Source organism: Heterocephalus glaber, unplaced genomic scaffold (assembly GCF_053883595.1).
Source record: "Heterocephalus glaber isolate CG9 unplaced genomic scaffold, H.glaber_assembly_v1.0 deba00001504, whole genome shotgun sequence".
Taxonomy (NCBI): domain Eukaryota; kingdom Metazoa; phylum Chordata; class Mammalia; order Rodentia; family Bathyergidae; genus Heterocephalus; species Heterocephalus glaber.
This window is the reverse complement of record NW_028258324.1, coordinates 29,895,982-30,040,160: the sequence shown is the minus strand read 5'-3', so window position 1 is coordinate 30,040,160 and position 144,179 is coordinate 29,895,982. Positions and strand designations below refer to the sequence as shown.

The 144,179-nt window shown below is 35.5% G+C and overlaps 1 protein-coding gene and 1 long non-coding RNA gene across 8 annotated transcripts in view; both read right to left on the bottom strand.

Moving 5' to 3' along the window:
* Nucleotides 1-56,399: 56,399 nt before the first annotated feature.
* On the bottom strand, nucleotides 56,400-114,977 carry LOC147825292 (uncharacterized). 7 transcript variants are annotated; one of them, XR_015440889.1, is made up of 5 exons: nucleotides 114,714-114,977; nucleotides 97,613-97,680; nucleotides 89,161-93,664; nucleotides 88,462-88,509; nucleotides 56,400-69,681 (listed from the first exon to the last, which is right to left on the bottom strand). It is a non-coding gene; the product is annotated as an uncharacterized LOC147825292 (long non-coding RNA). The 7 variants fall into 7 exon arrangements; XR_015440886.1 differs by having other exon boundaries at nucleotides 88,462-93,664; XR_015440887.1 differs by lacking the exon at nucleotides 56,400-69,681 and having other exon boundaries at nucleotides 70,518-88,509.
* A 22,641-nt stretch (nucleotides 114,978-137,618) lies between these two features.
* P2ry1 (purinergic receptor P2Y1) overlaps nucleotides 137,619-144,179 on the bottom strand; it is a 6,687-nt gene continuing 126 nt past the window's right edge. The window contains exons 1-2 of the mRNA XM_004834478.3: nucleotides 142,249-144,179; nucleotides 137,619-139,719 (exon numbers count right to left, since the gene is read on the bottom strand). The exon at nucleotides 142,249-144,179 is cut by the window's right edge and continues 126 nt beyond it. Of these exons, the coding sequence (XP_004834535.1) occupies nucleotides 142,287-143,408 (1,122 nt within the window). The 5' untranslated portion in view covers nucleotides 143,409-144,179 and the 3' untranslated portion in view covers nucleotides 137,619-139,719; nucleotides 142,249-142,286. The remainder of the gene's footprint in view (nucleotides 139,720-142,248) is intronic.

The following is a 144,179-nucleotide window of genomic DNA, read 5'->3' as shown; positions in this document are numbered from 1 at the left end:
CCTTATGTTTTAGTGGCTCCTGCAGAAAACAATGATTTCACTTGCTCTTCTTAATTTCATACTGTCTTCATTCCTATTCAGTTTCTATCCACATCTTGCAGTGCAGCTCCAGGACTACAGATATCAAAGCCATAAGCCCTCAGTGCCACCTCCGCTTGACCTGTTGGATGTAGGAAAATTTTCCTCCACCTGCAGGAGCATGGGTACCAGTGCCACAACCTCACATGTCATCTGCACATACTCCCAATGACTTAAGGAAGGATTTCTCCATTGTCTTTGAACTCGAGATCACATATGATGGTATCAAAAACACTAGTATCACTTGTATTTGTTACTGGTGACCTGGAGAAGATATAATCTAGGCCCCACAGCTCTAGGAGAGCAGCTAGCAGTGCTACGAGCCTCAGTGATACCTGCAATTGGTCTGCAATACCCATAGGACTTAGGGAAGGTCCTCTTTGAATTCTATCACTCTGAGTCTGAAAATACCAGTGCCATACACACAAGCACCAGTTGTTCATCCTGGAAGACCTGGGAAAAGTAACTCTATCCTGTAGCACCAAAACTGTGGCTTCTGTTCCATGGGGCAAGGAATCTCTCTCATTCTTTCTGTGGGTCTTTTGAAGGTCTCCTTCATATTCTGTGGCTCAGGGATCACAGCTTCTGGTGCCATAACACTTGATGTCACTTTGCTTGCCTTGAGGAACTCAGGAACAATCTTCTCCACATTCTGCTTCATTGAGACTGTGGCAGTTGCTACCACCTGCTCCAGTGCGATCAGGCCCCAACTCTGGACCTTGAGCACATACCCCTCTGAATCTCATGTCCACTGCAAGCTGTACAATCTTCATGAGTCACTGAAGTCAGGATTACTGAGACCCTCAGACATTTTGACATCAATTAAAACTGAAGAAATCACATATTTGAGCTCCCCTATAACCACAGCCAAAGCGTCTACCACACTTATACCTTATGCAGTATAGCACTTAAAAATAAAAAGATGAGAAATGGAAAAAATGGAAATAAAGTCTTTGTAAATAGGGAAGGGTGAAGGGGGTGAAGGGAGGGCTAGGAATGGGGAAAAATAAGAACCAAGATCCAATATGTAAAGGTACAATTCCCAATGAGAAATGTAATTGTGTTGTATACCTACAATGTACCAATAAAAGAATTTAATAAAAAAAAAATCGAAAAAAGCCACCATTCCACGAAGGAACAAACATCAACATAGTTAAATAAGGAACATGAAAGTTCAGGTTCCAAATTGTGTTATCTAGCCTGCTAGTAACTCCATGAGCTTTGCTTTACTTCTTATAAATCCCTTTTCTGCTCCAGAGAGCCAAGGTCAATACCTATTATGTGCAAATAAGTTCTGGTTGCAATATGACGTAATTGGGGAACATAATTTTAAAGAATAACTGTATATATACCTCAAATGGCTATGTACCAAGCATTTCTAGCCAAGTCTCATGTATTATAGAGTGAAGATCAGTTTTCTTTTTCTTTTTAAATTTTATTTGTAGATCTTTTCAGTTCATGTAGTTTACCATCATCTTGGGGAATGGTTACATGTACATATTACATATTCTTATTTTAAAATCCCCCCTTCCCCATTCCCTTATCCCATTTTCATTCCTGTTGATATTATTTGCCTTAGCTCATGTTATGACTTATAATATTTGCATTATTGGAATTATTAGGTTCCTGTATGTGACATGTCTTTATTCTTCTTATTTTCCTTTCCTTTTCTCCTCTCCTCACACCCTTGTTCCCTTGAACCACTTTCCTATTGCAAGGAATCTGTCCCCTTGTAATGAAGGTCAAATTTTCTCCATGCAATCCTACACTGATTCAAGAACAGGTAAAGGGAGGGCTGGGCAAGGGTGAAAAATAAGAACCAAGAGAGACTATGTAAAGGTGCGAACTTCCAATGATGAATGTCATTATATTGTATATCTAAAATGTACTAATTATTAGAATGAATAATCGATAATGTAAAACAGGAAGAAAAGGTCCAAAGGGGAAGGGGTAGTGGGAGGGGCAGGGGAAAGGAAAGAAGGGAAAGGAAAAAATGATGAGAAATGGAAAAAATGGAAATAAAGTCTTTGTAAATAGGGAAGGGTGGAGGGCCTGAAGGGAGGGCTAGGAATGGGGAAAAAATAAGAACCAAGATGCATTATATAAAGGTACAATTCCCAATGAAAAATGTAATTGTGTTGTATACCTACAATGTACCAATAAAAGAATTTAATACAAAAAAAAAAAAGAACAGGTAAAAGAAAAACTCTGCTTAGTATCCAATTATTGCTTAAGTTAGCTCTGTTTTACTGAATTTTGAAATAGTAAATTGTTTCTTGCGTCTATCTCGCCACAGTTGAAGAAGGGAAATTTGGGCTAAAAGATGGATACAAGTACAACTAATTGCTAGGTCAAGTAAAGTAAATTAGATGCAATATCTGAGTGCTATTAATAGAAACTCTCTCCAGAACCTTGCGGTTATAGGATTAAGTGCCAAAGAGAATAAAACATAGAATTGGTCCAATCATTTTCAATTTGATGAACAAGAAATGGAAACACTTGGGGGAGTCTATTCACAAGCTCCAGATATTTCTAGTTCTGTTTCTTTGTCAGATCTTCAGGGTTGACTTTGGGCTTTAAAAGCCAGAAATGATAGCAAGTCATTCCAAAGTGTGTAGAAATGGAAACATGAGGAAGCATGAGCCCCCAGTTTTCTCCTTAGCTTTCTGGGTGCAAAAGATAAGGAAAACAGAAAAAAAAAATGACAGTATCTTTTTTTCCCAGTAGCCATAAGCACCTTAGCTTTTTGCTCTTAAAAGAAATGCCACTAGAAGGCATTTGTTCAAGAGGACAAAGGAAGTATGCTTTTTGTAACTTTTACTGGCAGTTAGAAATAAGAGAAAAGTTCTGTTTTGCAACTTTCAGTGCATGTTAGAAATAACTCTAGTTATTGCGTATGTAAAGGTCAATGAAAGTCATATTAACTTCCTAATCCCCTTGAGAGTTAGCTAATATTTCAGATTTGATTGTGAAAGCACAGGTCAGAAGATGACTCTTCATAAAGATTTCACAAAATAATGATAATTTCAGTTTACATTATCAAAGTTAAAACATTTTGAGTATATACAGAGATGTATGATAACAACAAGTGCAACATCATCAGTATTACATTCCTATTTCTGGCATAAATGACCACATGGGTTACTAAATGTGCATGCATAGAATCATGATAAAATGTAATATCACAGCCAAAATAGTTCTGCTGAGTCCATGAGCAATTTCTCAAAAACCTTGGTTAGAGATAATTAAGTTAGATTAAAATCTATAAAAAGAGAGATTTGAGAAAACTGGGCAGTATATTTACCAGGCTTTAACTATTTATTTGTTTTCAAAAGGATCAAGTTATTGAAGATTATTTCTTTCTTAGGAAGAAAAGATTTTAAAAACTATTAACTGAAATGTTGATGTGGATTTGTATGTGATTGTATTGAATTATACATTATGGATTAATATACATTGATTAAAATTAGAATCGACCCAAAGTATTTCACACTGTGATGTGTCTTGATTTAACAAGAGAAGTGTACTAAGTGCTAAGTTTTAAAGAAATCTCATGGAAGAGATATTGCCAGCTATTGTAATAAAAATAAATGAAAATAGGAGCTAGTGTTTGAGTGTTTAATATGAATCACTTCATTTCATCCCTAAAGTAATCTATTAAACTGCTGCCATGGTCATTCCCATTTTATAATTGTGATAATTGAGTCCTAGAAGAGATAAATAAGTTGTCTAAGCAATTTGTAAGTAGATGAACAAAGAAATGTAGTCCAGGCAGCCCAGACTGCATTGTCTATACTCTTGATCACTATGGCCTTTACCAGGCCAACTTTACATTAAGACAGGCCCATTCCATTTACTAGATAAGAGGAATGGATTGTAATGAACCATTTTATATTTGAGATAATATAATCCAAAGGGTTTGTAAATAATTTGTGTATCATTATATGCTATTTTAGTAAAACAATATGTTCTCATCTCCAAAGGCATACATTCCAGTTCTCAATCCTCTACTTAGGTGGCTGACCAAGGGCAAATCAGACAAGTTGCTGCTATATAAAAGAGACGATGTTATTAAAAATTATCATCATCTCCTCATGAGAAAATATTTTAAAGATCATGGGACACTATAATATGATTTTTCAGTTAATCTTTAATTATTATTGTTAAGGAACACAGAGACCAAGAAAGGTAATGTAAAAGCAATACGACTAAAACAGAGGAAAATTGTCTGAAAATTATTTTTTTACGGATTCCAACTTTCCTCTTGACAATGTTAATTTCTCACTGTCAATAAGATTTAGAAGAATTATTTACAGTAGAAAAGGCACTCATTGAATCATTTGTTATCTGTGTCTGGAAGCCAGCAGACAAAAAGACAGCAGGGAATGATACTGTTGCCTAAAGTCTTGTCAATGATATCTTCACTTGATCTTAGCCAAAAGGTCGAGAAGTGATTGTTGTCAATGATATCTTTAAAGAATGATTTCCAAGCTGCAATATTCAGGTTACCCAGATCTTCAAAGAATGAGGTGCATTTTCAGATTTAATATGTGTGTATTTGATAAAAGGATAGCGGAACTAGAAGTAAAGTCAGAAGAAGAGATGGGAAAGAATTCATTTTATAGGATTGGAAGTAGAGAGTCTGGTAAAAGGCTGGTGAATCAGGTAGAAAAGAAACTCCCTGTTTCATTTAATGTCATCCCAGTTCATCCATGTTGTCATGAATGGCAGGACTTCATTCTTTCTATGGTTAAATAGAATTTCTTTGTGTATATGCACCACAATTTCTTTATTTATTGGCTAATGGACACTTAAGTTGTGGGGGAACAGAGTTCAGATAGCAGGTTGAAAAAAGTGACATTTACCTGAAACATAAATTTGAAAACTTAAATACCAATTACATGACAAGTGAAGAACCTGGAAATTACATGAGTGGTGCTTCATCTACCATGGCTTTCCCCATAAAGCTAAGTGGCTTGTGTGGTGCTGCCATTGTCAGCTTTGAGAGATCTGCCAGGAGAAAATGACCCAACTATATTTTTGGTTGATACCATAGACCACTAGTTTCTTTATATGAAAAACTTACAGCCTGTTTATCTCTTCCCATTTTACATAGAATATACTTTATTTCAGTTTTTAAAAAATATTTGATACATGTAAATATAATACACAAAAGTCTGTATAATACATCTATGTATATACTTATATATCTGTCTATACACACACATATACGTGTGTACAAACACACACTCATCTAAAGTTCCAGACAGCTCCTGTGGCTCCTCTTTATCTAGATTTTATTTCATGTAATAGGGAATGTAATATCTGTGGGAACAGGAACAGATCATGTATGCTTTTCACTGATATATATGTAATGTTAGACAAAAATTCTACAGATGAAAGATGCTCTATATATTGGCTGAGTCAGTAAATACAATTAATTCTTAGTTTCATAGAAAATCCACTAATTTTTTTTTTCTGCACTGGGAATTGAACCCAGGACCTCATGTTAGTCAAGTGTTCTACCACTGGGCTACATCCCCAGGCCAAATCCTCTAATTTTCTGAAGTGAGATCCAAATTGTACTTTCAGCAATGATGGAGTATTTTTTTTTAGCTTTCATTTTCTTTATTACTATGTATTTGTAGTACATAGTGATCACATTCATCATGGAGATTTGGTACATGCACATAACACATCTTAATTCTTTTCTTACCCTCTTCTCCTCCCTTCCCTCCCCCCACTCTCTATCTCTTGGTGTCCTTCCCATTCGCAAAAGATTTATCTCCCTATTTCCTATTAGCTATCTTTTAGTTTGCATGTTATTCATATTTTGGGGTTTTCCTATGAGAAACCATGTGCTAAACTTGATGTTTGATTTATTTCATTTAACATTTTATCTCAGGGTGCATCCATTTTCCTTCAGATGACTCAGGTTCATTATTCTTTATGGCAGAATAATATTCCATTGTGTACAAGTACATTTTCATTATCCATTCATCTGTTCTTGGTCATACAAGCCACTTCTAAATTTATATATTTTGAATTGTGCTGCTATAAATGTGGGTATCCATGTATCACCATAATATAACTTCTTTAATTCTTTCAGGAAGATACCTAGAAGGGGAACAGCTAAGTTGAATAGAGTTTCTAGTTTTAGTTTTTTGAGAAAGCTCCACACTGATTTCCATAATGATTGTACTAATTCATTGTCCTACCAAAAATGTATAAGGGTTCCTTTTCCCTACAGCCACATCAGCATGTATCATTATTTGATTTCTTGATGAGAGCCATTCTTTCTGGAGTAAGATATAATCTCAGGGTTCCCCCTCCTTCAGGGTTGTTTTAATTTGCATTTCTCTAATTGCCATTTCTCTAATTGAACATTTTTTCTTGAATTTATTGGCCATTTGTGTTTCTTCTGAGAAATATCCATTTCAGTTGCCCATTTTTTAAATTAGGTCTTTTATTTTGGAGGGTGGTACAATTTTTTGAGTTCTTTATATATTCTAGGTATCAATCCTCTGTCTGAAGCATAGCTGGCAAAAGTTGTTCTCCATTCTATAGGTTGTCTCTTTATTCTCTGTGTTGTTTCCTTTTATGTTTAGAAGCTTTTAAATTTGATATGATCCCATTTGTTGATTCTTGATATTGTTTCTTGTGCAATTTGGGTTCTGTTTAGAAAGTTATTTCCTATGCTTATGTTGAAGGGGTAACTTTGAACTGTAATCTTTATTAGGAATGGTGAAAAATAAACATACATTTTGATTTATGAAGAGAAAAACATCAATACTAAATAATAACCTTTCCCATATAAGTAGCATGTGCTGTTACAATGATCTGTATTTAAAACTTGACTGAGCATGTAACTCCTGAGACAAGGTTCAGAAAATAGATGTTTGATTATAAATTTTCAGCAAGTTCTTTTGTAAACTAAAGCATTATGAAAGCCATTGACTTTCACAAATTCACAGGATGCAAAGTTCAGTTAAATAAGAATACAAATGAAAACCAACTTTAAGAAATTAGTATTGAAATGTCACTAATGTCAGTTGAGCACTGGTAGAAGATATTAAAAGCTTCTCAAAACTGACATTTTTAATCAAAGTAGTATTTTAAATAATAGTTCCTCTGTGATCATGGCAATCACTCATGTTATTTCAAATCTATTTTTGATACACATACATAGGTACAACTCTAAGTGTGGGTGGTATAAGCAGCACACAGACAGTGTGATCTGAAGGTCACAAGAGGGGCTGTGTTCCCCAAATCCATCCACATCGTTGGTAATGTGATGTTAGCTGTGCAGAGAGCTCTGTATCATTTGAATATATAGTTGTCTTAGCTGTATCTCCCCCACATCAAATAGTTTATATAGAAGCAGATGCTTGAAGAGTTTAGGTGACTTTCTCAAGACCATACAGGAAATAAGTAAAGAAGCTGGAACTAAAGTCGGTGTCTTCTCATAATTTCATGTTCCTTCTCTGTAACAAAGTCTTTTTGGTTCCTAATATCCAGTGTACTACGGACCTTCCTTTAAGTTATGAGTACAGAGATGCCTCTAGAAGATCCTTCTTAAAGTTGAAATTTACTTAAGAGATGTGATATTTTAAGCCCAAAGAAGCATTAACTCAACTAAAGAAAAATCACTGACCAGGCTTGGTGGTTCATGCCTACAATCCCAGCACGTGGGAGGCTGAGACAGGAAGATCACTGAGAATTCAAGGCCAGTCTGAACTACTTAACAAGGCCCTGTCTCAAAGAAAGAAAGAAAAAGAGAAATAAAGAAAAATCAGAAGGTTAATGGGATAGTGACCAAAATAGGCCAAAACAGGTAAATTTTGATGATAAAAATGGAAAAATCTAAAGAGAGAACATTGTTATTGAAGGAGAGGGCATTGTTATTGAAGACACCTGGACCAGCCAGCTAACTCCACAGAAGGCACTCCTTAGATGCTACATAGGCTTAAGAGAGAGCACACCTGCTTTCGGGATTATCTGGGAGCTGAAGGGAATGGAGCAGAGCTTGGTTCTGAGGAAGAACTGGGGGAAATAGTTGGAGTTTTTTTGTCACAAATTACTAATATACACAAGTATACTCCTATATTTTAAATTTTTTTGTTTTGGTACCCGGTATCAAACTTGGGACCTTGCACTTTCAAGACAGGTGGTGGAACCACTGAGCTACATCCTCAGCCCTTAAATATTATTTTAATGATACAGATTTATGGGATACAGTATGATAATTTTGTATACATATATAGTGTGAAATGATCAAGTTGAGATAGTTAACATTTTCATCTCCTTACATTTTAAATAAAGTTTTTAAATCCTATGTAATAATTGTGCATATCTATGAGGAATGGTATGATATTTCAATGTGTGTCTAAAATATGTTCTGATCAGATTAGAGTGGTTAACATTTTCACCCCCTTCTCTTTTTATGTCTAGAGTCTTCAAGCTCCTCTCCTCCAGCCATAGAATTCATAGTGGGTTGTTAGCCATAGTTACTCCATTGCTTTGCAGAAAATATAATTTATTCCTTCCATCTATGTTTGGGTATTTTGGCTACCTATTTTATAGCATCCCACTAGCCCCTCTCCAGCATTGTTTCCAGCCTCTAGTAATCACTATTATGCCTTCTGTTGACTTTTTAAAGTATCCACGTAAGAGAGAGAACATACTGAATTTGTCTTTCTGTATCTGGCTTATTTCATTTAACATAATGCCTTTCAGCTTGTATCAGTTAGGGTTCTGTAGAGAAATGGAATCACTAAAAATGCGTGTAATTTTGTAACAGAATTTAGTAGGTAAGCTTACAGAATCAGAGGTAGGAGACTCTGCAATGGCCATGTGCATGCCAGAGAGCAGGAGAATCCAGGAGCTGCTCAGTCCAGGAAGATGGAGGGCTCAGAATGAGTGCAACCAAGGAGCAAGCACCAGTCCAAGGCCAAAGGCCTAGAAGCTCACTGGTAAGAGCCACTGTTGGAAAGCAACAGAAAATGGAGATGGATGCCCAGAGGGGATGCCAGCAAAAGATGTACCCACTCAGGTAGACCAGAGCTCTTCCAAAATCACCAACTTCCTTCCCTCTCTTTTTTATTCCATCCAGGCTATAAGCACATAAGACAATCATGGTGGGCCTCTTCTGCCCTCATTTGCTTGGTTACATGCCAAACATCTTTGGAAACATCCCAAGACACACCTAGAAGTGTGCTTTACTAAACTGCTAAGGGTTTCCTAATCCAGCCAAAGTGACATCAGAATTAATGGTCATACAGTTTCATCCATTTTGCTGCAAAAGATAAGACAACATTTCTTTTTATGGCTGAATAATATTCCATTAAGACAAGTGATTTGCTCTGATAAGTAACACTTTCTCCTTGGACAATAAGAAAGGTTTTCTAAAAGTTGTAATATTAGCATTGTTATGATATTTTCAACATATACTTATCACTATTATTATATTCTATAGGATTAGATACTCCATGATGTACTAGAGAATAAAATTGAAATATCACTGCATTATTCCCATTCACTTATGCCTTAAGACACATGCAGATCTGAAGGTAAATATATTCCTATGTAGAGAAAAGTATAGACTGTGAAAACCTCAGACTTGTCCTCCATTCTTCCCTTAGGATGTCAAGGAGCCAGCTTAGAGCTCTATGCTGCAGGGTTGGCCAGCTCAGGTTGCTTCCTGATCTGGACACCAAGGGGAAACACTGCAGGCCATGCTTAGAGGGGCCTGAGAGAGATTTGAATCTGAGAGTAGAGAGAGGCAAGGGCTTCAGACCAGTCACTTTGGCGAACCAAGAGCTTGTTCAGAAACCCAAATAAGATCTTAAATATAGTCCCTTATAATTGCATACTCACTTTATTTTCATTTTAGGACTTGATATAGAAAGCTCTTTCCAATAAGATTCTAACAGTCAATAACAAGCTCAGATTAGATTTTGCTAAAAGAAAATCTAAGTTAATGGCTCTTGATTCATTATGTTATTATTTTTTAGGAAGGTCTCCTGAGACAAAGTGTACAGCTGCAAATGAACTGTTTTTGGCTTTTATATATGTAAAATATTTTAAAGATTGCTTGATTAATAACATGTGTATCTTAATTCTCATTGTAGATTTTAATTTTTTTCTTTTTTAAGCCAATTTTCAACTTAGCTTCCTAAATTTCCAGTAAAAATTTGATACTTTATATAGCACTAAGACCAATTTGAGAACAGAGACTTTTTATTTTATTCTCTTTAAATTTGCATCATTTTTATTGAGCAATGAGTAAAGAGATAAATTTGGAACTGAGCATAGTGGCACACACCTATATTCCCTGTACTCTGGGGAGGCTGAAGGAGGTGGATTGCAAGTTTGAGGCTAGCTTGGGCAATTAAGAAACTTAGCAAGACATTTTATTTTTCCCAAATAAAATCATCATCATCATCATCATCATCATCATCATCATAATCATAATAATAATAACTGGAGATGTAGCTCACTATGAAGGCCCTGGGTTCAATTTAGTTGGTAAATAAATAAATAAATAAATTTGGTTAATGAGGAACAGATGGAGGACTTTTTGTAACATGAAATCAACATTTATTAATCGAATAGTTATTGAGCATTTGTGATACATAAAGTATTGCCCTAAGAGGTGGGGATATATCAGCAAAGCAAGCCAATCAGAAATCTCCACTCTTTGGGGCTTATTTTCTAGCTGGGGGAGACAGAAAGAGATAAGGACAAAAATAACAAATTATACTGACTGCAAAAAAAAAATGTTAAGGGCTATACAGAAAAAGTAAAGCATGAAAGGGGATGGGGTGTCAAATGCGTTGGTTGCAGGAATGAACACAATCATCAGGGAATGCCACACAAGAACGGGTTCTGCACAAAGATTGAAGAGATAAGAGAACACTTCACATGACTATGGGGTGAGGCAGTTGGTTTCCAAAGATAGGAAACAGCAAGAGCAGAGAAATGAGGCAAGAAATGACCAAGGCTTCCAAGAGTAAGGCAGCCTAGAGCTCTGAGGTGCACCAACCTATGGGGAGAGGGTGGGAGATGGCCAAAGATGGAAGCCCCAGACCCCACTGAACTGTGAAGGCCATTGCAAAGGTTTTACATGGAATGAAGTAAGGAGGCCTTATGGGCTTTGAAAGAACAGATACAATTTTTGCCATTTAATCTCTTCACTCTGGCTGCTGTATTGAGCACAGGCTACATGGGGGTCAAGGTGGAGCAAGGGGTAAGAACTAGAAAGTCATTGCAACAACACAGGGGTGCTGGTTTGGAAATAGTAAGAAGGGTTCAGATCCTGGACATAATCTAAACAGATGAACAGCAAGGTGTGCTCAGGAGTTAAATGTGATTCCTGATGAAGGAGAGCACTCCAGAACGACTCTATGGTTTTTTTACCTGGGCAATTGGAAAGATATAGTTGTTATTTGATGATGTGGGATGGACATTTTGAAGGAAAAAGTTAAGAGCTCAGTTTGGTCAGGTCCAGTTGAGATGCCTCAAGGATACTGTAAAGTACAGACCAATTAATAGGTGGTTATAGGAGCCAGAAATTCTGGGGAGAGGTCAATGCTGGAGATTTAGGATATTTAGGGGTTGCTGATCTATCAGAAGGTATTTAAAGCAATCCAACTCTGTGAGATCACAGAGAATAAATGATAGAGATGGCACAAGGGTCAAGTCTGAGTCCTAATGCTCTGCATTTAGAAGTTGAGGCAAGAACAGAAACCAGGACTTTGGCTTGAGGTTGAACAATCAACGAATAGCAAAAGAGTAAAAGAATGAGAGGGTGAGGTGTTTTAAAGGCCAAGAGAAAAAGTGCTTCAGAAGGAAAGAGGGGTCAGCTTTGAAAATGCTGCTGACAGGTTAAGTAAGATGGACACTGACCATAGAATTGAGTATTATGAATTAACTTTTTGAGGTAGATTCAAATGTTCTTCTTCCTTGGCTTTTACTCAATTAATTTTTGGCAGACAGTGCTGCTTTCTGAAGCCAGGTCTGAGTCATCCTGGAAAGAGATGCTGGTAATTTTCTGGCCTGGTGCCAGGTCATGTGTCTATTTTTCATGGTTCTTCAAAATCTAAAGCAGCAAATTCATCCTACATACTTTGACCAAAAGCTCTCCTGTGTCTAATGAGTGTCAGCAGAGCAGAAGCCAGGAAGAATAGACTCTCATTCTCCCTGAGTATTTCCACTGTGTCTTATTTACAGGCTGTCAAAGATATAAACTGCCTGAATCATGTAGTTTCAAGAGTAATAGAAGATGGTCTTCTGGCTATTTTTTAAAAGATGTATGACAAAAAAACCCCAAAATGTTAAAAAGGTCATAAACTTGGAGTTTAAATAACAACGTTGCTCATAATTTATTACAACATAGGTATTTTAGCACTCAACCTAGTCTCCTAGTTCTTAATTAGGTTTTGCAATATTTCTACATCCCCAGAATAAGCAAAATATGTAAACTTATGGCTAAAAATACGTTAAATATAGAAAACAATTTATCAATTCTTTAAGAATGAAATTCTCAAGAGAATAGATATTGTTTCCAAAAGGTGTTGTGTAAACATCAAATGTGTTAAATCTAATAAATAATTTTTAGGGTGATTCAGAGAAACTTTTAACATTGCTTGACTAAAAAAAAGGAGAGAGTTCATGAATTGTTTTCTTTTTTTATATTAATTTTCTTATTGAGGGTTTATTTTGTATGGGATTATAACAATAGAAAATGAATATATTTTAGTAAGCATGTTTGCATTTCATAAACCTATATTGAAGGTCAAGTATCAGAATATAATTTTTAATTTACCTATGTCTACCTAATAAACCACTCAAAAACTTTAAGATCTTGAACTGCAGCAATTAAATTATCAGTGTGATTTTGCTGGTTAACTAGGTTTAACTGGGTATTTGTATTAAGCCGAGTGGCCTTGTTGTTCCATAAGTGTGGACAAAAACCATGGTCATCAGGACACTGAGTGTGCTGGAGTACAAGTTGGCTCACTCACACTCCTGGCACTGGTGCTGCCTCTTGCTGGGAGCTTGGTAGAAATCTTAGCCTGCTCCAGTTTATCTACATGGCCCTGGTATGTGTTTTTGTGTTTCTGGATTCTACACCATGGCAGCTGAATTCAATTTTTTTTTTTTTTTTTTACTTTTACCAGGAATCAACCTGAGGGCCTTGGATTTGCCAGGCAGGCATTACACCACTGAGCTACATTCCCTATCCTAAGGAAGCTGAATTCTAAGAGGCTGAAAGTAGAAGCTCTCAGTGCTCACAAGTCTGGGTTTATAGTCTGAGAATATCATTTTTGCTGTGATTTGTTGGTCAAAACCAGGCACAGATTTAGTGCATATTGAGGGAATAATCTCCACCTCTTGATAGAGAATGGCATATGCATTTAAGAAGTGGAGAAAAATTTTTAAAGACTATCTTTGGAGATTACTTATCATACTCTGGCTTCTGTCCCAGAGTTTATTATTCTTTTCTTTTCTCTCTCTTCCTTTCTTTCGTGCTTTCTTTCTTTGGTACTGGGGATCGAACTTGGGTCCTTGAGTTTGCGAGGCAGGCAACGAAACCTACTAAGCTAAATTCCCTGCCCTATATATTTTTTATATGGTGCCTAGGCTGGCTTCAAACTCAAACTCAAGAAAACCTCCCACATCAGACTGCCAAGTAACAGAGTAGCTGGGATTATAGGTATGAACCACCATATCTAGCTTTGGGGACCCTGTTATATATAAAATATCTTTACAAACTTCCAAGTCTACATCCCATTATAACGGAAGCTCACAGTCAATACTGTTCTCATAGGATTAAGGTCCTGGAGTGCCTGAGCTCCTCAGGGGCAGTCCCTTGGGCCACAACTTGTAAACTAAAAGATAAATTATCTACCACCCATACTCCTAACTCATGAGGTTGATTTGGGACTGTATAACTGCAGTCATTCAAGAAAAGGAGAAAGTAGGAGGTTTGTAGAAGTTATTGGTCTTTAGCAAGTCTCAAATCTAGCTGGGAATATGTTGCCTTTTTCTCTGATTTTGAATATTCTTAATATTCCTTGATTAGGGCTGCTCTGTTCCTTGCTAATTAATTCTGTGGTTGTTGGATCCACCCTTATCCTTAGACTCTTCATTCTGCCTTCTCAATCATCTTCCTTTGGTATAAAAATGACAAAAGATGAGTAGCTTTTTGAGCTTTCTTCCAACTTGTAGGAGTTTGGGTGCCCAGAGGCCTCTTTAAATGTATACCATTTGGTTCAAGTTTGTATAATTCTTTTTGAACTGTTGTGAAGTTTCTAGGTATCAAATTACAATCCACTCCATTAGACAAAAACAACTTCTACAAATTTATTTTAGTCACGCTCTTTCCTACCTTGAGCTATAGGATAACATTTTAAAGATTCATTTTTTCCTTTTTAAATTTAATTTAATTTTATTAGTACACATTTTGACCTTTTTTGTGGTGGAAAGGTTATATGAACTAAGCCTTTATGACTGATGGAGGCCCAAATTTTTAACTAAGTTTATAAGAATCTACCATAAAATTCTTAGAAGTTCTATTGTCTAGCTGAGAACATGAATTACTCCAGTATATTTTTCTTAGGTTCCCCAAACAGGCGTTGGACCTGTACCCCTGAACTGATCTTGACTGTGAGGTAGCTCTACTAACAGTGCCCTGGCATTGCCTCCAGGTTTTAATTAACTTTGAGTGTATTTTGTGAACCCAGAGTTTGGGAATGACAAAGGAATTTATTTCCTAACTCATAATTTTGGATTGGAAACGTTTTCTCTATAACCTACTTGAAAATTGAATAATTCTTATGTTCACCTATGTTTATTTTATCATACATAGTTGAAAGAAAACATTTGGTCCTTTCCAAAAAATATTTCCTGGTAATGGTCATTGCTATTATGTATAATTTCATTAAGTATATTTTCGATTTTTCACATTGCTACAGCCACGAATATTGCCAAACTTTCTATCTCTCTATTACAGGGGTGATTTTCTCATCTGTCTTCAATAGCCATGTTCTTCCAGTCTGTCCAGCTTCCTTTTGCCATCTCTCTGAGGTCTTTCTGTCCTGTGGTAGACACTTATTCTAAACCCAATGGTAAATCTTTTAGGATTTAGTTATAGCAGCAACCTACTTTCATATATCAACTTTAATTTAAGTTGTGATGATACCACAAATAAAAGTGCAGAACATTTAGAAGAAATATTTGTCCTTGAAAGTAATGGTGCCAATAAATCAAGATTTGTAAATTTTCAAATGGTTTGCAATGACCATCTATACCTGATTTAGTATTTTACCAATAACACATCAATGAGTTATATATCTCCATTGTAAACTTTTGTCCATTTGTGAATTGGCCTGAAATACTTGATAGGGGAATTGGTAATTTTGTTCTTTAGGGACTTTCCTCAATTTATTTCTTATTCAAAATATTGCATTCTGCTCTATTCTCCCCATCATCTAGGTTCAAAAATGTAAAACTAGCTTCACATATTTCTCTGCTATGACTTCTAGTTACTCACTATAGGTTTTATAGATTCTACCTTTCCAAAGTACATGTGAGAAGTGCACCTGAAGAACATGTGCTCTGATAAACAGGAGACATTCAGATGAACTAAATTTAGTTCCTTCTCTGAAGGAATTTAACCCTATTGGAAAGATTTTATGGAGGAGGTGGCATTAGAATATTTGATTTGTATCTGGATAAATGAACTTGAAAGTAGGCATAAAAGCTAGGGGAAAAGTACAGGCTGTGTGTGAGAAGCAAGTAGATAATTTTTCTGGAGCAAACATTGTGTGATAAAGAAAAATAAGACTGGAATAATACTATAGTGGAAACATTAAAGGAACTTCCGTTTGATAATAACTTACTGTGGTAAGCAGAGTGAATGGAGGCTCTGGACAGATGATTAACAACCTAGAAATGTATTTTTCAAAGTATTTTGGGTTTGTCAATGTGTTTTAGAATTATAGACTGGGAGTTGCAGTGATTAAGCTATTTATTAAATACACAAGAAAGCTTGTCCTCGGAATTTAGGTAAACCACCACCAGGGGGTAGCAGATATTCTGACTGCGTGGTCCACAAAACTGGATATGATCTAGAGAAACATGTGACAGCCCGTTCAGAATGCTAGGTTACACAGTCTCTTATGTGTGTATGTCTGCAGGCTTATTTGGAAAACATTTAAACATCAAGGGATAGATTTCAGTAAAATAGATTTACTTCAAATGACGTAGAAAAATTCCTATTTACAAAAAGAATACAACATGCTTGTTCGACAGACATTTTACTATTAGAAATAGAAGGTAAATAAAGGGATATATTTTAATCCAATGAAGAAGTTGGAAATTACTCTTCTGAATACCATTTCAAGTAAATTAGAAAGCACAACTCATTTATTGGAAAATTGTGTGGTTTAAGAGTGAATCTGGAAATTAAACTAAGATTGAGAAAGCCTGGCAAGAGGCCCAATATTTTTCTTCAGAGAGTGTGGGTGGAACCTAAAGGGCTTCTGATAATAGACAATTTCCCACTCAGACACTGCCATAGTTTTCTCCTTTTGCCATGGAATTTAATCCTCAAATCCCCTTTTGCCGTATCATTTAATACTCAAATATAGAAAGTATCCTTTCTAGTTTTTCTATGAGGAATCTGTGACTCAAAGAGCTTAAGCACTTGCCAGATTTATTTGTGTAAGTCACTAGTATCTGACATTCGATTTCATATTTGGATTCAACTTCAGTATTATTATTTTAATTTAGTTTTCAGTGAAATTTAACATTTACCACAATTATGTCTGTAGGCAACAAATCACCGGCAGAATGCACATATATTTTTGTATCGAATTGCAGTTGTATACATATTGAAATCTTGTGTATGCTCACTACTGCCAGCAAATATAGCCAAATCTCCTTTTGCTCGAGTACCACAACCATGACTTCAACTGACTGGATATACAATAAACAAGAAAAATTGTACTGGTACTGAACATGTACAAAAGATTATGTTATCAACTTTTAACTATATATCATATATCTAAATACATATATACAGATATGTGCATATACACATAGAATGTGCACTTATCTATGAATTTATACTTTGTGAAGTACTTGTATTGGGAACATAAAGTTGCATTTATTAATACATTTTTTTCCTTTTATCATATTTTTTCTTTTCCCTTTTTTTCCTTTCCCCTACCCCTCCAACTTCCCCTGCACCTTTAGACCTTTTCTTCCTGTTACACAATATCAATTATACATTTTTGAAACTACAGTATCAAGATCTAGGAGACATTACCACAGATTTTACAGAATTTAAAAGGATATAGAAAGCATATTTCAAAAATGTGTTTTGAAATAAATTTGGCACCTTCTAAGAAGTAATTTGGAAGACAAATTAATGAAACTAACTCTGGAGGAAATATAAAATTTGAATAGCACCTATTAAAGAAAGTATATTCCTAGCTTGAAAACCTACCTATATGACAACAGCAGGCTCATATACATTTTAACTGATAAATTATATCAAACAATTAAAGCAGAAAAAGAAGGAACATTTCTGGCCTCATTTTAGGAAATCAACATTGTGCTAATCCTAAAACTGGATAAAGATAATAGAAGAAAAAAGTATGACTACAGACAGAAATTTGTTTAACAAAACAATTAGAAGTCATATCTGGCAGTATGTAGAAAGTGGTTTTGTTATAGGGATGGCAGTGTTGGTTCAGCTTTGGAAGATCCACCCACAAAAGTCATGATTTTAACAGAGGAAAGGAAAAAGCCATATGATCCTGTCACTAGTTGGAGAAAAAGTATTGGACTAAATTCTACAGCTGTTCATGGTAAAAGCTATCAGGAGAGTAGAAGTAGAACAGAACCTTCTCAACAGATTAAAGATATGTACTCCATACTTCCAGCGAGAATGTCTTATGTGAATGGAGAAGATACAATGCTTTCTCCTTAAGATGGGGAACAAGGGCAGATATGCTTACTCTTTATCTGTCCATTAAACTTTGAAACCTAGGCCCCACCAAAATAGTCTGGCAATAAAATGACACAATTAGGATAGGATTGGCAAGGTAGAAACAAAATCTTTATGTGTAGATGAAATGATCATCTAGAGAGAAAATACTAAGAAATCTCTAGGAGCCCCTAGAACTTGTATCTGACTTTAGCAGGATTAGAAAACACAAGGTGTATATAAAAATTCAGTTCTGTGTATACTTGCTATAAATGAAGAATTGGATATTGAAATTTAAAAGTTATGTAGGAGTACAAAGGACCTAGAAAAGTTAAAAAAAAAAAAAAACAGTGTTGGAAGACATTTAGTACCTAATTTTAAGACTTCTTCTAATGCTACAGTAATCAAGGCAGTGTTGGTATAAGGAAAGACATATAGATCATTGGAATAAAACAGAGAATCTAGAAATAGAACCACACATATATGGTCCACTGAGTTTTGAAAGATTAATTAACATTAACATTTTATAGAATATAAACTCAATTCAAGAGCCGAGGAAGAGATAATGTTTTCAGCAAATGGCGCTAGAACACCTGGTATCCATATATAAAAAATTAACCTCAACCCTTTATTTCCATACATGAAAATAACTTGAAGGGATCTATGAACCTAAATATGAAAGCCTAAAACTATAAAACTTTAAGAAGAAATTATAAGGGAAAATATTTATGAATTCAGGGTAGGCGAGTACTACCTAGTATACAAAAGACATGATGTATAAAAGAAAAAAATTGATAAATGAGATTCCATCAAAATTTAGAACTTTAAATGACATCATTAAAATGAAAAGTAGTCCTTAAATAGACCATATTTACAATGCATATAACCTATGACCAGAATATATAAAGAATTCTTAGAGCTCATTAATAGACAACACAATTAAAAAGTAGACATAAGATGATGATAAATAGCCAGTACAGCACAAGGAAAGGTGTGCAACTCTAGAATCAGAAAAATACTAATCAGTACAATAACAAGATTGAATTATACACTCATTAGGGAGATGAAGTTAGAAGTTTTAAAAGCCTTGTCATGACTTTTTCTTTTTGTTGGATTCTCCCCCTTTGTCTTTAATTTGTCACGCCCAATGGATTCATTCTGCTGGGTTTCCTGGGGTTGTGATCCTCATTGTCTTTTCCTAGGGCATTGTCTAAAATTTTTGGAGTGCCAGTTTGATATTCATGAAGTTCCTGAGGTGCTCTTTATCATGAAAGTATCTTATTTCTCCAACAATTTTGAAAGATAGTTTTGCAGGGTACGTCAATCTGGGTTGGAGGCTGTTTTCCTTTAGGGCTTGAAATCCATCACTCCAAGCTCTTCTTGCCTTGAGGGTTTGCATTGAGAAGTCTGCTGTGATTCTGATGGGCTTTCCTTTGTATGTGATTTGTTTCTTTTCTCTCACTGCTTGTAGAATTTTGTTCTTCTGTTGGGTGTCTGGAATCCTAACTATTATATGCCTATGTGTAGATTTTTTTTTGATCAAGGCTAGTTGGAGTCCTATATGCCTCCCTTATCTGTATGTCAAGTTCTTTTCCCCTCCTTGGGAAGTTTTCTGCCATCACTTCTGTGAACAGTTTTTTTATGTCATCTGCACTCTCTCCCCTTTCTTCATTAACTCCAATAAGACTTATGTTATTCTTCTTTGCATCATCTAGCAGCTGCTGGATTGATTTCTTGTGTTCCTTTACAATTTTGAAACAATTTTTCTTTTCCTGGTCACTAATTGCAATCTTTTCTTCTATATGTGAAATTCTGTCCTCACATTGGTTCATTCTGCTGCGCAGACTTTTGATGGAGTGTTTAGTCTCCTGGAAATCTGTTTGCATCTGTTTTATGGATTCCATTTGTTTCCTATGTTGAGATTCCATCATGATCCTCAGATCCTCTATTTTTTCATCTGTGTCCTCTCTAGATTTATTAATCATGTCTTGCACCATGAGCACAATCTTTGCTGTTATCTGAGTAATTATTTCTGATTTCATTTTTCCCAGATCCTCTTTTGTTGCCAGTTCAGAGAGTCCAGGTGGTTGAGTATTATATTGTTCCATCTTGTTTCCCTTTGGGGTTGCTGTAGGTGATCCAGAAGTCTGTTTTTGAGGCTTGTTTATGTGTCTTCTCCTTTCCACGGGCGTGGTGGGTGGAGTGGGCAGGGTGCTTCTGGCACCCATGCGGCTCACCTTCTCTGCCCTAGGAGCTTGGGATGGCAGCGGGGGAGCTTCCTTCCAAGTTCTGGGACCAGTTCAGCTTCTCTGCCCTAGGAGCTTTTTATTAATACATTTTATACTTATTCTGTTATGTAATTTTAGTATATCCAAGGTCTACAGATTTCATAATAGTACTGTACTTGCTATATTTTCTCATTTTGAATACTATAGCAATGTAAAAAATGTCCTTGACTTTAGAAAACACATACTAAGCTATTTACGGACAAAAAATATAATGTCCACTACTGTCCCAGAGAGAGAATGGTATAACAACTATACGGAAATTGTAAAGAAGTTTACCAGGCCTAAGACAACAATGAACAGGGTTAGCTGTTTCATGCTTCAGTGCATGATAGAACTGATTTCCCTCTACTGTGCCATTTCTAGTTGAAGAATGTAGTTTTTGCTTAAGTTGAAGTACATTATTACACTGATGTATGCTTCTCAAATTTAAGTAGTAAATTTGGTATACTTTAAAACAGTAGAAAAATGCTTCCAATGTAGATAAAGTAAAAAACAGAATGGTAGTTCATGTATTTTTAGTTTTGGTTACACTATATTAACAGAGCTAAGAACAAAAACCATATGACTACCTCAATAGATGCAGAAAGAATGTTTGACAAAATCCAACACCCATTCATGATAAAAACCCTACAGAAAATTGGAATAGATAGTCTTTATCTCAACCTGATAATAGCCGTATATGAATAACCAACAGCCAATATCATACTAAATGGTCAAAACCTGAAATTCTTCAGGGTAAAATCAAGAACAAGACAAGGATGTTCACTATCTAGACTCCTGTTCAATATAGTTCTGGAAACATTAGCCACAGGAATTAGATAAGAGAAAGAAATAAAAAGAATAAAAATAGTACAATGAAGAAGTTCAATTGCCATTATTTGCAGATGACATGATACTCTATATAGAAGACACCAAGAACTTTACCAAAAGTCTTAGCATTAATAACCAAATTCAGTAGAGTAGCTGGATACAATTCAACACACAAAAATCAATAGCCTTCCTATACATGAACAACAGACTCACTGAGAGAGGAAGTGGAGAAACAACTCCTTTCGCAATAGCATCCAAAAAATATGAAATACCTAGGATTCAATCTATAGAAAGAAATAAAAGACCTCTACTCTGAAAACTACAGCACTCTGAAAAAAGAGATCAAAGAGGATATCAGAAAATGGAAAGGCATCCCTTTCTCCTGGGTAGAAAGAACCAACATAGTGAAAATGGCCATACTTCCAAAATTCCTTTATAGATTCATTTCAATCCCAACTGAAATTCCAACAGCATATTTCACAGAACTTGAGAAAACAATTCAAAAATTCATTTGGAACCAGAAGAGACCTAGGATAGCAAAAGCAATTCTAGGCAACAAAGACAAGGCAGGAGGTATCACAATCCCCAATTTGAAACTATACTACAAAGCTACTGTGATTAAAAACAGCATGTTACTGGCAAAGAAACAATTAGAAAAAAAATTTGATATTATTGGATGGCATTTTTGACAAGTGAGTAAAATGTATATGACTTAAATCTAGAATACATAACATGCTCAAAATCTGTGTAGATAAATGATAATAGGAGAAATTCAGAATAGTAAAAAAGATAGTTGTCAGAGGTACTGAAGACCTGAATCTTGGCTCTAAAATCATGACTCACTAGCTATGTTTGGAGGAAGTACTCAGTGACTCCATCAAACAGTGAAATTTGTTGATCTGATTGCTTCACTTTGCTCAGTGTTTTGATATGCACATGCTTATCAATAGTCCTCCCTTCTTCCATTTGCAACTAATAATTTTATATCTTTGATCTGACTGTTGGTTTCAATTCTAATTTGGGCAGTAAGTGGCTTCAAGGACATGTTGAAAAATCCGTGGCATTCTCTGGGCTTGGTAGGGATGAGAGATGTAATAACATTGTCTGCTTCACCATGAAACCAAGACCTGACTACACATATGCCCCAGCTGGGCCATCCTTGCTACCTTTACAACACTGGAAACTACAATGAGAGTAAAGATATTTGTAAGGGGAAAATTAATTACTTAAATCAGGGGAAAATAAATCATTATCATATGATAAGTAACATTACATATAATTTAAATTGTATGCATAACCTTTGGTTCCTCCTTTTTCCTTTTTGCCATTAATCTGGGGTGGAACATAGATTTATAACAATGGTAATACTGTATCTGACCGGGGATTTAGCTCAGTGGTTCCGCTGCCTGCCTTGCAAGCGGAAGAATCCAAGTTTGATCCCCAGTACCAAAAAAAAAAAATACTGTATCAACCACTGTTCAATATGGGAGAGTCCTTAATGCATTAACTTATTACTGTGACTGTTGTAAAACATTTTTAGCCTGATGCAATTCATAATTTCCATTTTCTTCCTAGCAAGGCTAATGCCTCAGAGTCTCATTCTTTTTTATATACCAAAAAAGCAAAAAAGCCAAATGAACAAAAGTCCCACAAAACTTTAAATAGTACCTAACATTTCTTTAATGTCTCTCCAAGCACCAATTGTTCCCTCTGAGGCAAAGTTACCAAAATACACAGCTGCTAAAGACCCTGGATTCTTACCACTAAAGTAGAATATCTAATTCCATTAGGTTGAGTAAGTACATTTATGTGCTTTTCCTCAATAATGAAGATAAGGAATAAGAACTAAGAAAGGATAGTGCTATTCAAATCACTAGTAGAAAGAAAAATATGAAGAAATTAAAAAAGCATGTCACATCTATGGGGTTACCCTGAGTCTAGCGCAGATTATATAAGAAAATTCGCCGTATCTTCAAGGCATTTATGATTTTGGGATGTATGCACGATATACATCCTGAATCACTGGAAACCAAAGAATCACAAACAAGTAAATGAAGAAAAGAAGAAATATTCCACAATTGATAATTTACAAAGAAATAGAATCTGCTATATATAATTATAAGTAACAACATGATAAAAATGGTGTTTTGGGGGCTGGGGATTTAGCTCAGTAGTGCCACAGCCTGCCTCGCAAGTGCAAGGCACTGAGTTGGATCCCCTGTACCAAAAAAAAAAAAAAAAAAAAAAAAATGATGTTTTCTGGGATCTGCTAATGGAGACTTTGCCATATTTATAATGATTTGTACGGCATGAAAATTAAGAGCACATCTTGGAAACAAAACCCATATTCATAGAATGGCTCCACAAACTAAGCTCTTTGATCTCAATTAAATAACTTAAATTTCTGAGCTTATTCCTTCACTTATAAAATAGTCATAAGAACAGTACAAAATAATCTAGTTTTATGTATATTCACTGAGCTATTTATTGCAACTAACATTTACTGAATGTCTACTATATGCAAGACACTGCTGTGATAAATTATCTGGCTTACAGAAAACATTTCATAAGTATGAGCCACTGTTATATTTCTTTGGTATACTTCTTTTTTCGGTACTGGGCATTGAACCTAAGGCCTTTACACTGAGTTACATTCCCAGACTTTTAAAATTTTTTTATTTATTTTGAGACAGGGTCTCACTAAGTGGCTAAATTTTCCAAGCTAGGCCCAAACCCAGAGTGCTTGGGATTGCAGCCATGCACCACCACATCTAGTTCTTTGGTATATATTTCAACTTACTCATAAGCATGTGCTATAATGTCATGCTGAAAGAAGCCCTAATGAAACATTATGCTGAGAAGCAACTTCTCTGTGTGACATTGACAATGATTTGGGGGGAACTGTGATTTTAAATGTAGCAGTTTGGAGAACTGAATATGGAGCAATATTGCAGCTCAAACATTTCCTGCCCCATAGATACCTAGACAAGAAAGTTTTCTAGAGTAGTTATTGACAAACTATGGCCTCTTAATAAATGCAGTATGCTGCTTGTGTTTGCATCCATATGGAGCAAGGAGTGGTTCTCAGATTTTCAAAGGATTATATTGCAAGCAAAATAACAAAAATTTGATGACAGAGACAGACTGGCCCACACAGTTCCATCTAGCCTTTTACTGAAAAGTTCACTAACCTCTTTTCTTCCCGAAGAAAATTCTTTGAATTTATCTTTTATATGTTTACACTTACTAGATTTAAAAAATTAAGAACTTGGTTAAAAACCTATGGTTGTTCTCTGTGATTGCCTTTTATTGTTTGGGATAGTGCATTTATGAATTTTTGTGGTTAATTATATATGACATGGTCTGAACATCAGTTTCCTTTTTAAAGTTTGTTTGTGTTTTGTTGTTAGTTTCTCAATTACCAAAAACATATGTCTGTCTCAAACTTTACCACTTCTTCTAATCATTATTATAAAAGCTAAATATATGGCTGGCAAATCATCTATATATTATGTAAATTGGTTATATCTATGTGAAACTAGAAGATTTCAAGTGGCATTTTACCCAGTTATTATTATTTAATGAATCCCGTCTTACCAATCCTAGAAAGGTAGTTAGAATTCCCAAAGTAACTTTCAATAGATTCAAAGAGAAGGGAAGATAAGCAGACAGGAAAGAAAAAAAGGAAGGAGAAAGCAGTGGCCACTTTAGGATGTCTTCATTATTGTTTCACATGTATCTGTTGAAGTTCTGCTTCCCCATAGACCTTTTTTTAATCTCTCAGAGTTTTGGGTTCAACTCAAGAAATTATCACACAAAGACAGTTTGCTTGAGTCTCAGAGGACTGGCTAAAAGCCTTTTTGACAATTAATGAATCCCAATCTTTTCCAAGATACCAACAGGCTTTCAATTAAAGGTCTACAGGGATTTGCATTCACATTAGACATCATCTTTTCTTAGAAAAGAACGAGATTTTATAGCTTATTTGAGGTTTCTCTATTAGTAGAGATATGCGTGGCTAATTTCTTAAATCAACTGCTTTTTAGAAAGTATCCTTAAATTTAGAAAGAATATTTTATAACGGATTTTATATTTTCTGTGATTAACTTTTGATAAACTCCATGCAAATTATCTGGGGGTTTTGAACAATATTCCAAATATCTCACTAATTGAGAACAATTAACAAATATGTCTGAGATTTCTAAATGATATTCTAAACCAATATACAGTAAGCTTATTTTAAAAGATTAGAAATGTAAACATTATGTACTGCAAACATGTACAAATAAAAGGAAGGTGATGAAGAGGTGGGTGGAGAGGGAGGGAGGGAGGGAAAGGAAAAGGGATATAAAAAGAATTAAGACCTGTTATGGACATGTATCAACTTCCCACAAAGCATGTAAACATTATGTACTACACTCATGTACTAATAAACTAAAATAAATTTACAAAAAAGTGAAAGATTACTCAGTTTTTTCTTTACAAGCTGCCTAATAATAAATGTTAGTTGAAGATGCAGTTTGGTCTTAAAGTACAATGATAAAAATAATGAGTAGGAAAATATAGAAGAAATTCCTGCTTATGAGAAAGAACTTGTTTAAAATGGTAGCCAGGATAGAACACTTGATTATGGCCAATTAGAGTGAGGAGCTCAACTTTTAACATTATTGGATTTTAATTCATTTAAATTTGAGTGGATATTCAGTTAAGTGTTAGAAAACATTTAAGAAAATTTGGAACAACTTAGTTATAGAAACATACTTTCTCAACTATAAAGTTTATGAATATAAAATATAGATCAATATTTTTAAAAAATGATTTGTCCACACTGAAATGGGCTAAGAGTTAAAAGAAATGCCCTTTGGAATTTTCAGATTTAATGCAAAACAAAAGAACAAAAATAGTTATTAATACTTTTTAATATCAATTTATATTTTGAAATGGTATTTTTTTCTTTTTAATTCTTTTATTGGTAGCTTTTAGGTATACAATATGATTACATTTATCATTGGGTGCTTGTACCTGTACATGTTGTATCTTGGTTCTCATTTTTTCCCCATTACCTGTGTGCCCTTCATCCCTCCACCCTTCCCTATTTACATAGATTTTGTTTCCTTTTTTTTTCTTTTCTCATAATTTTTCCTTTCCCTTCTTCCCTTTCCCCTTCCCCTCCCACCACCCCTATACCTTTGGACCTTTATTCCTATTTCAAATTATCAGTTATTCATTTTAATCATTTTAATCCTTATTTACACTTTCAGTTTCTCACATTAGAGAAAGTATTCAGTATTTACACATGTGTGTCCTATTTATTTCACTTAAGAGTATGGCCTCGATATGCATCCATGAAATGGTATTATTTTGAATATGTTGAGTTAAATATTACTAAGATCAATTTCACCTGTTTCTTCTTACCTTTTTAAGCATGACTGGTAGAAAATTTAAAATTAGTTATGCAGCTTTTTTATATTTCTATTAGACAGCACGTATCTAAGACCATTCAAAATGGAACTGTGTCTTCCAAAGACAATGAACTTCGCATTTCTTTTTTCTTTTTTACTTTTTGGTGCAGGGCATTGAACTTGGGACTGTTCTTGAGAGGCAGGGGGCAGCACCACTTAGCTAAATCCCCAGCCCTGAACTTAACATTTCTGGATCTAGTCAAGGTAGTTTTTGAGATGTTGAATCCAGCTGAATGCTCGGGTCTTTCTTGAGCCTATGCAGAGCAATCCTAGACTACATTCATTCATTCATTTAGTATGCCTTTATTGATCATCTACTATGTGTCATGCACTTTCCTAACCATTGGCCCCTGATATTAAGATAGAAGTGCAAAATAATATAGTATAAGGTAATACATGTTTTATTAAGTATATATATATATATATATTTAACATGGTGTTAAGATTATGAAAGGAGTACCTATATCTTATGAGACATTATCATTCAGTTTATACCTGTAGATTAAAAAGGAGTTTTACAAGAGAGGGGGAGAAGAAATTCTTGAGAGAACAGCCAATGCAACCACATCAGGAGAAGACTTGGAATGTTCATAGAACTGCATGCTCAGAGTGATCCAACAGAAGGGTAAGAAAGTTAGCTGGATAAGGAGAAAGGAACTGCATCACAAAGAGCCTTATACCTCCTTTAAAGGACATAAGATTTTTACTTTGTAGGTAACAAAAATTATGGATGTTTCTGAATATAATAATTTGATTGTATGAATTATGTTTGAGAAAGATCAGAATTTGGTCAGCTAATGCAAGGGTTCTAGCAAGAGATAACAAAGACCAGAGCAAAGAGTTAAAGAGAAGGCAGATACATGCTAAGACAATGATGGTGGGCCAAAGTGGGAAGGTCAGATATAGAAACAACCCATTTTCCAGGGCACAGGAAAGAGTAAAAGATCTGAAGGAATATCAGTTCAATTTTGGACATCTGAAATTGAAATACGTATGGGGCATCAAGGTAAAGAAGTCTAATAAGTAATTCTCTGTATATTATCAAATAAACTACATAAAAATATAGCAGAAACATGAATTAAAATTCAGACAACAAAAAGAAAAAATAGTATGATTTTGTCTTGAAATGAATGGCTTTAAAATATATTGTGCACTTTGCCTTGCTTTGTAATCAGAGAAATTTAGGCAAAGATTTAATCTAATTAATATTCTGTCAAACAAGTGCAGAGAAAGTTAGTTATATAACAGGAAATCACTGGCAGAACTCCAAATGTGCAATATTAAGGCAATGGTTACTTAAACAGCAACATGCACTTACTTTGAAGCATTACATGTATGCACTGAATATCATACTTTGGCAACAGTTAGTAATTACAGTAAGTGAAAAAAGGTGAATATAAAACTTATAAACAGTGCAATTTAATTTTTTTTCAAAAATGAAAATATATGTAAGTACTATAGAAAACAATGTTTAAAAAACCCAATGGGGAGTACAATTGTAAAGAATTTTGATTATTCCTTGTTTTACTGTTATTAAATATGTTATGTTAAGATTTTATCGAGGGTATTAGAGAATAAGTGGTTTAAATAAAAAGAAGTATTCAGATCCACTGAATTTTAAAATGTTATTGAATTGTAGCTAAAAATAAAACAAATGCACTCAGCAGTCTCATTTTGAATGTGAAAACAGCACACTCTGTCACTATTACCTTGGAAGTAGAAAATCACAAGTCTTTATAAAAATTATAGTATATGGCATTAGTCACCAGGCTCATTATCAAAAATTAGAGTGATCTTTTAATTTATCATTTAAATTGGAACCAATCTGAGAACAAAAGAGCCCCTAATAATAATTACTCTGGGACAAAATATACAAATATGGATATACGGTAACCTTCCCTAAAATAGATGCACATATTCACCCAGATTAAGACTTCATTGAGACTTCATACTGTGAATAAAAAAGTAACTTTTAACATTCTTTCATTTCCCTCTTTGTAAGAGTAAACACGTCTGAGACCACAAGTAAAACAAGCCAAGTTGCATATAGATGCACAGGTAGCTCTTTTTGCCAATGCTTTGCTTACTCACTAGATTGCAAAGTTCAGGTCTGAAAATAATCAATTTACTCCTGATGGAAGAGAAACAAAGGGAGAAAGTCTATCTGTTTCAAAATGATGTATACCATGTAGACTTTTCTAGAACTTTTAAAGTTCTATTTGAGACAGAAAGATAGGTTTCAGTATATTACATTCTGACCTTAAATACATTTTATCTTCTGGTTGATCCCTTAAATGTTAAAGTGGAAAGTTTGAAAAATGATTTCAGAACTTCTATTTAATCATTTACAAATGTTAACGTCTAATGTCCTAGATGTCTGTATCATAGATGACATGAAGTTTCGCAAGTATTAATATTACTTGTAGAAATTTGTAAAAAAAAACTTAAGATTTACACCAGCTTCTGTAATTATGAAAAAGAAAGAAAAAATCTAGAAAGAGAAAAACATTTTAATAAAGAGCTCAGTAATCAAATATTAGAGAACATAACAAAAAAGACTGTATTCTGTTAACTTACATCATTATAAGGACTGACAATGGAAAGTAAATCCAACAGTCCGTAAAACTGTATGCTTGAATTTATGTCCAGTAAGTACTTTTGATCTTTGAATACAACTAATTACAAGCTTTTTAGCAAGTTTCAAGTTTGCAAGTAGCTAGTAACATATCAGTACATTTTATGATTTACTTTCACCAAAATCTATTGAACATTATAACACATTATGTCTATTAAAATTCCTTTGAGTTTTAGAATAATATTTTGGTAGTGCTGGAATTAATACATGGAGGAGAACTATTTACTCATCTTCTATGCTGTGTCACGAAAGGAGCCATATATACAAAACACTTTATTTCAGTTAAACTTCAAAAATTTTTGAGTGATAATTTTACATAATAGAAACCTGAGAATTAAAATATTTAAAATTATTCCTAAGGACTAACACTAAGTATTTCAAATGTAGGTATTCATGTTTTTTTAAAAAAATGATTGGTGAGTGGCTATATAAAAGAATGCAACTATATATTTGTAGAATCAACATAACTTACTATTTATTTATTTATTTGCTCGCTTGTCTGTTTAGAGACTCTGGACATTGAGCCCAAGGAATGCTGAGAGAAATCTCCATCCCTGTTTCATTTTTGTTTTAAGGCAAGATTTCACTAATTTTCCCTGGCTGACCTTCAACTTGTGATCCTCCTACTTCATCCTCAAGAGCCGCTGGGACTGTAGGTGTGTGCACTACACCTTGCCAAACTCACTCTTTAAATGTTTATGTGTCCATGTACTTTGAATCTCTGTAAACATCAAAGGCACTTACAATCTTAAAACAATTTGGTTCTTTTAATAAATGAAATAATTTTATTTAAAAATCCACTTCTTTATCCAGTCTGCAGTTGATGGGCAATTGCACTGTTTCCAAGTTTTAGCTATTACAAACTGTGCCACTATAAACATGGGTGCACATATATCACTGTGGTATGATTCTTTTAATTCTTCTGGGAAGATACCCAGCAGGAGAAGAGCTGAGTCAAATGGGACCTCTAATCCTAGTTTTTTGAGGTATCTCCATATTGATCACCACAGTGGTTGCACCAGTCTGCACTCCCACCAACAATGGAGAAGGGTTCCTTTATCCCCACAACCCCACTAGCATTTGTTGTCAGTTGATTTCTTGATAGCAGCCATTATTTCTGGAGTGAGATAGAATCAAAATGTATAATAGATATTGTGAAACAGGAAGAAAAGGTCTAAAAGGGAGGAGGAAGTGGGAGGAGTAGGGGAAAGGAAAGAAGGGAAAGGAAAAAATATGAGAAAAGGAAAAAAATGGAAACAAAGTCTTTGTAAATAGGGAGGAGTGGAAGGTTTGAAGGGAGGGCTGGAGAATGGGGAAAAAATAATAACCAAGAGAGATCATGTAAAGGTACAAATTCCCAATGATGAATGTCATCATACTGTATGCCTAAAATGTACCAATAAACTTAATGAAAAAAATGAAATAATATTTAGGAGAGCTTTGGGGATGAGCATATTCCATCCAATTTGATGTTGTGTTCCACACTGAATATCCATTGAGAAGCCCCATGAATAATTAAACAGATTTAAATACCATACAAGGCAAAAAGCCAATTTTGCTCTGGTTCTACAATTCATATATAGTGTAATTTCTAAGGAACACAATGCAGAGAAAAAGCTTATGTGGCAGGGATATCATGGTGTGGCTAGAAAGGAGGGGCAGCTTGGTGGAGAGGAAGAGAGTGGACTAAAATCATCTGGATTCAAATACATTTGTTTCTTAGAGAGTTTTCTGAATTAGAACCAATTAGAATCAATGGTGGAATCTTAGTGGCCTCATTCTTCCTATACATGATTTCTGCTCTCCCATCCTATCAAAATTTAAACCTCCAGGGAAAGAACTTAACAAATTAAAGTAATAACCAAGTACACTGAAAAATCCCTTAAGGAAACAATGATAGTCATGATGATACTACCAACGATTTCTAAGGTTCACCTGAGCTTTAAAATAATATTATTGTAAGATTTATTCTGGGATTCATTACAAGAAGTTAATTATTATCTTATTAGCTGTTTGTGAGTCTGCTCACTAAAGGAGAGTAATAAATGTGCACAAATACACTCAGGAAAGTCATAGTGTGTCTTGCTGAAATAAAAATATATCTTAGCAAAAAGATGCTATCAAAAAAAACTGAATAAAATAAGTTCAGAGTCAGTGTGAATAAAACCACAAGCAGTAGAAGACTATTCAAATTTCTGATGTAGTAAACATTTAAATATAGCAGTGCATAAATGGCAAATGCTCTGGGATTAGCTCCTCTGTAAGCAGTCAGCTGTGTTAAAAATGTAGGGCTCCTGTTGTCATCAAATGCTTAGTTCTGTCTGCACCGATGATCAGGTGATACAGGAATAGCATATGACTCCTGGTGCAAGGGAAGGCTCATATCTCCGCAGGGTGCAGTATGCATTTCTGTGTATTTTTACAGTCCAACACACACTTGGCATGTATTGTATGCTTTATCAAAGCTTAGTAATCAACAATCAAGTCCTCAGAATCTTCTGAACCTTTGCGTTAATTTTGCCACTCCTTTTTTTTTTTTTTTTGCATATCTCTTAACTATTCTTCTTTTGGTTATAGTGTTGTGGATTCAAGAAATCCTGAGTTCTCCTTAATATCTTAAAATATTTATTCAATTATTCCATCATTCAAGATATTTTGTCTAATTTATCTGTTTCTTTACCACCCTTTGCCCTATCTGATAAAAGATAAAGTGTTGTTATTTTTTAAACACATCTTAGATTACTTATTTTTTTGATGTGACATTTTTACAAAGGTAAAATAAGTAGAGTGACAAGTAATATACACATACAACTTTCCTAACCTTTCCAATATCCATTTTCTTGATTGGCAAATGAGGATAGTGTTACAGCCTTACTAAAAATTAATATATATATATATATATATATATATATATCTCATATTTAAAGCATCCACCACAAGGGTATCATTTGCTTGACTTCTAACAAGTTGACAAGTTGACTTCTGTGCTTTTCTATCTTGCAGATCCAATGTTCTGTGGCTGCATTTTCTTCTTTTCATAGGCAGGAAAATATGAAGAATTCTATTAAAAAAGAATTCTAAGTACATGGTAGATTATATTATACCATATATAATATTATCACCAAATAGAGTGATGCATTAAAAGTTTCAAGACACAATGTAAGCATTAGTGTCCTGTCTCAAATAACTGGAATATAACTGAAATAAATCAATAGGTACCTAGTACATCAACCAGGTTTGATAAAATTATTTATGTGGCTGAATATGCAATAAAATTAAAGAGAAATCTTCTGAGTTCTTATTATATGTGGTAGAAACCAACTCTTTATAAAGTACTGTCACCCTGTAATTTTCTGCACATTTAAATGTTCATAGTGTTAGAATTAGCATGTATTGTCATCCTTACTCCCAATGTGATGAGATAAAAACAACTGCAGTGTCTCAATCAATTACCTATTAGTGACAGTGAAATAAACCCATAGCTGCAGTAGAATTAAGAAATTAAGTGTTTTAATTCCAACAAACACAAAATGACAAAATGAATTTAGAATGGCTGTTGAAAAGGCATAGAAATAATGCCTTTGGCCAATACTGACATAGCATTTTATTATTTTCTGACTTCAGAAGTCAGTGGGCTATGTGAAAAATCCCAATTCTCCTTGTCCTATTTGTGACTGGACAATTGAAACTCTTTTTTTCCCTAGAAATGCCTAGTTTCTGGATTGAGGATCAGAGAATGCCAGTACCCTTTAAGGCCCATGAAAGACAAGACTCACTCAAAGTGTGAAAACACAGAATTTCTTTTTCCTTTACTCAAAAGGTTTCCTGTGTTTCTGGGCTCTATCTGCCTCACTTTTAGGGAAGTTTGCTCTCAAGAAGAGGTATAAGAAATTTGTTCTTCTGGTACATAAATGGCCACAAAGCAGTTTTCAAGGAAATGTATTTTTTGGTAATACAGTTACATCATATTAGGGGACACAGATGGTGTTCTCTGCCTGAACCAAAGAATTTAGCTTCTCTAGATCCCCTTATGAAAGCTAGGTGGATAAACAGAACAAAATACAAGAAGTCTACAAGTTTTGAGGAGCTTAAAATACCGAAAAAGTGAGATTAAACCAAGAAATGTGGTCTAGCATCTTTCCTATCAGCAGAGATCAGTCAAAAAAAAAAAATCTCCAGGATAGAAGGCATGATTCCTCTCTTACCATTCCCTGGTTACTTTCAAGGCCAAATTCTATAATAGCCTGCTTTCCAGGCACTTCACAATTTATTCCTATCCAACTTTTAGAACATCAGTTCTGCCACTACTGTGCCCCTACACACCCAGTATGCCATTCCCAACAACCACTCACCATTCCCAATAGTTTCTTCCCTTAGCCCTCCTCTTTCTTCACTACTCAAATGTCAATTGTGTAGTCAGTAGCTCTCTGGAAATTTCTTCTCCCCATTCTCAAGCAGAATTAAATTCTTCTCTCTCTTGTATTCTTGTAACATTTGCACTTGGTTGCATATGACATTTGACGTTTTCTATTACACAAAATACACTTGGTATTACAAGTGTCATTTGTTTTTCATTTTCTTGCAAGTGTCCATCTTTTCTACTGGTTGGTAAGTTCTTTGTTTTCAGACCCTTATAGCTAAGGGCTTGAGATATAGTAGACATCAAGTAAAACCATGTATAATGGAACATTCTAACACATTTATTAAGGTCAATACCATTGATGTGTCCCAAAGTGTTAAGCCTTCACATGCAAATAAAATAAATGTTTTCTGTCAATCTGTGGCTCAAAAAAAACAAACAAACAAAAAACAACAAGGCCTGGATTTAGCTCAGTGGTGCTGTCTCCTGCCTCATAATCGTGAGGTCCTGAGTTGATCCCTGGTACCAAAACAAAAACAAAAACAAAACACACACACACATGAGAAGAGGAAAAATAGTAAAAGAAAAAAAGACTGTCACTTTTGTAGGTACTTGTTCCCTGAATACATACTAATGAATCATCAAGGTATTTTCAAGCATATCAAAAGTGAGTTTATTGAACTTGGCAAAGTGATAAATTCATTTATTTCCTTCTATTCTTTCAAGCAAACTATTGTGTTTGGTTTTCTTAATTCCTTTTTAAAAGAGAAGACATTTAAGCACATACACGGCTTATTGACTCTCAAGTATTTCTTTGGTTTGGTGTCAGACACAGCTGGGAGAATTAGGGGAGATAAATGATGCAAATGCACAGGGTTCCCAGGGAAACATACAAATTAACTTCAAAGTAGTTTGAAAGTCTGCTTTTCTTGGTATATCATAGATTCCTATGCTTTAAACTGATATAGTTTAATGTTGGCTAATTCATATAATTTGTCTCCATATTAGAGACTGGGAGATGGAGGGAGTTAAGGAAATACCTAATGAGATGAGGAGGAAAAGACATTGTGAGAAAGCCAGCATTACCAGATGGCTCTATGTGGGAATTACAATCAGAAAGAGGAAAATCCCACCCTACAAATATGTATACATATCAGTGGTGAGACTCTGGAAATAATTAACTATGTAAGATATTAAAAAAACATACAATTGCTTAAGATTGTGGTACCCTCTTTAGGAAAGTTCCATGGCTCTGTAAGCCCAATGGAAGGTTTGCCTGCCCTAAATGGAAAGGACTCTTGTAATCTTTTGCCATCTCAAGAGCAGGAGCAACCATGTGTGGGACTGAATTGAAGCTGTGGAGAGTGGACATCCCAGCCAGAGGGGACAGCAGGAATAAAATCATGTTACGATTAACAGTAGTTCAGCATTGCTAGTGGGTGGTCCTAGAAGAAAGGCTTGGTTGAAATGAAGCTGAGATGGCAAACAGGGCCATTTCTGTGCCTTTTTCTGCCCCCTGTTGCCCATGAGGCAAAGAAATTTCGGAGCAATTCTTGCAGTGATTTGGCTTCTCAACTTGGCCCTCTGCATGAAGAGATGAAATAATTATAGTCATATACTTTATTTTTCCAAGAACAAAACAACCAGCCTCAACTCAAAATTACTGTGTCATTTTCTAGTTTCTTAAGGTGTCAAAAGTTAATAAAGAGATAATTTTCTGGGAACATTTGTATCTCTGCTTTCATAAAATGTTTATTAAAATGTATATAGCAATGTTTCCTGTCTCCTAGTGTGAGGATACCACAGGGAGTTTTCTGGCAATTGTAAAAAGCTGTGTCACATGGGTAATAGGAGGGAGTGATTTGTGGGAAAGCACAGCTATTTCCAAGAAATAAAATTCTGCTCAACAGGTTTAGACACAAAAAATCTTAGTTGCACAAAAAGGCCAACTAGGCTTGGTTAAGACAGGTGCAAAACTGAGGAAAGTCTGCCAAGTTTAGTGCAGGAGAGGCTAGAGACAGTCTTTAACCATTGGCATTAAGTTTGGGAAATGCCCTTCAGCCTTTCAGAAGCCTACCATCTCTCACTCTAAAGTCCCATAGGTAACCTGAGAGAATGTGGGAGAGAGCTCCTCCAGGAGCTCCAAGTAAGGTTTCTGTAATGATAAGTTTCTACTGAAATGATTTACTAACCAAAGCCTTTTTCACTACATGTGCTTCAGAATATGAAAACTATGCAGAAAGGAGGGATGGAGAGGGAGGTGGATGGAGGGGGAAGAGGAATAAAAAGAATCAAAATATGTTAAGTACAGTTACCTACTCCTTAACATGAATTCAAACATCATTATTACAAACATGTAATAATAAAATAATAATTTTTAAAAGACTATCAATACTACATGTGGTATAAACATAAAAATATATTTTAACCCATATCTGTGTATAGTATCCACTGTTCTCATGCATTTCTTTTTTTTTTTTTTTTGTACCAGGGATCGAACTCAGATCCTTGCGCTTGCGAGGCAGGCAGCAGAACCACTGAGCTAAATCGCCGGCATTCATGGATTTCTTAAAATAGTAAAAACAGATAGACCCTTAATTTCTTTCCCCTGTCCACCTCCTATTACACACACACACACACACACACACAGACACAGAGGTGGAGAAAAATAGTCCTCTCAGGATGTCTAATGGTATGTTAAAAAGGGAGTGCCTTTGGCTTTTGGACAAATATATGCCTTCCAGATAATATATTCTCCCCAGACAGGTTTAAACACAAAAACTCAGCCACTAACTTTTTGCAGTAGGCAAAATTAGGTTTCAGAGTATGTAAAATGCAATTTTATTTTGGTGTTTTAAAATTTTGAATATTATTATAATTTATTTGGCACTCTGACAGACATTTCAATACCAAAAATTTATAAGGAAGCATTAATCATATAGCAAAATGTATTATAAAAACATTGTAAAAGGTATGCTTCACACATTAAGGCTGTACACATATACAAAGACATAAGTTTTGTACGGGCCATTATTACATTGCAGAGTGGTTCATACAAAATGTGTCTTTGTAACCATAAAAATGGCCTTGCTTTTCCATTTGAAGGAAAAAATGACCCAGTGTTTCAATTAACTATAAATAACTCCCATTTTCTGTGAGTTACTGGAGATTTAACCCAGGGCCTTCACACTTGGCTACATTCTCAGCCCATTTTATTTTATTTTTTATTTTGAGACAGATTCTTACTAAGTCCCTAAGTTTCCCAGGCTGAGCTCAAATTTGTGATCCTCCTGTCTCAGCTTCCCAGAGTTCTGGGATTACAATCATGTGTCACAAACCGAGGCTCAAAACCACTATTTTTAAGCCCCAACTCCTTAGCAGTTGTCACCCCCTAACTGTTTTGCTCACTTATGACAACAATAAATGTTTCTAGGGCAGCAGCCAATGTCAGATATCTCTGTTCACTTTATTGTTCCATCTTTGCTCATAACAAATGATGTACAGTCCTGACCCCTGGATAAGAGGTCTGTGCAAATATTGAAGAACTTTCCAACTCTACAGAATTTATAAGTCTGAAACTGATAGAAAAAAATGCAACTGTTAATGAATCCAAAGTCTAGTAAAGTAATCATTCAAATTCCAATAACCCACATTTCCTGGGTAAAGTGCTCTGGTCTACATTATTTTTAGAGAAACACAGTGATGGTGAACCTTTCAGAACTTTCACTGATAACAAAGAGCCTACCACAGCATGCATGCCATAGGTTCGCCACCTATACTCTCTGTGCTTTGATGTTTTCCTTACCCTTACCTTCAGGAGTGGGCATTAGTTTGGTCACAGTGGCTTGCCATACAACATCCATTTGACTAGAGAGTCTGATTTAGGGATTGCTTGAAATTACATTTGGGCAATAAGCAGGCTTAGTAATTTTGTTTGTGTTAGGATATAAAAGCACCATTGTATGGACTGAAATCTGAAAAAGTATATGTTCTGGGGCTCCAATGGCCATCTAGAAACCAAGAATGGAAAGCCAACCATAGAATTAAGAAAGTACAAGTTCCATGACATAAAAGATCAGGCCTCTGTAACATCATAGCTCTCCCTGAATTAAGGCTCATGTAAAGCCAGCCTTATTCTTGGACTTCTTATATAAGACTCGGTTTCCTTTTTTGTTTTTGCCAGTTTGACTGGGTTCCCCAGTTTCTACTGGGGAAAGAATCTTGTGTAATAGAGAATATCTCCTCATCATCCACTCATCACCTTAGACTTTTACCTTTTTATTTTAACATCAATAGAGGAATGAAGGCAAGTAATGCCACATCCTGATAGCTGTTAGTGACACCAAAGACTGGTTATCTATCCCATCTCTGCTGGTGTATATGATTATTTGTTTGTGTGTGATATGTGTGTTTGTATGCCATATATTAAAATGTTACTTTGAAATAAATTAATAAATGTCATGGGGTTTAAGCAACAAGGAGTTAGAACTGTTACTTTTGCTTCCTTGAAACATCAAAGAATAATCACGTGGCTTAACTAGCAAAATAAACCATAGAAATATCTGAATATAATATCTTAAGCATTAAGTAAGTTTTAAAAGAAGAGACTGTGCTGATTAATAAAGACCCCTCTAGTGGCCGTAAATACATACACAGAGGGACTCAAAATCATATGTTCTCATCTGATCTGCTGAAGCATTTTGCTTCTTTCCATACCCTATAGTTGAAGTTGTCTTATTGTGTCAGAATAATTTCACAGAAAGCTGAATAATGAAAAAGTACAGCCCATAGGCAAAGAACTGTCTTGGACACTGGATTGTGGTTTGGAAGCTAAGAGGCTTAAAGTGGCTCACAGCATACTAGAAAAGAGATGAAGTCAGCCCTTTACTGTGTAATATTCACTCTGCTAAAGGATATGTAGCACCTTGTTAATCCTAACAGCCAACCCAGGAGAGACAGTGTTGCCTTGTCTTCTTGTGTGAATATTTAGTTCATTTAAGATTCTCTCAATACCTATTAAACAATATTGAGAGTACAAAGTGTTATATGAACTGTTCAAAGTATTTTACATTTTTATTTGTTGAAAAATAGTAAAATATATCTATTAAAATGTATCTATTAAACCTAGAAAGTGAAAAGCAACAATAGGATTATAATGACAAATAGATAATTATGTATTTTAATAATCTTTTGACTTTAATATTTTATGACAAAATGTCAGAACCTTCTGGCACCCTTTAAAATGAGTAACAATTAATTACAATAATTTGAACTTGTTAGAAAGAAAACTTGGATGTAGTGAAAGCAAATAAGAAGCTGATAGTGGTAAATACCCATAGTTATCTTTTTTTTTTTTTTTTTTGTACCAGGGATCGAACTTGGGTCCTTGCACTTGCGAGGCCGGCAGTGGAATCACTGAACTAAATCCCCGGCTCCCCTCCAATAGTTATCTTAAAGATAATCTTGAGTTTCTGAAAGTAGAAAGAATATTTATTGATCAAAAAGGAAAATAAATTTAAGGCTTGCTCAAGGTAATCGAAATGTAATGATTGAAATATTCTGTTCAATAGAAATCTTTCATGATAAATTTGGCATGGCCTTTGAGTCCCTAGGTTAATGGATAAAAGGTAAAGCCAAATCTAACTTGCTGAATCTTCTGATATAATTCCTGTTTCCCATAGTCTTAATGGGAGCTACACTTCAGAGTTACTAGATCAAAGAATAAATACTCTGACAAAGGATCCATATGTTGGCAATTACTTATGTAAATCTTAGTAACCTCTTTTGTTGTAACATTTCATCATATTTTCACAATCTCATGCCCCACACTACCAAAGATATTATTGGAGTAAGGTGTCAGTAGGCACCTTGGAAATATTTGCATTTAAATATCTCTTATCTGTCTGTGGACTACTGGTATCTTATGACACCTAATGTCTCCCTATAAAAACTAATGCACGAGCTTTACTAGACAGATTGGTACAAATATGTATATGTATATATACGTGTGTATATACATATACATGTATATATGTATATATAATTTCAAATTTAAAACAACAAATCAAAAAATACTAACATTGCATAATTCTGCAATCAGGTCATTATATAAGTACAGCATTAACCAAATAAATGCAGTTTATATCTGAGTTCTTAACAGATAAAGAAAATAAAGATAGAAGAGGACTGAAGCATTAATTTTGATGTTGAAAACTGAGAAAATTGAGAATTGGGGGTTACCTTCCCAAGTCAAGAAATACAGGAGTCAGAACTCCAACCTAAAAAGTCTGACTCCAGAGATCTCCCACATAACTAACATTCCACTTACCTAACACTCCTTAGAACAATGATTCATCTGTTACAATATGTCTTGAGATGACACTCTGTCTCAAGAAACCCAATGTGGCATAGAGAAAACAGTTTAAGAGAGAACTTATTGACCAAATTTTTAAAAAATAGGCTTGAAGTGGGCTGGGGATTTAGCTCAGTTGTTCCACCACCTGCCTCGCAAGCACAAGGTCCCAAGTTCGAGGTACTAAAAAACAAACAAACAAAAATAGGTTTGAAGCTTCTAATGTACTTACAATGTGAATTTCCATTTCTCAGTTATTTTCTATTGTCTATTGATGTCTTATTCTCTTTAGATTTTTGACAGTCTTATTTAAATTTATCTTATTTAAATGGACAGCAAAAAGGTGTCCATTTGTTATGTTTTCTTCAGAATGCCATTATTCATTCATTCAATACATACAGAGCATCTTCAATGTTGCCAGGCATTATTATAGGTTCTTTAGATACAATAGAGAACAAAACAAAAGAGACTATACTATACCTAACCTTATGAAGCTTACCTTCCAGTAGAGAGAGACAGAAAATAAGAAACCAGTACATTATGTAGTACATAGCATAGATAGAATATATTTGGCAGTACATGAAATAAATCATGGAAATTGATGTTCTTCTAATAAGGGATTCATTTAAGCAGTGCAGACAGCACAGATGTCACAGAGAAGATGACTTTCCAGTGACAATTTAAAGAGGCAAGGGAAGAACTACATAGATATCTGGGGGAAAAGCATCACAGATTGGAGAAAACAGCCTGAGAAAAGATTCTGAGTGAAAATGTGCCCAGCGTGTTTGAAGAATAGGAAGGTCTAGGTGTTTGGGTCAGAACAGTATTTCAACAGTGTCACTCTGGCTGTATTGGGAAGAAACTGTAGGACGTAAAACATTTGAAGTAGCTCCCTGGTAATTACAACAGTCAAGGTGAGAGTTGATGCTGATTAGAATTGTGATGTTAGTAGTTGAGGACAAATAACAAATAATATAATTCTAGATATGTTTAAACGTCATAGATAAAAAGGCTTCTGATACATGAGATGAAAGATGGGAGAGAAAGAAAGGAGATAAGAATTGTTACAAAGTTTTGGCCCAAGCCATAGAAGTTCAGAGTTGCCATTTACTGAGATAGTATGGCTGTATGTAGAGCAGGCTTGAGAATAATTAGATTAATCTGGAGTTCAGAAAGATCCTGACAAGATACTGATTTAAGGGACATAGATTGAAAGCCATGAGAGTGCATGCATAACAGCAAATAGATAATCACATTTTTATGCTCAGCAATTTGCCAGACTAAATATTCAGAAAAATGCATCCTGTTACAGAACATCTAAAGTGTTAGATCAAATGTAATAAACTTTAAACAAAGATGTCTGAGATCTATTAACAGAAAAAGAGGCAAAAAAAAAAAAAAAGAATAGCAGGGCAGCAATTAGATCTAGTTTGTTTTTTTTTTATCTAAGGGCATCTGTCAATTCCTGATGGCTCAGGGCCTAGATTGTAACTGTACACACATGTTTTAGTCTAGAAGCAAAGCTTAAAGCCCTAAAATTAGGGTGGTCAAAACAGAAATACCTTAGTAAAGCACAAAGCTCCAAATTACAACTGTCACGGAGAATATATTAGGCTAAATCAACCCACTACCATCACTAAGGAGATAGCTATTACAGAACGGGAGTTGGGTGGAGGCGTGCACTTTTGTGGCATGGGTTAGCGTAACCCGTGTGGTCCATGAAAACCTTCAGTTTGAAAGTTGTTTCTGAAACGCCTTAAATTGTTTGTGACATCAGATGTAAAGCAAAAGTGAACACAATTCCTCTCTAGAGATGATGACTTCATTACTCAAATGTGCAAGAACTTCTTTCTCTTTGGCTTCCCTGTGTCAGTTTTATTGAGACCTCCTTTCCATTGTTTCTCTTGTTCTTTTGTCCCAGTCCATTGTGATTCCACTGTCATCTGTTTTCCTCATGGTAGAGTCTATTTTTGGAGAGAATCCTAGCAGACCAGTTTTCAGAGTTCACTGAACCAGACTACCTCAGTTCCTTGCAATCTAGCTCAGCTCTGTGTTCTTCTATTGGTAGAGCGAGTGAAGCCCCTCATCATTTCAGCTGCTATCCCAACTGTCCACTGCCCTTCTGGGTGAATAGCTATTGGCTATTTTTATAATTCTTTTCTTCTTGAGTAATGAGTTGCTTCCTTTTGACTTGCTCTTCCACAGGTGCTACTAGCATGCAGGTCTTGTGCATGCTGGTGTTCCTACCCACTTCTGTTTTGAACTTCATGCAAATACTTTTTCCTGCTAGTTATTCTAATATTGTCTTTGGAATTCTTGGTTTTGCCATCAAGTATTTTTGTCTTTTCATATGGGGATTATGGAAGTGTTGAGAACCATGTTTACCACAACTATTATCTTCTAGATACCATATATACATGCCCAGCTTATGTGTATGAATTCATGTGTGTATATAAATGCAAACATAAAAAGTCACCAAGAACAAGCAGAAATGATTATATAGTGAAAAGCATTATTGGAAATGATTATAACATGATGAGCAAGTCAGCCTCGGAAAAATTGTCAATAATCAAAGATTTTCTTTGGTGCCAAGTGACTCCTGGTTCTATGTGAATTCTTGTATTCTGGCTTGACAATCCTAGCATCCTTGTATCCTTTAGTGCTATTTTGGCCCAGCTATGGCCTATAGATATCTTCTTCTTGATCTTTAGTTCCTACTCAACTGTGATTCAATGATTAAAATGTTAAGGAGTACTTTTGGAAAGATCAAAGGAAATCTTAGCTTAGCTATTAATTGACTGGATCCACTTAGGCAAATTAGCTTTTTCCTGTCCTATAGATATGAGTGTAATTATAGATAAATTACAATAAAAGAAAGAAAAAATAAAACCCAAACCCTGTAATATACAAATAAAAAGGTGAATGATATGTATACATAAAGTAGAAGTATGAGATTTATGTAATTTGCTGTACATTCTTTTTGGTCTGGTCTCAAAATTTAGATCTGAACCTTTAGGGATTACAATTTTAAAAAACATGTCATATATGGCTCTCCATGAGCAGTAAGAATTAGGGGCCAAACATATTCTACCCTTGCCTTTCCAGCCACTATTTTGGATCAGTGTTGGTAACAGTTACTTCCCTAGTGATGGGCAAGTTGCTCCAGGAGCCTAGACTAGCAACCCAGCAGACTCCTCCACCCCGTGGCTTTTTCTTGGCCCCAGAGTTTCTTCCCTGAAGCTTAATAAACACATATTGTCATTCTGCAAAGATTTTGTCCCATTCTTAGTTTTCACCTTTCTTCCTAGCATTTAGCTCAGCCCAGATCCATAATTCCTTGCTCCCTCATGCTTAGGAAGAGCTAGTCAACAGAGAGGGGAATGTGTGGCTTGAAATTCTTTAGACGATACATTGTATGATACATTAGCATTCTTTCTACAGACACAGTGTTCAAAACAATATTAAAATATGACTGTATCCTATGAAGTGAATAAAGCTGAATTCCAAAATGTCAAATTTTGCAAGCCTTAAAAAGGATGTTTCATAGTGGAAAATAAAGATACTGGAGTAGATAAGGTACAAAGTCCTTCTGATTCTGACAATATATAATTCTCGTGTTTCTCACAAGCTAATTGCATTATCAGAGGAACTATATGAGGGAGGCAGATTTATTGAAATATTTATTTTTTGAAGGAGAAAAGGTAGGATTTAAAAAATATACTTTTAGAAGTTTACAGAGCCCTTTTCCTTCCTGAGTCTTGACATCTCTTTTGTTTCAGAAAGTCATTAAGGGGCCTAATTTTTCAGACTGGGACCCAGAGATCTGCTACAGAAAATACAGGATTAGACCCCTAGCCTGTTTTGTGGTATACCACATGAGTCCTAGCTTCTTATACTTATTCATTCTCACAAGGTTTATTTCAGCTACTGATATCTACCAACTGCTCTCTTGTCCTATCCTTTTGCACTTGTGATTTTCTATGTCTGTTGGGCTTTTATATAGCTAGACTGTTTCTTAGCATGAGTGAAACATCTTTCACCATCCTATAAAGTTTCTGAACCTCCACTTCCACATTTTTCTTCACTATTTTTTTTTATAACATTTATCATATTTTCTAAATAAGACATGCGTGTGTGTGTACGTGTGTGTGTGTGTGTGTGTGTGTGTTTTCATCTGGTGTTCTTCCTCCACTAGAATGTAAGATCTATGAAGAGGTGATTGGATCTGCTGTTTTCACTAATATTGGTCATGTGGCCAGCATAGTTCCTAGAGAACAATAAAATTTGAAACATTTGACATATATTAATGCAAAATAAGTACATGAGTGAATGGAATGCTTGGACAAAACATAATAAGGAACTGGTCTGAAATATTTGAAAGTGAGTACAAGAACAAGGAATGAGTGCTGTAAAACAAAACCACTGTCTTGAAATTCAACTCAAAGAGTAGGACCTATCAAGAAAGCATAGAGCAGATTGAATTTAGATAGAAAAGCAAACTATATGTCTAGAGGGGAACTAAGAATAGTTACTAAACAGAAAAAAAAAGCTTTCAAAGAATAACCAAATCAAGTTACTTGGTTTAGTAAAAATGAGTTGGTAGAAATTAGTTGAAATAAATTTTGTTACATAAAAGTTAATGGCAATGTGAATCAAGCTAAAGCTGGAAAAAATAAATTAGACTTAAAAATTATGGGGATATGTCATAATAAAAGAGAAACTGAAGCAAAGATATAAAGATTCATTTTTGGTGGAGAGTTTGAAAGGTGTTATATGCCACTAAAAGTAACATGACTGTCAGCATGTAAAAACTTTTTAATGAATAGTGGAGATGTCAGCTAAAATAATCTGAATAGTTGTTACTCAAGTAATAAGTTTGAGTAGAAATTAGAGGCTAATGATTCTTCATAGCTCTCTAGTTCAAATGTTAATAAAATCAATTATTTCTAGGTCTGAAACAGCTTAAATTAAGGCAAAAAACTACTTTTTGCAAATCATTGAAAACTGCTTTATGATTATAGCAGAAATGTCATGAAATCTGCCTAATGAGATAGGTTTTACTAAAATATAAGAAACATTTACACAAGTTCAGGCAGAATGAACTGACAATGTGGGTGGTCCAAGCTCCTAGGAAAAAACAAATGAAGAAGATGGAACTGAGAGATAGGATGCAGACATGGGATATAGAGATGGACACATTGGTTTTGTGAGAAATCACAACAGCGTTCACCACTCAAAAGCATTTTTTTGTTAATTTCAGACTTGTTGCTGAGATCTAACTGGAGGAAGATGTGTAAAAATCTCACACCTAAATTAGTCACAAAGTCATATATTATTTTACACTTAGTATTTTGATAAATAAGATAAACTTCAGGATTGCTGGAAGTTAAACATATAGAAATTCAAATCCAAGAATAAAAACATGACCATTCATAAGAGACAAGAGTTAGAGTATTCTATAAACAAATAAATGTAATTTCATATTTTCAAGTTAGTCACAGTGTAAATTCTATAGCAAGTACTTCCTTTTCTCCTCCCCCCTCATCTAAACTTCTTTTGCAGCAAGCTTTGTCTGTTATTTTGAAGCTAGTAATGTATATATCAGGTCAGAGAGTCTTGATATCCTTAGGGAGTTAAACATATTGTATAATGTACTTGATTGAATTCTGACATGATAGATTCTAAACATTAATCTAAATAGTATATTTAATTAAAGAAATCATGACTTCAGTTTAAAAATTTATTTTCTGAATAATTTTTGGTTATTTTTTCTCATTTTTATTATCTTGGTCTGGATTCTGTGTCTTCAAAGAATAAAGAAGGACAAGAAGTACATCTCAGGATCTTAATGCTTGAGGCTTCCAAATTGCCTGCATAGATTGAAGCCTCTGTTAGGAGAAGTATATGCTGTGTAAAGCCCAACAAATTTAATCCAAACTCTGAGTTATCAGCAATGCCCTGGGGTTAGCTTGGAGATTCATGCAACAATGGTAAATCTTGTTCCTTTGTATTTCTGGTTGACCCTGTTTTGTTCGACTCTTCTACCTTGACTATATGCTCATTACCTTTTTCATTCATTTTACTCTTACCCATCTTTTAATATTATTATATCACTAATTGTCTGAAGTACTCAATTCTCCTCCATAAATAATCCTTTCCCCAAGGAGAACAGAAGTTCTCAAATGATTTGAGAAAGGATATTCATGAAAGTTCTTACAGCGGTACCACTGATCTTTCCCGAATAACTGCAGATTGAAAAATAATCAGATAGTAACTGAAGCAAAAAGAGCATCATTCCCTCTCTTATCTTCTGTCATGTGTGTGCAAGATATCTAGTGGAGGAAATGATTACACATCTTTTAATTTTATATGCTTTGCAAAGTTACCCAGTAGTCATTTTGTCTTAGTTTAAGCTCCTTCAGACATAGAAATAAGAACCAGAAGCAAAGACATAAATACCTAAAATATCTTGTAAAAAAATGAACTAGTTGAGAAGATAGGGAAAAAAAAAGCATGTGTATATACAAACTTTTCTTTGGAGAGTATTTTATTTAGACTCATGTATTTTAATTAAGAAAGACTTTTTTTTTTAGTGTTTTATTTTTTCCATTGATAGAATCAACTATTTTCTGTATCTAGCATACAAATTAAAACTTTCTTATTAAATAGGTTTCAAGTATTTTCTTCTATTTGTTATTTATTTATTTGTAAGTTTTGTTAAATTACAGAAACTCTATATTTGTGTATTGTTAAATCTTTCTTTTTCTTTTGATATTCTGCTTTGGGTGTGATACTCTGGCTAATTTCTCACCAATTTAATACAGTTGCTCCCTAAATACAGTTTTTAGTTTTTAGTTCTTTCTTTCTTTCTTTCTTTCTTTCTTCCTTTCTTCCTTTCTTTCTTTTTTTCATTCAGCTTTTAAGAACATTTGAACTTTATTTTGGTACATAGCATGAAACATGTCTTTCAGGTGATTTTTAAAAATATTTTGGCATCACTTATCAAGTAGTCTTTTCTTTCCCTCCTAACCACAAAAATCACATTTCTCATATACTGAAAATACACACATGAACTGCACAAACAAAAATTTTTTGAATATGTTGCATGCTCTTGGTTGCCGTTTTAGGATAATTCTTGAAGAGTGAACCAAGGGATTAAAAAGTCTGTGATATATCTGAAACCTTTCTTCTAAGGTTAGGAAACTTTGCCTCATGTGATGTAATTGATTCTGTGAGTTTAGCCATTCATTTATTAAAATTCTTCATGAGTGTCAACTATGGCCAGGGATCAAATGCTAAGGATCACTGGATTACAAAGTTGCAGCTTCTACACTCCCAGTCTATGTGTGGGGATCCTGCATGAAAATCATGGCATCCAGAGCACTGTGGTAAAGGCCATCCCACTTGGCTCACCTAAGGTGCCTTTAGAGCAATAAAGGTTCCAGGACAAGTGGACACTTGAGCTGTGTCTTGGATTCACCAGGAAGACAGTGGAAGGCAGAGGCAGAAGGCATTCCAGATTGAGGGAGCATCTATCCTAAAAGTACATGAGGCAAGCCAGTTTATTAGAAAAATTATAAGAACTTGGATATAATTCAAGTAAATATGCCAGAAAATTCATTATTGTTGTTAAGGTCAGTCTTGTGGATGTATAGAAAAAGAACTAAAATAGAGAAAAGAGTGGCAATTTTTCAATGAATGTTATATTAGTAGCCCTGGTAATACAGTGAGAGGGAGCCACTTCATTCAGTTGTAAACACAACACCATCCTAATAATTATCCATGTTTAAACTTAGGAGCTTGTGATGCCCAAAACAACAGATCATCCACACCAGTACGAGACAGAATAAGAAGCACCTAGAGTCAGAGGCGTCTGACCACAATGAGGAGCATCTGGAGTTAGAGGCATCTGATACTTTAAATACTGGAAGCCTGAGTTATCAAGAGTTCTCTTTCCTCCTCCTTTCTCCTTTTGCCCTTCTACCTGTTTCTGCCACTATCATCCTGTGACCTTCAATAAATAACCTTCAATAAGTAGCTATGTACCACTTATTACAAGGTGTACACTTGGCAGTTCTTTCCTTGTCGTGCACAAGAACCTGGACTACTTTTGGCCCACTCAACTGTAACACAGGTAAGATATGATGACTGTCTCAGCTGAAGACATAGCAGCAGGAATGAGGGAGGAAAGCCACCAATGAAGAGAAATGCTTGAAAAGTACCTGATCAGGGTGTCTGTTTAGGAAGATGGTGGTAGTGAGGCCAAGGCACAGAAAGATATTAATGTCTGTCACCTAAAGGTCATTCAATCAATAGTTGGTTGTTGACATCTGAAGAAGAAATAAGATATTGAGGTTGAAATTAAATCTTGGGGTTCTACCACTCCCAGTGCAGAAGAGGTGAGCTGCATGGGAAACAACAGCACCCCTCCCCCTGTCAAAATAAGAAAACATGTAAACAAGTCTCAAAACCAGACTTCCAGATCACCTACAGCAATCTCAAAGGGAAATGAGATGGCACACTCTGATACTCAATCACCTGGACTCCCTGAACTGGCAACAAAAGAGAATCTGGAAAAAATAAAATCAGAAATAATTTCTCAGATAACAGCAGAGATTGTGCTCATAGTGCAAGACATGATTAATAAATCTAAAGAGGAGCTCAGGAACATGATGGAATCCCAACATAGGAAAAAAATGGAATCCATAAAAGAGATACAAACAGTTTTCCAGGAGATTAAAACTCCATTGAAAGTCTATACAGCAGAATGAGCCAATGTGAGGACAGAATTTCAGATACAGAAGATAAGATTGAAATTAGTGAACAGGAAAAGAAAAATTGCTTCAAAATTGTAAGGGACCATGAGAAATCAATCCAGCAGCTGCTTGACTATGCAAAGAATAATAACGTAAAACTGATTGGAGTCCATGAAGAAACAGGAGACAGTGCAGATGACATAAAAAACTGTTCACAGAAGTGATGGCAGAAAACTTCCCAAGCAGGGGAAAGGAACTTGATATACAGATAAGTGAGGTATAAAAGACTCCAACTAGTCTCTATCAAAAAAAAGTCTACACATAGGTATATAATTGTTAAGATTCCAGAAACCCAACAGAAGAACAAAATTCTACAAGCAGTTAGAGAAAAGAAACAAATCATATACGAAGGCAAGCCCATCAGAATCATGGCGGATTTCTCAGTGTAAACCCTCAAGGGTAGAAGAGCTTGGAGTGATGTATTTCAAGCCCTAAAGGAAAACAGCCTCCAACTCAGATTGATGTACCCTGCAAAACTATCTTTCAAAATTGATGGAGAAATAAGATACTTTCATGACAAAGAGCACTGTAGGAACTTCATGAATATGAAACCAGCACTCCAAAAAATTTTAGACAAAGCCCTAGGAAAAGACAATGAGGATCACAACCCCAGGAAGCATAGCAGAATGAATCCATTGGGTGTGACAAGAAATTAATGTAAAGGGGGAGAATCCAACTAAAAGAAATAGTCAATACATATCAGTTATAATCATCAATGTTGATGGTCTCAATTCACCAATCAAAAGAAATAGACTGGTAGAATGGGTCAAGAAGCAAGATCCAACAATATGCTGCATAAAAGAAATACACTTAATTAAAAAAGAAACACATAGACTGAAAGTTAAAGGGTGGAAAATTATACTCCATATGATGGGAACCAGAAAAAAAGCAGATCAAGTGTATTTCAAAGCAACACTGAATAAGAGAGACAAAGAAGGACACTACATTCTTGTAAAGGGAACAATCCAACAGGAAGAGATGACAATCATAAATATCTATGCACCAAACATTAGTGTGACCAACTATATAAAAGAAATACTAATAGACATGAAAAGTCATATATGAACTAGTATAATAGTAGTGGAGGACTTCAATACCACACTCTCACAAATCGATAGATCAACTAGACAAAAAATAAGTAATGAAATACTAGAACTCAATCGAACTCATGAACAAATGAACATAACAGATGTTTACAGAGTCTTCCACCTCACAAAATCAGAATAAACATTCTTTTCAGCTGCACACTGGTTGTTCTCCAAAAGAGACCACACACTTGCTCATAGAACATGCTTAAGTAGGTGCAAAGCAATTGAAGTTTTCCCCTGTATATTATCAGACCATAGTGTGAAAAGATTGGAGATCAGTAACAAAAGAAACTGAAAAAATTTCATAAACACATGTAAATTGAACAACACACTTCTGAATAACCAATGGGTCACAGAGAAAATTAAAGGAGAAATCAGACAGTTCCTTCAATTAAATGACAATGACACTACAACATATCGGAATCTATGGGACACAATGAAAGCTTTATTATGTGGGAAATTCACAGCAGTGAATACTCATATTAGGAAAACAGAGCAAGCCCAATTAAACAACCTGATGCTGAACCTTAAGTTTCTAGAAAAAGAAGAGCAAGACAAACCCAAAGCTCATACAAGGGAGGAAATTATAAAGATCAGAGGAGAAATCAATTGAATGGAGACTAAGAGAATGATACAAAAAAATTAATCAAACCGAGAGTTGGTTCTGAGAAAGAATAAATAAAATTGACAAACCCTTAGCCAACCTTATCAGAAAAAGGAAAGAAAAAGCCCAAATCCATGCAATTAGGAATGAAGAAGGTGAAATTACAACAGACCCAGCAGAAATCCAGATGATCATCAATACCTACTTCAAGAACATATAAGCCAATAAGATGGAAAACACAGAAGAAATGTACAGATTCCTAAATAAGTATGAATTACCAAAGTTAAATGAAGAAGATGTAAAAATTCTAAAGGCCCCAATATCAATCAATGAAATTGAAAATGTAATTTAAAAACTTACCAACTAAGAAAAGCCCAGGTCCTGATGGCTTCACTGCTGAATTCTACAAGACATTTAAAGAGGAACTACTGCCACTACTGTTTAAACTCTTCATTGAAATTGAAAGGGAAGCAATACTCCCAAATTCATTCCTGGAAGCAAGCATCACCTTGATCCCCAAAGCAGAGAAAGACCCAACTGAAAAAGAGAACTATAGGCCAATCTCACTAATGAACACAGATGCAAAAATCCTTAATAAGATACTGGCAAACAGAATGCAGAAGATCATCAAGAAGATCATACACCCTCACCAAGTGGGATTCATCCCAGGGATGCAGGGATGGTTCAACATACGCAAATCAATCAATGTAATACAGTATATCAATAGAGCCAAGGACAAAAACCATATGATTATCTCCATAGATGCAGAAAAAGCACTTGACAAAATCCAACATGCATTTATGATAAAAACCCTACAAAACATTGGACTAGATGGTCTCTACCTCAAACTGATAGAAGCCATCTATGAAAAACCAACAGCCAATATCATACTAAATGGTCAAAAACTGAAATCCTTCACACTAAAATCAGGAACAAGACAAGGATGTCCACTATCACCACTCTTGTTCAATATAGTACTGGAAACATTAGCCATAGCAATTAGACAAGAGAAAGAAATAGGAATAAAGACAGGAAATGAAGAAACCAAACTGTCATTATTTGCAGATGACATGATACTCTATATAGAAGACCCCCAAGAACTCCACCAAAAGTCTTCTAGAATTAATAACCAAATTCAGTAGGGTAGCTGGATACAAGGTCAACACACAAAAAGCAATAGCTTTCTTTTACACTAACAACAGACTCACTAAGAAATTGGGCAAACAATTCCTTTCACAATAGCATCCAAAAAACAGAAATACCTAGAAATCAACCTAATGAAAGAAATCAAAGACCTCTTCTCTGAAAACTGTAGCGCTCTGAAAAGAGAAATTGAAAATGATATCAGAAAATGGGCAGACATCCCCTGCTCCTGGGTAGGAAGGATCAACATAGCGAAAATGGCCATACTTCCAAAACTGCTATATAGATTCAATACAATCTCAATTGAAATCCCAGCAGCATACTTCATGGATCTTGGGAAAACAATCCAAAAATTCATTTGGAACAAGAAGAGACCCAGAATAGCAAAAGCAGTTCTAGGTAACAGAGACATGGGAAGGGGTATCACAATCCCCAACCTGCAACTCTACTACAAAGCTACTGTGATAAAAACAGCATGGTACTGGCAAAGAAACAGACCTGAGGACCAGTGGAACAGATTAAAGATGCCGAAACAACTCCAGACGTACTCAGCCACTTCATGTTCAATACATGAGCCAAACATCCTCACTGGAGGAAAGATAGCCTCTCTAATAAATGGTGCTGGAAAAATTGGGTTTCAACTTGTCAAAGATTAAAACTAGACCTATATCTCTCACCATGCACTAAACTAAAATCAAAATGGATTAAAGATCTAAATATTAAAATAGAAATGCTGAATTGGATGGAACAGAGATTAGGCAGAACTCTTGAAGACATCGGTGTAGGAAAAGATTTTATGAATAAGACCTCAGTTGCCCATGAACTAGCACAAACAATCAACAAATGGGATCTCTTCCTATTTAAAAGCTTCTGCACAGCAAGAGAAACCACCAGCAGCGTGAAGAGACAACCCACAATGTGGGAAAAAATCTTCACCTACTCTTCCTCAGACAAAGATCTACCACCCCAAATTTATAAAGAACTTAAAAATATCAGACCTCCCAAATTTAAAGACCCAATCCAAAAATGGGCACCTGAAATGAACAGACATTTCTCACACAAGAAGTAGAAAGAGCAAATAAACATATGAAAAAATGTTCAACATTTCTGGTCATTCAAGAGATGCAAATGAAAACAATGCTGAGATTCCACCTCACTCCAGAAAGAATGGCTGCTATCATGAAATCAACCAATAACAAATGCTGGCAGGGGTGTGGGGAAAGAGGAATCCTGCTCCTCTGCTGGTGGAAGTATCAGCTGGTGCAACCACTGTGGATATCAGTATGGAGATACCTCAAAGTACTAGGACTGCAAGTCCCATTTGACCCAGCTATTCCCCTGCTGGGTATCTTCCCCAAAGAATTAAAAGAATCATACCATAGTGATATATGTGCACCCATGTTCATAGTAGCACAATTTGTGATAGCTAAAACTTGGAAGCAGCCCAAATGCCCATCAACTGGAAACTGGATAAAGAGAATGTGGGGTTTTTTTATAAAATGGAGTTCTACTCAGCCATAAAAAATGAGAAATTAGAGACATTTATAGCTAAATGTATGCACATTGAGGTGATAATATTAAGTGAAATAAATAGGACATACATGTGTAAATACTGAATAGTTTCTCTAATGTGAGAAACTGGAAGTGTAAATAAGGATTCACCATCACTAATCATCAGGGAAATATAAATCAAAACCACAATAAGATATCACTTCACCTCAGGAAGAATGGCTATTATAAAAAAGTTAAAAGGTAACAGGTAATTACAAGGATGTAGATATAAAGGGAATCCCTGCTTACTGTTGGTGGAATGTAAATTAGTACAGCCCTTATGAAAAATAGTATGGATCTTCCTCAAAAAAATTACAATAAAACTATGATATGATCCAGCAATCCCACTACTGAAAACATACACAAAGAATGAAATTAGTATCAAAGAGATATCTGCACTCCCATATTGATTACATTATTCATAATAGCCAAGACTAGGAATCAATTCAAATTCCCAATGAAAGATGAATGGATGAACAAAATGTGGTTCAACTACACAATGGTATACTATTCAGTCATCAAAAGAACAATATCCTATTAGCCATGTGGGTGGATCTCAAGATCATTATGTTAAATGAAATAAGCCAGGCATAGAAAGATAAGTACTAGGTGATCTTACTCATATGTGATAGCTAAAAGAGTTGATTTCAAAGAAATGGAGTGTAGAATAATGGTTACCAGAGGCTGGGGGGAATAAAAGAGAGAGAGGAATGAGGAAAGGTTGTTCAAAGTATACTAAATTAAATTAGGCAAGAAGACTTTTCTTTGCATAGTATGGTGATTATAGAAACAGTAATGTAGTATACAATTCAAAAGACAGAATAAAGGACTATGAAAATTTTTATTATAAGGGCATGATAAATATTTTAGGAGGTAGACATGTTTAACTTGATTTAAATATTACACAATGTATGCATGATTGAAACATCACATTAATTACCCTATTAATATGCACTCATATTATTATTCATTATTTTTGTGTGCCAGATTAAAATAAATTTAATTTTAAATAAAAGAAGAGTGCAGAATATAATTAGCAGAAGACACATGCCCTCAGTTTCTGGGACTGCTAAGTCATTCTGATACATTGTTGATATGGGACTGTGGACCCAGCCGTGGAAACTTACTCATTTTGTAAAAGACACCAGAAATTTGGAGGCTGGATTTTAATATGAGCTCTCCTAAACTCTGACTAGTTTAAGATTCAAAGAAAACCAAAACCAAACCCAAAAACAAAAAGCAACTTTTTGAGCCACATCAAGTTAACAGAATTGGTAGTAATGCAAATTGTTTGCCTGACTGAAATTCCTAGGAAAAATATAAAGACAGAAACACAGAATCTCATCTTTATAAAACTTATAAAAGATTGAGATGGAAGAGAGAGCCTTGAACAAATTATTGTAGAACACAATTCATATTTTTATTGGTAGGAGAGTAAAAAATAACATTTTATTTCATAACAAAGGTGTGCTCCATTAGAAATTCATGAGCGCCAGTTTCAAATAAGTCCTCATTGTACAATCATAGCACATTTCTTTAACTCGTTCTTATCCACACCAATGATCATTTCAAATCTTCTCCACTGTGTTCAAACTTTTGATTCTCATCCCCAGCCCCAATCATCCCCTCAATTAGCTGGTGATTATCTCATCCCTTACAGGGAAAATATAAACCATTAGAATTAATTTCTTGTATCCAAACATAGTACTCTACTGCTGCTCCAACCTGTTTTCCTCCCTCCATTTAGAACCAAGACCACCCTCTCGAAACTTCTCATGTGTCTTACCCTATTAATTACCTTTCTCTATGATATATTCAGGCATTCCATCTTAATGTTTCCCTAGGCTTTTAAATAAGTTCAAGTCTCTTTCATTAACAAGAGTAAAAACAAAACAACCACTCCCAGCATCATAAGTTTCTCCAGTTTACTCTATCTACCTTTCTTCTCTTTTAGGGTCAGATTTGAAAGGAATTAGATATACAGTCTGTCTCCAGTTCCTTTCCTTCCCTCCCTCTTCACACTATCTGATTGAGCTTTTGTTTCAAGACTACTAGGCTATCTCTTGTTAAGGTCACCATGTTATTAAAACTACTGAACATTTCCAGCTTTATCCTTTCTTGTCCCCTTAGCATCATTTGACCCTCTTAGCCACCCTCCTCTTCCTGACTCCCTCTCTCTACTGGCTTCTGTGATACCTGGCTCTCCTGGGCTTCCTCCTACTCCACCTTAGATCACATCTGAATTGTCATTTCCCCTAGGAACCCTGCCTTTACTGGTTCAAATCTCACTATTAAATGCTCTCAGAGGGACATAAAACTCTCCTTTGTAACAATTTTCAAGGTGAAATTTTATATTTGTGTGCTTTTTCTACTGGTAAGGTGAAGAAAGGCAGAAAGCATGATAGTTTTTCTCATCATCACAAGCACTGTACCAAGTCAAAGGCTTGGCCCAAGTACCAAGTCTAAGGCCTGAGGGCTCAAAACTATCTTTCAAGTGAATGACTAAATAACTGACAATGAATGAATTTAGCTCCTCGAACTGATGAGATCAGAGGCTGCCTCCCCTGCCCAATATATGAGATAATCACTAAAGCACATACTTGTTTTAAACTATTTCATTTGTTTATTTGGACACCAAACATATTTTATGAATTTATCTGAGTTGCTTCAATATATTTCATTTTTGGGTCATTTTTATTTTTTCTTCTTCAATCCACATTTACTATTTAATATTCTCTCATGGTAGAATTACATAGAAATCAGTAAGTTATTCTTAAGAAGATACCTGTTTCTTCTATGTCTGTAAAAAAAACTTACATTGGAAAAAAATCTAAACACCTCATTTAAACTGGTGCAGATACAGACAGGATAACTATAACAATAATTAAAAACAAATGAGACAGTCACCTTTTTTTTGTTGTTGTTGTTTTTTTGCTTTTTTGAGACAGGTTCTCCCTACATAGTTCAGACTGGTCTTGAACTCATTGTGTAGCCTGGGGTGGCCTCAAACTCGTGACAATCCTCCTGCCTAAGCCTCCAGAATGCTGAGATTACAGGCATGTGCCACTGCACCCGGTTGGGGAAAAGTTTTTAAATGCTCACTGAAATAACTTCTAAAAACTTTATCAAAAATATTTTATATCATTAAATATAAAATAGCAAATATATTTTATATATTAAATATCAAATATCAAAAATATTTTATATCAGCAAGGTAAAGTTCTATATCTACAGAGATATTAAAAAGGATCTGTTTTAAGGCTGGTATAAAGGAACACTTTCAGTAGAAGTGGACCACATGCTGTATTACTTTATAATCATTACCTATACTCATTAAACCAGCACTGATTGAGCACTGATTGAGCACTGATCATTAGCCCAGGTAATATAGGCTAAGTATTCATCACAAGTGGATATAGTATTGTATGTGGGAAGAGGTGTTTTTTAAATGTGTTGTCTGAAAGGAGAATGAACAATTACTTGTGAAACCTTTAAATTTGGGCCATCTGTATATAACTAAAATATGTTGACGTTAAACATCCCTGTAGTGATATGGACAGAGTTAGTAAATATCATTTCATCAGTTGCTGACATACAAATGAAGGTCGAGAAGCATTCAGGATGGTATGGAGCAGTCAGGTCAGTGCAAATGTTCATTGGATTGTCTTGTTAAACATGTATAAAAGGGATGTCAGAAAGATGGATTTAGAGGTAACAAAATTGAATTTTTTTGGAAACTGGATGTGTCAAATCAACTCAATCCGTGTCAGACAGCCTTGTTTCCAGTCATAGTTTTTTCACCTTTGATATGTGGCATTAGTCAAATTGGTTCTCCTCTCACAGCCTGAGTTTCTAGTTTATAAAGTGAAGATAACAATATTGTTTTCCAGTGTTTGGAGCAGTATTAAATAAAATGCTTCATATAATGTTTTCTACAGAGTAAGTGCTAAATAAATATAGTGTTGATGAGGATAAGAAAGACAGTGATGATGATCGTCTTCTGCTGATGAAGGACCAGAGTAAAGAAGGAGAAGTCAGGAAACTTTGATTCAACCTAGGAATGAGATTTTGAAAGATCCAGTTATCTAGATACAACAGTCTGCTAGATGAAGTGGTCAGTTTTTCATCAATACAAGGATGGACTAGGTGATCTTTTGGCCTGGAAGTTGAAAATGGAGTTTAAAACATAAAATAAAACTTAGAATTCTAATTCTATGATTCTAGTAGTTGCTCATGGACTATGAAATGTAGGGCATAGGAAATACTTGGTGGGACTAGAAGTAAAATAATTTTAATAGCTGTAAGATTAATACGCAATATGATATATTATCATGTAGTAAAACTAAATGGACTCCAACTGGAAAATGACAGTTTTTTAGACAAGAGCAGAGAGGCAGCTACTATCACCCTCCAACATCCCCATACCACCTCTTCCCACTTGTTGATTTTATTGACAGCAGCCCTATTTCTTCACCATACTTGCAAAGCTTTAGGAGGATAAAAAGAATTTATCTATTAAAAAGCAAAAAAGTTATGACCCTAATTTTGTGGAAATGAAAGTATCTATTTTCCTATGAAAAGCTGGATCACAGATAATGTGAGGGACAATTGGTAATAGTAACAAAAATTATTCCATGAACAAAATAATTACCTAAAGAAAAATTTTAAATGGCAATTTTCTAAAACATTTCCTTTTATTCTTGGCTTTTGAACTTCACATGGAATGAAGTACTTGTCAATGTAATCATTTTGGGAGAATGTGGGCTTTTCATTGTTTTTAGAGCAGTGGTGATGACTAATCGGAGTGTCTCTGTTTGTTCTTGTGATAATTAATATTTACTCTTGAAATAACTTGTTAGAACCAAAAATGAAACTCTGGCTCCTGGCTTAAATAATACTCACCTTCCTGAACTCACTGCACTATCACAAGTTCAAATCAAAGCTCTAGGAGATTATACATATTAGGACAACAGTTATTATGACATTGTTTTGAGAAAAGTGTTTCAGATAAATCTTCCCTGTCTCTGGATTTATGAACCAGAAAGTTTAGAAGACATATAGGATGCTTCATGCAATAATCTTTTAAAAGACAAACCTTGACAGAGCCTGTGTTTCCTTATGGCATTTGAAACCTAAACTTATGAATCATCCTGATGTGTACACAATCTCTATATTCTCTGCAGAAAAATCTTACTTTGATTATAAACACACTAAATGAGGCCTGTTCTGGATGTGATTTTCTCTCAGGCTTTTAGACTTAGACTGTTGATTTGAGGTTCATTCAGATATATTCCAAGAGCTCTCCATACAGTTCTCCTTCTATTTCCAGTAATCTCTTCTTTTCTTTTCCCTTTAAAGTCAAAGAATAGCTAGAATTCTTTCCTCAACACAAGATACTGTTCTTTTTTCCCCTGTGTTCCTGTTTACTCTTGCTTAATAAGCTCTTTTTTAGAATCATCACTTACTTGGTTTATGTTTTGGAATCCTGATGAATATAACCAGAAATAGATATCATCTCCATTTTAGAGTTGATAACATCGAGGCTTTAAGAGACTGTACTCAGGATAATAAAATCATCAGAGATTTCAAGGCAGGAGCCATGTGTGAGGTTAAGTGAATCACTTAAATTCCTTTCTAGCTATTTGAGTCATATACATTTATTTTCAGCTATATAAGTTTAAGCAAGTTATCTAAACCCTTTAAGAATCACAATTCCCTCCTAAAACCGTATGGGCTCCAACACTATAGATTTATTTTTCTTTTTTCCCTTTTTTTTTTTTTTTTGGTACTGGGGATCGAACTCAAGACCTTGCGCTTGCAAGGCAGGTGGTGGAACCACTGAGCTAAATCCCCAGCCCTAGGATTTTTTTTTATCACAAATATAACTTAAAGAGCCATCAGGGTTTTCACAGAATAGTTAATTTAAAAATGTTAGTCATGCCTCAAAAAGTTCAGAGTCTAGTTTTATAAAATTTTCATTTTAGTTTGGCAATTTTTGACTCTATTTTTATTATTTTCTTAACTGTATCGATCTCTGAACTGTTATCAAATAAGAGTCTGGTAGACTTTTCTTAGTTGTTTCAGTCTTGTTTTGTTTTTAAAAATTTGGCCATAGAATTATGTTTCATTTCCAAGGGAAATCTCTACTTAATATTTCACAGTAGAAAATTTAGACACATATGAAGACAAAATCTTCCCATTAGCATTCTAGTTTAAATAGTTTCTAGGCAATTTGCTCTAGCATAGACATTTTTTACAAAAAATGATTTTTATGATTAACAGCAGTCAATACTAAATCTGTTTTTGATATCCTTTTTCTATTGGTGTATTTGATATTACATGTCTTGTACACAAAGACAAATCTGATTTAAAATTGTTTCTGAAAGCTTCTCAGAAGATTAAGAACAATTTTCCAAACAGCATTTGGCTTGAAGTAACTGTTTTGACTTTGGGGATTTTCAGTTATCAAAAATCCAATTGGCAGTAGAAATGGCATTGGATTCCTTTATTGAATCTGACATCTTGTACAACAAGTATATTGATTGGAATAGTTCAGCTCTAAACAGACTATACTTTTGTTATATTTAACATAACTGTCACTTGGAGATTGTAGTACAAACTGGTACAGTGGGTCTAATTCTACCAGGAAAGAAATTGCTTATATTTAAAAATATATTTTAGGCCCTAGATCTCTGAATTCAAAAAGAGAAGTTGTCTTTTTCTACATGAAAGGATTCAGTCATGGATTTTAGAGCTGGAATAGAGGACAGAAAGGGAGCTAATGGTAATTGTTACTCAAGTGTGCAGGCACCCTTCATACTTTTCTTAAGCATCTCACCAATCTCACAAAGCAGGAATTGCCCCTAGATCACTAAAGTTGAGACAGCTTGAGTATCTGGCTATGAGCTGCTTAGATTAGAAGTGGTAGGTTTTGGTCTCAAGTTCGGACTTCTCTGATTTCAAAGTCCAAGGTTATCCCACCTTAGCAAATTACCAGCTCTATGCTGTCAGAGCAACAATTTGTCAGAAAATGTCTTTTTTAAATTCCTAAGGGAAAAAAAATGAAATTTAGATAATTTTCTCACTTCCTACATTTTCTTTCTCTGTGTCCATTACTCTGCTCTCCATTTTGGGCCATTTGATCCCTTTATTATTCCAGTAAAATAATAATTTATCTTCCTGAGTAAGTTTTGTTCTCTCCAAACATTAAACAGTAATATTTTAAACAAAGACCTGATCATTAATGTTTACTGACACCCTTCTTTTGCTCCTCATCATCGGTGAGATAGAGTCGAAATTACTTAGCACCATATTTCGGGCATTCCTCTATCTTGCCCTTGCTTTCATATTCAGCAGTTAAGGATGGTCTCCAACCCTTTGCTCCAGGCCTGTGGAATTACTTAAATTTCCCTAACATGCTTCTCATGGCTCTGTGTCTTCTTTCTCAGTACTCACCTTCATCTTCCTGGGAAATGTTTACTCTCAGATCCTGGTCAAGGGTTCCTCTTGCAACACTTTCTTGTGTTTTATAAGAACAATACTGTACTGAAGTTATTGGTTTGCATTCTGTTCCCATTTAACAAATTTTTGGCTATTTGCAAGCAGGGACTGTATATAAGTATGCAATAACTTCTTTTAAATAAATCTTTTGAAACCTTTATAGGTTGACTCTCTTTTCCATCTAAGTAGAGCAAATTCAGGGATTTGATTCATCACACTGATGCTTCAGAAATATTTCTACTTGTTCTGACTCTTTGAGTCTTCTAAACTGGCTGGGGCATGCCAAAAACAAGTGAGAATTTCTACTCATACTACTAAACAGGGGAGGGGAATTAAGAAGAGGGGAGTCAATAGACTATGACTAATAATGAAGTTGAAAAATATAAGAAGTCCACACACACACACACACACACACACACACACACACACACACAAAGAACAAAACAGCACCTGGAGTGTAAGCTTAGGTGTCCCAGAGTTGAAAGAGGCAAAATTTGAATATGAAGTACATGTGAGTGAGGGTGAGGTGTGGCGGTGTACTCCTATATCCCAACAGTCTGGGAAGCTGAAGCGGGAGCATCACTGTGGCTTTGTAATATAACTGGAAATAGGAGGTTGTGACACACACACACACACACACACACACCACGCCTTTTTCTTTTGTCTAGTACTGCATTTGTTATTCTGGATTTCTTCTGGTGCCATATGAATTTTAGGGGTTTTTTTCCTTGTTCCGTGAGAACATATTGGTATTTTGATTGGAATTGCATTAAATGTATATAACAGTTGTGGTAATACAGCCACTGACAATATCAGTTTTGGCTGTTCAGAAACAGGGGACCTCGTTCCATTTTCTGATGTCTTTTTCCGTTTCCTTTTTCAGAGTACTGTAGTTTTCATTATAGAGGGTTTTCACATCCTGGATGTGTTAATTTCTAAGTGCTTAATTTTTCTTAAGGCTATTGTGAATGCTATTTTATTTCTAATTTCTTTGTCTATGGGTTCATTCTTGGTGTATACCAGTGGTGGTGAACCTATGGCACAAGAGCCACAGAGGGCACCCAGATCCCTCTAGGTCAGCCAAGTCACCCAAGCAGCCAAGCATTGGATAACAACTGTTTTTTTCTAAACTAAAACCTCAGTATTCAGATTTAATTGCACTGTTGGTACTTTTCCATAAATAAGTGGATTTTGGGTTGCAGTTTGGGTACTCAGTCTCTTAAAGGTTCACCATCATTTGTGCATAGTAACACTTGAATTTTAAGTGTAGATTTTGTGTCCTGCTACCTTGTTGAATTTATTAGTTCTAGAAGAGGAGGAATTTGGGGAGTCTTATATGTAAAGGATCACATTATCAGAAAACAAAGAAAATTTGACCTCTTCTTTCCTATACATTACCAATTTATTTCTTTCTCTTGCTTGATTGCTTTGGTTAATGTTTTGAGGGCGACACTGAATAGGAATGGTGATAGTGGACATCCTTGTCTTGTTCCTGATTTTAGAGAGAAAGCTTTTAGCTTTTTCCCATTTATATGATATTTGTTACAATGGCTTTTATCAGATTGAGGTAAGTTTTGTCATAAATGGCTTTTATCAGACTGAGGTAAGGTTCTTTGTACTTTCTTCACTTTTTTTTATCATGAATGGAAGTTAGATTTTGTTAAAGGCTTTTTCTGCATCTTTTGTGATGATCATGTGATTTCTGTCCTTGCTTCTATTTATATGATATTTTTCATTCTTTGTGATCCAATGATTATTAAGAGTAATTTTCATAGTTTGTAAAATTTCTGTGGCTTCTTTTGCCATTGATTCTTAGTTTCATTATACTATAAGCTGATAATAACATGGGAAATTTTCTATTCTTCTGTACTTATTTAATCAAGATTTATGGGATAGCATGGTCTATTTTGGAGAAAGTTCTATCTGCTGCTCAGAAGAATGCTGTACTCCAATGTTGTAAGGTAGTGCACTGTGAAGATATCTATTAAATCCACTTGTTTTTAGGCATGATCCAAATTTTATATTTCTTTGTTAATTTTTATCTAGTTGACCTGTCTACTTATGCCCACTGTGATTGTATTGATGTTTATGTGATTCTTTATGTCCAGTAGTGTTTGTTTTATGAAGCTGATTGCACTAGCATTCTGTGCATATATAGTTACAATTGTTATCTGTTCCCATTGAACTGTTTTCCTAACCAATACATAGTGACCTTCTTTGTCTCTTCGGATCAATTTTGGTGTGAAGTCCACTTTGTCTGAAAATAGAATAGCTACTGCTGCTTTCTTTTGTTACCAGGTAGCCTGCTTCTAAAAGTGGGTTGCTAACTAACAGTTACCAGGTTCTGGGCTCACCTCTCCCTCTGGAATTAGATTCCAGGTTCTTCTCATTTCAAACAATGAATTGAACAAAATAGCAAAAACAGTGACAAAGTATTTGAGAAAGTAAAAGCGAAGAGTAAGGGAGAAACTGGCTCTGCAGAGCAAGCTTAGGTAAAGTAAAAAAAGGGAAAAGCAAGATAAAAAGAACACCCTGGGGAAAGCAAAGTGAGCTAGCTACCTTGAGAAAAAGCCATGATTGTAAGATCTTCATGGCTCATCTCTCCTTTCATGCTGCTCAAATATTGAGAAAACTGATGAAAACTTCTATACACAGGTCCAGGGGTACTGCTGGGATCCCATGTCTCAGGCTGGTGTTGGGTCTAGGCCATGCTATTGAAAACCTGCTTCTCCTAAGAAGTCCATGTGCAAAGCTTCTGGAACTGTTCTGTGCATGTGTCTGGGATCTCCTAATTAACAGGTCATGCCTGCTTCCCTAGCCAGCTTTGCTAGGCCCTAATTCCTTATCTTACATTCAGGCTCATTGCATGGAATGTTGTTTTCCATCCTTTAATTTTTAGCCTTTGAATATCTTTTTGGATTAAATGTGTATCATTACGGGGTTTTTTTTTAATCCAGTTTGTCAATCTGTGTCTTTTGATTGAGGAGTTGATACCATTTACCTTGAGAATTATTACTAAAAGGTATAAACTTATTTTTATCATAGTATTTTTTTCTATTGTTGATTCATTTTTGTCTTTTGTTTAACTGCTTACTCTGCTTGATATTTTTATTGCATTCATTAGACTTTGGCATTATTGGCTTCATTACCTCTGTCTAGGATATCCTTGAGAATTGTTTTGGAGTGGTGGTTTTTTTGCAAGGTATATTAGTCTGGGTTGACATTTGTTTACTTTTAGGGCCTGAAAGGCTTCAATCTCTCCTGCCCTTTAATACATTCAGAATGGGGCCATGATTTGTAGTCTCACTGCTAGCCTTCTCTGAATCACCAAGGCTGGTGGGAATGTGTTAAGGTTTTAGTTGAGAAGTCTTCTGTAATTCTAATGGTTTTGCCATTAGAAGCTATTATATTTTCTAACAGCTTTTTAAAGATTCTGTCTTTGTGCTGGACTTCTGAATTTTGATTGTCATGTTTCATGGAAAAGTTCTTTTCTTTTTCCTTTTTTTTTTTTGGTACCGGGGATCAAACTCAGGACCTTACGCTTTCGAGGCAGGTGGTGGCACCACTGAGCTAAATCCCTGGCCCAGCGAAGTTCTTTTCTGATTGTAATTATTTGGGATTCTATATTCCTTGCTTACCTGTATGTTGAATTCTTTACCTATACATGGAAAGGGTTCTGCTATCATTTCTGTAAGCATATTTTTATGCTATTTGTGCCATTTTCTGACTTCTCTTTAATTCCAATTAATCATAGATTAGTCTTCTTTGTGTCATCTCTTAGCTGTTAGATTCAATTCCCTTGCTTTCTTGTTTTTTATTAGGTGTATCAGAGGAAATAATCATAAGCATCAGTCTTATCTTCTAGTTCTGAGACTGTTCTCTCAGTGTTCACTTCTGCTGCCCGTAGTTTCCATGTAAGTTTTTAATCTCCTGTATTTCTATTACACATCTTTTTATGTTCCATACTGCTTAAGTAAATGGGTCATTCATGTTTTGAACCATTTTAATTAACTCCACTAGATTTTTATTAGTATCTTCTCTAAGCTTACTGTCCAATTTGTTAATTATATTCTCTATTTAGTTACATTTTCTTTGAGCTTGAGCTTGTTGAGTTTCTTTGTTTTTTTTTCTTTTATCATTTCATTTAATTTTTATGTTTTTTAAAATTTCTTCCACACTGGTGCCCCATGAATTTGGTTTAGGGGAGATATGAGTTTTGGGAAGCACTTTCTTGCCTTGTTTTTTTACATTTCTGTTCTTTTGTGTGTTGGGGATCAATTAAAGGGAAAGACTTTGTTGCTAGCTTGTATGGAGATCTTTTTAGTTAGCATCTGCATTCCAGTGATGTCATCTTGACATTGTTTGCTTTTTGGTATTTACCTACCTCTTCTACTTACTCAGCCCAGAAGGATAGGGCCTGTTCACTGTTTTCCAAGGAGATAATCTCTACTGGTTATAACACAGTCAGCAGATCCAACCATAAATCAGTCATGTATATTAATACTTATACTAACAATTGCATACTTTTATCAATGCCTCTTCAGATTGGACTATACTGGTGCTAAGAGTTAGACTCAGAAGTGGAGGGAGGAGGAAAAGAAATAGAAAGAGGAAATGGAAAAGGGTAAGTCAGAAAAGAAGGAGAAAAGAGAAAATCAATAGGTCGAAAACAGACAGGAGATAAGAACCTGTTGGATTCATTTTTATAGCTTGAGTAAAACATTAGCTGAGGTGTGGTGATTTGAGAGAATATTTGTGTGAGCAGAAGGAGGCATGCAAAGGTAAGGAAATGTAGTTAGAGATTGAAGGAAGCTGTGAAATTGTTGGAACCTGCTAAATTTTTGGTAGATAATTTATGTTTGGATCATTTATGCACAATTTCAGTGAGGGTTACTCTGACATGCCCATGAGAGGTACTATTTATATTTAAGCACTAATAACTTCTTATGCTCTCATTTGTAGATAGACACCTACTCTGTATGCAAGATAAAAGAAAGAGAAGAAGAGAGAGAAGATAAAAGGATAAGAAAGCAGAAGAGAAAAGCAAAGAAGAGAACCAGAAGAAAAGAGAAAAAGAAAGGAAAGTGAAAAAATTGAAAAAGAAATACTAACAAGAACAAAATCTCAGCCAATTGCAAAAGCACAAAGTCAAAGTGTCCTCACAGTCTCATTTGTATTTCCGTCGTAGTTCAATTACAGGTCTCCAAGCTAGTTCCACCCTTGCTGTGATTTGCTTAATTGCCTGCCTATGAGCAAGAAGACTGGTGGATCTGGATCACTCTCTGGGCCCTTGTCCTGCTAGTGCTCTGGGCTTGGATACCTATCTCTTTCCCAAGATCCAACCACCTCAGTTAACTGCAGGAGGGGAGGGAGCAGTGGTGTAATTGGCCCGGCACCTGATTCTCCATGGACTTTCACCAGATCTCTCTTGCTCACCTCTTCTTTCCCTGCAGGAGAAATTCTGTGGTCACCTCTGTATGTTCCTTCCAGAACTCTTCCACATAGCATGTCCCCAGATGCCCTCTGTTGTTTTCCAGTTCCTCTCCCCAAAGTGTCACCCCACCTTGTGTATTAATAAAGTCTCAGACCTCCTTGATTTAGCATTCCCTGTCGGGGTGTGGTGGGGTTCTCCTGTGGGCACCTGCCAGCAGGTGTGGGCAGAGTGCAAGATGTCCCATAAACACAATATTCCAGGTATATGGGGAAGGAATGGGGGAGTAATTATCTCTGAGTCAGTCTAGCCTCTTTCCCCAGAGTCCCACCACTCCCAGACACTGCTTACTTGTACAACCTCCCCACCTCTGGTTTTCTCAGATTTGAGTTCCTAATCAGAGGGGCCCAATTATTTTCGAATTCCCAAGGTTACAAGTAAATTTACATACACTTAAGTACACTGTTCTCCAGATTTCAGTTTTTCTGATGTCCTGCTTGTGGGTATCTCATTGGCTGTCTTTCTCTTTCCAGTGGAGGGAAGAGTGATTAGGAGCCTAGTGCATTTGCCAGGCAGCTGCAGAAATCTAGCTTCCTCCCTCAAGAGCCTGAGCCTCTCCCAAAATGGTGCCTATGTTGTATCTGGTAAAAGATGCCTCAAGCCAGGAGCAGTTGGCTTCCCTTTCTAAAATACCCTGGTGCTGGATTTTGGTCCTGTGAGTTTTTCTTTCTGATTACCTCCCAAATCTGGTTTTCATCACTGTTCTTGCCTCAATATCACTGCTTTCTTCCTGTGCACAGATCAGAGTCTCCGTCCCTTCCTGCCACCATCCCCAGCTCTTTCTAAGTTGTACTTTGAGACAAGGTCTCAGGTCTCACTAAATTGCTAACTTGTGCAAGCTGAGCTCAAACTTGTGATGCTCCTACCTCTGTCTTCCAGAGTGCTGGGATTAAGCCATAAACCACCAGGCCCAGCTAGGGAGAAAGGGAATGAATCTGGAGAGCAACACACTCTCGAAATCAATTGCACATACCCAAATAAAAGCTGTAGCCGAATAACGGTGTATCTTTTCTTCACCTATTAGATCCTGTGGAAATTGTATTTATTGTTTTGATGGATCCCTGTTAAGTGAAGATGAGTCAAACAATGCAAATAGAAAAATGGCAATGAAAGAGACACTAGATGTGAGCATATACACTAGGTAAACACTAAATAGGATGATCAGATTGTTTATAATTAAAAGTTGATGGAAGGCAAAAATAGTCAATCATTAACTCATTATTTCATTTCTTCATTCAAGAAAATAATTGAATTGCCTGGTTTTTTTTCTGGACCATGTGCAAATGCTGTTTTTTTATACCATCTAATAATATCATCCCCACGGGTGCAGTCAGCTCACTCTCCGCCCCACAGATGCTGCCTAATTCACCTTCACATCTAGCCTTTCAGCCTGTGGTGTCCAATCCGTAAACAAGAGCCACATGTGACTGCTTACATGCCAACTTAAAGAGTTAAAATTCAGTTTTTTAAAAATTCAGTCTCTCACAGTAGACACTTCTTAAGTGCTCCTTAGCCATTTGCTTCTGGTGACTACTATGTTAAACAGCCCAGTTACAGACCATTTCCATCACTGCAGAATTTTATTTTTTGGGGGGAAAGCTCTGTAAACCTTCCAATTCATTCTAAATATCCCCATTAAGCTAAGCATTTTCACACATAACTTTATCACACTCAAATCTTCTCATGGGTATCTTACTGCTGTAAGGACAGTATTTTTTTTTTGGTTCCAGGGATTGAACTCAGGTCCTTGCGTTTTCGAGGCAGGCAGCAGAACCACTGAGCTAAATCCTCAGCCAAGGACAATACTTTTCAACTTTAATGTACACTTAAATTACCCAAGGAAATTGTTTAAATGCTGTCTTTGACTCACTAGGGCTAGGGTGGTCCCAGGATTCTGCATTTCTACTAAACATTAACTGCAGGTGACTCCAACCCTAAGAAAAGTCTGAGAAATACTGTCATAATATAATTCCTAAGTAACTGATTTTTATACAAAACATAGACGTAATTATAATGATATTCAACTGCTTCTGGCACTTTGATTTATTGCAAAATAGACTATAAACAGTCTAACCATGTCTAAAAATGTGTAGAGTTGTATATTTTGACTAAATGTTGAAATTCCCTGAGGGAGATTTCTAAATCACACATAGGGACACTATCCTCAGGAATTCTGATCTGATTGAGTAAGCACCATGGTGTTTTGTTTTGTTTTGGTTTAGTTTAGTTTTGCAAAGGTCTATATTAGTTTCCTGGGCTGCCATGACAAACTACCTCAAATTTATTTCTTTAAAAATAACTGAAATGTATTGTGTCACAATTTTGAAGGTTAAACATCTAAATTAATGGTTTTGGTAGGTTTCTATTCACTCAAGAGTCTGTGGGGAAGACTCATGCTTCTTTCTCAACTCCTGGTGGTGGCTAGCAATCCTTAGCATTCCCTCATTTAGACCACCATCACTCCAGTTTATGCCTCCTTTGTCACATGAACTTCTTCATATCTCAAGACATCTGTGTCTATCAAAATCCCATTGTCCTTGCAAAGACAACAGTCATTGGATATAGGAGCCACCTTTATTCAGTATGAACTCATCTTAGCTTGATTATATCTGCAGTTTCTACTTCCAAACAATAGCATGTTCACAGGTATCTTTAAGTTTAGCACTTTAACACATCTTTTTTTCAGAACACAATTTAACCTCCAAACTCTCCAAGTGAGTCTACACTTCCTGGTTCTGAAATGTGAATATGCATCACCTCTATGGGAGGTCTTGATAACATATGAGATACTGGATCTCACTCTAAGATTCAGTAAGTTTGGCCTGAGTCAAAGAATTTGCATTTTTCTAACAAGCTTGAGAACCACTAATTTAGGAAAAAGAGAAATGAAATTAGTTCCATTTCTCATACCGTGCAGAAGTGGCGTCATCATCAATTGAGAGCTTGGTTAAATTACAGTATGTGAATTAGAAGCCACTTTTCTGTAAGATTTCCAGGAAATTTGAACATTCATTAAATTATTGGAAACACTTTTTTATACTGTTCAAAATAAAATCATTCTTAAAGAGCTGATTGAATAAGTTATGGAGGACATGAATGAGTGGAAAAATAAATGAATAAGCAATGAAGCAGATTACCTAGTGGTCTATCTAGCAGCAAAGGCCTTTCAAATCTTTTAGCCAAGAAGTTGTCTTAGCAACTGTGAAGAAAGCAGCTTGTCATAATGGCTGAAAAGTCTCTGCCTGTTGGTTCTTCACAACCAAATGTTCTCTACATGATTGCCTGTTCCAATCTCTAATCAAGAAGTTTCTTACTTTTCCTCTCTCTGAAGCTCCCAGGTTATCTCATATTAACACTTTGTGGCTTTGCTATCTGAACTCTCTTACTGTGGCAAAGTTTGAAATAGGAGGCAGACTAGAATCCAGAGAGGGTCACTGCACACTGAAGACTTAATGAAGAATTGCCTTTGGGCCAAAAACGTAGCAGGTAAGTTTCAGAGCTGCAGCTGAAAAAGAAAGAAAATCTTTGAGAAAGCTTAGAGCCAAGTCAAAACATACCATATATGATTTTCTTTTGGCAGTTAAACTGTGAAATAAGAGTAGACCAAAATCCCCAGGTAATAGTAATTGATCTTTAAATGTCATTATTTATAGATTCTGTTTCTGGAGACATTGTTCTAGAGGTAAAGTGCTCACGTGAATCTCAGAAAGGAATTTAAAATTAGGCTTTGAAAGTCTTTTCTCTCTACTGTTACTAATTTCTAGCTTCATTGGGAAAAGCTACTTTTTTTCTTCTCATTCTCTTCATCAAAAAGATGTCATACTCAAGTAACCATAAAGAGTTGTCTTCCAGAAGGTCAATTTTTAAACTGCCTTTGGAAATGCCATTTGCCATCATTTCTTCATAGAGACACTCGCAATCACCTTAAATAATTTTATAGAAAGATTCAAGCCTATATATCTACTGTTTTAGTTAGCCTTAACCTACAAGATAATACTTAATGACCCACCAAACACACACTTACCACATAGTAAATCCAAGTCCACACCACCCATAGGTGCACTACCACCCTTTTACTTACATCAGAATTAATTATACGATTTCATTTTTTTTCATTAAGTTTATTGGTACATTTAAGGTATAAAATACAGTTAGATTCATCATTGGGATCTTGTACCTTTACATGATGTATCTTGGTTCTTATTTTTTCCCCATTCCCCCACCCTCCCTTCACCCCCTCCACCCTTCCCTATTTGCAAAGACCTTGTTTCCATTTTTTTCTTTTCTCATATTTTTTCTTTTCCCTTCTTCCCTTTCCCCTACCCCTCCCACTTCCCCTGCTCCTTTAGAGCCCTTCTTTCTATTACACAATATCAATTATACATTTTTAAAATTACAATATCAAACTTTAGAGGACATTACCACAGATTTTACAGAATTTAAATGGATATAGAAAGCATATTACAAAAATCTTTTTTGAAATAAATTTGGCAACTTCTAAGAAGTACATTGGAAGACAAATTAATGAAACTGACACTGGAGCAAATATAAAATTTGAATAGCACCTACCAAAGAAAGTATATTCCTAGCTTGAAAACCTACCTATATGACAACAGCAGGCTCACATGCATTTTAACTGATAAATTATATCAAATATTTAAAGCAGAAGAAAGAAGGAACACTTCTCCCCTCATTTAAGGAAATCAACATTGTGCTAATCCTAAAACTGGATAAAGATAATAGAAGAAAAAAGTATGAACATAGAAATTTGTTTAACAAAACAAACTATTAGAAGTCAGATCTGGCAGTATGTAGAAAGTGGTTTTATTATAGGGATGACAGTGTTGGTTCAGCATTAGTAGATCCACCCCCATAAGTTATTGTTTTAACAGAGGAAAGGAAAAAAGCCATATTATCCTGTCAGTAGTTGGAGAAAAAGTATTGGACTAAATTCTACAGCTGTTCATGGTAAAAGCTATCAGGAGACTAGAACCAGAACAGAACCTTCTCAACAGATAAGCCATGTACTCCATAATTCCAGGAAAAAAACGCCTTATATGAATGGAAAAGATAGATACAGTGCTTTCTCCCTAATGTGGGCAACAAGAGCAGATATGCCTATTCTTCATCTGTCCATTAAACTTTGAAACATAGGCCCAAGACATATAGATCAATGGAATAAAACAGTGAATCTAGAAATAGAACCACACATATATGGTCCACTGAGTTTTGAAAAATTATTTAACATTGACATTTTATAGAGTATAAACTCAATTCAAGAGCAGAGCAAAAGATAGTGTTTTCAGCAAATGGTACTAGAACACCTGGTAACCATATGTAAAAAATTAACCTCAACCCTTTATTTCCATACATAAAAATAACTTGAAAGGATCTATGAACCTAAATAAGAAAGACTAAAACTACAAAACTTTAAGGAGAAATTATAAGGGAAAATGTTCATGAATTTTGGGTAGGCAAGAATTTCCTAGGATACAAAAAAAACTGATGTATGAAAGAAAGAAATTTATAAATGAGATTCCATCAAAATTTAGAACTTTAAATGACATTAAGAAAATGAAAAATAGTCCTTAAAAAGACCATATTCATAATATATATAACCTAAGACCAGAAAATATAAAGAACACTTACAGCTCATTAATAAACAACCCAAATTACAAAGTAGACATAAGAAGATGATAAATAGCCAGTACAGATACATATCGACTTATCACTGTTACGACTTTTTTGTTGTTGGATTCTCCCCCTTTGCATTTAATTTCTTGTTGCGCCCAGTGGATTAATTCTTCTGGGCTTCCTGGGATTGTGATCCTCATTGCCTTTTCCTGGGATATTGTCTAAAATTTTTTGGATTGCTAGTTTGGTATTCATGAAGTTCCTAAGGTGCTCTTTGTCATGAAAGTATCTTATTTCTCCATCAATTTTGAAAGATAGTTTTGCAGGGTACAGCAATCTGGGTTGGAGGCTGTTTTCCTTTAGGGCTTGAAATATATCATTCCAAGCTCTTCTACCCTTGAGGGTTTGAGTTGAGAAGTCTGCTGTGATTCTGATGGGCTTTCCTTTGTATGTGATTTGTTTCTTTTCTCTAATTGCTTATAGAACTTTGTTCTTCTGTTGTGTTTCTGGAATCTTAACTATTATATGCCTATGTGTAGATGTTTTTTTTTTTTTGATCAAGGCTAGTTGGAGTCCTATATGCCTCACTTATCTGTATGTCAACTCTTTTCCCCTGCTTGGAAAGTTTTCTGCCATCATTTCTGTGAGGAGATTTTTTTTATGTCGTCTGCACTCTCTCCTGTTTCTTCATTGACTCCAATCAGTCTTATGTTATTCTTCTTTCCAATCAGTCTTATGTTCTTCTTTCCATCACCTGGTAGCTGCTGGATTGATTTTTCATGTTCCCTTATAATTTTGAAGCAATTTTTCTTTTCCTGTTCACTAATTGCAACCTTACCTTCTATGTCTGAAATTCTGTCCTCACCTTGGTTCATTCTGCTGCGTAAGCTTTCAATGGAGTTTTTAATCTCCTGGAAATCTGTTTGTATCTGTTTTATGGATTCCATTTGTTTCCTATGTTGGGATTCCATCGTGTTCCTCAGTTCCTCTATTTTTTTTTTTTATCTGTGTCTTCTCTAGATTTATTAAGCATGTCCCGCAGTATGGGCACAATCTCTGCTGTTATCTGAGAAATTATTTCCGATTTTATTTTTTCCAGATCCTCTTTTGTTGCCAGTTCAGGGAGTCCAGGTTGTTGTGTATCAGAGTGTCCCATCTCGTTTCCCTTTGGGGTTGCTTTAGGTGATCTGGAAGTCTGGTTTTGAGATGTATTTGCATGCCTTCTCATTTCGATGAGGGGAGGTGGGGGGGTGTGGCTGGCACCTGTGTCACTCACCTCCTGTGCTCTGGGGGAGGGGGTGGTACGGCAGCCCGGAAGCTCTATGATTTCATTTTAATTCCCAAACACTTTTATCCATTGGTCTATTGACTAATATTTTAACTATATATCAATGATGACGTGACATTGTACAAGAAGGAACATACCAAGGTCACCATAAAATAATTCATATTGTTAGTTTTATCAACCTGTCACATTCAGGAAGGGTTGATATTATATTTTAATGAAATAGGTGTTGTTTGGAGAGCCATGCTGTAGTTTGAATATTTTCATCCCCTCTAAAATGCATACTGAAACTTTATCTCCAATGCAACAATATTAAGAGGCAGGACTTTTAGGAGGTGATTAGGCCATGAAGGCTGTGTGCTAAAGGATGGGATTAGAAACTTTATGAAAGGACTTAAAAGAGTAACCTCACCTCCTTTTTGCCTCTCTAAACTTAACCTTCTGCTATGTGAGGGCACAATGTTTGTCCCCTCCAGAGGATACAGAAACAAGGCCCATCTTGGAAGCAGACAGCAGCCTACAGTAGACACCAAACCTACCATTGCCTTGATCTTGGACTTCCCAGCTTCTAGAACCGTGAGGGAGACATTCCTATTGTTTACGGCTTACCCTATCTGTGGTATTTTAATTTAGCGGCACAAAAGGATGAAGGAAGATACAGTTTGATTTCAGGAAGCAGTAACATTCAGATATTGCATCCCACTACACTTGATGAAGAGTCCTTTAATGTTCCATTGCCTCCTCTTGCTCCTCTATAAAATAGAATTAAAATTTTCTCTCTGTTACATGCCTATGAGGTTTAAATAGAACACAGCTCTTGCTCAAAAAATAACTTCCATACCTTATCCAGGTAATATAGATATATTCCTGTAAACATCAGTTTATTATTTCATTTTTATATGAGCTTACAAATAAGCTTTTACATTCCAGATGCTCAATTAGGCAAATACTGTAGGGTCTTTCCTTTTTTTTTTCAGAATCAGCTGGTTGCCTTCGTTAGGAGAGTTTCAGAATAAGGAACAAAACTAACAACTGTAGAATTCTCTTTATTTGTACACAATGAATAATATATCTTACCCAAAACTGCATGGAAAATCATCCTTCTCCCTTTCACATTCTTTGCTGATATACTGCTGAATCACTGCGTGTGGCAGCCAAGTTTAACTCTACTAGGCATGGCTCATTGAGGACTGTCAGAGGCACACAATGTCCCTCTGCTATTTCTAGATAATAGCAACAAAAGAGTAGCCCAATGCTGTACTCAAAACAGCTACCCATGAGCATGCCTTCCCAGCCCACCTTTCACAACACTAGCAAAGACTACCTTTGTTTATGCACAACACAGATTTTATGATTTGGGGAAAATGTATAGACCTTGAAAAATCATATGGTGAGACTTAAACTGTAGCATGATAAAATATAAATAGCCCTGTCCACCAGTATGGAGAACAGTATGTCAAACTGAGGAAATGACTAAATAAGGGAATAAATGAATGCAGAATGAAACAAATTCCACAGTGGCTTATGTTGAAGTATGCTCAAAGTTACTTTTCAAGACTACTGTGAAGAAAATTTTGATAATTAAGATTTTCCTTAACTTGATTTAAACATAAACCACAGGCTGCAGATTAACTCTAGTTTCTTTAGTTTTTACTGGAAATGGAAACAACATCGTGTTAGTAATTTGAACAAGTCACTTTAACATGAGCTTGTAAAAGTCCTGTATAATACTTTCTTTTTCATTAGAATTAGACATTATAATATAGTTTGGGCTTACAAATGCTCAATAAACTGTAGATTATTTTACAAACTAAGAGTATTTGCTCTTCTAAGAGAGAAGCCAGTTTAAGCGCTACATGGCCTGTCTTGGTTGGATTGAATACTTTACTAACAATGTGATTCTATGCATACTAGGCAAACTTTTTGAGCATCATTTTTTTCCGTAAAATAATTAAAGTACCTACACTATAGAGTTATGAGGATGAAATAATATGAAACATAATAATAATATAAAATATATTAATAATATGTGTGTTGGTGTCTAATAGACAAGAAGTGTTTGTGGATTTGAGGTGGATTTGAGGTACAGGCTATATGGATTTGTGCAATTTTCTTACTTATGTTAAAATACTATCTAGTTGAATGGTTTTTTAATTTTTGAGTCAAGAGAAGGGTTTATTAGAGATATAAGATGCATCGAGAGCAGAGTGTGGGTGTTCAGAGAAATGAGACAAACTATAGTTAGGAAATGGGAATGTTTTATGTGTTTTGGGTGGCAGCAATCTGTAGAATTTGATAATCTATAGTTTTAGTCTCCACTAGTGGATGGGAGAGGATGATCCAGACCCAGTAAGATAATGGTCCTTCATACAGGAAATCCTAACCCATTTGTTGATTAATACAGGTCTCACTTTGATTTGATCTTAAACACTCAACAGGAAAGTGTAACCAAAATTATACATGTAATATCATATATTTTATATACATAATATATATTTGAATGCTTTTAAATTCTTCCTAGCTGTGTCTTAAAGTCTCTTGATTATGCAGAAATTGTATTCATATATTTTACTTGTCACAATGGGTTTTAATTACACCTATTTAGGCCTACAATACTGTGCTTCATTTTAGTTGTTTATTACTAATTTTTTTTAAATGATACATCACAATCTTAATTTTTTTTCAGTTTTACTATTACATAGTCAACCTTTCTTAATGTTGGAACATGTAGAGATAAGATTGCTTTAAAAAAATTCTAGAAGGAGGTAATATTTCTAACAGAGAAGCTTTCTTTTTATTAACTACATATTAAAAATGCATATTTTCTGGTTGATTGATTGATTGAGACAGGTCTCACTATGCAGTTCAGGCTGGCTTTGAACTTCATGTGTAGCTGAGGTCTTCTGCCTCAGCCTCCCAAGTGCTGGTGGAAAATGCATTTTTAAAAAGAATGGCAATAGACCATTGTAAGAAATGTTCACAGTATAGAAATTATTAGGATAATTTTCCCTATTATTTAGGGGGAAATACACTTTTTCAAAAATTATATTAAGACTCCAAGTTAAAATCATCCTCATTTAATACCTTTAAATATCCACTTTAATTATGAAAATAAAAAATTCCTGATATTAGGGAGATTTTGCATATATTAGAACCATCAAATAATGTGTTCTTATTACCCTCTGCTTTTTTCCACCATGTTTAAAGGAGGCAAACCTGAAGATGTTACTACTGATTTATTTAGTTTATATTTTAAATTTCTTGAAATCTCTGGTGGCCAATGTAGGCAATAGGTTGGTCATGTATTGTGAAAATTGGTTAATTTTATAACTTTAAAAATGATCACATTTTTTATTTTTATCTTAACTGCAGATTATACTAAAAAATAGTTATTTGGTATCTATACTCTAGGACAAAATAAAAACTTGTTACTGTCATAAGAGTTAACTATTAAACTCAAGATAGAAGATATGATAAAATAAGATTTTTTTCATTATAGAACTGTCAGATCATTTGTTGAGTTAAAAAGTAACCTTTTATATATAGGAATTTATTTTTTAAAAATTAATCTTTTCCTGATTTAAGCTGTATCCATAATGACTTTTAGGACAGTATGATAGAAACAACTGAAACGTACATAACAGGAAAATGGTTAAATATTAAAGAGTCTTTGGTAGGAAAAACATTGTATCATAAATATACATAACATAAAGATGTTTAATATAATGGAAAACTGTTCATATTTTAGGGGAAAAGTAAAATAAAATAAAATAAAATACGATAAATAGTATATAATTTCCAAGGCTATAGCTATTTTAATCAATACATGGATAAAAATACACACATTGAAATACCATAAGAATTAATTTTCAAGTGAAATTTTATTAAGAGTTAGAACTGAAAGTGATTTCTATACTATCTGTATTTTAAAATTATCTTTAAAGTACCTATAAGACATATTTTTTGGTACCAGGGATCAAACTCAGGACCTTGAGCTTGTGAGGCAGGCAGCGGCACCACTGAGCTAAATCCCCAGCTCCCTATAAGACATTTTAAAATAAAGATACTGTGAAGCCAGCTGGATAAGCATGATATCTGAATTTCAATGTAGACACATTTTTAGTTTTGTTTTTCACTAGTCTTTGAAACTTTCGATTAGTTGAAAAATTTACCAGCCTTAAATCTTTGTTGCTTACTCTTTGTTAATATGCTTCAAGTCACTTTTAAATATACATTTTCTCTAGAAAATTGTCTAGATTCTTCAGTTGTTGGATTAGTTTTCTTCTTTGCTAGTGTAAAAATTGATGCTATAAATTTCCCTCTCGGCATTGATTTAGCTGTATTCCAAAACTTTGCTTTTATTTTTTAAACAGATTGAGATAAAGCTCACAAATCATACAATTCACCCATTTAAAGTGTACAATACACTTCATGCACTCACAAAGCTGTGCAACCTTTACTATAGTAAGGATTAGAACAGTTTCATCATCCAGGAAAAAACACTCCATAACCATTCATAGTCATTCCCCCTTTTCCCTCTGCCCGTTTCCTTGTCTTCTCCACCCTGTCCCTTGGTCCCAGGCACTCACTTATCTGTTTGCCATGCTAGACATTTAAAAATATTCCTCATATCTAACACTGATTACACACTTTTTGAACACTTCCAATCCTAACAGTCAAGGCTTCTGTAACTACCATTTTAACATCTAATTTTATGAAATACTCTGTTTTAGATTCCACATGTGAGTGAAAATGTATTCTTTATGATGTCAGTTATTTTATAGTGGTTGACATTTGATTTATGACCCAAGATGGCACCTGTATTGATGAGTGAGCCAAGGACCAGCTCTGTTGTTTAGTGTTATGTTTTCTTTTGCATTATTCTTTTTATCACTTATTAAAACTGATACTTATTTTATCATTATTCTTTAAATCACTTATTATTCTTATTATCACTTATTATTATTCTTTTTATCGTTATTCTTTTTATTCTTTTTCCTTAGTAATTTTCATTGCTCCAAGAACTACTTTGTTTGATTTTAATATAGACTCTATTTCAGTTTTTATTAATGTTGTTATGGAATATTTTCATTATTTTAGTTTTAACCTACCTATCTTTATATCTGAAGTGAGTTTTGTAAATATTGCATTGTTAAGTAATATTTTTTCTAATCTGCCATTTTCTGCCTTGTAGCAATTCAGTCAATTTATATTTAAAATAATTATTGACATAGTGGGACTTAAATTTCCCCTTTTATCATTTGTTTTTGTTTCCTCTGGCTTGTGTTCCTCTGTCTCCCTCAAGTTCTTGATTTTCTATGCATTAAATACTCAATTTTTAAGATTTTTTTCTCATTTTATTCATGTTTTTGAAATTATTATTTTGAATAATTTTCTTGGTGGTTGTTGTGTCAAATATTCATACATAGCTTATCACAGATGTCCTAGTGTCAACATTTCACCACCTCTAGTAAAGTACTAAAAGCTGACTTTTATTTACCCCTTTTATTATCTGTACTTTAAAAATATCATTATTTCAAATATTCCTACAATACACAGAGTACCACAGCAGTGTTATAATTTTGTCCAGTAGTTCCTTTAGAAATGGCTCATCCATTAAAAATATTCCAGGTCTTTCTTGCCTCAAACAAAGAATTGGATGAGATGAGCCAAAAATGATGCCCAAAGTTTATTTGAAAAGTGAGAGGTGAAGGAGGAAGGCAAGAACTATCTCTGTAGAGTGATCTTGGGCCAAACTAAGAGAGGAAAGGATAAAAGTAAAAATAAAAGTGCACTTAGCATCTAAGGGCTCCTCGAGGGATCTGGTCTCTTTTATGCCGCCCACATATCATGGGAGCTCTCCAGAAGTTCCACATCTGAGGTCCTGGGAATTATTTGACACTGTCCTGGAATCCTGTAGTTGACAGGTCCTGCATATTTCCCCAGCCAGCTTTGCCACCCCCCACCTCCTATATCAATAATGGTGTTAAAATTATTTAGGGACTCATGAGGAGAAGGATGGTCTATCTTATTTAGCCTCAATTTTACCCAGTCATTTGTCCTTTCCTTTTTGAACTGTTAATCATCATGATACTTCTATCATCATTTTCTTTGTAGCTCACAAGCTTCCTTTAGCTATTATTTAAGGGTAGACTGTAAGGGGAAAATGATTCTTCTTTTTCTGAGAATATCTTTACTTCTGAAAAAAATAGTTTTACCAGATATAAAATTTAGAGTTTCAATGCTTTTTCATTTTTTCAGCACAAAAATGTTATGGCATTTCTTTTGGGTTCTCTGGCTTCTGATGAAAATTCACTACCCTTTGAATTGAGGGTCCCCTCTATGTAATGCATTGCTTATCTCTGGTTCCTTTTATGACTTTTCTCTTTGCTTAGTTTTCAGAAGTTTAGTTATAATGTGTTTTTGCATGACTTGAATGTGTTTTATCATAGACTTGTCCGGAAGTTCACTGATATTTTTCTATTCTCATTTTCATTCTACCTTTGAACTTACCCACTGTGTTTTCTTGTCCTTATTATAGTTATATATTATTGTGTTGTCCTTATTGTACTTTTATAATTTCCATGTTAATAAATATTTACTTTGCTGAGGTATTCTATTTTTCATCTGTTTCCAAAAAAGTAATTTTCTCAGTGTTGCTTTAAAAACTATTTCAAATATACCTAATACATATGATTCCTCCTCATATTTGGTCTCAAATATGGAGACCAATACTCCTGGTTCATCCTCTAGCTACCCAGTGCTACCAGGCAATGCCACCAGGAGAGAGAAGCATTGCCCGGGATGCCTTTAACTACTAAGCGCAAGACCAAGCCTGCCTGGAACTGTGATTTCTGGATTATCTTGTGTTGCTGTTCCTAGACCTTGTTCTACAGCTAGGTGGTGAGCAGGGAGAAACTGAATTTGATTGTTTTCTGCCAGTGAGCACAGAGACAAAAGAGGCCTGGGCTGGATCTTCTCTGCTATTGGGTGAAGGGTGGGGAGTCACAGGGTCTAGATAGCTCACCATGTTGAATAGCAGATCTAAAGACAGTGACCATGAGTTACCTTCTTCCTCCAAGTGGAGGTTAGGAGACACCAGGCCTGCTGGTGCCACCAATGATAGCAGCAAGGGGCTGTTACTGCCAGTGGGTATGGGACATGGGTTACACATATATATTTTAAAACTACTGAATGAGATAATTTTCACCAGTCCATGAATCCTACACTATTCTCAGTACTATTCTTCCTGTATCGACTGTCTACTTATTAAAGTGACATTTTATATATAAATGTGATTTCAATTTGTCCCATTTTGTATTGATTTTACCAGTTAGTGTTGTTTTGATAATATTGTGCATAGTCATCATCTCCTACTAATAATAATGGCAATATAAGGAATGAGAAAAAATTAAAGAGCACAACCATTACTGGATACTAAGCTGGCAAATTATTATTAAGGAGACAATTTGCTTTGAATTTCTTACATGAATAATAGACTTAATTCCCTGTGTTTGTTGGTATACCAAAAAACAGAAAAATAATTGTTCCAAAAAGATAGTTCTAACAACTTTAGCTTGTTCATTTCTCAAGCTAGTTTAATTATTAAAATCATTATTGGTTCTAGAAACTTGAAATGACCAAAGGCCAAGTAGTTTATTCAGTAAATATTAATTCAACAAATATTTATAGATTACCTACCATTTGCTAGTTATTAGTCTGCTTTGAGAATAATAGGTTTTCCTTTCTGTGGAATGAGGTACACTACCCATTCTGTTTTCCTGAATCACTTCTCATTTATTGTTTTGATAGAGTTAACAGCCCACTTAACTTTGATAGATCCCATATCCACTGTGCCATCTCAGTTTCTTTCCTAATAGAAAAACCAGTGTCTAGTGCTACAGCACTGATGCCAAAGTGGCAGGTGTTCTGGAAAGGCCCCAGGAGGCTCACTGACAGCTGGAAGGGCTGTGGGTAATAAACACAGTCAAGTTTGCCCTCTCAAGATCCTTGAATTAAGGAAGCAGGAGGGTGTATTATAGCAATTACCTAGCCACACCAGCGTTTATACACGGTTATTTCTTCACCACACCCCCTAATTGCCTGAACTTTACCTGAAGCAACTGCTGTTTAACTGGCGATATTATCTATAAAATTGATAAAATTTTACTTTTGAAAAGCAACACACGTATTTGTACTTCAGAGAAAGTTCTGAGGGTAGCTTTCAAATACCATACGTTTCTTCACATTGGGGAACCTCTGTTCAATTGAAGTACTGTCACATTTAATAGCTATCTAGATTTGCACATTTAAATGATTGAGAATATATTGTATTTGTTACATAATAAGTCAATATGAAGTATTCATATTTTTAATAACTGGAATTGAGTGAGAGTTAAATCAATGATGAGTCAGGATAGAGACCTTCCACAAATCTTTCACACCGCAGGAGGCTGCATGGTTCTGCAACAATAACACGCAAGTTCTCTTCTAGCTGTGTAAGCTAAGGCTAGCATCTTTATTTCTTTTTTTACTGTTTTATTATATGAAAAAATAAAACAATCTCATAAAAATTTGATAAGGGAATAACAATAGTTAAAATACTGTGTACTATTATCTTCAAAGTAGTTACTTGGTGTTATGGTTTGTATGTGGATGTTCCCCCAAAGCCTCGTGCTGTCATAGGTAGGGCTTTTTGGAGGTGGCTGGATGTAGGCTGTGTGATTCTGGGTCAAAGATGTGATGCTGGGGTTGATTCATGGTGTGATGCTAGGATTAAGGATGCCCCATCGTGGCCTTGAGTGCTACCCATTCTAAGGATAGGATATAATGGACAGAGGGTAGCTGCTGTCACTTGTTGCTTTACTACTTTGCTGCTTTCTGCCTTGCTGTCTTCTGCCTGCTATGAACTATTTCTCTTCTGTGATGCCCCCCTGCTTTGGAACCAGCCAACTATGAACTGAAACCTCTACAAACTGTGAGCCAGAATAAACCTTTCCTCCTTTAACTTTGAATAAAGGGTATTTTGTCCCAGCAATGAGAAAAGTAATTAAGACACTTGGAGTAAAAGACATAAGCTAAAAAGATTCTTACAAAAAAGAAAGTTAATAACACAAAACTTTCTTTTCAATGAAGTAAACTAGTAGTATAAATGAAACTAATTACTATATATGTTAATTATATTTTTGAAACGATGGAATATGTAATTTGAGCAACTGTTTGAACTTTGATCTATTTTCTATTTATCCCTATTTTGTTCTCTCTCTCCACATCTGTCTATATCTATATATGAATCTATATCTATTTATATCACCTATATCTGTATAGTGGTGCCTCAGTTCATGAATTTAATTCTTTCCACAATTCTGAATTGGATGAGAACTGAATCAAATTCAATTATTAGGTTTAATTTTGATCTTGTGGAGAAATTTGATTCAATTTTGTCCAATTTGGTTTGTGACCAGAATCATGGGAAGAATTAAATTTGTGAACTGAGGCACTATTGTATGTGTGTTTCTCATACAGAAGAAACTATGTAATATTTGAGCTTGTGTGTCTGACTTATTTTACTTAACATTATGCTTTCAAGTTGTATCCATTTACCTACCAATGCTTCAAATTTATCTTTCTTTATGGCAGTGTAGTACTCCATTGTGCATACATACCACATTTTCCTTATCCATTCATCTGTTGTTGGAAAATACGTTGTTTCCAAGATCTAGCTATTATAAATTGTGCTGCTATAAATATGGGTATGCATGTATACCCATAATATGCTGATTTTCTTTCTTTTATTTTTGGAAATACTTGGAAGAGGAATAGCTAGGTCAAATTGAATTTCTATATTTAATTTTTTGAGAAATCATACTGATTCTCTAGTGGTTTTACTAGTTTATATTCCCACAAAAAATCTAAAAGAATTTCTTTTTCTATACCACCTTCTCAGCATTTGTTATTTTTTGATTTTTCAATGACAGCCATTCTTTCTTCAGTAAGATGGTATCTCAGTGTAATTTTGATTTGCATATCTGATGGCCAGCAATGGTGAGCATTTTTTTCACGTATTTATAATTCTTCTTCAGAGAAGTGTCTTTTCATTTCAGTTGCCCAGTTGCGGCAGAACCACTAAGCTAAATCCCTGGCCCAGTTGCCCAGTTTTTAATTGAGTCTTTTATTTTGTGGAGGCTAATTATTTTGAATTCTTTGTATATTCTTGATGTCATTCCTTTATAGTTAACGAAATGTTTTTCCCATTCTGCAGATTATCTCTTTACTCTGTTGGTCACTTCCATTGTTGTGAACAAGCTTTTTAGTTTGAAATGATCCCATTTGTGGATTCTAGATATTATTTCCTGTGCCATTGGGGTTCTGCTCAGAAATACCTTGCCTATATTTATGTATTCAAGAGTTGTGCCTATTTTATCTTCCAGCAAATTAATAATTTCTGTTTTAATATTTAGATCTTTGATCCATTTTTATTTTAAGTCAGTACACGACAAATTATATGGGTCTAGATTCAATCTTCTGCATGTAAAAGTCCAATTTTTCCCAGTACTATTTATTAAAGGGGCTATCTTTCCTCCAGTGTATGTTTTTGGCTCTTTTGTCAAAGCTACAATGGATGTTAGTGCCCGGGATTATATTTGCTTCTTTTATTCAATTCTGTTGATCCACATGCCTGTTTTTGTTTCAGTGCCATGTTGTTTTAATCACTGTAGCTTTATAACTTAAAGTCTGACATTGTGATTTCACCTGCTTTGCTTTTGGTACCCAGGAGTGCTTTTGCTATTCTGGGTCTCTTCTGAGTCCATATAAATTTTAGGACTGCTTTCTCTAGCTTTGTGAGGAATGACATTGGTCTTTTGATTGGGATTGAATTAAATCAGTATATCAGTTTTGGAAGTATAGCCATGTTGGCTCTGCCTATCCAGGAACAGGGGATATCTTTCCATTTTCTGATGTCCTTTTAGATCTCCTTTCTCAAAGTACTGTAGTTTTCATTGCAGAATATTTCACTTCCTTAGTTAGCTTAATACCTAAGTATTGAATTTTTTGATGCTATTGTGAATGGTATGGTTTTCTTAATTGCATTTTCAGTGAGTTCATTATTAGTGTATAGGAATGCTATTAGTGTATCTGTGTTTACTTTGTATCTTGAATTTGGTTATCGATCCTAGGAGTCTTTTGATGTAGTTTTTTGGCGCTTGTAAGTAAAGAACCATGTCATCTTCAAATAATGATATTTTGAATTTGTCCTATATACATCTCTTTTATTTCTTTTTCTTGCTTAATTGCTCTGGCTAATGTTTCAAGGGTTATATTGAACAGGCATGGTGGTAACGGACATCCTTATTTTGTTTCTGAATTTAGAGAAAACTTTCAGTTTTCTCATTAAACATGGTATTTGCAGTAGGTTGGTAACAAATGGATTATATCACTTTGAGTTAAAGATCTATACATATTTTCTTCCTGGTTTTTATCATGAATGGATGTTGGATTTTTGTCAAAGGCTTTTTCTGCATCTATTGAGAAGATTGTGTGATTTTTGTCCTTGACTCTGTTTATGTGATGAATTACATTTATTGATTTGAGTATGTTGACCCATCTTTGCATACCTGAGATGAAGCATACTTGCTTATGGTGTATGTTCTTTTTGATGGCTTGTTGCATTCTGTTTGTGAATACCTTAAGGATTTTTGTGTCTATATTCATTAGTGAAATTGGCCTATAATTGTCTTTTGGGGGGGTTGAATCCTTGATGGTTTTGCAATCAGAGTAATGTTAACTTCTGAGAATGATTTTGAAAGTATTCCTTCTCTCTTGACTTCCTTAAAATGTTTGAGGAATATTGGTGTTAGATCTTCCCTGAAGTTTGTGTCAAATTTGACTAATAGTTTCTGGATTTCAGCAGTGCCCATTGTGATTTCACATTTTTCATTTCTAATTAAATTTTGTAAGATTAGATTTCTGTTTGGACCTTTCTTATAGACTTCAGTTCTTTTCTGTGCTGGGTATTCATGTTTTGCATCCCTTTCTTTAACTCTATTTATTTATTAGTATCTTTTCTAGACTAAACTCACTGATCATTTGTTTCATTAGGATCATCACCTGATTAGTTATATCTTCTTTAGATTCACTATGCACCTTCTTGAACTGTTTTACCTCGATTATACCTTTCAGACATATCATTTGTGTAGCTTATGATTTCTTTCTCCTCAATGCCCTCTGAACTGGTTTTGGTGGAGTTGGAAGCATTTTGCTCCTTTGTCTTTTCATGTTTCTAGTTTGTTTATTTGTTTTCTTTTGGTTGTTTTCCTATGCTGACTTTTGAAAATTCTCTGGCTCTATGCTCCATTCTTTTGGATGAAGCCATAGTATGGTTTATAATCCCTAGGCAATCCAGATACTCGCATAGAGAGAAAACAAGTTGCCAGTGAGTACTATGTTACCTTTGCTATAGTAGTAAATTCAGTGACAACAATGGCATTAAATGTTAGCTGGATATTAACAAACCCTAGTAACCATTCATGAATAGCTCTCAGCCATAATTTTTTTTGGGGGGGCTACCAGGGATCGAGCTCAGAACCTTGCGCTTGCAAGGTAGGCACAGCACCACTAAGCTAAATCCCCAAAGACTATAATTTTAGTAGACAATTATGCCACCTGTATATTGACCTATAGTAATTCAGACCACTAATTTATGCTGGATGTAGGCAGCAGTACCACAGCTCAAACATACCAGTAGAATAAATGCCTTTCCTGGGGATTTAGCTCAGTGGTTCCACCGTCTGCCTCGCAAGCGCAAGGTTGCGAGTTCAATCCCTGGCACCAAAAAAAAAGAATAAATGCCTTTCTTTTTCAGTACCACCCCCTCTGTTACTCCCATTGAACATAGCTTCCCACAACAGATTATAGGGCCCATGGTGTGATCTTGGGCCTCCCGGGGGATCCCAGGTGATATTTATTTATAACCCTCTCCTAGCCTATCTACTAAGGTTGTCTCTCAGCTGGTCTCTGTGGTAGGGTATCACTTCAGTCCTACAATGAAACTTTCCTCTTGGATGGTGTTCTCTTCTTCAATCAGGTCGGTTTGTTGGTTGCCAGCTCTGTTGCCCTGTGCTTTGAGAGCCCAGGTGCTCTGGGTAGGACACGTGATTCCAAACTAGTATGTTTCTTAGATTTTTGGAGTACTGTGCAATCAGATCCTCATCAGCAATAACAGACTGAGATTCAGGTTCTGGTACTCTCAGCTCCTAGCCAAGGCTTTTGATTGGTAGTGTTTTCTGTCCAAAAGCTGGTTCTTTAGACCCAAGAATTCCAACAGAATGCTTAGCCCATTTAACTGTATCATCTGTGTCTCTCCTTTGTTTCTTTCTCACTGCCACCAAGTTTAACCCCTACTATATATATATATATAGTATATATGTGTATATATATTTATATATACTAGTATACATACATATATATATTTATCCATAAATATATATCAGCATACATATATATGGATATATATCCATAATAGGTATTATATCCATAATATATATCCATAATAGGTATTATATCGCTAACTCTACCTATGTATACACACAAGAAGCTATGAAATCAAAATAGGCCATTATTGAGATTAGGTCTTAGAATACATTGAATGCATGGAATAGATGCTAACAAACTTTGTGGTGGATTTGTAAACATTCATCTTCTTTAAGCATTCACCTACGTGGACTGGTTCCTTTTCTCTGCATCATTAAGAGTCTTTAAGTAGGGCACTCATTTTCCTTTGGGAAGATACTGCCTTGGATTGGGAGGATCATAACACTTGTTAAGTCCTTCCTTTGATAGGCCAAAAAATTTAGAAAACTCATCAATCTACATTACATAATATTGATCTGGTACCATTTTTGGTGACCCTCAAAGTGTGATGTGTCAATCTAAAAAGAACATCTGATTCTGCAGTGTCCAACTATCCCAGTTTGCTTATAAGTAGAAGAGTTTTCAGGAAGTATGATTCTCAGTGTTGAAACTCCAAAACTCATGGGGAAACTGCAATAAAACTTGGATGCCTTCCCAGCTCCTTAATGGAGACAGTTGTTGCATTACTTGAACTTCTGTTTTTTAATTCTAGCCTTCCTTTTTCCCTTAAGCAAAAGCCCTGAAATTTTAAATGCTTGGAATTAATTAAAATTAGGAAAATACTTGTGGATCAAAACACAATTCAGATTTGATTCATAGCCTCCAATTTGTGATTCATCTTCCAAGACATTAGAATGTGGAAGGGGGCTGGGGTGTAGGGGGTAAGGTAGCTGGTACCTGTGCTTTCCTTTTTTAGTCTGGGTCTTAAATCAGACCAAAAAATGAATCATTATGGCACCTCTACATATCCTACCTTACAAATATCTATGGGTACACATACATTTTGGGGATATAGCTTAAATTAGTTATAAATTGTGTCATTTTAGACATTTTTCCTTCTTTATTTCTGTATAGCCTCCCTGGGAATCCACCAGTGATACTTTTGATGAATAGGATTCACAAGCCCTGTTCCTGTCCAAACTCTTAAAATCTAATACTCTAATTACAATATTTTGCATGTTCCTCTGACCTTCCACTGTTGACTTTGCCATCCTTTACACTGTACCTTCTGGAGTTTACTTACTAAAAGTGCATTTTTACACCCTCAGCTTCTTCACAAATCACTCCTTCTATTAGCTTGTTATAAATAACTTGATACAAATACAAAATATTTGGAATAGTGCCTAGATTGTAATGTGTTAATAAATGCTACTATCATCATAATAATCATTATTAATTAACTGAAACTTAGCTCTGCTCAGAGAATAGAGCTATCTTTGCAGTCCTCTCAAGGGAAGGCTTTGTTTCTCTCTAATGCCTTAGCTCCACAGAAATGGGAAGGACTGCATTCTTTCAAGTACCCCTGGGGGTTAGTGGACCACTATTTGCATGTCCTCCTACAGAGATACATCTTATTTTTAAACTCATGCAATCAACCTCATTCCTTCTTCTTTTTTGTCAGTCTCACCACAATCCCAGTATCGCTGAAGGACTTTGGATCTGCCTCAGTGTTTTCCTGGACCCTGATTCCTGCCAGAATCCTAGGGCTCACCATGAGAACTAGTCATCCATGACAGCTTCCTGCTTTCTTCATCTCCTGCTTTACTGTTTGTATCTTTTATTCTTACTATTAGCAAACTCAGAAACTCTGAACTTCTGTATCCTATTCTCATGGCATAAGCTCCTTTTGAAACTCTTTTTCAAGACTCTCTAGTCTTTTCCATTCCAATGACACTTGCTCTCCCAGTATTATCCTTCAAAAAAGATATTGAAGCCACCATGTGTAAACAGCCTTACCTTTCCTCTTCAGCACCTTGAAAACTTAGTTATCTTCTCCAAGACCATCTGGTTTAAAGGAAAGAAAGTCATAGTATCACTTGCTCAAGGTTAGCACTGCCACTTGTGTTCTTAATATAATTCCCTCCTATCTCTTCAAAACAATTGCAAGTCATTTATTTTCATCTTTCATTTAAAGTCCTGGTTCCTTGTTGCTTTCTGAATCCTCTCAAGACTTGCGCAACTCAAGTAAAACATAAAAACATCTCTAGAATCTCCCACTACCCCCCTATCTCTTCTCATTCTAGTCATAGCTCTTCTAAGTAATATGTATTCTACATCAAACCTCCAGACTTCCTATTCCTTCTTAAATATTTTGCACTTGGTTATTTTCAACAGCCACTCTATTTAAACAACCCTTACTTAACTTGACTAACATACCTGATATTCAATGAATCATTTTATTTCCTAACATATTTGATTTGAGGAATGTTTAGCTTAACTCACATTTTTCCCTTCACTATTCAAAGAAGTTAATTTTATGTATATACCTGTGTGTTTTCCTCCCATTCTAGTCATCTCAGCCTTCTTTGCTGTATCCTTTATAGTTTTCCCAGTTTTTATGCTCAATTTTTTTCCTCATAGTATCCAGTATCATTTTTCTCCTCGTACATGGCTGCAGCAGAACTTACAACTTACATATGTGATTTAAATTTATACCTGTATATCTGAACTGTCCTCTGAATTCTGTAATCATAATATGCAGTTCCCTTGGGAATCTGTATCTGAATGTCCTAGAATCCTGAAAAGACAATACATGCACAGATGATCTTGTCTTTCTAGCCTTTTATACCCCTTGTAATTGTTATGAGAATTCATTTTATTTCTGTACATCAACCTGAAAATCCTCTTAGGGTCTTTGGTCCTTATTCTCTATATGTAATTGGTATCATTTTGATTTGTATCCCTTAAGAAGCAGATATTGACACAAGTTGAGATATGCAAGAAAATATTGAGGGAAAAACCTGTGAAAGATAAAGGGGCAGGGAAAAGAATTAGAAGTAGATAGGATAAACTATAGGCTATAATCCAGCCATGACATGTGGAAGAGAAAGAATTCTAGTCTACTTGAGCTGATGTAACAGAATACATAGTCTAACTGCCTGTGTCTACAACAAACAAATATTTATTTCTCACAGTTCAGGAGGCTGGTACACCCCACATCAAGGTGTCACAGGTTGGTTCTTGACTCCTAGATGAATGGCCATCTTCTTGTTGTGTTCACACTGCTGAAGGAGCAAGGGATCTTCCTAGGGTCTCCTTGGTAAGAGCAAAAATCCCATTAATAAAGGCTTCATCCTCATAACCTAACACTTTGTAAAATTCCAACTACAGATGCTAAGGGGGAGGAGGAGTAGAATTTCAACATAAGGTGGGGAAGCTCTAAAATTCAATCTATGGCAGTGAGGAAGGAAGACTGTGTAGAAAGACAAGAGTATTTCAAACATGCCAATGTGGTGTTCCAGGCCAAAGCCTAGCTATAGGAGTTGTGTATCTTATAAGAATGGCTTACATTCATTCTTCTCATACTCATTTGTTAGATGGGAACAGGAAATGGAAAGCATGGCTTTGTCATGAATGAAGGGATGGAATTACAGGAATAGAAACTAGGACTACTGGTCAATTACATTCCACCCCTCAGGAGATTTAACAAATGTACTTCATGGTTACATCTCCAAACTCTATTCATTTAACCTCCTTAATATATCAGTTAGACCTCTTGTTTCTAATCCATTTCCCTAGGCATGGGCTCATCATCATTTTTCTGGAGCACTAACTGTTCTTCCCTTCACTGGTCTTGTTTGGTTTCCTCTCCAGTTCATTCTCCAAGTAACAGCCAAAATGCTCCTTTTCACATGCAAATCCAATCTGGTAACTTCCCAGCAACCAGATTCCAATTTTTCACTGGACAATCAGGAATAAAAGCCAAGCTTTTTAGCATGGCAACAAGGACTTGCCAAATATTCTACTGGGCCTGTCTAGCTGTTTTTCTCAACACTTCTCCCTCCTCACCCAAAATGTGCAATGCACTGCAATAATTTAACTTATTATCTTTTAAATACACCTAAGTCTCAGCCCTCTCTATTTTCAGTTTCATCTGCTTGGAGTATCCACACTATTAACTGCTTTCTCCTGCCCCATAGCCCGATTATTAACTGCTACATGGCTAATGGTCAATAAATTTCTCTAAATCAATGGTTCTCATCTTGGCTATGCAGGAGCTGGGGAGGTTTAAAACAAAACATCACTGATACTTGGGTCCCATGCCCAAAGATTCTGATTTAATTAGTCCGGAATATGGCTGGTCATTAGGAATGTAAGAACTCTTCAGGGAATTCTACTGTACATCCACAGAAAAATTGAGAAACACTGCTTATAGAAGTTTTCTCTCAGGATTGTTATATTCCTAGCATGAATCTGGAGTTCCTTCTCTGAGCAGTATTTTAATATCTTCCTCACAAATGTTTATGTATAATACATGTGGCCTAATACAAATTTGCCTTACCTTACTAGATACAAAAAATCATTATTGTTATTAGGGAATATTCTCCCTGTTTCCACTCCATATTTGAATGAGTACCTATGAGGACTGATAGAAATTAAGAAAAAAATTTGCATAAAAGAATTTGAGAAAAAGAGAGGCTGTGGACTTCTATCCTTCATGTTTGTCTCCAAAATATTCAGTGTACCATTCCAAGCCTGATGCGCCACTGGAGAAAGGGTGGTTTCATTCTTCACACATGTGCAAACTCCAAGGTCAAGGCTTCTGATACACACTGCATGGCCTCACTCTGAGCCCACTAGTATCTTCTTGTGTTACTGCATGAAGAATTCAGCAGACAAATTCCAGGCTCTTGTGTATGACAAGCAATGAATTGGAAGTGCATACCTGATGGCAAGTGAAAATCAGTTACATTTACTGGAGTTCACAGGAAGATGCTCTCAGGGCAAGTCCATGCCAAAAAAATTATGGCACAAACAGAAAAGTGGTGCCAGGATAAAAGGAAGGTAAAAAAAGTACCGCACATGGATTAAATCAGGCTTTCAGAATTTAAAGGATATGCACCCAGCCCAGGTAACTCCCACTGCGTCTTTCAGTAAGATTGACAGGGTGCTGAGCAATCTCAGAGACTTTCCACATAGATGCCTGCTCCAGAATTCACTCTTACTTAAATGTATGAGATGTAGTACATATTTATGAACCCTTAATAAGGTTCAAGTAGGGTAAAAGTGACTGAAGATCAGGCCAGGAGATCCAAGTGCATGTGCTGCATGTGTTCTTGCCTATATCTTCAAAGATTTCTTGGGTTTTTGTTATGTTATTTTCTACTTCTCTTAGGACAATGGAAAGAGGAGTGCCCCAGAGTGCTATCAAAATTCATATGGGTGGAAGAGAGTGATTTCCTCAGCTCCACTGGTCTAATTGCACTACTTGTGTTGTGGATAGTAACTCTCATTTTCCTCTTTGATTGCAACCCTGTGTGGTGATGTTTTTTACCTGTCTATAAATTTACCCTTTGGGGCTCTGGCACACAAAAGCTGGTGTATATTAATTGAACTTCAAAACTTGCACTGTTTTACTCTTGAAGTAGGGAAGGAAAAATTACTTTAAACTAGTACAACTATTATGCAAATCAGTGTGGAGATTTCTCAAAGTACAAAAAGTAGAAATCCCATATGATCCTACTATTCCCCTTCTAGGAATCTTCCCCCAAAAGTCAAGACATCATATTACAGTGATTCATACATACTAATATTTATAGCAGCACAATTCATAATAGCTAAATCATGGAAGCAGGCTGTATGCCTTTCAACAGGTGAATGAATAAAAAAATGTGGTATCTATACAAAATCAATGCTACCTGGATATAAACAAGGATAAGTTTGGACATTTGTAGGAAAATGGATGCATCTGGAAAATATAATGTTAATTGAAATAAATCCAAAACACATGCTTAAATACCACATTTTATCTCCCATTTGAGTAAGCCATAATACAAAGAACAAAATAAAGGATGGATAGATCTCTTGCAAATGAGAAGGGGTTCAGAGATCAAGGTTGAATGGGGAGGGAGAGGGGAAGGGGAAATAAGAATAATTACTTAAATAACACATCTCTCTCAACATTATGTATAGAGACCAAATACCCACAATGAATGTAAACATTGCATATCATAAACATGAGGTAAGAATAATAATAGTAACAAAAATGAAAATGGGTAAAGGGGATTTAAAGATGGAGGGAGGGAAGTGGGTGGAAGGGGAAAGGGATTTTAAAAAGAAACAAACTGTGTTATGCATATGTACCTACTCCTCAAGTTGAATGCAAACTTGATGTAGTGCAAACATGTACTAATAAAAAATATTGCCATGATAGATTAAATTAATGTTCATCACATGTTTACTCACTTCCCAATGCCCTTGCCTCTTTGAGGAGATCAGGCGTGTTCAGGGTGGTATGGCTATAAACTGCCTTTGCCTCTTTGGGAAGAAAATTTTCCCTATCTTGTTGATGATGGGTTACTACTGACATATTTTGGCCAATGGGATATTGGCGACATGAAACTGGCAGAGACTTGAAAGTGATTTTAAAATGAAATGCAGTTTTTTTTATCATTTCCATGAAAATAATAGATTTAGGTAGCCAATGCAAGAGGAATATGAGATCTATAGATAGATCTGGACTGTGCTACAGTTTGGCATCAAAAGCAAGCAACCCACATAAGCAAAAATCTATCAGATTGTAGGTATGTAAATAGGAAATAAAATGCTTATTGCTGTAATTCACTGAGTTTGGGAGCGATTTAATTTGCTGTGTATCATGGAAGGCAAATCCAATACAGTCTTGGCTGTAAATCTGAAAACAAAGTAGTGAATTTTAAAATTTTGTGAATAATAATGTTTGACAAAGTCAACTTTGTCAAAGTTGAATAGAAAAAATGGAAAAATCTAATGTTGCTGAGGAAAAAAATTGAAGCGCGGTTAACAGTGTAATCAAAGGGTAAGCTAATGAGATAAGGGAATAGAGTAATTGAATAAATGATTGAGATTTCTGGACCTATCAACAATTTAAAGGTTAATGTCCAAAAATGAGAAAGAAGTGGGAGGTAATGCACTACCATTTTGATCAGATTGCTCTGTCTGTATGATCTGTTTCATCCTCCTGAAAAAGACAAAAGCACATCTCTCTCAGCATTGAAGTCATATGAGCCTTTTTAGGTAATGACATTTATTTAGGAAAATGAGTTTAGATATATATATACAGAAATAAATGGTTTCTACTGTGTATCTTCCCAAAAGAATTAAAAGAATCATACCACAGCAATTTATATGCACCCGTGTTTATAGCAGCACAGTTCGTAATAATCTAAAGATTTGAAACAGCCCAAGTACCCATCAAGTGGAGACTGGATAAAGAAGATGTGGGGTTTTTTATCAAATGGAGTACTACTCAGCCATAAAGAACGAGAAACTAGAGACATTTATAGCTAAATGGATGCATATTGAGGCCATACTCTTAAGTGAAATAAATAGGGCACACATGTGTAAATACCAAATAGTATCTCTAGTGTGAGAAACTGTCAATGTAAATAAGGATTAAAACGTTTGAAACAAATAATTGATAATTTGAAATAGGAAGAAAAGGTCCAAAGGGGCAGGGGAAGTGGGAGGGGAAGGGGAAAGGAAAAAGAAAGAAGGAAAAGGAAAAATTATGAGAAAAAAAAATGGAAACAAAGTCTGTGTAAATAGGGAAGGGTGGAGGGGGTGAAGGGCACACAGGTAATGGGAAAAAAAATAAGAACCAAGATACATCATGTACAGGTACAAGCACCCAATGATAAATGTAAATGTATTGCAAACCTAAAATGTACCAATAAAAAATTTAAGCAAAAAAGAAAGAAAGAAATGGTGATCTCAAATCAAAAGTATCAAAACATTTAAGAAAATCAAATTTCCATTACTTTGATAATCCTAGATCTCATTCCATATCAAGTTACTAATAGAGGACATTCATTAATATTATTCAACAACAAACCAATTCAATAAATAAATAAGATTATAGCTAGAGGTGTGAAAACTGATTTGAACAGATAAAGTGTTTTCTGAGTTAGGCATATTTTATGAACTTCCACCTGTTTCATTTTTAACTCATTTCCCTGCTAAATGCCAATGTACTACTGAAGATATCGTTTATATGTTTCTAGTATCCAATGTCAAAGAAGCAATTTATCTTTCAACATTCCCTAAGTGTAAATATGCCTTTAAAACATTTTCTTCCAAAACAAAAATGATAAGATCATTTGAGGAATGAACTGTCATTTTTTATCCAAACAATCATTCAGTGATAAAGTTTTGTTATTGTTGTGCTATCATGAAACTAAATATTACAGGTTATAGCAATTCTATCAGATTCTGAAAGGTCACCTGGTTGGTAATAGTGTAACATTTAATCTGTGAAGAGTATTATAAATATAAGCTTGAAAATATAACACAATATAAATCACAGGTATTCCAGGGCAAAGTGCTTTACATTTTAATAGTATTTTTGTTTCTAAAAGTCCACCTGATTGATTGCTCAAGATTTCTCTGTATGCATTTATCTTTTCTGAAGGAAGTGTATGAAAAGAGCAAAACCTCAATTAAACAGGTCCATGTGCCATGATCTGGGTTTTACAAAAATATTAATAATTTTTTCCAAAGTTTATTACATTCTACCTTGTATAAAACTTAGATAGAAGTGGTAGCTATTTTTTTTTAACCTGGGGAGTTGAACCCTGGCTCTTTCCATGGAGCTACATCGCCAACCCTTTTTTATTTTTTGATTTATGGTATCACTAAGTCACCAAGGTATCCAGGCTGGGCTTCAGCTTGTGATCCCCCTGCCTTCCAGAATGCCCAGATTACAACCACACACCAGCATGCCTGCCTGTTGATTTCAGGAATCAAAATTTTGCCCAAATCTCAAGCTAAAACTTTTTATTTGGAATTTAAATATATTCTGATAAGGTTATAATTCATAGATGACAATAAAAATTGAACTCATTCAGTTGTGCTTTATTTATAACTTCAATCATATTCACAGTCTTTCAATACTTTAGTTTTTCCAGCTTTTAAGCATGAGATTTTGAACTTAAAATTTTTGTTTTTATAGACATAATTTTCACTGTTAAAATCTTAATCACATTTTCCCTTTGTATTAAAAGATTTTTTTATATTATAAGCCAGTGGTAGAATTATACAATTACAGTTCTGAGACAGAAAATCAGAGGTAAATTTAAATTAGAAATTAGAAAAGCAACTTTTCTAATTTTATTTAATATTAATAGAATTTTATTATTCAGAAGGATTTGATATTTTGAAGAGCAATAATGATTACTTCACTATGTATAGTCAAGATGGTATCTATCCAGTTGAATAACAAGTGGATGATTTCAGAACAAGATTTAGAAGAAAAAACCAGCAGAACTAGGAAAATAACTCCATTTCATGAAATATCTTTCATTGAGTAAGTTTTGTAATGGGTATACACTAGCTAGCTATTAGTTATTGTACAGAAAATCGAAATAAGAGTATGTGAACTACATTCTCAATTTGTAGACTCTCACATTTTAGCTACAATAAGATATATTGACAGTGTGGGAAGCATTGTGATTTGCTGGAATCTAACATGATTTGCCATTTGTTAACAATGTTCAGGACTTAGTTTTTCAAAATCCAAATACTTATTTGTTTTCCTCTGCATTTATCAGAGAATATTTTATTTCATAGAGAAATATCCTAAAATTAGCATGGAGAAGAATATGCAAAATAAGTCCTGCTTAATTTCCACACCGGATACATGAGAAAAGAATGATAAAAGTTTCTGTTTTCATTTATTCATACATTTGGTCGAGTTTTAATTCTACTAAAATATATTTATTTAGAAAGAAAAAGGGAGAATTGGGAGAAATAATTGCATGTGGCTTCTGGCCACCATACCAATTAGCACAAAGTTGTAGAACACTTCCATTCTCATGGAAAGTTCTATTGGATACTGCCGTTTTGGACAGAGGGCATATGGTTAGTCTCAGTAAGAAAGCAGTAAGATAGGAAGGGAGCAGAGTTCAATCTGCTCAGAGAGGAATGTGGAGAGTTTGTGAGTTTAAGGTGCATATAAGCATATAGGACATAATAAGGAAACTCCAGATATATTCTGAATAGTCTTGAATGTTACAGAGGGAAGTTATGTAACAAGAAGCATGAACAATTTCTTATCTAGGAAGTGATGCTATTGGATCTATTTTTTTTTAAATTATTTGCAAGTGGTTCACAGAATTGACTGAAATAGTAAGAGTTAGGGGTTGAGAAACTGATTATAAGGCCACTGAGCTTAGAACTGAAAAGCTGAGTAGGAAGTGAGAATTCTGAAGTAGAACTCATATGACTTGACATTATGAAGAGAGAGGGGAAAAGATATTTGAGTAACTGAATAATGGTGGTGGCATGGGCAGAAATAAAGAAGTCAGAAGAAATATGTGGCTTGTTTTAAAGGAAAGAAAATTCAGTTTTGAACATGTATGAATTCACACTTCTTGTGAGATACTTATACAGATGTTGATTAAATATGAGGGAAATTTTCCAAATCTTTTATTTTCACCAGAAAAATCAAATTCTAGCTTCTAAGACTGGAAATGTTAAGAGCAGCAGAGGGACCAATATACAAAATGGTGAGAGAGAAATTTAAAAATGTCCAAAATTCAAGAGTTACAGAGGCAGGTATAAAAGCTATAAGTAAAAGAGATCTCTAAGAGATGGGATTAAGATTCCAGCAGTCTTATCTTATAGCTTTGGAATGTTATGCAATTTCTAAAACAACCTTGTTGGTTTCACATCATTTCCCAAGAAAGCTACCATTGGAAAGGTCTCCAAGGATATCAATTTCAGATCATTTCACAATGTTTTTCATATTTGATAGTGAGACAATACCCTTGGTAGTGTGCATAGTTATCAGAAAATAATGTAGAATTCTCTTAAATTTCATTATGGACTTTTATATATGTTTTAAACTATTGGCATAAAATATTAATCACATAGATTCAAATATCACAGAGAAATATGGACTGCCTTTTACCTTAAATATCCAAGAAACTCCCAATATTTCTAGAAGTGATTCGGTTCCAGAAATTTTCTGTTCATTTTCTGTGTAAATGATAGAGGAAGAAAACAACCATCAATGTAATTTAAAAGAAAATAGAACCCAGAGAGTAAGACAGAGTTATATGTATTGATTCAGCTTCATGGATGGAGTCCAGAAGAGGTTAAGATTCTTTCAGTAGATATAATAGTCTTTGTCACAAACTAACACAAGGCAATTTTGACAACCAGGCTTTCATAGAACAAAATAAAGTAAGATAAGAAGACTGGTGGTAACACAAAATCTTGAGGTTTGACACAGTTGACTCCTAAATGTAAGGAAATTTTTCTACCTGACTTTACCCTATATTACTGAATTTTTAACTGCTGTTATTTAGTGATTTATTTAGATAAAAAGGTTAAATGCTTGTAATTTATATGCCTATTAAGCACATAATAACTAAAAAGCCCTTAAAACTTATTCGGCTTAAGGGTTTCTAATGAGTCCATTCATGAAAGATATCCTGAAAGATACCTTGAATTCAAAGGAAAAGAAACAGCTTCCAAAAAACCTAAGACTGAACAATCTATAGTAGAATCAGTATTAAAATTCGTCCCTCTTATACCTTAGTGGTAGTTTATATTACCTAGAAAAATAAGCTTGGGTTGACAGCAAATTGAAGGGAATAAATGCAAAGAGTATATATTGACAGGGTTGAGAAGGTGGTCATTCATATTAGCAATTAATTACAATTGCCAATACTCACAAAAGGATGAGATATTTGCACAAGCATCTATTGCTCAATAAAATGTGCTTCTAGTGATTATCATTATGAGACAAGCAAGCTACAGATCTGCCAAGATAGAGTAAAAGTGAGTAATTTTCTTCATAGTTGATTTCAGAACTCACCTGCTACAAGCCCTTAGCTAATGTTGACAACATCTACCAATCCCTAACATCCAAAGAAAAAGAACATGTTATACTCATCCTAATATGTTAGTAACACATATCAAATATGCAGGTGCCTGAAAGAGTTGTTTTTCATTTAGATAATGGAGAAACTAGAATTTCTCTCTTTTTTATGTTCTTATTTGAGGATAGATAATTCACTTCTTCCCTTAAGTGTGGCAACACAGTTAAGTGATGAGCACAAACTAGAATTTACAGAATTATTATAAGTTGAACTGCTTTGCTGCTGACACAATGCTGTAATTGAAAGGCTGTTTTCTTGACTGTAAATTCAGCATTGAATAAGTCAAAAGTAACTGTAAATATGCTATAAAAGATACATAATTATAATAACAAGGTGGAAAGAGTTCAGAGTAAAGGGTTCATGGTCAATAACACTTACAGGGGATATATTTTAAACATTTTCTAGAAAATAAAATATGTTACATTTTAATAGTCTATTTTACCAGCTTTACATAAGTAAATGTAATAACGGATACATCTAGAAATGCCTACATTTAGTCTAGTTTATTAATGATAATTGAGGTCTTTCAATGTACAATTTCAGCTCTGTTTACAAATTAAAATTCTTTGGAAAATGAATACATCTTATGTTGTGAAATCAGATTTAACTATATGTAAGCTACTGTTATAATGGTCTTAATTTTGTAAAAGTTTTTTTTTGTAGTGGTTAATAGACCATTATTTAGAAGACTGCTGGGATTGGAATCCCTATGCCTGTACTTACCAAAAGTGAAATCTTGGGTATGTTGCTTCATTATGTCTATTTTCCTATTTGTAAAGTGAGGATGGCAGAACTACTTAACTCATAAGGATGCCATAGCAAATTAGAACATATAGAGTCCCTCCATGAGTGCTTATCATCTGGTAGGAACAGTAAGTCTCACCTTCTACTTCCACTGTAAGTGGCATGTCCTACACATAACTAGAACAATGTGTTTTTTTATGTCTTATCTAATCTAAACCCCAGAATTAGAAGTAAATATTATCTTTTATGTGAGCATTAAATTCAGGAAAAGGCTATGAGAATTTAAAAGTCTCATAGTAATTTAATAAAATTCTATACATATACAATTTTAAAATATTAATATTTTAAGAACATTCTCCTTTATCAAAAGAAGCATGATAGGTAATCATTTAAATAGCTTATTAAGATTTTGGTTCCTTTGCATAACTGCTTCTGACTGTAAAGCTTTACCTTATGTTCCTGAAGTTTTCACATGTAAAGTCTATGATGGCTTAGGTAAGTTGACTTCCTTGGGAACTTCTTTGATATTATAAAGCCACCCAAATAATAAAAAATTTTAAAAACTGCTGTAAATAAAATAGTGAGTAATGTCCAAATTTCTAATTAACTGTGAAAATTGGGAAAATGTACCCTGGATAATTAATGTTCACAGAAAACGTTGAAGGCTTGTTTTATTTAAGACTCCTCTGTCTTCAAGTTTTTAATTTGTTTTTGGTTGGAATTGCAAAGTAAAAAACAAGAAGAAGAAGATACAGCTGCTTTGTACTTTTCTACCATATGCTTTACTAGAAATGGCCAAAGTTGGGAAGTAAAGCTATGTGAGATTTCAGTAGTGTGTTACAAGTGCATGATTTCTGAATATTTTCAGGCTGCTTTCTGAGAACATATAATCACAGTAATGCACACCTTAGTCTGAGTCTCAGTTATGCCAGCTATCTGCTAATTTTTTATAGCAGGTTACTTAAATAGTTTAAGCCTCAATTTTCTATAATGTCTAATAAAGATAGTATTTACTTCTGCTAATTTCTGAGGTTTAGATTAGATAAGACATAAAATATTATGTCCCTTGGCATATATTGTTTGTTAAATACATGTGGCTTCAATAGTGATAATTATGATGATGACAATGATGGTGACGATGATGATAGCTATTCTTTTATCACTGAGAAATACTCTATATCAATGTTTCTTTTACTTCTGTGATTTTTTTTCTCCTCTGTAGAATGTTTCTCTATTTATGCCTTATAAGTAAATATTCCTCCAGGATTTACCTGGTTTCTATTTCATTCCTCATGATACAATCTCTCCTGATTTTAACTTCTTAAATCTTTTGATATTTCTTCTGTCTGATTTTACAAGGCCCTATCTCTGGCCCTGACTTATCTCCTGAGTCCTTGGTCTGATTGGCAAACTCCCAGAAGTGCTCCATCATCACTTCACCTAGGGATGTGGTGGTAATCTGGCTGTCAAAAATCAAAACAAAATTTTAAAAATAAAAATGTTATTTAAAACACTTGCTAATTTCTTTTTTCAGTACTGGGGTTTGAAACAGATCCTCACATTCAACTATAGCCTCAAACTTTTTTTTAAAATAAGGTCTGGCCCAGTGGCCTGAGCAGGGCTCAAACTTGGGATCTTCCTGCCTCAGCTTCTCAGAATCCTAGGATTACAGGTGTGCACCCCTCCTAGCTCATTTACCAGTTTTGGTAGTGTCAATCCTTTCATCAAGGTCCATCCTAAGCCAACAACTTGACATCACTGAATGCAGAATTAGGAGGAGATGTAAATGCTGACTCCAACATACCACTGAACTTTCCACAACTCATGATTCCCCAGACAGAACTTGCCCAACTGAGTTGCATTTCTAGTTAATAAACATTAACCTCCAATTCATCCTCACTAGAAATACAGTCAGCATTGATGTCTCCTGTGCTTTAGCTGGTGTTGCTGCCTCTCCCTGGACTGTCTCTCCCACATTCTCACTGTAGAAATCTTCAACCTGAGCTGAAATAGTGAATCTTTTGATGAGCCTTCCTCTCTGCTCTCCAGTTAAAAGTAATCACTTCTGAATTCACACTTGGCATTTTTCTAAAAATAAAAGTATCTGTCGCTCCTTCATTAAAAGTGAGTTTTCTTATGGTAAAGACAGAAAGGAAAATTCCACTGTAGGGTGTGAATATAGACTCAGCAGTTCTGAGGTCAGACCTGCAATCATTCACGTTTCTTCCCTAAGTCTCCTGTACAGGTTGCAACTCTACAACTCGAAGTATGGGGACCTCCAGAGGACCTTGTCCCTTTATAGTTGTGGAATTAGGATGGATTTTTCAACTCTCCCCTAATTCTGACAACATGATTAAGTGAAGACTGGGTTCCAACACAAAGCATTTAGACAAATTCAAGAAAAACAGAAAGGAAACAGTACATTGTATGCAATCAAATGATGTGGCTCATTCCAACATACGGGTTTAAGTTTTTAATAATGCTAATCTTATAAATAGTATTTCAAGATTTATTTATTTTTATTAAGGAATTTGTACAGTATAAAATCCAAAAGGTAAAAGGGGTATGCAGTATACTTTCAGATACACACCATTCATCGCAAGCAAATAAGCATGTATCAATAGCTCTCCTTTCTTAAGACTTTATTTTTTAGAATAGTTTTAGGTTCACAGCAAAATTGATAAAATATATTTCCCATATATCAGCTCCCACACATACACAGCCTCTCCTAATATCAACATTCCTCCACAGTGTGGTATATTTGTTACAACTGGTAAACCTACGTTGAAACATTATAATCACTCCAAAGTCCATCATTTCCTTTAGGATTTGCTCATGCTACACATTCTATGAATTTGGATAAACGTATAATGACACCCATCCACCAGTATAGTATAATATATAGTATTTTTCATTGTTTTGGAATTCTTTTATGCTCTATTTATCACTCCCTCTGCATCTCCTAGCAATCCCAAGCAGAATTTACTTATCTTAACTTTCTGTTACATTAACTATATTTCTCACCAGAGTTTAAGCTCCTTGTCTGTGAGGATAACATTTCACTCATTTCAAATGTACCCATACTGATTTATGTGTATTATCTGCACAGCATAATTCAACAATTTGTGAAAGTTCATGACATGACAACTTTGATTTCAAAGTTTAGGTTTAGAAGACTGTGATATTTGGCAAAATGTAAAACACCATCACATGCCACTTGTATTGTGTGGCATCCTTCCATATGTGAACACTTGTTACTCTGTTTGTCTTTAAAGACCAAATAATAAACCACAATTTTATTTTTATTGCTCTTTCTCTTCTTTAAAAGGGAAGAAAGTACACTATCAGAAACAAAATAGTTCATTAACTGATGATATCTTTAGCTTTTTATGTCCTTTAGAAATACTGAGAATTGTGACTTTTGTTTTCCCATCGTAAATTTGCAGGCAATTACTTCTGCCCATTCCAGGCTTAGAATGATTTTAAAAGTGTGAAAGAAAAACCTTATTTCAAAGGATATGAATGTTTAAGTGGTGTATTCTCTTTGACAGGGGAGCCTTTAACTTCTGGAAGAAAAGAGGAATAGAAATTACAGAAAAGACTGTGGCTAAACCTTAACCTAGAAGAGAAACTGGCCAGCCTTGGGTGGATATACTTAATTTAAACACTGTTCAGACTTGTAACTTATTGCACAAACATTCTCATTCTTTCAGACCCACCCATTTCCTTTAGTAGACATCAGTGAATCATACCAATTTTGAGTAAGCTCTCATAATCTTTACCTTTTTAAGCTCTATCTGTTCTTCTGCCTGTGATTACCTTATCCTTTCTCCCTGCCAGTATGCTACCAACCTCATGTACTATCTGGCAGGTACTGTATCTTTATAGGGAAGTGTGTTTGAAAGGAGATATTGAATTAAGAGTTATTTTGGAAATAATTAGGCTACAAGTCAGGAGACTTAGTTTTGTTTTAGTCCTGGTTGCTTTCAACTAGCTCTTTGATCCTGAAAGAATGACATTATGATCTGAAATATCATTTGTAAAATTACTGACTTTGAATAACTAAGTTTTTGTTAGTCTCATACCTTATGATTATATATTGGTTGCTAATATATTTTTGGGAAATAGACTTTGCTAATAATATATATGGCATGTACTAAGTACAAAAGTACTTGTCATAGTACAATGTGACAGTACAATTCCAACATATTTACAAGATCAAAATAATTGTTGGAAAAAAGAAAAAATAGGAAGAAGATATAAACCTGAGCACAATGGTGGATACCCCTGACCACTGGTCTCAGCATGTAAAATTTATACTGTGCACAGAAATGGTTTTAAGAAACAGAATGTGCTGGCAACACACAATGTTGCTTAGTTATAAATATTGATTACACTTACAATATCTGCTTCAATATTTTACTTTCATTTATACCTTTTGCTTCGCTATTTATGAGTTTTTCTTTATAACTGGAAATTTAAAAAACTTCAAAGTGAATAAAAAGAATACAACAATCATATTCATAATCTAAATCATTTTAACACACTTTAAAAATTGCAGTATTTGCTTTGATATTTGTATCATTTGTACATGTTGTACACATTGGTTTGAGTTCTTCCAAAAGTAGATTCTAAGTGAAGGCTTTGAATGCAAGTAGTTTATTTGAGATAAGCATGGGATACTAGCAGGTTGAGGGGATAAGAGGACTAGAAAGGGAAGGAAGATAATAAAGAGTACAGTATATAGCACACAGAGTTACTCTCACAGAGAAACTCTGAAAAATGATATTAAACAGAGGTAGAATGATCTCATCCAAATTTCAAGATGACTAGATCTGGTGCTTCTGAAGGCAGAGCAGCACTACTGGAGCAGTGACAATGTGTATGGGGCACAACAATCTTCTATGGTCAGACAGTGAAAACCCTGTGCACGGAGGTGAGAACACCAGCTGCTAGGAGTCAGCTGGAGTTCACAGAAGGTTGGAGGGGATATCAGTGGTGCACTGACATTGTATACTTTAAAATAGAGCCTAAATTTCAAGAAACTCTGCCCTTGTTTTGTAAAACTGAAACATGACTAAACATTTAAATGGCTTAGAAAAATGCAAAATAGCATAAGTATTTAAAGGTAATTAACATTTGAGCACTTGGTGGAAATCATCATTTTCTATAGGTGAACATGAGTCCCCCATGTGTGTGTGTGTGTGTCCGTGCGTGTCAACTTTTAGTAGTGTCTGTTTTATATTTTTCTTTTAAAAATTTATTTGTGATTATGTTTATACATTGTTTTATTTTTTTAAGTCTGCAACTTTCTTTCCTCTGTTTTTATTGTTTATCATATTATCTTTGAGCTCTTGAACTCATGTTATTAATATATTCCCTAAGCAGCCATTTTGATAAATATTTTGTTTTGAGAATATTTTCCTCTATATTAGAATTTTTAATCTTTGTTTTGAAAGTTACAAGCTTTTCTTTCTTATTTTTAAAATTTCTTTCATGTTTTGTTATGCTATTTTTACACATTTGCAGTAGCATTTCCATTCCCATTGCTCAGAATTAAGCAATTCTATTAAGACTGTTTTTGATGATGCAATGTGAGTATATTTACTAGTATTCCCTGCATAGCTAGACTAAGTTTATTTTGACCTCTGCTTGTTATTCCTAAGCATCCAATTCATTTTAAGAAGATAGATGATACAAGGGGATAGACTGAATGAGAATTCAGCCAAGGTGGTATGCAGTCTTTATAATAACGCTATGGATCTGTTCTCTTCTGATATTTTAAGCATCCTATACAAGAAGTCAGACCATTTAGTTAAGTGAATCACATTCTTACAAAGGCTTCTAGGATTTGGGCCTCAGGTGTTTCCCAAAAGTTTATGTGTTGAAATGTGGGTCTGCAAGTTTCTGTGTTCAGTGGTAGGGAAAGGGATTAGACTTCAAGGGTTCTAATATCATCAATGGATTGATCCATCAATAGATTAATAATTTAATGGGCTAGTAAAAGGTGGTAGAAACTTAAAAAGTGGACACAGTTGAGGAAATATCTCCTGGCAGGCATGCCCTTGGAGACTGTATTTGTGTCCCATCCTGTTCTTCACCTCCCTCCCCTAGCTTCCTGGCTGCCATGCAACGAACAACTCTGCTCCACCACAAACTCCCCGCCATGCTATTTTTCCTCATCACAGATTTAAAATCAATATAGCCTGCCAATCACGGGCAAAAATCTCTGAAACTGTAAGACAAAAATAAATCCTTTCTCTTTTAAATTGTTTCTCAGGTATTTTGTCACAGCAACTGACAGCTGACTAACACAGGGCTTGTGCTTAGATTTTACACTATTTGCTCAGTTCAGCTTGTTTGGCTCACTTTTGCATTGTAATAACTCAGTTTCTTGGCTTTTGAATGGAGAAAAGTAAATTTTCACTTAACTGTGGCTTAAAACCAGAAGTTTTTAGCCACTTATACTTTCCAAGCTATATCTTTAGATGGGAGGGTACCCAAGAGTCTATTGTGTAATTTATTTATTATAAAACAGAATTACAGATATATGGGTTATATGCTATTGATGAGGTTGCCAATAATTAACATTGAACTAATTCTAAAATCAAAACAAAGGAGATGTAGCTCAGTGGTAGAGCATTTTCTTAGCATGCTCCAGTGCCTTGTTTTAATTTTCAGTGCTACAACCAAACCAAAACAAACCCTCATGGCAGGTGAGTTTGCTATACTCCTGTTTAAAGCTCTGCCTATATTTCTGAAATTTTGATTAAAATAGGCATTTAGTTGCTATCCATCCTTATTATTGAGTGGTAGTTATAAATTACATAACTATGATTTTAAAAAAAACTTACAATGCATAGAATGAATTCCTATGTTGTAACAGATGTTAAACAGTCGGACATTATAATACTTTTCAGCTAATTTATTTTATGGTTCTATACAGCTATATTATAATCTAATATATACAGCATAAAAATAAGGCAATTTAGTACTCTTAAAAGTACTAACAAACTATAAACAACATAAGTAAGCTGAAGACATCTGGTTAGTCACAGCCACAAAAAAGAAAACTTTTTTGAGTACTGTTAAGAAAAAATAAGAGAGATAATGAGAATCATGAATCACCCCTACTCAGGGTCAAGGAACAGCAGGGTAGTATTAGCTCCCCTAAACCAGAAGGGAAACAAGAAAGAAGGTTTACAGAACCAGGTTAAAGCCTTGACCATTTAGTGATGCTTTCCCTTAGATGGGGAAACACACCAGCAGTGAGCTCGATCTGGGGAAACTGTAATGAAGCTAAGAAGACTGTGATCATTTTCTCCTCCAGCACTCCAGTCTCCTAGGAGAGCAAAAGGTATCTGAAACCAGAGGGCAAGGGAGACTGCAGGCTGAAGAGAGTGTAGATCCATCCACCTGTGGTGTCTAGCAAGGCACATAAGAGGAGAGAATAGATATGCAGGAAAAAATAGAGGCCAGTCACTCCAGCATCTTTTTTCCCCAATATTTTCTTTTCAAAGATCATATTGTTTTCCCAGGTGTTGAGGTAAAGTATAGGAATGAGCTGCTCACAGAATCAAAAGGCATACTTTTCTACATTTATATAAACTTAAAAGGTCAGTTCTGGATTCATTTGTAAAGCAACACTGTTTCATGCATGTTATAAATATACAGGGGCATAAATATGGAGATGTTCATATTGTTTTCATAGCTAACAATTATTCAGTACTAAATGCAAAAGAAAGAGCTTTCAGTGAATTTACTCATATAAAGCTTAGTTGTCAGCCATCTCATCCTCTCCATTTTGCAGGTAAAGAAATGCATCTCAGAAAGTCTGATTCAGCATGTAATTATAGAGCACTTACCCCTATTGTCTCTACACTAAGTCCATATTATTAATGTACAGATGTCAATAGCTTGATTTTCAAGTCATGTGAATTTTTGATACCCTTTTTTATTATAGTGAAATAATTCTCACCCAATTGGAAAGCTAATATAATATTAAAGAGATGACCCAATTCCAAAATTCTGCACAACATCTTAGAATTATGATCCAAGATGCTCTGTGTTAGAACTTAGACAATTCTCTGTTCACTTATAAGTGATCCCTCTGTAACCTCATTAGCATCTTGCTCATTCATTTACCAGAGCAAATGCAACTCCTGTTTCTTAAGGTTTACACTGTCCTTCTGGAATACTGCACAACTCCTTGAATTAACTGCAGCGCTATGACGATATTTTGTATTACATATGATTCTAACAAAATTTGTGTCAACTCTTTCAAAGGGAAAAACCTAAGTTTCTTCTTATGAAACAGAATAAAATATTGAGATTTTCATAAGAGAAGTAATGATTTCAGTAGGTTTCAAGAGTAAAGCTAGTGGCGCCCTGCTCCATCCCTCTTGCCCCACCCACTTGATTCCAAGAGCCTTTGAGACCCGCCCCCGGGCACGCCCACCAGCCACCAGCTAGGCCTTGAGGTCAGAACAGTCACAGGTGACTGATCCCTGCTCCATCTGGCTTGCCCCGCCCACTTACATACTTACATCCTGCAACAACAGGCCCCGCCCCCCAGCCCCCCCCAGCCCCCCCCCCCCAATCTTGGCTGTGCAGCGACCTGGTTCCACACTACAGAGCTACAGAGGCACAGGGGGACATAAAGGCCTGAGCTACAGAAGTGAACAAGAGAGAGAAGAGAGGGCCTCTCTCAGGCTCCCTGATGAAAACTGAAGCCCACTGTGAAAAGTGAAGAGAATCTCTGCAATAAAGGCACACCAGACCATAGTACTTGGTAAGTTGGAGGGATCATCACCTCCCATTTGAACCTGGACTATGTTCAGGGGAAAGGCAGCTGGAACCTGTAATAGAATCTTTCAAGGTTTAACCCTGCAGGAGGACAGAGAGCTCAACTTAGGACTTACAGCCAGAAATCTGCCTGAATCTCACCAGTCTGTGACTGGCTTGCTGAGACTCATTGACTTATAACTGCACACTGCTCCCCATGTTGTTTATTGTGACAGATGAGATACACCCTGAAGGAGGCCCTTCATTTTTATCTTTTATTTGTTATTTTCAAAATGACTACTATTTTTTTTTTGCTCTTATTTTTTTTCTCTTCTTTTTCTACTCTTTTAAAAATTTTTCTTTTTCTCTTTTCTTTCTCTCTTTCTCTCTGCCTCGCTCCCTTGCTGTCCCACATTGTTCTTCATCTCCTTTTGTGTTCCTGTACTGGCCCTAATTTGTATTTCTTCTTTATTTTTCTTTTCTTCTCTCTCCTTCTCTTGCCTGTGCCCTCTAGCCTCACTGCTAACCTTTCCCTATCCCTCTACCTATTCCTCCCTCCCCAACTCCTTCTAACTCCCCACCCTGAAGGGTAAAGTTGCTATATGAAAGAGTTTATTCACTATAAACATATGTTGGATTGGTTCTTGATCTTGATTTAATTCACACAGTTAAAGGCGATAGGTTAATAACCACCACAAATTGTCATTTTCTAAAAGGTACTTGATGCTATTGTGTTACTAAATGTATCACTTGGGCTAAGGTGTTGTGATTGATCTAATCAGTTGTCCTTCCTGGTATAATGAAAATGAGATAGCCTCAGAGCTATTAGAGAGTCAAAACCTAAAGACCAGCTATACCTGGAAGACACCTCTGAGAAGCAATCATTCCATAAGGGTTCTAAATACATCAATAATAGATAATTACAATAAGCAACTTCAAAGTGTCAACCCAGGAACTAAACCAAGACAGTGCCAAAAACAAAAATGAGAGGACATTTAAGCAAGTCACAAACTCAGACTTCCACCCCCAAAAAGGCAAATTCTGGGGGAAATGAGGTGGAAAAGTCTGATAATCAACCACCTGGACACCCTGAACTGATAACACAGGAAGTAACAAAACAGATGAATGAGGCTCTAGAAAAATTCAAAGCAGAAATAATCTCCTAGATAACTTCAGAGATGGTGAGCAGAGTGAAAGACATGATTAGAGGCTCTAAAACAGAAGCAGATGAAAAAATAGATGAGCTCGGAAACATGCTGGAAGCCATGAATGTCCAGCATAAGAAAGAAATGGAACCCATGAAACAGACTCAAACAGATATTCAGGAGATTAAAAACTCCATTGAAAGCATGCATAGCAAATTAAGGGAATCTGAAGATAGAATATCAGATATAGAAGACAGGATTGTGGTTAAGGACCATGAAAACAGAGTTTCTTAAAAATACTAAGTTACCACAAGAAATCAATCCAGCAGCTGCTAGATGATGCAAAGAATAACATAAGACTGATAGGAATCCACGAAACAACAGGAGAAAGTACAATGGACATAAAAAAAACTGTTCACAGAAGTAATAGTAGAAAACTTCCCAGACAGAGGTGGAGAAGTGGACATAAGATAAGTGAGGCATATAGAACTGCAACTGGCTATGATCAAAAAAAATCTACGCCTAGACATATAATAGTCAAGATCCCAGAAACCCAACAGAAGAACAAAATCCTACAGGCAGTTAGAGAAAAAACAAATCACCTACAAAGGAAAGCCCATCAGAATTACAGCAGATTTTTCAACACAAACCCTCAAATCAAGGAGAGCCTGAAGTCAAGTATTTCAAGCCCTAAAAGAAAATAACTTCCAACCTAGACTGTTGTATCCTGCAAAATTATCTTTCAGAATTGATGGGGAAATTAGATACTTCCACAACAAAGAACACCTGAGAAATTTCATGAACACCAAACCAGCCCTCCAAACAATTCTAAGCAATGTCCTAGAAAAAGACAACGACGGTCACAACTCCATGAGGCCCAACAGAGGAAAGCCACCAGGCAAGGTAAGAAACTAAAGGGAAAGGGGGAAAAACAATAAGAAATAAAAGAGCCAACAAGAGTAAAGCTAGTAGTTAATCTCATATAATTTATCTCTTAGTTCGAGATCAATTTGGGAAAGTACATTTTCCCCTGAATAGATTAGTAAAAGTGTTCTGAATTTTAGCCTATCAAAAAATAGTTTTATTGTAACAATTCAATATATAAAATAGAAGTAATTACCAAACTATATTTTTAAAACTAAATAAATTTATAAAATTTAAAATATTGGCCATACCATTTATAGCATTCCTACCTTAACTTAAGTTAAATTAATATCATATATTTCTAGGACAGATTAGAAATTATAAAAAGGCAATCGATGTTTTCTGTAACTGTTGCCTTTTCTGCCATTTATATGAGTGCAGATAGCCATGGTAACTAATGTTGGAAAGGAGAAGCATTGCTTATTTTGGGGTAATCCCTTTAGATCCTGTGTTTGGGGCTTCTGTAATGTTGGCTTAGGACAGTAAAAATCATCAAGGTGATTGCAAAAATGAATGCTCATGCACTGATATTGTCAAAAAGATGTAAGATTCAGATGAATTTGATCAATCAATATATACTTTGTACTTCTCTCAGATGATGTATTCCTTATTTTTACATATAAAAGCCTTGGTCTGTCCTTTTGTATTTCTTTCCACCCTGAGCTTCTTTAAATATGGGTTTTAACCAGATTTCTTAGAAAGAGTAAAAATTGGGAAGATTAAGATGCAGTGTTGAGGTGCAGAGTGGTTCAGTCCTCAGGGCTTTGTAAAGACATACTTTCCTATCTCAGTTGATTGGTAAGCAAAGATATTTGGGAGGGTGGACCGAACACAATGTGTGCCTTTTGCTTAATAACTTCTATGAATTTATGCAACTCATTAGACTTCATTTTACTTATTTGTGAAATGGACATTATAATAACACTGAATTCTTGATGCTCTTATATAATTATAAATGTATATCAGTGTACAATTGTATATATCTGTATGATATATCTATTTACACAGTTATTACATGTGATGACTTAATAAATATTAGTTAATATTACCTCTGATTTTGAGGTTAAAATTTCTGTTTAAATATATGTGGGTAGGTATTTTCATCAAAGCTTCAATTTAGATAAATTTCTAAATATTTTTAAAAGAGCAAGACCAAGAAAATGTTTGCAATTATACAGGAAACCACAAAATTAACTTATAAAATTAGACTGGGTGGTAAATTAGTCAAGGTCTCATGATTTCTTTCATGAGTAAGAGTGACTTTTTGAACTATGAGAATATGTCTATTCTGCTGCCATTGGGAAAAAAACACAATGGATTGACATTTATAGCAAAAAATGCATGATAGGTATTATAAGATTGTTATTATAAAATCAGATTGAAAATTATATTTTTAAAACAATCATAAATGAAAAATCAGGAAGTTACTGTATAATAAACTTTCTGTTCCCTGCATCATTTGAGAACAAGTTGCCAACCTGACTCCCCATTACTCTAGAAACTATGAGGTCTATGTCTTACAAAGAAGAATATTTCCCTATGAATGCAGAATACAATAACTGAAATCAAGAAATTACAACAAATGCATCATTAACATTAGCTCTTCAGAATCCACCTAAATTTCATCAATTGTACTAATAATAACCTTTTAACAAAAGGATCCAGTTTAGAATCACTTGAGGCATTTAATTGTCAGGTCCCTTTAGTCTCCTTGACCCCAACAGTCTCCCCAGTGTTTCTTTTACTGCCATAGTCTTGACACCTCTGAAATGTAAAGGCCAGCTATTTTGTAGAATGCTTCTAATTTTTGTTTGTCTAATGTTTCCTCACAAATAGATTTAGCCTATGCATCTTTGGCAGGAATGGAACAGAAGTGATGCTATGTTTCTATATTCTCAGCACACAATTTTCTATTTCTAAAGAAACTCACTTTGATCACCAAATTAAGGCAGACTCTACAAAACTTCACTGTTCAGTAAGTTTTCCTTTTTCAGTAAGCATTTTTGTGATAAATTATGTTTCTATCATGTTTCTCACTAATCTTTCAATATATTCATTTACTTATTTGTATCAGAATGGACTTCTGGCTTCTTATGTTATTAAATGGGCAATAGTTCTTCATTATCCTTATTATTATTTTAATGTCTATAGTGCCCCTGATTGCATGATGTGATATGTACCCTATGGATACCATCCTAACCCTTGTTAGGTTCTGATACTCCATGCCAGACTGCCATAAAGCAAATGCTCTCTCAACTTGCCAAGACTCTGGCATCCTGACCTTGGCCACTTGCAGCACTTCTAGGTTGAAAAAGATGGCTACTAGAATCTGTTCCACCTAATGTCTTCAGGATTAAATTATTCAGGAAGGGGAAGAAAAAGAAAGAGAAGGAAAGAGGAGGGAGGAGAAGAAAACACAAGAATGGAAAGATTAAAATAGAGCCAAAGTTACAATATTACAATAAATTTATAGCTTTAAAATTCTGAAACTTAAAAAAATCAATTTTTCTCATATATTTCTAATTTTTGTTTAAGAAAACCATATAGGCATTCTTAGGCAATTAATATCTCTTTCTGAGCATACTGGTCAGCAATTGCTTTCAAATTTTTCAAAAGTAGTATGACTGCTTGTCTCTGAATGCCTCCTGAGTCTGTGGCAAAGAACATCAAGGGAGGATCTAGTCATGTTAAAGAGAAAAAACTAATGATGGATTTCTGAAAGGATTCTTTCAGAAGTTTTACAAGCATGCAATTTAAAATGTCTGCTTGCTAAAGATAAAATAATAGAGTATGGAATAAATCAAAGTTCTTTTCGATTATGGAGAAAAAACATTTCCTTTTAAGGTTATAAAACTGTTGTGATAAAACTAACTTGAGACCTTTGCATTTTCTGCTCTTGGAATGTAAACTTTAACCCTCATCTGATGGTGGTGTGGTACATACTGTCGAAGAGACCTGTGTGAACTCTTTGACAATGTCCAGACCGGAGGGACCCAATTAAGTGAACTGAGCTTTCTCAAGGCCCTGCTGCACTGAAAGAGCTGTAGAGCTGTCTGCGTTCAAACACCTGTGCTGCCTTGTGATATCGCTTCTACTGCTGTGTTAATTCTCATGCTCAGAAACATTTTATGGGTTTGCATTGCCTCATTAACCAGACTGTAAACAATTTGATTATACAGACCATCCATTTAGTGACTATTCTGTTGTTTCCTTGTGGATAGCATACAAAACAGCAGGTATGGTTTAGATCTAAATGTCCCTTGGCATCTCATGTGTTCAGAGGCAGGACTCTTGGAAGGTGACTACATAATGGAGGAGGGTGGTTCTGATCAGTGTGTTACTCTATTGAGAAGCTAATAGTTGAGTGTGCTGTGAGAAAGTGGGGCCTATTTGGAGGAGAAGTGTCACTGAGGGCTTGACCGACACAGGTATATTCTTGTCTGGCTCCTTCCTTCTCTGTCCTTCTGGTTGACCTGGGTTTAGTCATTTTTCTCTGCCATCCCCTTCTACTATGTCACTTCTGCCTTGGAGCCAGCCCACTATTGACTGAAACTTGGAGTGAGATAAACCTCTCCTTTAAATTGCAAATATCAGGTATTTGGTCTCAGTGGCTAGAAAGCAACCAATTGTAAACTGTTTTCAACCTTAAAATCTCTTGAGACTGGGTTTTAATAACCACATTTCTACTTGTTATGACTCTATAACTGTAAAAGGCCATTTTTTTCTTAAATTCACAGCATAATGTAAGAAAATCATCGTGACATTCTTAGGCAATTGATACATATAAATTCACACACTGGAAATTGCTAGAACACATGAAAAAATGATTCTCTAATTGTAGAACTTGAAGAACAATTTAAAAATTTAATATTCCTAACCTTCTCCAGAGAAAATACTTCAGTGTCTTCAGAAATTTGGCACCATTATTGGAAAAAACATTACTGATGTTTTGAGGCAAGTGAATAACTTCACCAATCATAGAATATGTCTGTTCTTCTTTCTTGTTTTAGCTATCCTGGTTATTTTTAATTAGTCCAACAAATTTTAAAAATATTATTACATAGATAAAAAGTATAATACCTACTCCCAACATGAATTAGAATACAGCACACACTGTCAGCAAATGCCACTTTGAGATAATGTAAGGCTTTTTCCTTCTGAAGGCTGGCCCACAACACTCTTTTGTAATATGCTATGATATACAGTAGTACAGTATCTCTGACTTATAAATATCCTGAAGATTAATATTATAAAACATAAAAACATAGGAAGTATAACAATAAATATTTTCTTTCTAAATGAAGTTTAGTTTCTAAATATTTCTTTCTAAGTGAAGTTGTTCTGTCAGTTACAACTCATAATGGCAGTTGTAACATATGACAACTTGAGGATCTAATACACAAAACACAGCCCCTCCCCATCAGTTTTATATTTAAAATTCTCCAATCCCCTTCCCATTGTCTATCAGCTTGAGTATGCTGTAATGTGCACCCTAACTTCTTGAACTCATCTCTGACAATGTGCTCACCTGTTTCTTCATGTTCTAGCCAAGCTGGCCTTCTGCTGCTCCTGGAAGAGCCACACAAGGTCCTGCTTTGAGCCTTTACTATTTCACTATTGCTGGTCTCTCTGCTTGGAACCATAGTTAGTCCAAAGTATGGCTTGGTGGATGAGAAGGAAGTGCACTCAGCCACATCTTTTGTATCCGCTTTTCACACTTCAAATAACTATGCATTTTACATTAACCAAGTATGTCTTCTATGCAAATGTTATGTCAAAGTCCACTCAAACTTCTTCCAATCAGATTGTTCTCCTGCATAGAAAGTCTGGAGTCCACTATCTAAAAGGTGCTCCCTCAGATCTCCACCAGGTCAGATGCCAGCTCTTTTGCTATCCTTTAGGTCAAGAATGAACCTCCAAACTCCCATTTGGGCTTTTGAAAAGTGATTGGATCAGGGGCCCTATAGCTGAATACAATGTTAGGATGTGGGGCCGGGTCAGAAGAGGCTGGTCATTGGGGCGTGAATATCTTCCTCTGCAGCTCCTCCCTTAGCTGGCCATTCTCTTGGCACCATGATATAAGCAGCTTCCCCTGCCCTGGCCTTGCACCATGCCATTTCTGCCTCGGATCCAGGTAACCAGGGACTGTAACCATAAGCCAAAATAAACCTTTCTTTTTCTAATTTGTGAGCATTGGATTGAGTCTTGGTGACAAGGAAGTGACTAAAACACCTTCACATAGGCATATCTTCATAGCATTGTCACTGTATAAGATTAGTTTTGTCCATCATTGACATTCTGTTCATCATTTATATCCCCCCAGTAGATGTAAACACTTTGAGAGAAGAAATTGTGTCTGTCTTGTCACCTACTACATTCCCCAACTCTTGCTCTCTATTATATCTCCAGTGTCTCTACTGACTGTATAAAATATGACCTTTCATTGACAAAATTGTATATGTAGCCCAAGTCTGAAACAGGTGATGTCAGCAATCATATTTAGTAATGAAAATTTCTGCTATCCTCCAAAACCAATATTAATTCAATATATTTAAATGTCACTCTAATTATATTCAATATATTTAAATGTCACATTATTATATATTTATATCCATTTAAATAAAGCAAATGAGGAGGATATAAAATATGGAATTAATTTGATTTGTAAGTTTGTAATTTGTAAATTTGGAGCCCAATTATTCCAAAGAGAAAGTCATTAAATCCCCTGTGTTTCCCCCAGATCTATTAAGTGGCTGCACCAGTCACCCTAGTCATTGCTTAAACAGGAAATTTGGAAATTGTCTGGGGCTCAGGCTGCTCCCTTTTCCTCATCCTCTCCCCATTCAATAAATCCTATTACTATATCTCCTAAATCTCCATTGCATAATGTCTCACATTTACATAAATACAATATATTTTATTAGATATGGAATATCCTATACAGTTTTTAGTTTTAGAAACAAAAATTTTCTTTCTTTAAGAGAAAACAATTATGTAATGTATATCTGGGGAAGTTAGAAGAAAAGATTTTGAAAGATTTTGGTACGAAAGATTGATAATTTTGAGGACATAAATAGATTTAATCTGATTTAAAATTTGTGTAATGTATGCATGCACAAACCTTATATGGTAGAATATGTTCATCATTAATAAATACAACTTCAAACTTTTGTTTTTGTCTATCAGATAAAACTGAAAAAGAGAAAAAAATGTAATTTAAATTTCTCATCATTTTGCAATATTTTAAATGAAGAATCCTAATTAAAATCATAAAGGAAATTCTAGATGGTCACAGTTAAAATGTACAGATCTTTAGTCAAATAAATATAAAGTATAACTTTCAAATTTTGAGAGTATGTATTTTATTACCCCAAAAGATCAGAGATAGCTGAGATAAATTTGTGTTCAGATCATTTGTCATCAAACATAATTGCAATAAAATTAAAAATACAATTTAAGCTTTTCTTATTTGTTATAGATTTGGAAACCAAGGTTCACTCAGTTGCACAATATAATTTGTACTGAAGAAAATGTTCTGCTGCTGTTAGTTTGCAATATTGTATTTTAAAAATCATCTAATTTTCGGCAGAGAAGGTGAGCCGGTCCCAGAACCTGGAAGGAAGCTCCCCCGCTGTCATCCCAAGCTCCTAGGGCAGAGAAGGTGAGCCACGCTGGTGCCAGAAGCACCAACCCCGCCCCCACTGTAGAAATGAGGATACATGTAAACAAGCCTCAAAAACAGACTTCTGGATCACCTACAGCAACCCCAAAGGGAAACAAGATGGAACAATCTGATGCTCAACCACCTGGACTCTCTGAACTGGCAACAAAAGAGGATCTGGGAAAAATGAAATCAGAAATAATTACTCAGATAACAGCAAAGATTTTGCTCAGGGTGCAAGACATGATTAATAAATCTAGAGAGGACACAGATAAAAAAATAGAGGATCTGAGGAACATGATAGAATCCCAACATAGGAAACAAGTGGAATCCATAAAACAGATGCAAACAGATTTCCAGGAGATTAAAAACTCCATCGAAAGTCTGCAGAGCAGAATGAACCAATGTGAGAATAGGATTTCAGATATAGAAGAAAAAATTGCTTTAAAATTGTAAAGGAACATGAGAAATCAATACAGCCCCTGCTAGATGATGCAAAGAAGAATAACATAAGACTGATTGGAGTCAATGAAGAAACAGGAGAGAGTGCAGATGACATAAAAAACTGTTCACAAAAGTGATGGCAGAAAACTTCCCAAGGAGGGGAAAAGAACTTGACACACAGATAAGTGAGGCATATAGGACTCCAAATAGCCTTGATCAAAAAAAAAATCTACACATAGGCATATAATAGTTAAGATTCCAGAAACTCAACAGAAGAACCAAATTCTACGAGCAGTGAGAGAAAAGAAACAAATCACATACCAAGGAAAGCCCATCAGAATCACAGCAGACTTCTCAATGCAAACCCTCAAGGCAAGAAGAGCTTGGAGTGATGGATTTCAAGCCCTAAAGGGAAACAGCCTCCAACCCAGGTTGATGTACCCTGCAAAACTATTTTTCAAAATTGATGGAGAAATAAGATACTTTCATGATAAAGAGCACCTCAGGAACTTCATGAATACCAAACGGGCACTCCAAAAACTTTTAGACAATACCCTAGGAAAAGACAATGAGGATCACAACCCCAGGAAACCCAGCAGAATGAATCCATTGGGCGTGACAGATTAAACGCAAAGGTGGAGAATCCAACAAAAAGAAAAAGTCATGACAAGGCTTTTAAAACTTCTAACTTCATCTCCCTAATGAGTGTATAATTCAATCTTGTTATTGTACTGATTAGTATTTTTCTGATTCTAGAGTTGCACACCTTTCCTTGTGCTGTACTGGCTATTTATCATCTTTTTATGTCTACTTTTTAAATGGGTTGTCTATTAATGAGCTATAAAAGTTCTTTATATATTCTGGTCATAGGTTATATGCATTGTAAACATGGTCTGTTTAAGGACTACTTTTCATTTTAATGATGTCATTTAAAGTTCTAAATTTTGATGAATTCTCATTTATCAATTTTTTTCTTTTATACATCATGTCTTTTGTATACTAGGTAGTTCTTGCCTACCCTGAATTCATAAACATTTTCCCTTATAATTTCTTCTTAAAGTTTTATAGTTTTAGGCTTTCATATTTAGGTTCATAGATCCCTTCAAGTTATTTTCATGTATGGGAATAAAGGATTGAGGTTAATTTTTTATATATGGATACCAGGTGTTCTAGTGCCATTTGCTGAAAACACTATCTCTTCCTCAGCTCTTGAATTGAGTTTATATTCTATAAAATGCTAATGTTAAATAATCTTTCAAAACTCTGTGGACTATATATGTGTGGTTCTATTTCTAGATTCTCTATTTTATTCCAATGATCTATATGTCTTTCCTTACACCAACACTGCCTTGATTTCTGTAGCTTTAGAAGAAGTCTTAAAATTAGGTACTAAACGTCTTCCAACACTGTTTTTTTTTAACTTTTCTAGGTCATTTATACTCCTACATAACTTTTAAATTTCAATATCCAATTCTTCATTTATAGCAAGTATACAGAGACCTGAATTTTTATATATACCTTGTGTTTTCTAATCCTGCTAAATTCAAATAGAAGTTCTTGGGCTCCTAGAGATTTCTTAGTATTTTCTCTGTAGATGATCATTTCATCTACATATAAAGATTTTGCTTCTATCTTGCCAATCCTATCTTAATTGTGTCATTTTATTGCCAGACTATTTTGGTGGGGCCTAGCTTTCAAAGTTTAATGGACAGATAAAGAGTAAACATATCTGCCTTTGTTCCCCACCTTAAAGAGAAAGCCTTGTATCTTCTCCATTCATATAAGGTGTTCTCGCTGGAAGTATGGACTACATGTCTTTAATCTGTTAAGAAGGTTCTGTTCTAATTCTAGTCTCCTGATAGCTTTTACCATGAGCAGCTGTAGAATTTAGTCCAATACTTTTTCTCCAACTAGTGACAGGATCATATGGCTTTTTCCTTTCCTCTGTTAAAATGATGACTTTGGGGGGTGGATCTTCCAATGCTGAACCAACACTGCCACCCCTATAACAAAACCACTTTCTACATCCTGCCAGATCTGACTTCTAATTGTTTTGTTAAACAAATTTCTATCTATGTTCATACTTTTTTCTTCTATTATCTTTATCCAGTTTTAGGATTAGCACAATGTTGAGTTCCTAAAATGAGGGCAGAAGTGTTCCTTCTTTTTCTGCTTTAATTGTTTGATATAATTTATCAGTTAAAATGTATATGAGCCTGCTGTTGTCATATAGGTAGGTTTTCAAGCTAGGAATATACTTTCTTTAATAGGTGCTATTCAAATTTTATATTTCCTCCAGAGTTAGTTTCAATAATTTGTCTTCCAAGGTACTTCGTAGAAGTTGTCAAATTTATTTCAAAACAGATTTTTGTAATATGCTTTCTATATCCTTTTAAATTCTGTAAAATCTGTGGTAATGTCTCCTAGATCTTGATATTGTATTTTTAAAAATGTATAATTGATATTGTGTAACAGGAAGAAAAGGTCTAAAGGAGCAGGGGAAGTGGGAGGGGTAGGGGAAAGGAAAAAAGGGAAAAGAAAATATGAGAAAAGGAAAATATGAGAAAAGGAAAAAAAATGGAAACAAAGTCTTTGCAAATATGGAAGCGTGGAGGGGATGAAGGGAGGGCAAGGGAAGGGGAAAAAAATAATAACCATGATACTCATTTAACAGTACAAGATCCCAATGATGAATGTAACTGTATTTTATACCGAAAATGTACCAATAAACTTAATGGGGGGAAAAATCATCTAATTTTCCTTATAAAACAACTAAAAGAAAATTACTTCAGGGTATTTTTCATACCAAAGACACTAAATTTTAAGTAATATTGAAAGATGTAGTAGTAATGTGGAATTAAATTCATCATGGGATTTTCACATTATTCTAATGGTATAATTAGACAGTACCAGAGGACTAGTCTTCATATATAATTGTGATCAACATAGTTTTACATAAAATTATTGGTTGTCATGCAAAGAATGTAATTTTGTGTCTTCTAAGTATTTCTAATTATAAAATATTATTATTTTTATTTACTTTTTCGGTAGACCCAGAAATTTTATTTAGATATTTCTGATGTACAGAAAATATAGAAAAGAATGGACAATTTAAATCCTTTATAAATTAACTTACTAAACAGTTGAAAATTCATTATTTGTTAAATAAGTAAAGAGGGTTCTTTGAAAAGGCCAGATACCCAATGAAGTGGTAATTTTTTTCACAGGGAAAAAAATTAGTATAAGAGCAGAAAAGATTAACATTTCCAACAGCTGATTATAAAATCAAATCGATATGAAAAGAAACACCACAACCTACAAGTAAAGATTTGTTGTGCCGTATAATGGAATTTGACAAGGCTGACAAGATTTCAGGTCCTAATGAGTACTGTGTGAATGCTAACAGGCATACTTTGGGGAATGGCTGTGCTTGGCAGAATTGGATTTGGAAGCAGCAAGAGTAGTATATCCTGGCAACTAAGGGCTGCTTGCTCTTTTAAAGTTGGAGATTTGGAAAACAATAACAATATACATAATGACTCACACTAAACATCATCATACTTTTCAATCAGTGTATTTTGCTACTTGACCTTTCACAGCAACTAGTTCTCTCAATTTGTCCCTGAGAACATGATGTTCCCGAGACTTCCTTCTCACCATCTGCCCTCTGGCTTCCTTCTTTCCCCTAATCTTAGTGCTAAGAGAATATCCCTCACTCTTGTCTCTCTTCATGCTCATCCTCTTTCTTTGTTTAACTCTGCTGAACACTATTTCCCTTGGAATTTCTTACACTTCATGTTTCTCTTCTTTCTTATTTGCTTCTTTGATCATTCTATCCTAGTTTCCTCACCTGAGACTTTATAGTTTGACTCCAAACTTCTCACATTTTTTGCCGGGCACTTATTAAGTGCTCAGTGAATGCTATTTATTGATGACTGTTGCTGGAATGTGAGGATGGTGGCTTAAAAATGTAGTTGGGTAGCTTTACAAAGCTTTACAAAGATCTTCACACAAATGATCCCATTTACACTTTTATAAGTACCCAATGAGATAGTTATTATGAATCCAATTTTTTTATTAAACAAGTGAGAAAGGTTAGATATCATATGCAAGTTTTCTTGATTAACAATTATCTGTCCTGGAATTTGAATCCTATTGGTCTAAGTCTTAATTAAAGAATATTCATTCCCTTCTTAGTATGTGAAACATTCATAAGAAAAAACTTTTTCTGACTTTATGGTATGATTGTTTCTGTTTCATTCCTAGACTTGGTTTCTGTTTTGTGCTGCCCATCTCATGACTAAGTTCCTCTCTGTCTGAGTTTCTGTATTGTAATCCACTTACCCCTTTTTCTTTTGGCCCAGTAATGGGGGACCAGAGAAACCCAGGCAGGAAAAGAATAGGCAAAGTCTAGTCTTTCTTTGTGCCTTCCAGGCATTTAGTATTTAGAGTCCCTTCCTACAATAGAAGTTCTGAGTCTGGAGACCCAGTTATAAAATGACAGGCAGTGGCTCACAGAAACCAGGCAATTAAGTGTATAGATAGCTGCTACAAGATTGGTTAAGATGGGGAAAGGCTGATCCTGGACACTCAAGAGGAACCGATTCAGTCTCAGAGGAAGTGTCACGGTTAGCTTTGTGAGAGGCATAGTGCCAAGGATTTTACTTCACCTCTATCTTTCCTGAAATTTCCTAGCTTTCTTCACATCTCACCTGATTTCTTCCCTGGTGTGCAACTTTGGTTTGGTCTTACACTACTGAGAAATCTTCTCTTAGGTTTGCTCTTGACTTATCACCCTGGATTCCTTGCGCACTTGATTATGCTATTCTAGATCCACCCCTACCTGCTTGTCCTCACAGATACTGTGAGTTAAAACCTAGCCATCACACAGATAATCTCCTTATGCTTGTGAACATCAATCTTGTTGAGCTTGCCCTGCCCTTCCCACATCTTACTTGTTCGTGGATAACTGCTTTAGTCCTCAGCCTCTCTCATGTCTTTTACTCTGAATTTATCAAACCAAACTTGTCCTAAGGGGTATGTAGGCCTTCCTTACTTGCCTTTGAAGTTTGTGAATTGCCAAGATCTTACCTTCTACTGTAGTACTTTGAACAAGTATTCTTAAAGACTCATTCTTTCCCAGGCTTTTTTACATGATTTTCTCATAACTTTTAAATGCATTCAACCTTGAGTGCTCCTCTTTTTAAGCAGTCCTATTCTGCTCTAAGTCTTGACATTCTTACTCAAATGTGATTCTGGAGCCTATTTATCCCTAACCACAGATTCTAAACAACAAATCATATCATCTCTGATTTCTCAACTGTACTTTATCCTTTTCTTTAAAGTCAACTTTATTGAGAAATAATGTACATACTATAAAATGAGCTCACATTACACAGTTTGATGAGTAGTGACAGATACAGATGGATACCTGTAACAATCTTTGCAGTCATAATATAAAATAGGCCCATCATTCCAGGAATTCCCTTATGCAGCTTTGTAGTCAATCCTTCATCCCTCCAGTTTAAGGCCATGTCAGTTACTGATCAGTTCTCTGTCATTATAGGGTAGTTTTGCCTGTTTCAGAATCTTTTCCTGAATAATAATCTATAATTGTTTCTTCGCCTTTGGTTTTTCTCAGCATAGTTTAGATATTTTCGTGTTTTATATATTAGTAGATTGTTTCCTTTTGTTGCTAAATAATATTCAAGGATCTACACAATTTATTTTCTCATTTACCTTTTGATAGATATTTGAGTTATTTTGTGTTTGAATATTCTTATTTTCTTTTAAATATTCTTATTTAAACTGCTTATGAAAAACTTCATGAAGAACTTCATGATTGAAAGACTTTTTTTAGAAATTATTTTGAGATAATTGCAGATTCATATGCAATTTTAAGAAATAATATAGAAAGATACTACTTTTTACTGTTTTTCCTAGTAGCAAGGGCTTGCAAAACTGTAATGTAATATGACAAACAGGATACTGACATTGATAGAGTCGAGGCATTCACGTTTCTATCACAAGATTCCCTCCTGTTGTCATTTATCACATCCACTTTCTACCACCCTCTCCTTGCTCCCTTCTTAATACTCTGCAGCTATGAATCCGTTCTACATTTTTATAATTCTCTTGTCTCAAGAATGAAAGAGAACATATCATTTTGGGTAATTCAGTGGAAATTTTCCCAGGTTATTAGCTGAATCAATAATTTGTTGCTTTTTTATTGTTGAGTATTATCCTATGATATAGTTCTATCATATTTATTTAAGCTGTCATCTAGTGAAAGATATCTGAGTTGCTTCCAGTTTTTGCCAATTACAAATAAAGTCTGTATAAAGATTTTTGTACAGGTTTTTGTGTGAATATAAGTTTTTATTTCTCTGGGATAAATATTTGGAAGGTAATTTATGGGTCATATGGTAGTTGCATGTTTAGTTTTTAAAAAACTGCAAAACTATTTTACAGAGTGTTTGTTTTATATTTCTATAATCAATGTATGAGAGATCTAGGGTTGTTTTTTTTTTTGCATTCTTGTATTTGGCATTGTCATTATTTTTTATTTTTGCTATTTTGACAGTGTATTATTATATCATTGGAAATTTGCATTTCATTAATGGCTAATGAGATTGACCATCTTTGTGCTTTTTTGCTGTCTATATATCCTTAAAACTTTGCCCATTGTGTACTTAGGTTACCTACATTTTTATTATTGAATTTTGAGAGTTTTATTATATTCTAAATACCAATTCATTTCTTTTCTTTCTTTCTTTTTTTTTTTGATACCAGGGATCCAACTTGGGACCTTGTGAGGCAGGAGCCAGAACCACAGAGCTAAATCCCCAGCATAAATACCAATTCTTTGTCAGATATGAGATTTGAAAATATTTTTTCCAAGCCATAGAAAATCTTTTCATCCTCTTAACTGGATCATTAACAATGAAAATATTTTAAAATTAGTAAATTCAATTTATGGACTTTTCCTTTGTTGTATTATACGTTTGTTGTTGCCTAGAGGTTTTTCCTACTCCTAGATTCTGACTATCACCTGTGATGTTCTGTGGTTTCGTTATTTATATTTAAGCCCATGCTCTATTTTTTAGCGAGGTTTAGAGTTTATTTCCTGGCTTTGGCAAAAGATGTGCAGTTACTTTAGTACCATTTGTTGAAAAGGTATTCTCCCATTTAATTGTTTGTGCACCATCAACAGATGAAGGGATAAGAAAAATGGGGTATTTATACACAATGGAGTACTAGGCTGGTATAAAGAAAGAGACAAGGTATTCTAGGTAAATGGATGCAACTTGAGAAAATATGTTAAGTGAAATAAGTCAGATACACAAGATCAAACTTTATCACATGGTTTCTCTTATACATGAAACACAAAGAACAAAATACAAGAGAGATAAACAGGAAATAGAGAAAAACTTAAATACTTCCCCAAAATACAAATTCCATTGATTTGAAAATATTTCAATATATATGCTAATGGGTTTCATTTATACTACTAGTTTTCTTAGATCACTGAAAAGAAAGATTTGGGCAATCTTTTTATTTTTTCTAAGAATCTTTTTGGGTTATTTCTTATACCCTGAGGAACTACTTTATTCACCTAATATTTGATTATGAAATTTTGTTTTATTTTTTCATAAAAATGTCAGTTGGGCATTTTTCTGTAGGCCCATTTCAGAGTTCTCTAATATACTCCATTTATTGTCATGTTTATCTCCCTATCAATGTTATATAGTCTTGATCAATATAGCTATGTAATTTTATTTTTCTTTCTCAAAATTGTTTAGCTACTGTAGTTCCTTTGAATTCCTATGTAAATTTCAGATAATCTTGCTTATATCTATAAAAACTACTGGGATTTGGAAAGATTGTATTCTTGTATATCAATTTCAGGAGTATTGACATCTTTATTTTACAGAATTTCTAATCTACTAATATGGTGTACCTACCACATTTTGTTTTCTTTTATCAGAATTATGTAATTAGAACATATAAGTCTTTTACTTTTTTTTTTGGTACCAGGGATCAAACTCAGGACCTTGCACTTGCAAGGCAGGCGCAGTGCCACTGAGCTAGATCCCTGGCCCTCTTTCACTTACTTTAATAGATTTATTTCTCAACACCGTATATGATATTTGGAGCTTATGTTAATGGAATTGTATTTTTAATTTTAGCATCCACAAAATAATTGTTAGCATATAAAAATACAACTAATATTTGTTTGTTTACTTTGTATCCTGTGACCTTTCTGAACACAAAAGAGTTACAGGGCTTCTGGAATTTTTTCTTTTTTTTTTTTTTTTCTATTAAATTATTTTATTGGTACATTGTAGGTATACAGCACAATTACATTTCTCATTGGTAACTGGACCTTTATACAATGCATCTTGGTTCTTATTTTTTCCCCATTCCTAGCCCTCCTTTCACGCCCTCCGCCCTTCCCTATTTACAAAGATTTTATTTCCATTTTTTCCATTTCTCAGCATTTTTTCCTTTCCCTTCTTTCCTTTCCCCTGCCCCTCCCACTACCCCTACCCCTTTGGACCTTTTCTTCCTATTTTACATTATCAATTATTCATTCTAATCATTGGTACATTTTAGGTATACAATATAATGACATTCATCATTGGAAATTTGCACCTTTACATAGTCTCTCTTGGTTCTTATTTTTCACCCTTGCCCAGCCCTCCCTCCAACCCCTCCAGTCCTCCCTATTTACAAAGATTTTGTTCCTATTTTTCCATTTTCTCATATTAATCCCATTCCCTTCCATCCTTTCCCCTAGCCCACCCATTTCCTTCCCCTTTGCCCCTTTTCTTCCTATTTCACATTACCTATTATACATTTAGTCCTTATTTACACTTTCAGTTTCTCACACCAGAGAAACTATTTGGTATTTACACATGTATGTCCTATTTATTTCACTTAAGAGTATTGCCTTAATGTGCATCCACTTAGCTATAAATGTCTCTAATTTCTCATTTTTTATGGCTGAGTAGTACTCCATTTTATTAAAAAACCACATTTTCTTTATCCAGTCTCCAGTTGATGGGCATTTGGGCTGTTTCCAAGTTCTAGCTATTACAAACTGTGCTGCTATGAACATAGGTGCACATATATCACTGTGGTATGATTCTTTTAATTCTTTGGGGAAGATCCCCAGCAGGGGAATAGCGAGGTCAAATGGGACCTCCAGTCCTAGTTCTTTGAGGTATCTCCATACTGATTTCCACAGTGGTTGCACCAGCCTACACTCCCACCAGCAGTGGGGCAGGGTTCCTCTTTCCCCACAGCCCTGCCAGCATTTGTTATTGGTTGATTTCATGATACCAGCCACTCTTTCTGGAGTGAAGTGGAATCTCAGCATTGTTTTCATCTGCATCTCTCGAATGACCATTGACGTTGAACATTTTTTCATGTATTTATTTGCTATTTCTACTTCTTTGTCTGAGAAATGTCTGTTCATTTCAGATGCCCATTTTTGGATTGGGTCTTTAAATTTGGGAGGTCTCATCTTTTTAAGTTCTTTATAGATTAGAGATAGCAGACTTTCATCTGAGGAAGAGCAGGTGAAGATTTTTTCCCACATTGTGGGTTGTCTCTTCACACTGCTGGTGGTTTCACTTGTTGTGCAGAAGCTTTTTAATAAGAAGAGATCCCACTTGTTGATTGTTTGTGCTAGTTCATGAGCAACTGAGGTTTTGTTCATAAAATCTTCTCCTACACCGATGTCTTCAAGAGTTCTACCTAACCTCTGTTCCAACTGGTTCAGAGTTTCTATTTTAATATTTAGATTTTAATCCATTTTGATTTTAGTTTAGTGCATGGTGAGAGATACAGGTCTAGTTTTAATCATTGGCAAGTTGAAGCCCAGTTTTTCCAGCACCATTTATTAAAGAGGCTATCTTTCCTTCAGTGAGGGTGTTTGGCTCCTTTGTCAAAGATGAGATGGCTGAGTGTGTCTGGCATTGTTTCTGCATCTTCTAATCTGTTCCACTGGTCCTCAAGTCTGTTTCTTTGCCAGTACCACACTGTTTTTATCACAGTAGCTTTGTAGTAGAGTTGTAGGTTGGAGATTGTGATACCCCCTGGCATGTCTCTGTTACCTAGAATTGCTTTTGCTATTCTGGGTCTCTTCTTGTTCCAAATGAATTTTTGGATTGTTTTCTCGAGGTCTATGAAGTATGCTGCTGGGATCTCAATTGGAATTGCATTAAATCTATATAGCAGTTTTGGAAGTATGGCCATTTTCACTATATTAATCTTTCCTACCCAGGAGCAGGGGATGTCTGTCCATTTTCTTATATCATCTTCAATCTCTCTTTTCAGAGTGCCATAGTTTTCAGAGAAGAAGTTTTTTATTTCTTTCATTAGGTTGATTCCTAGGTATTTCAGTTTTTTGGATGCTATTGTGAAAGGAACTATTTGCCCTATTTCTCTCTCAGTGAGTCTGTCATTCATGTAGAGGAAAGCTATTGATTTTTGTGTGTTGACCTTGTAACCAGCTACTTGACTGAATTTGATTATTAAGTCTAGAAGACTTCTGGTGGAGTTCTTGGGGTTTTCCATATAGAGTATCATGTCATCTGCAAATAATGACAGGTTGACTTCTGCATTACATACCTTTATTCCTTTTATTTCTTTCTCTTGTCTAATTGCTATGGCTAATGTTTCCAGTACTATATTGAACAAGAGTGGTGATAGTGGACATCCTTGTCTTGTTCCTGATTTTAGTGTGAAGGATTTCAGTTTTTGACCATTTAGTATGAAATTGGCTGTTGGTTTTTCATAGATGGCTTCTATCAGTTTGAGGTAGAGACCATCTAGTCCAATGTTTTGTAGGGTTTTTTCATAAATGCATGTTGGATTTTGTCAAATGCTTTTTCTGCATCTATGGAGATAATCATATGGTTTTTGTCCTTGGCTCTATCGATATACTGTATTACATTAATTGATTTTTGTATACTGAACCATCCCTGCATCCCTGGGATGAATCCCACTTGATCAGGGTGTATGATCTTCTTGATGATCTTCTGCATTCTGTTTGCCAGTATCTTATTAAGGATTTTTGCATCTATGTTCATTAGTGAGATTGGCCAATAGTTCTCTTTTTCAGTTGGGTCTTTCTCTGCTTTGGGGATCAAGGTGATGCTTGCTTCCAGGAATGAATTTGGGAATATTGCTTCCCTTTCAATTTCATTGAAGAGTTTAAACAGTAGTGGCACCAGTTCCTCTCTAAATGTCCTGTAGAACTCAGCAGTGAAGCCATCAGGGCCGGGCTTTTCTTAGTTGATAAGTTTTTAATTACATTTTCAATTTCATTGGTTGATATTGGGTTGTTCAGAATTTTTAGATCTTCTTCGTTCAACTTTGGTAATTCATATGTATCTAGGAATCTGTCCATTTCTTCTGTGTTGTCCATCTTATTGGCATATAGGTTCTGGAAGTAGGTATTGATGATCCTCTGGATTTCTGCTGGGTCTGTTGTAATTTCACCCTTTTCATTCCTAATTGCATGGATTTGGGCCTTTTCTTTCCTTTTTCTGACAAGGTTGGCTAAAGGTTTGTCAATTTTGTTGATTCTTTCAAAGAAGCAACTCTTGGCTTCACTGATTTTTTGTATGGTTCTCTGAGTCTCCATTGCATTGATTTCTCCTCTGACCTTTATAATTTCCTCCCTTGTATGAGCTCTGGGGTTGTCCACCTCTTCTTTTTCTAGAAGCTTGAGGTTCAGCATCAGGTTGTTTAATTGGGCTCGTTCTGTTTTCCTAATATGTGTATTCACTGCTATGATTTTCCCTCATAAGACAGCTTTCATTGTGTCCCATAGATTCCGATATGTTGTATTGTCATTGTCATTTAATTGAAGGACCTGTCTGATTTCTTTAATTTCCTCTGTGACCCATTGGTTATTCAGAAGTGTGTTATTCAATTTCCACTTGTTTATGAAATTTTTTGAGTTTCTTTTCCTATGGATCTCCAATTTCATCGCACTATGGTAGGATAATATACAGGGGACAACTTCAATTCCTTTGCACTTACTTAACATGTTCTATGTGTGAGTATGTGGTCTATTTTGGAGAATGACCCATGTGCAGCTGAGAAGAATGTGTATTCCAATTTTGTGGGGTGGAAGACTCTGTAAACATCTGTTAAGTTCATTTGTTCAAGAGTTCAATTGAGTTCTAGTATTTCATTACTTATTTTTAGTCTAGTTGATCTATCTATTTGTGACAGTGGGGTGTTGAGGTCCCCCACTACAATTGTATTAGTGCATATATGACTTTTCATGTCTGTTAGTATTTGTTTTATATAGTTGGGTGCACTACTGTTTGGTGCATAGATATTTATGATTGTCATCTCTTCCTCTTGGATTCTTCCCTTTACAAGGATGTAGTGTCCTTCTTCATCTCTCTTAATCAGTGTTGGTTTGAAATCTACTTGATCTGCAAAGAGGATAGCTACTCCTGCTTTTTTTCGGGTTCCTGTCACATGGAGTATTGTTTTCCACCCTTTAACTTTCAATATATGAGTTTCCTTTTGAATTCAGTGTGTTTCTTGTATGCAGCATATTGTTGGATTTTGCTTCTTGACCCATTCTGCCAGTCTATTTCTTTTGATTGGTGAATTGAGACCATTAAAGTTGATGGTTATAACTGAAATGTATTGACTTGTCATTGCCATGACTTTTTCTTTTTGTTGGGTTCTCCCCCTTTACATTTAATTTCTTGTCATGCCAGATGGGTTCATTCTGCTTTGCTTCCTGGGTTGTGATCCTCAATGTCTGTTCCTTGGATATTGTGTAAAATTCTTTGGAGTGCTGGTTTGGTATTCACAAAGTTCCTAAGGTGCTCTTTGTCATGAAAGTATCTTATTTCTCCATCCATTTTGAAAGATAGTTTTGCAGGGTACATCAATCTGGGTTGGAGGCTGTTTTCTTTTAGGGCTTGAAATATGTCACTCCAAGCTCTTCTTGCCTTGATGGTTTGTGTTGAGAAGTCTGCTGTGATTCTGATGGGCTTTCCTTTGTATGTGATTTGTTTCTTTTCTCTGACTGCTTGGAGAACTTTGTTCTTCTGTTGTGTTTCTGGAATCTTAACAATTATATGTCTATGGGTAGATTATTTTTGATCAAGGCTATTTTGAGTCCTATATGCCTCACTTATCTCTATGCCCAGCTCTTTTTTCCCTTCTTGGGAAGTTTTCTGCCATTATTTCTGTGAAGAGATTTTTTATGTCATCTACACTCTCTCCTGTTTCTTCATTAAGCCCAATCAGTCTTATGTTATTCTTTTTTGCATCATCTAGCAGCTGCTGGATTGATTTCTCATGTTCCCTTATAATTTTGAAGCAATTTTTCTTTTCCTGGTCACTAATTGCAATCTTATCTTCTATATCTGAAATTCTGTCCTCACATTGGCTCATTTTGCTGTGTAGACTTTCAATGGAGTTTTTCATGTCCTTGAAATCTATTTGCATCTGTTTTATGGATTCTATTTGTTTCTTATGTTGGGATTCCATCATGTTCCTGAGCTCCTCTCTAGATTTATTAATCATGTCTTGCACTAGGGGCACAATTTCTCCTGTTATCTGAGAAATTATTTCTGATTTCATTTTTTCCAGATCCCCTTTTGTTGCCAGTTCAGTGGGTCCAGGTGGTTGAGTATCAGAGGACTCCATCTCATTTCCCTTTGGGGTTGCTGTAGGTGATCTGGAAGTCTGGTTTTGAGACTCATTTACATGTTTTCTCCTTTTGACTTGGGCGGGCGGCTGTTAGCGCCTGTACAGATTACCTCCTCTGAGCTGGGTGAGGTGGGACAGGGGCCGGGAGCAGCGGTAGGGATGGTGACCCAAAAGCCCTTTCCTGTGGGCTGGGAGCAGCCGGAGGGATGGTGGCCAGGAAACCCCTTCCTCTGGACCAGGAGCAGTGGTATGGTGGCTCAGAAGCTCCTCCCTCTGGGCCGGGAGCAGTGGGTGGTATGGTGGCCCGGAGGCCCCTTCCTCTGGGCCAGGAACAGAGGGACAGAAGGTGGCCCAAAAGCCCTTTCCTCTTGGCTGGGAGCAGCGGGAGGGATGGTGACTGGGAAGCCCCTTCCTCTGGACCAGGAGCAGTGGGACAGTGGCTCAGAAGCCCCTACCTCTGGTCTGGGAACAGTGGGACTCAGTACCTTGGTGTCGTGGTCTGGTGTCCTCTGTGTCTTTGTAGTGTGGAACCAGGTGGCTGCCTGTCTGCAGCGGGGTGATTCGGTGTCTTCCGTGCGACTCAGGACCTCGGTAGGGCATGCACAGACCTGCCTGTCTGCATCGGGCTGATTTGGCATGTGTTCCACGCAACTGGGGACCTCAGTAGGGTGTGGGCAGACCTGCCTGTCTGCAGTGGGGTGATTCGGTGTCTTCCTTCTGGAATTTTTTCTACCACCACCATTATTCTTTAATTGTTCTGATTCGACCAACAATATCTTAACAGGTTTTACTGACCAACCAAATCCTCCATAATGTGATTCTCTTGAGTTTTAAACTTGTCATGGTTTTCTATTGCCTACTGCAAGGAACACAGCCTTCTTTGCTCTTTGCTTAAGAGTGTGCTTTTATTCTGCCTAAGCTTAAGTTCTCCCATCCTTAGCCAAACCCACAGTAAATCTATTTTCTCCCTTTTTCTACCCAAATTTATCCTCTTTCCACTAAATTTGCTCATTCAAAAACCAAGCTGTGGGTCAGAGATTTAGCTCAGTGGTGCCACCACCTGCCTCACAAGTGCAAGGTCCCGAGTTCGATCACTGGTACCAAAAAAAGAAAGGCAAGCTTGTAATCCTTGGTGCTGTTCTGAAGACAAGGGTTATTACTGAAATATCTTCCATGTTTAAACACTAACAATCAATCTGATATACATTAGATCAAACATCTAGTATTCTGTACCTATGCATATAGTTCAATATCAGCCCTGGTTGGGAATTTATCACATATTCCTAAATCAACTAGATCTTCAACCTCCTCCACCCTTACTCTGGTCACACCTACATGAAGTCAAATGAGCAAGAAGATTGACCAGTACCACCACATCTTCGTCTCCAACTATAGATTATCTTGGGTGTTCCAGTTGTCTATTGCTATATAACAAACTTGCTTGCATAAAATACAAATGTTACATTACTAATGTCTTCATAGTTACATTATTATTGTCTTCATAGATTTTGGGGGTTAGGATTTACACAGATCTCACTATGCAAAGTTTGTCTTTGTTACATGATTTTTAAGGCCTCAGCTAAGAAAACTTACGTAGCTGTTGGTGAGTGGACCAGCTGCATGTTTGGATCAGTCTTCTTCATCCATATGTATGACATCTGCCTGGTATGGTTTGAATGGTTGAGGCTCACTGATGTCCCCTACACTCTCCTTTCATTTGTCTTAACCAAAATTCATCTCTCCATGTAACTTTTACAGCCTGTGGACTTGGGGTAGTCATCTCTGTTTATGGGAGCTCAAGAGCTCCAAGATACAATGTTCCAACAAACAAGGCTATATGATATATTATGATCTAGTCTCAGAAGTCACATTACATCTTTCTGCAATATTTTGCCATATTGGTCAAAATAGTCACAAACCCTCCTGGATTCGAGAAGTGGTAACATAGACTCCAACTCTTCCTAAAGAGAATATCAATGAGTTTACAGCTATATTTTTAAAACTAACACAGAAGTTCTCAAATCACTGCCTGGAACTATTTTATTTCCCTTTCCCTGGCTGTATACATCTGAGGACACAATCTGTCTGAATTAGAAGAAAATTTACTGTGAACGTTCTTTCTGCAATATCAGTTATTTCCATCTTAAGATCTTTTAAAAACTTTTATCTCCATGATTTACTATGATATCCCTAGTGTAAGTTTGTTGATAATCAAACTATTATCTTTTTTATTTCACTCAGTTCATTTTTCTTCTTCTCACGTCCAGATTTGTATCCCTGTCCTGACTTCTTTTATTCCTTTATCCATGCTGGAGAAATAATTCTTTCCAAAGGGAGTTTCTGTTTTCTTGACCAAAACTTGCCAACAATGCCCAAGTGAAATGTTTCCCTCACTCCTTTCCCCAGTAGATACCATTAACCACTATGGTTGTTAACCAGAAAGGGGGCAGACATTCTCCTGGCTCCTTAATGCTTCTTGACATTAGTTTTCAAATGCCATGTGAATCTATCTTTTGAAAATAAAGTCAACTAATTCTTGCTAGCTGGACTCATTATCAGTCTTCTCATCTACCAAATTTCAAATTGGTTTCTTTACACGGTTTCCACATACTTTCTGTAACTCAGTGATCTGTCATATGTATTAGAGCTACAATGATGTCTCTCCTCCAGTCTGAAGACCTATCTTTCAGCTTTAATAACCATCACTGCTTCATCCCTAGACTAGCCTTTCCTTTCACCTCAACTTCTGTGTGGAGCTTGCTTCCTCTAGTATCTTCAAGAAATTCCTTCTTCTTTCTGTTTCTAATCTTTTGCCTCAAGCTACATCCTCCATTTCTTAACCAAGACATTTCTTCAGTAATCATTACTATTTGTAGCTTAAGTGTGTCCTCCAAAACATCCAGCCTTCGTAATCTCTTTATAGTCCTCTTTTGCACTAAATGACACAGAATTATCTCTTCTATAAATTCTTTTCTGAGCCTAATTTCCTCAGGCACCTTCTTAGATTTTAAAACTTCACTTCTTTCCTAATCAGTATTCTTCTGTCCGCCCTTGTTGTGGGCCGCAGCTTATAGCTCTGTGCTGCTGTCATTTTCTTCTTTATCTTCATACACTCCCTGGGTGATTGCATCTACTTCCTTGGTTACAGCTATCATTTGCCAATTTTCAATTCTCAGACCTCTATCTTGCTATGACTCTACCTGGAATTCTAGAATGGCATTTGCAATGACATACTGCACCTTTCCAACTGGATATCTCCTAAATATCTCCAAACTAGAACGCATTACCACCCTTCCTACCACCCTCTTTCTCTCACACTCACTAGGTAGGACATTTGTAAGACATAATTATCATGCAAAGAGGTAATGATGGTGGTGACTAATTCTAAAAGAAAATAAACCAATGTGAAAGTTTTAGACCATGTGCTTATTTAAGGCTGTCCCAAGCAGGCAGAGTGCTGGTTAGAAGCTGATTATCAAGTAAAAGACAGATGTTGATTAGCAAGGCCAATTATCTACAGGGACAGCCAATTTGTTCAGCTGATGTTTCTTACTGGAAATGCTTTTCAAGAATATCACCAATCTTTGTTCTGACTTTAAACTCACAGGCATCTTTCTGATACATAATTAGATCCTGCTTGAACAAAAAGACAGATGTCTGTTATTATGACTGGGATACAGCCATTGTATATTCAAAATTGGCAGTCTTGCTGGTCAGTGATTCTTTTGTCAGTTTGTCTGGTGTGAGTCAGTCTCTGAGGGTTGGTGAACTCTAGACGAACTGCTCAGATCATTTCTGGATCTGAAAAACTGAAGACCAGACACTGGACTAGGGTGAGTGAAAATAAACCATGAATCTGAGAGGTGAAGCCCAGCGAAGGAGGTCAGTGGACGCTTCTTGTTTATATATTTTTAGCTGGACATAATTTATCTTATGCATCTTTGTCCCACACAGGGCATAACATAGTGCAACACATAAAAAAGCTGAATACTTGCTTTTATTCAATCTCAAACATTCAGTAGTTTCTGAAAGAACAATATTAAATGCACCCAAACAATCTATGAATCCCACAAACTGAATTTCTAAAAGACTCACAAAGCCTCCATAGTAAGAAAGAAGACAACAGAAATTTAGAACACAACAAAACAGCATATGGAGCGGCAAAATTCTTTCCAATTCAAAAATGACATACCTAGTATGTATTGTGTGCTGTGTTGTATATCTTATTTCAATTTCTCCATCCTATGAGTTATATACTATTACTCCCATTTTGTTGTTGAGGAACACATAGCCTTGAAGGCTTAAATAACTCGCCCAGAGTACACAAGGAGTGAATGGTAAAGGTGGATTTGAACCTAAGGCTTTGTGACTGCAGTACTAATATTCTTAAACACAAGAGAAGGTTTTATGTTTGCTGTTAATTGTTCAAACCCAACAAATAGTAAAAAATGTTATTCACATTTACACAAATCTGACATTCAATGATACTATCTTTAAATGCAAATAGCCATCTTGAGATTTAGACTAAATGCTGCCTTAATTTTGGGAGGAATTCTGAATGGAATCTTCAGAATAAAATGACACTAAAAGAAAAAAAGGATTAAATGAATGCATGGAATAAAGTACTTTTATGTTTATATAGTTTTGAGAGACAACTTTTCATCCCTTTCTCGCTTCACCTCATGACACCTTTTACTAAGTACAAGAATAGAGAGCTTCAATTTTTGTTTAAAACCATGTCCACAATAAAAATAAAATGTGCACCACAACCTAGGACACAAGAACATAGAAACTTGTGTGTATTTTGTTGTATATGTGTCTGAAATGAAATCATAATCCTTACTGAGTTATGGTCTCTGATTTATTGTGCTTCATTTTGATAAAGAGGGGGATTACAACTCACCATGCTAATCCATTCTTTTCTTGAGCCATCTTCAAATGAAAATTTTGCTCTCACTGCAAACTAAAGTGATGGAATTAAATGGATCATCTCCAAGGTCTCTATTTTAGTCCATTGTCAAGGATTACCCACCTTCAAAAAGGTGATTTCCCCCATCAAATTATCAAGAGAGATATGCAGTATGTTTTTCCCTCTGCAGTATCTGCTGCCTCCTCTGCCCTCCCCTCGCCTTACTCCTACCCAATTTTCATTCTTGTGGGGCTGCAGCTCTGTCAGTTGCTCATTTGAGGCCTGACTCCTTCACAGTTACTGTACAGGATGCTCTGTCACAGCAGTCATGCCTGCTGAGGACAGCAGTCTGCAGGGCCCAGCCCAAAGCATTGCAACCTTACAGGATGAAACAAGTAAGCAGTGTTAACAATAACATGGATTTCTAGTGACATCTGTTGTTTCTGTAGTGCCCTATCCCATCAGATCGCTAAATCATAATAGTTCTATTTTGAATTTAGGAAAAACATTTTATATTTGAAAATGGAAGATCTAACTACCTGTGGGACCAAAATTATAAATCTCCTGAAAAGGAAGTATAAACTTTCTATTACATTAAGGTGGGGGGTATAGGAGAGGAGAGAGAGAGAGAGAGAGAGAGAGAGAGAATATATGAATATATATTTTATTCTAGAGAGAAAAAATTCTATTCCTAAAGTGATTTAGAAAATCAAGAAGTATTCAAAGTTTTAGGATAAGTTCTTTTAAATCAAAAATATAATTATCTACATAATATGTATGTACTAAATACACACATCCTCTCCCCTTACTCATGTACATACTGCAAAACTCTACCTAAGCTGCTGCTAATAAGTAAGGATTTTCAAACAGTGAAGTTTGCACGGTACATGTAATTAACAAGTTAATATTGATTGACAGGAAAGAAGCAAAAGGAATAAATATGAGAAAAAGAAAAAAATGGAAACAAAGTCTTTGTAAATAAGGAGAGGTGGAGGGGTTGAAGGGAGGGCAGGGGAATGGGGAAAAAATAAGGACCAAGATACATCATGTAAAGGTACAAATTTTCAATGATGAATGTCATCATATTGTACACCTAAAATATCCCAATAAACTTCATGAATAAAAAAATTGACATGTTATAAGAGTTCCGAGAGATTTGTATTTTCTACTCACATTATTTTGTTACAGAGCACCCACTTCCACCCAGGACCATTGTACACTTACTTACCTTTACCAATGAGATAAAAAGATGATGCTTTATTCATGCTTTCTTTCCATTACACACTATATTTAAGTAGCACCAGATCATATATATAGATGCACCTGTACAAAGCAAGTAATTGAGGCTAACAGAAACAACAAAAGATGATTAGCATGACTACTTTCATGGATTAAACACTAGTGAGAAACGATTATAGTCAACATTTTAAACACAGTATGAGAAGAAATGTTAAGGTAGCATTCAACATTTTCCTTGAAAGAATTAAATCACACATCTACTGGTAATTAAATATCAAGTAATGAAATCTTATGAATTATCTAGCATCAGGGGCTTTTCTTTTAACTTCTTTTATAGCTTTTACAGTCCTTTTTTCACTGTAAGAAATACTGAGTTAGTTCAATGTGTGCTGTACTACCTGCCAGACTGTGTAATACAATGATGGGTCAAGATTCAGAGAAGCTTGTGAATAGTAACACTAATAAGACAGAAGTCATCAAGCCATGTTTTATAGTTTTATTGAATCTTTTTCAGCTTTTATTGTCTATGAAGTACAGTTCTAGTGTCCATGATTATGAAGCTCTGTTGTTACTATAAATAGTGGATACAAAGTTGGCTGCAATGCCTTAGAGACACACACACACGCACGCATGCACATGCACACACACACACACACATGAACACACAGTACAAGACAAACTCTTGCATGCAAACAACACTATGCTATTATAGGAAATGTACTTTCATTTTATTAAAAGCTATTACGCACAATTAGTTTGGATTTCATTAAACTACCATCAATTTAGATAAACCTGAGAAAGCTCAATATGTCAAGTAACACTGTTTCATACCACTCATTCAATGGCACTACTACTCACAAAGAAATCTAATTCAATTATCTATATTAAAATCACAGATAATATAAAAATAAACATTTTTGCAAAAACACTAATATGTAATATAATTCAAATTCACAAATTTTTAGATGCAACATATATTCACCTTCATATTAATTTGTGATGACATATATAATACAATGTACAAGAGAATAAAAAACCGTAACAGAATTCAGCAGCCACATAATACATTTATCACTAAAAACTTGTTATTAAAATTATCAACTGAACAAAGAAAACAGATGAAAATCAATAGCAATGTTGAACTTTCGGGTAGTGTGCTACTTAAAAACTCCATCTCAAAAGAATTAAGATTATACTATTTCACTTCAAGAAGAAACACTTCAGAACTGAACAACAGTAACTGATTAAACCATTTGGCTTTTTTCTCCCTTCTTCTCCCTAAAGTTTGTCCTTAAATTCTAATGTTGTATCTATAATGCCCAAACTAGTAGACTTCTAAACCGTAAGAGATCAACTCTGAATATAAAAGAAGACTTTTGCCTTTGGGAGAGGAAGCTCTGACCATAATTGAGGACAAAATTCTACACCTACTGAAAAGACAACATAAGCTTTTCTACTATATATATAAAATGTCGACAATACAGACCCAGTCTGGCTAAGATACTTTACATTCACAATTACTCTTATGATAATCTGATACCATATTGTGTCTATGTGGAAAGACATAATAAAAAGGCAAACATGCAAATATATTCCTAGGGAAAATTAAGCACTTGTATCACGAAACAGATTTTTATATTTTAAACTCCCAAAATTCTAAAGACTTAACTTTCAAGATATTGACACTTGAAAGGCATCATGATACACAACTCTCATTTTATCTATGCATCATATATTAGGTAAAATATACCAGTGTGACATATTAATATTATACCTTTAATAAATATAATTTACATCAATATGTTGGATCTTTCAAGAAAGTATTTCAATCTGTACAATTGAAGGACTGTGAGCTTCAATAAATATTATTACAATAGTTACAATTTGACCAGAAAAGGTACAGCTTCAATAGGTCCTACTTAGTGTTGCATCTTTCAATATTGTCACTAGTTGAATTCCAGCTGGGATAAGTGGTAACATTTATAGCATCCAGCCACAGCTTAGCATACTCTATGAGTAGACAGAGAAGAACTGCAGGTTATGACCTATCACATCACAACTGCTGAAACTTGCAAGCATATTTAGCCAAGGACCAGACTGAAGAGTCCTAGAAAACAGTGGCACATTTTGTTGCCCTCCTCGCTGTCTACAAGGAGTCTTTGCCACACTGCCTAAATCTCAACAAATGGATGTCATCCAATCCTTTCAATCAATGAAGAATGGTCTTCAAAAAGTCAGGAGTCCCACAGGTGCCTCAGCTGTCACATCATGGTTTTAAATCTGAATTCTGACTTTCATGGTATATTCCATCTTAGTTTGCATTTTTATTTCAGTGTAAATACATATTGAATTTTCAAGAGTCAAAGACCATGATTTCTAAGCAATAAAAACCCCTTGAACTTGGTACTAAAATGTTTTTAGCTGTTTCTTCTATCCAAATTTCAAGAGATTTCTGCCTTCACAGTTAATACTTACATCATCAACTGGCATGAATCAGCTTTTGAGCTGCTAGATCACTCCTTCATCCTGACCCTCTATATGTTTTCACCATTAGAACAGATCTCTCCAGATACTTGTCTTGGCCTGGAAGAAGTTGTAAAGGTCACTCTTATTACTATGTGGCATAGATTCACATGTCATTACTCATGCTGTGATATATAAAGCTAAAAGCAAAACACTTTTGTGGATAGGGATGTAGCTCAGCAGTAGAGTCCCTAACATACTCAAACACCTGGGTGTAATCCGGAGTACTAAGGAAAAAAGAAATAGAAAAGAAACACTTTGGAAAAAACATGCCAAGTAGTAAAAGGGCAAGACCAGTCACTGTCCACTTCCCAGTTGGACCCACAGTCCCAAAGGAAGTTCTCTGGAAGCTGAAACATGCATTTAACACATACTAAAAACCAGAGTGAGTGTCCAAAGACCTAAAAGGAAGGAAACTAAATTACATGATGAGGAAATGTTACAGAAATGTGTACCATTAAGCTGTGAGTTCAAGTATGGTACAGGCTCTGGAATCTTCATTTTGATCAGCTTAACAATATTGATCTTGTCTCACTGAACATATGTGTGAAAGGATTAATACAGTAAATATGTGTTTTAGAATTTGTCTTTTAGGATTAAAAGACAGACAATATTGTTATGAGTTTCATGAGAAATTTGAAAACCTCAAAAATGTGGAAGTGTATGAGGTTTCTTCTAGATTTGGTTTCTATAATCTTATACATTAAGACATATACATATAAAAAGTGCCACTGTACAAAAAGGCTAAATACAGCTTTTTAAAAAATTGATCTTGGTGGCTGGAGATTAAGTAAGCTGAAGCAACTCTGAATATCTCATAAAAATTCAACCTATCTGGGCATTGCAAGAACTGCTATCAAGTCCCAAGTTCCCTGTTCTTATGTCTCATAGAGTGCTACAACCTCATATTTCTTAAATTATAAGATGCTTTCAAACAAGTTATTTGACTATTAGTTATAAACTCTGATGATGACTGTATAAGGGCTAACTTTCACAACTAAAAGTTCTTTGACACTAAACAGTCACTTGTGGTAACTGTATTTCTTCATTATTCTCATTATATAAAAATTTGACTATTTTAAGGGTTAGAAATCCATCATTTAAAGATGGAAGGAGAGGGGCAGGAGAGAAAGAAGGGGGCTGAAACAAGGAATTAAGATGTGTCAGGTACTTGTACTGACTCTACATAAGAAGTTCAAGCATTATGTACTGCAAACATGTACCAATAAAAATAAGAAAAAAAGAAAATTATTATTAAGGTTGTAGAAATATTTTACAAATCTTTCATTAATGCTTGGCAGAGAACAAATACAAAATATACTGACCAGTCTTTTTCTCTTTAATTATTAGTAGTTTGATTATGTGTTGCAGTTTACTTTTCAGTTCTACGATTCTTTAATTTTCTCTATTTCTCTTTCCGTATACATGTATCTTTTTCTTTAAGTGTTAGGATATAAGATTTGGTAACAGATTACAGCTTCCCATTTTATCAACACAACCTATACAAATTCTGCCTCCTCTTTTTTTTTTCATATTCCATTTAACTTTTTAAACACTTTGAAGCAAAAAGAATCACTTTCCACTATTTTAGAGACATTATTCCAAAAGGCCTTCTACCCACCTCCAGTTGCCTCACCTATTTAAGAGTACTGCATTGTAGGCTATGCCTTGTGGATGTATGCCAACCACACCTCTTCCGAAAATACTGTTCTCCTGCCCCACATCCCTCAATTTGAAAACAATTATTCAACTTCACTCAAACTGTAGTCTGTAACTTAACTGTGAGTCTTGTAAAACTGCTTTTACAGATGTGAGTGAGCCCTTGTCTTGGAACACAAAGTCCTAAGGTCTTGCACAACAGCAGTACAAGTAAATGCTCTTATCTCAGGAAGTCTAACAGGTTCATGGTGCTCACAAGGAAAATAGATGCACTATGACACCTTTATTGCATCTTCCAGTTAGATTATATATGCCGGCTTCCACCATCAACATTTAGCACCCAATGTGTAGTAATGGTTTTCCAGAAATAACTAGAAAATTATCATTTCCTGGCTTTTATGTTTACTGACTTTACTTTTCTATTCAATTCCCTAAAGAAATGCAGTCAGCTACCATTTATGCTTGCAAGGAACTGAGAAAAGACATTCAGCTCAGAGATCTGTTCATTCTTTATTGAATGAACTTTAATATCCTATAGTAAATATTTTAAGAATATGGATTTCTAATTCATGCCATGGTTCATTAGAAATGATAAAGCCTGGGAAAATTAAAAAATTCAAGTTTCAGGTGGCTAGTCTTTTTTGAGAAATTATCCATATCAAAATAGCTTCAGTACTCATGTGCACACACACTTTACAAAAGCTTGTAAAATTTAAAGGCAGAAAAGAAAGTAAATATTTATCTACGTAGTATTGTTTTATTAGACAGTCAAAAGGGAGACTGAAGACAAACCCAAACAGCCAAGTGTGGATGTGGGCACTTTTGCTTCTATATATTTTTTTTAATTCACTGCTCTCTTGTTTTGATTTTTTATAACCTTACTAGCAACTCAAAGAGGAGAAAAGTACTTGGCTCTGTTAAGCATCCTACCATGTTACAAAGTGAGGTGTTTGGGGATTCTTGTGCCTTCACAAGCTTGTATCTCCATTTTGCTTGAACTCAGATAAAATATTGAGGGTCATGTCTTCACTCTTGGATTGCAAATTTGCCTCACTTCTTCTGGAAGCTTTCCTGGTTGCTCGGGAGAGTCTCCTTCTAAAAGTATCACCAGCCAAGAAATACAGAATAGGGTCCACACAGCTGTTGAGACTTGCTAGACCTCTTGTCACCTGGTAAGTGGCATAAACCCTGTCATTGAAAGCACACATTTCTCGGGTCTGAAAATCTAGCCGAGCTCTCAAGTTCATGGTTTTCATCACATGGAAAGGGATATAAGATACAGCAAAAACAGTCAGTACAATAATCACCAGGTAAATGGATTTCCTCCTAAGAGGCGAATTGTCCAGGTCTTTGTAAATCAAAGCTCTCACAATTAATCCGTAACAGCCCAGTATCAGTACCAAGGGGACACAGAACATGGCCACGGTGGTGCACATGCTGTAGATGAAATAACTTCGCAGATACTCATCTGAGGTGGTGTCATAGCAGGTGATGGTTTTGTTTTTCCGTACCCCAGTTCCCGAGTAGAATAGGATGGGGGAGATCGCCACCACCACGATGAGCCACACCAGCACGCTGATATAGACGGCGTTCTTCTTCTTCAGCCTGCCCAGGGACTTGAGCGGATACACCACGCCGCTGTACCTGTGCGCGCTGATGCAGGTCAGGAACAAGATACTGCCATAAAGGTTCACATGGAAGATGAACCTCTGCAGCTTGCACATGGCATCCCCAAAGATCCAGTCCGTCTTGTTGAAGTAGTAGAAGATGAGGGCTGGCAGAGTCAGCACGTACAAGAAGTCGGCCAGAGCCAAGTTGAACATGTACACGGAGATGCCGCTCCAAGGTTTCATGTGGAAAACAAACATCCAGATGGCCACGCTGTTGCCCAGAAAGCCAACGATGAACACCAGGATGTAGACGGCCGGCAGGTAGTAGAACTGGAAGCCTGTCTTGGTCAAGGCACATCTGAAGGTGGAGCCAGCGTCTGCGGTGGAGGCGGCTGTGCCATTTCCCCAGGGCAAGCCCGGGCCGGCCAGTAAGGCAGCGTCCGTCCCGTTGGGGACGGCCGGCCACAGCACCTCGGTCATTCTCTCCTCCCCGGCTTAGGCAGCAGGTCCGAAGGGCGAGCGGCGGCGAGAGGTCGGCGATGGCACCGGACTCAGCGAGCATCGGAAAAGCCGGCGAGAGGAAGGGCTGGGGCGCGGGGTATCCCCGCGGAAGGGGGCGCGCGGGGGCTCGCCCACGCCGGCTTCAGGCGCTCGTTCACCGCGGGCCATGAAATCCGCCCGGATCCGAGACTGAACCAGGCTGGCGGGCGTGCCGGCAACTTCCCCGTCTGGCTGGCCGCGCAGAGGTTACACAACAGGGCGCGCAGGGCACTGACAACTTTCCAACTGCGCTTTCCCGAGGGTCCGCAGGTCCGCGCTGCAGAGCACGCCTGGTGCGCGCAGCTAGATCACGCCAGACTCACTCGGCTGTGGTCCAGCGAGAAGAGGGCGCAGCCCACTTTACTTCTGCCAGAGATCAACGTCGCTTGGGCATCTTCCTTTTCTACCTTGCAAGCGAGGAGCTGGGCTTCGTGGCTCCGCGTCGCTTCTTCCCGGCCCCTGTCTCCTCCAGAGTTCAACCACCGAGGGCCATCGGAGTGCGCGTGGCCGCAGCCCCGTGTGCTTCTAGGTTTCTTCCCGTTTGCTGTCTGTGCAGTCGAGGCGCTCGCGGAGACCCAGCTTAGTCCCGAGTGCTGGGGGCGGGCGGGAGAGCCCGGCACCCGGTGGGGTGGGCGGAGCCTGGGCGCCCGTGAGAGTCCTGCGCTGCTCCTGAGGCGAGGGGCGTGCTCTGCAGGCGAGGGGCGTGCTCCG